Below are 140000 nucleotides of genomic sequence, written 5' to 3'. Positions count from 1 at the left end.
CACATTAGATTGCCCTATGCGGATAGCACCGTCAGTGCGCCTCATGTGGTGTACTGTTGGCATTACTTACGGGTCTTGTTCCTTTGGCCCTATCTGCACTTACTTTACCTCAGTTCTCACTTCCTTTCTTTCATCTTGTAAAAAAAAATCTTCTTTTCTTCATAGTGGCACAGACCCCAGCATTAGGGATATATAGCCCAAAATCAAAATTAATAAATCCGATCCCTATTTTTTATTCCAGGCACAGTGAAGTATGATAGAATGTCTTTTCCCCGAAAGAACCACCGGTTGCTATTGGGAAAATAGTATTCGTTGGATTAAACCAGCCAGTATTATTGGTCAGAAAGTTTGTGTGGAGCATATTTCATGCTCCTAAGAAAATTTATACTGGATCTAAATGATAGTACTGATGAGAGAAGTCAGGAATGATTTTTTTAAGAGCTGCGATACCTTCGGAGTCATGTGTTACACATTGAAGGCGATGCACATAGATGTATGCCTGCCATCCAGAAAAACTAAAGTAAAAGCCCCCTAGCTGCACTCTTTCTATCATTATACTATGCCTCCATTCCCATTTGAATTCTATCATCTTGCTATCGAAGCTCTCTTGGCTTTTATTTCATAGCACAACTAAGAGGTTTTCCCTCGGGTACACTTATGCACCCCCGAATGTCCTCACTGTCTCCAGCTCAGGATCATACAGCAGCTGACAAGGACCTTGATGTAGACGAAGAAAATACAGTTTCATCAATGCAAAGTGAAGACAGTAGCAGGCCACACACAAGTCACCGTAACTGGTACAATTATGGTGGGAAACTTAAACAAAACGGAATGTTATGTCGAGTAAAGAAATATTTGACCGACCGCAAGATGCTTGAAAAAAAATGCTACAGAATGTATATGAAGCTTTCAGCTGCACCCTAAGCTTCTTCAGTAACACTAGAATTACCTGTTGCAAGTTTGTGACTACCACCACAGCCAATAAACGAGTTGGACAGGGTGCTGGTGACAGAAATAAATTACCCTGAACTCTTTTTTTCAAAAGGAATCCTACAATGTAGCACTGATGTGGTTTATGAGAGATTTTTAATACCCATCTAGGCTTGAAAATCCAATCAAGCATTAAAGTGGCAACGGAGGTTGAATACTTCATAAATTCAGCAAAATTCCTTTTATATCACTATCATTACACAAGGATCTGAACTTGATAACTATAAGATTTACCTCTTCATATCCCTGATTCAACAAGCATATCATCCTATGTTGAGATTGACAGCACAGTGCTCTCACCCAAACCCTATTCGAAATCAATTCCTGTGCACAGCAAACGACATGTTGCGAACATATAGCTACATGTATGCAGCATATCCTGATAGACTTCTGAAGGTGGCTGACTTCCCAATGTTATCAAGAGTAATAAGTGTTGAGAAAATACTTCTTGACGTAGGGTGTTTCAGATTAAATATTCATGAATGGTTGCATATACATCATCAGTGATGCAACGACAAAGTTTTTTCGGTGTATGAGTTACATTTGCCCAGTACCCTCAATTAAGTAGCAGAGTAGCAGTGATAGTAGCAGTAACAGTAAAAATGGCTTACAAGATCATTGTGCAAAGGTAGAAAATGGGTTTTCCTCGAGTGTGACAGATTAACTTTGGCCACCCTTCAATACCTCAACACACCATTCACAGGTGGGGAGAAGTCCCTAGCTAATTTTACCACTGGTAAAAAGCTCTTGGACAGTCCCAACAACCCGGCAGCATGACAAAATGTGGCGATTCTTTGGCCAAAAACTGCCTCATATGAAGCTTCAATTGGACAAATTATGGGAGTCCGTCATTGCTGAAAACAGTTTGAAGTCTCATTTCCGAAGTGGGTTCCTGAGTGATAATGCAAGATCTGGCCACTGAGGTTTGTTACTGCCTAGGAATAGTGCTCAGACGCTCCTCTACCACCAATAGTCTCAACAGTCTGGTAGACGTTACGGGGGATTCTAAGAAACTGGAAACGGCAGAATATACACATCTGCTCTTGACATTTGCATGAAAGACAAACATGACTCACAGAAGACAATTTGTCCTCTTGAGCTATATGGGCAATTACATAAAGGGAAGTTCTGGAATGACTACGATAAATATTGTTTGTTTTATAACTGCTATAATCTTATTTCTTTTTCAATATCTGTTGGCAGAACGTCTGAATGCATATGCTGAAAGTAATCATATGTTTCCTACTTTAGTTTGTAACTTGTATGTGGTTTTGTCTTGAACACAAATTTTTGCTTATGCAGATGATGCTACTCTGGATACTTTACTTGCTTATCAAGTGCTGTTTTTGTGATCCTATCACACAGGGGAACCTCCCTAAAGGATCGACAACATCAGTTTATGGTATACATTCTTGGATATTTCACATATTGCACAGCGTATTATGTGTTTATTATCAAATCCATATTATTGAAGCACTTAGAGAACAAGAAAGTTTTCAGTTTCTTCTTGAAAACCTTAATATCTTCAGTATTTCGTATTCCTATAGTGGGAGCTTGTTATATAGAATTGGGGTGTCGTATTTGAAAGCTCTAGAACCTACAATAGACATAATATATCTTAGTTCCAACTTCCAATAATTTGAAACCATCTGTAACTATTCGTGTCTACATGATTCATTGGCTGCATAATGTGTAGTAATTCTCTAAGATATTTGCCTCGACCGAGAGGTTGCTGAATCAATTAATTAACAGATATAGACAAAATCAATGCACAGTGCAAATTATGGGGAATCACGGAAAACTCTATAAAAATGAAAGTATGACTTTAGTAGGTCAAGGAAATCAGATCCTCCCTAACAGAATATTTTCGTAGGTAATGTTTCTAGACGGCAATTTGATTATTTCTAAAGAAATTTAACTAAACTGTCTCTCCTTCAGATCCATAAAAAATGTCATATTGAGTCTCAATATATTTTGGACGAAAACCTGTGATCTAATAAATTCCTTAAACTTGGTCTGGATAATAATATTGGGTACAGTCACTCAATTAACTTGTGAAAGCCATAATGAGAAGTAGTTGAGAACTGACTTTATTATTCGGGACATTCTGCTTATATACAGGAGTGCGGACGGAAAGGAAGTACCCGGGTTGGGGCGAACGACCTCAGTTGCGCAAAGGTCACTTCTGACCGGGCATTTGTGTTTATTACAAAAGTTCACATACAATGTGTGGAGCATCAAATACAGTAATACCTCGGCATACGAGTGTCCCAACATACGAGAAATTTGAGATACGAGGAAAGTTTTGAGCAAATTTTTGCCCCGAGACAAGAGACAAATTTGAGATACAAGGATACAAGACAGTTCCCTATGCGGCCGCTAGGTGGCCGAGTGTGCAAGAGGCTGCTCACGAGGACAGCATCACTTGCTCTTTCCTGTCGGATCTCCATCGCGTAAAGTTATCTCCGAGCATCAGCTGAAGTGTTTGCATTTTTACGTGTTTTTTGCGTTAATCAGTACAGAATTAAGTAAATAAGCAATGGGTCCAAAGCAAGCGAGTGCAAACAAGGGTAGTGATAAGAAAATGTGTATGATGACAATCGAGATAAAGCATGAAATAATCGAAAAACATGAGAGTGGTGTACGAGTGACTGAGCTGGCTTGCCAATATGAGAGTACATCAACAATATGTACCATCCTCAAGCTCTATAAAGAGTACCAAGCCTTCCCAAGTACTAACCATCCTTTCCAAGCTGTGCAGTGATATTCATGATGAGATGGAGACTTCTTTTAATATGGATAAAGGAGAAACAGTTGGCGGGAGATAGTGTGACCGAGACGATCATCTGTGAAAAGGCCAGCGGAATCTACGATGACTTGAAAGGAAAGCAAGCAGCTGAGAGAGGGGAGACTTTGACGCCAGCAGAAACCTTCAAAGCCAGTCGTGGCTGGTTGGATAATTTCAAAAGATGGACTGGGATATACTCGGTTGTGAGGAATGAGGAAGCAGCAAGTTCCAACTCGAAAGCCGTGGCGGACTACATCAAAACCTTTGCCTTAGTTATCGCAGAACAAGGATACATCCCCCAACAAGTGTTCAGCTGCGATGAAACTGGCCTTTTCTGGAAGAAGATGCCTAGGAGGACATTCATCACGGCAGAGGAGAAGAGAATACAGGGCCATAAACCCATGAAGGTCCGGTTAACTAGCCTTGAGTGCCAATGCCAGTGGGGACTGTAAGGTCATGCCAGTGCTGGTGTACCACTCAGAAAACCCACATGCTTTCAAGAGCCAAAGGATCTTGAAAAAAAAAAAAACTGCAAGTGATGTGGCGCGCTAATGCTAAGGCTTGGGTTACACGGCATTTCTTCACAGAATGGGTTAATCTGTGCTTTGGTCCAGCAGTCAAATAATATTTGGCCGAGAAAAGCCTGCCAATTAAATGTCTCCTGGTCCTCGACAATGACCCTGGTCACCCTCCTGGTCTTAAAGAGGACATTCTTGATGAGTACAGGTTCATCAAGGTCCTTTATCTCCCGCCCAACACCACGCCACTCCTCCAGCCCATGGACCAACAAGTAATTTCCAACTTTAAAAGACTGTACATGAAGCATTTGTTCAAGAAATGCTTCGATGTCACAGACAACACCAATCTCACCCTTCGTGAATTTTGGAAGGAACATTTCAATATTGTCCATTGCTTAAAAATTATTGACGATGCATGGCAGGGTGTCACACGAAGAACTCTTAATTCAGCATGAAAGAAATTGTGGCCGGCTTCCGTCGCTGAGAGGGACTTTGAAGGGTTTGATACACCAGACTCTGATGACCCCGAACCTATTGTGGTGGATGAAATCTTGTCTCTTGTAAAGTCCATGGGGCTGGAGGCAGATGACGCAGACGTGACCGACCTTGTTGAGGAGCATCAGAAAGACCTCACGACATAGGAATTGATCGAGCTCCAGGAGATGCAACATTCGGAGGTGTTGCAGGAGCTCAGCAGCGAGGAGGAGGTAGAAGAGGAGGACCGCCTTTCTACGAAAGAAATAATAGACATGTTATGAAAGTGGCAGGAGTTTTCTGATTTTATGGAAAGGAGGCAACCGGAGAAGTTGGCGTGTGATCGTGCGTTAGCCTTTTGTGACGACACTTGCGTACGTTATTTTTGCAACATTTTGAAGGGGAGACAAAAGCAAACATCCCTAGATAGGTTCCTTTAAAAGAGCCGGCAAAAAGTGAACGTGGAAGCTAGTCAAAAAGCGAGGTAAAACGAGCCAAGCTGGAAGAGGAAAAGTAAAAAAATTAAAATGAAAACAAATTAGAATTATGTTTAGTGTAACGTAAGATTAACATTTATTTTTAAGTGTGTGTACAGTAAGCTAATTTCATTTAAGTTAAATTTAAATTTTAAGTTATGTTACGTAGTGTTACAAAAGTGTAGCGTACCGAACGTGTTGCCGTCAAGTCTCTCTCCTCCCCTTTCTCTCTCCCTCCTTCTCCGCACACATCGCCGTTAGCCGCTACCATCTGTCTTGAAGGTAAGAACTCCATAATAATGTCACATTTTATTGCAGATCATAACCAGTACATAGGTATATATTTGTTATTTTGTGAGCGTAAGCTATGAATTAGAACAATTAAAAACATGTTTTTCCACTGTAATATACTGTTTTAGGTGTTTTTTCAGAGGGTGGGAACGGATTGATTTTTTTTTAGTTATTTTATATGGGAAAAATTGATCCGAGATACAAGAGAATTGCCATACGAGTTCGGGTCCCGGAACACATTAAGCTCGTATCCCAAGGTATTAATGTACATGAAATGGCATATATACATCGGCTGAAAGGCTGGAAAAATCTACATTCATTGGTATTATTATTATTATTACTTGCTAAGCTACAACCCTAGTTGGAAACGCAGGATGCTATAAGCCCAGGGGCCCCAACATGGAAAATAGCCCAGTGAGGAAAGGAAACAAGGAAAAATAAAATATTTTAAGAACTGTAACATCTAAAAAAATATTTTCTATATAAAGTGTGTCCGAGTGTACCCTTAAGCAAGAGAACTCTAACCCAAGACAGTGGAAGACCATGGTACAGAGGCTATGGCACTATCCATGACTAGAGAACAATGGTTTGATTTTGGAGTGTCCTTCTACAAGAGCTGCTTACCATAGCTAAAGATTCTCTTCTACCCTTACTAAGAGGAAAGTAATCACTGAACAATTAGAGTACAGTAGTTAACCTCCTGGGTGAAGAAGAATTGGTTGGTGATCAGTGTTGTCAGCTGTATGAGGACAGAGGAGAATCTGTAAAGAATATGCCAGACTATTCGGTGAATGTGTAGGCAAAGTGAAAACGAACCGTAACCAGAGAATAGGATCCAATGTAGTAATGTCTGGCCAGTCAAAGGACCCCATAACTCTCTAGGGGTTAGTATCTCAATGGGTGGCTGGTGCCCTGGCCAACCTACTACCTAAAATATCGCAGGCTCTAGCAAGTACAGGTAAGAAATGAAGAATACAAAACTAGGATTCGGCGAACCGGAATCCGAAAGAATGATGTCTTTACAAATACTCCCCCGCCAGACAAGGATTACTTAACAAGGATTTTTGTTGATAATGTTGCGTCTTCGATCCTGGTATCCTTGAGGACGGAGGCGCCCCCCGGGCTCTTGAGAGCTGTGGTCGGGGGCCGTTTTCAGAGGTTGGCACCTCCCCGGGCGAGGTCCCTGGGAGGTTCGACTGTCTGTCGCCAACGCTGGTTGCTCCGAGTGGGAGGAGGCTTGTTTTGGGGCAGCACTCGGTGGGTGCCCCTTTTTGGTCTCCACAGCGTTGTCGTCCAACGTCAGGAACGCCGGTTTCAGCCTGTCGACCATAACCCAGTTTTCTTGGCCGTGGATCAAGAGGAAGTACACCTTGGCGGCGGACTTCACAACTCGGTAAGGAGCCTGGTATGGCTGCATCAGTAGGGTCGACGTGTGTCGTTCCTGACAAAGACGTACTTGCAGGTGTCCAGGCCCTTTCGTTGTAATCGTTCAGTCCCGTCGGTGAAATTTCTCAGACACAGCGATCTCACGCAGCCTTGCGATCGGCGTATCTCGGTTGGTGTTGTTTGTTGGGAAGAACTCTCCAGGAATGGCCAGTGTCTCGACATACACTTTTTCCGCCGAGTAAACCTCGCTGTTTGCTCTGGAAGCGGTCCGAAGGCCGAGGAGGACACATGGTAGATGTATTTTCCAGTTTTCATTATTGCAGCGGGCAATGAGGGAGGCTTTCAGTGAACGGTGGACCCACTCTACCATGCCATTGGCCACAGGGTTGTGCGCCGTCGTGCTATGAAGGAATATTCCTAGAAGGCTGGCCAGGGAGGCCCACAAGTTGGACAGGAATGCCGGGCTGCGGTCGGTCGCGATGTCGTCTGGTACTCCAAAACGGCTGATCCAACTTGACAGCAGGGCTTTTGAGCAGGCGTTGGTTGTGACATCCGTCATGAGGGTAGCCTCTGGCCACGAGTTGGATCGGTCTATGGTCGTAAGGAGGTACCTGGCATCTCCAAATTGTGGGAGGGTTCCCACGATGTCGACGTGGATGTGCCTAAAGCGGCGCCTCGGTTGAGGGAAGTCCCCGCTGCCGGATTCTGTGTTAACTGACGAATTTCTCAGTGCTCGTTGTGCTGTCTTGCACCAAAAAGTGATGTGGACTAACGGACTAACGATGTGCCATCGTTAGTCCGTTAATGGTGTCTGGTTCCTGTGTGGTTGTACATACGTAAATGGCAGGGCCAAAACACAAGGGGAAAATCCCCGAACGCAAGAGTTTTGAACCGTATTGAGTCCGTTAGTGGCGTTATTTGATGTCGACCCGGAAGAGGAACTTTCAGAAAACCTAACTAAGTCATCGTATGGTTCCATTAAAGGTTTTCTGAAGGTAACGCAGCCGTAGTGAGTCTGTTAATGGCATAGCCAAACTGCAAAGTTACCGTTCAATCCTGGAGGTCACCAGTTGCAAGGGCACATAATGAGCAGCTGTGAACTGACTTTTTTATTATTCGGGACATTCTGTTTATATACAGGAGTGCAGACAGAAATGAAGTATGCGGGTCGGGGCGAACGACCTCCATCGCGCAAAGGTCAAGTCTGACCAGGCATTTGTGTTTCTTACAAAAGTTTAGATACAATGTGTGGAGCATCAATTCCATAAAATAGTATAATATTTACATCGGCTGAAAGGCCGGAAAAATCTGCTTTCATTGGTAGCCTATATAGGAACAGGCCGTAGCAAGTACGGGTAAGAAATGATGAATACAAAACAAGGATTCGGCGAAACGGAATCTGAAAGAATGATGCCTATGCAAACTCTGTGCTGTATAGGATTTTTCAGAATACTAACAATCAATGGTTTCTCTCTCTCTCTCTCTCTCTCTCTCAACACACACTGATTTTATACTTTGTAACTGAATGTTTTTTTTTTTTTACTTGGGCTGTTTTCCTGGTTTTTATGTTTTTTATATTGTAAGTGTTGTTATTTTCTAATTATGGATGACTCTTAAAATGACGAATAACTCATCGTTAGCATTATTCTTCTTGAATAAATGTTTATTTATTTAGCCGATAAATATTAAAATTCTCGTAAATGAAGTTTAGTTACCCCTATAAAATAGTTTTCTGTAGAATTACTAAAAGAAAACGATAAGAATATTAATGGCAGACTGTAGTCTTTAGTCATAATGGGTACCGATAGACTATCTAACTTATTGGGACTATTTTTCCGACCATAATTAAAAGATAAAAGAACTTATAATAAATTTTACCCAAATTTGCGTTTTCTCTTTTTTTTTTTAGTTAATTTGCAGACTAAGTGGATAGATATTTGCAGTTACAATAGAAGGTTGAAGTAGAAAGAATTTTGACAGGAAGATTTAAGAAAGGAGACAGGAACGGAAGACAAGTCCTTTCATAATAACTATAGTTCACCATTTGAGGTAAAGACATTGAGTCCTTAACACTCAACGTTTGAATGTGACAGATGTACATTGGAAACTGACCGGTTAGGACATTCTTCTTCACCCTTATTCAACAAATCACAGCTGACAGTTTTCATTAGGCCTGTTTCTAAATCCTTTATATACAGTAAGTTGCCATAGCCTCTTAGAAACATCCCTGTCATACAATATGTTGGATGTGAGTTAAGCCTCTTTTAAACCAGAGTTTCTAAAGGAGTGTCTACCTGTGGAGTAATTAGCAGCTATTACCAGGCTCTCCCTGGTCCTATAGCTTTGGTGGAGAGGATGCAATGATCATATGTATATATGTTAGGTCACTAGGATATTATCTTGTCCCTGAGTAACCTATATACTCTATTAGGGTTGTGGTGGCCTATGTGGTAACGACCCTGACTGGTGATCGTCAGACTAGAGTTAAGAGTCCCATTCAAACTAGTTTTCCTTCAGTCGCTGCAACCTCACCATCCTTGTGAGCTAAGTATGGGGGTTTTGGGAGAGTCTAAAGGTCTATCTGTTGAGTCATCAGCAGCCATTGCCTAGCCCTCCTTGGTCTTAGCTTGGGTGCTGATCATATGTATGTATGGTCAGTCGCTAGGGCATTGTACTGCTTGATAGGGCAATATCACTGTCCTTTGCCTCTGCCATTCATGAGAGACCTTTAAAAAAATAAAGAATGCCATTCATTGCCTTATTCACTTCCGGTCCACAGTAGCTGGCCACATACGGGCTGCCAACACAAGAGGCCATGTCCCATCTACGTATTGGGTGATCTTAACTGAACCGAACCAGTTAGCCATATGGCTAAAATGGATAAATCCTATGAGTGACAATTACATACCTATACAGAGGGCTGTTTTAGTTCAGATTGACACTTTAACAACTCTCAGTAAAATGTATCTATATTAATTAAACCTTTGGTTCAATATTATTCATGATGACTGGTATGCATACAAGGAACAATTAGGTATAGGCCATGTCCCTTTGAGTTAACTATTATGTAATGCATTTGTTCATATGAACAGATATCTTCGAATTTGTTTTGTGCTGCATCGACCTTGGTAACAAATAATCTCTAATTGTAAAAACCATTTTAACATAGGTCTAGGTTACTTTATGTATGTGAGGGGATCCACAAAATGCTAATTAATCTTTGAACTTTTTTATTCTATTTTAATGCATACTTACAAGGTAAATAATTCCATCTTTGATTCTAAGCATTAGTAGAACCATAGTGCAGTAATACACCGAGATAAAATCATAATTCGTTCCTGGATCGTGTTCGTAAGTCAATTTGCTCGTATCTCAAATTAAATTTTCCCCATATAAAATAGATTTAATCCAACAGGATCCGGAGATTCAAGAAGGCAACATAAACATTTCTGGAAGGGAAGTCACTGCCTACCTGCTCTAGGTTACCTCTTTCGAGAAGCTTGTTTTCATCGAGAGAATGCCTCTCCCCTAGATGCAGCAGGCTCTGAACAGCCGGTCGTCTCAGACATCTGACCATCCTGCTGTCGGTGCTCCAGGAGGTCATGAGAAGCCTTCGTTGGTGGCGGGCTGGGAGAGGAGACCCTGTTAGCGGGAACACCCCTTCAGGTTTCTCTCCCACAATTCCTTCTATTCTCGGATGCTTCTCGCCAAAGGTGGGCAGCTCGCCTTGAAAGGGAGCAAATGTCAGGCCTATGTTCAGAAAGGGACAAGAACTATCACATCAATTTCTTGGAAATGAAACAATTTGCATTACTCCATTTCTCAGAGACTCTTGGGAGGTCACTCAGTGGTATTGATGATAACTCTACGGTAGTAACTTGCCTACATCTCCAAACAGGGCCTCTCTCCTGCTCTGTCAGCTGGCAGTAGAAATCCATTGGTGGGCACAGACCAACGCAATCTCCCTCTCAGCAAGGTTTATTACCGTTAAGAGGAACGTCATTGCCGACTAACTGAATCAACTACAGACGACAATTGGTTCCGAATGGTCTTTGTTTCCTCTAGGGGTGAAGAGACTTTATTTTGTGGGGTTCCCCATTTCTCGACATGCTTGCCATTCAACCGGAACCCCAAACGCCTTGTGTATTTCTCACCAGTCCCAGACCAAGCTGCAATAATACAAGATGCCTTTCAGTGCCCATGGGATCAGCTAGACTTTTACGCATTCCACTGTTCTGTTTGATTCATCAGATCCTGAACAGAGTCCGAACATCCCAGCGAGTCACAGTAACGCTAACAGCTCCAAAGTGGCCAACAGCAGAGTGGTATTCAGACCTAATGAAACTCCTTACGGAAGTTCCACGAGAACTTATAAGATGGCCATACCTACTATCAACCACACATACAAAAGTTCCACGAAGAAGTACAGTACGTTGCCTGTCACTTCATGGCTGGAGACTATCCAGCCTCTCCTCCGAAAGAGAGGCTTTTTGGACCAACTGCGAAACAGCTTTCCGGACACCTCCAAAAGTAGTCTACAGCAGTGTTCCAGACAAAGAGGAAAATCTTTTGTGATTGGTGTCGTAGGGGAAATATTGCTCCACTTGAAGCCACTATTCCCCCAATTGCCAACTAAGTGTTTTCCTGAGGAACGAGTAATTCCTTTTAGTCACTGCGGTAAAAGGTTACTGCTTGGCCTTGATCAAGGTTTTCAAACTGAAAGGGCTTGATCTCAACTCTTTATGGGAACTCTCAGTCCTCATTAGGAGTTTTGAGCAGGCTTCTCTGCGAGAACTCAAACCCTCTTCCTGGGATGTGACAAAGGTACTTACTGTAGGTCTTCAAAGAATGCTTCCTATGAACTTATGCATAAAGCCTTGGACAGGGATTTTACCCTGAAGACCATCTTTCTCCTTGCCTTAGATTCAGCCAAGAGAGTAACTCATGTCACACTCCAGAGAATGGAAAGAACTTTATCATTTGTCCCCAATTTGTTGTAGACACAAAATCTGGTAGAGAACGATATCAGGTTTGACTCTCATGATCTTGTCTCCCAAACAGGTAATTGATGACCTGGATATTCTTTTACTCTGTACCGTGACAGCTATCCGTAAATATTGAAAGGGAACGGCGTACCTTCGGCCCAAAATTTCTAATTTGTTTGTGAGCACAGGTCACTCCAAAAAGTGTGTTTCCAAAAACAGTTTACTTTTGGTTGAGAGAAACAATCACGAGCTTATAACTCCTCAGGGGGAAGCGCCGCATAACCAACCCCCCACACCACATGATATACGTAATCTTGCTGCAACCTTAAGTGTTCTGCAAAAACCACACCACTAGGTAGCACAAATCTTCAAAGTTTGCACATGTTTGAGGCAAAAAGCTATTACAGACCATTACTTTAGAGATTATACTCGTAGGGTCTTGGACACTTTCTCTTTAGGCCCTATTGTTGCAACTCAACAAATAATCCAATCTCACAGGACATGTAACTGTTTTCATCAAAGGTATCAGTTACTCTTTGCATTATAAGGGTATGTAATGTGGATCAAGTTGGATGATCACAGATTGACCTGAAGCCTTCACTTGGAATTCACTCTAATGTAAGTAAGGATGCCATGTTTTTTTCAGCAATCTTTGATTATATATTTGATATATTCACTATGTGACAATGTTAATAAAGCTTCACCTCGGGCACAAAACTTAAACTTTTGGAATGGACTTTATGGCCCTGCCTCTTTATGAGCCGGCTGTACAGTTCCGAATTATTCCACTTCTGACCATTTGCTCTTACTTATAAGTAATTGTATCTGTCAGAGGAAGGGCATACCTCTTAATGGAGACTTCCCCCCCCCCCCTCAACAAGGAAAACTCATTTAAATGACTGAAGTTTGTATCCGTGAAGGAATAAAGTACAAACTTTTAAAAAATGTTATTTTTATTAATAAAATAAATTTTTGAATATACTTACCCGATAATCATGTAGCTGTCAACTCCGTTGCCCGACAGAATTCTATGGAGGGATACGCCAGCTATCACAATACTAGAAGGGGGTGTAATTACCAGCGCCACCTGTGGCCAGGTACTCAAGTACTTCTTGTTGACACCTCCTCAATTATTCCTCGGTCCACTGGTTCTCTATGGGGAGGAAGGGAGGGTCGATTAAATCATGATTATCGGGTAAGTATATTCAAAAATTTATTTTATTAATAAAAATAACATTTTTCAATATTAAACTTACCCGATAATCATGTAGCTGATTCACACCCAGGGGGGTGGGTGAAAAACCAGTGTACAAGACTAAAGGATAGCTAAGTATCCCGTATTTCATATAATCAGTTATCCACAATAACAATGAAATAATAAGTACCTGGTAAGGAAGTCGACTTGAACCGTTACTCTGCCTTTAATAAGATCGTATACAGGGCTGCAACCCATACTAAAGGACCTCATCACAACCTTTAACCTTGGCGCTTCTCAAGAAAGAATTGACCACCCGCCAAATCAACAAGGATGTGGAAGGCTTCTTAGCCGACCGTACAACCCATAAAAAGTATTCAAGAGAAAGGTTAAAAAGTTATGGGATTATGGGAATGTAGTGGCTGAGCCCTCGCCTACTACTGCATTCGTTGCTACGAATGGACCCAGGGTGTAGCAGTACTCGTAAAGAGACTGGACATCTTTGAGATAGCATGATGCGAACACTGACTTGCTTCTCCAATAGGTTGCATCCATAACACTCTGCAGAGAACGGTTCTGTTTGAAGGCCACTGAAGTAGCCACAGCTCTCACTTCATGTGTCCTTACCTTCAGCAAAGCAAGGTCTTCTTCCTTCAGATGAGAATTTGCTTCTCTAATCAGAAGCCTGATGTAGTAAGAAACTGAGTTCTTAGACATTGGTAGAGAAGGCTTCTTGATAGCACACCATAAGGCTTCTGATTGTCCTCGTAATGGTTTTGACCTTCTTAGATAGTACTTAAGAGCTCTAACTGGGCAAAGTACTCTCTCCAGTTCGTTCCCCACCATGTTGGACAGGCTTGGGATCTCGAACGACTTAGGCCAAGGACGGGAAGGAAGCTCGTTTTTAGCCAAAAAACCGAGCTGCAAGGAACATGTAGCCGTTTCAGATGTGAAACCTATGTTCCTGCTGAAGGCGTGGATCTCACTTACTCTTTTACCTGTTGCTAAGCACACGAGGAAAAGAGTTTTTAATGTGAGGTCCTTAAAAGAGGCTGATTGGAGCGGTTCAAATCCTGATGACATTAGGAACCTTAGGACCACGTCTAGATTCCAGCCTGGAGTGGACAACCGACGTTCCTTTGAGGTCTCAAAAGACCTAAGGAGGTCCTGTAGATCTTTGTTGGAGGAAAGATCCAAGCCTCTGTGGCGGAAAACCGCTGCCAACATACTTCTGTAACCCTTGATCGTAGGAGCTGATAGGGATCTTACGTTCCTTAGATGTAACAGGAAGTCAGCAATCTGGGTTACAGTGGTACTGGTTGAGGAAACTGCATTGGCCTTGCACCAGCTTCGGAAGACTTCCCATTAAGACTGATAGACTCTGAGAGTGGATGTCGTCCTTGCTCTGGCAATCGCTCTGGCTGCCTCCTTCGAAAAGCCTCTAGCTCTTGAGAGTCTTTCGATAGTCTGAAGGCAGTCAGACGAAGAGCGTGGAGGTTTGGGTGTACCTTCTTTACGTGAGGTTGACGCAGAAGGTCCACTCTAGGAGGAAGAGTCCTGGGAACGTCGACCAGCCATTGCAGTACCTCGGTGAACCATTCTCTCGCGGGCCAGAGGGGAGCAACCAACGTCAGCCGTGTCCCTTTGTGAGAGGCGAACATCTGAAGTACCCTGTTGACAATCTTGAACGGCGGGAATGCATACAGGTCGAGATGGGACCAATCCAGCAGAAAGGCATCCACGCGAACTGCTGCTGGGTCTGGAATCGGAGAACAAAACAAGAGGAGCCTCTTGGTCATCGAGGTAGCGAATAGATCTATGGTTGGCTGACCCCACAGGGCCCAAAGTCTGCTGCAAACATTCTTGTGAAGGGTCCACTCTGTGGGGAAGACCTGACCCTTCCGGCTGAGGCGATCTGCCATGACATTCATATCGCCCTGAATGAGCCTCGTTACCAGCGTGAGCTTTCGATCTTTTGACCAAATGAGGAGGTCCCTTGCGATCTCGAACAACTTCCTCGAATGAGTCCCTCCCTGCTTGGAGATGTAAGCCAAGGCTGTGGTGTAGTCGGAGTTCACCTCCACCACCTTGTTAAGCTGGAGGGACTTGAAGTTTATCAAGGCCAGATGAACTGCCAACAACTCCTTGCAATAGATGTGAAGTGTCCTTTGCTCCTGATTCCATGTTCCCGAGCATTCCTGTCCGTCCAGTGTCGCACCCCAGCCCGTGTCCGATGCGTCCGAGAAGAGACGGTGGTCGGGGGTCTGAACAGCCAATGGTAGACCTTCCTTGAGAAGAATGCTGTTCTTCCACCACGTTAGAGTAGACCTCATCTCTTCGGAAACAGGAACTGAACCCGTCTCTAGCGTCATGTCCTTTATCCAGTGAGCAGCTAGATGATACTGAAGGGGGCGGAGGTGGAGTCTCCCTAACTCGATGAACAGGGCCAGCGATGAAAGTGTCCCTGTTAGACTCATCCACTGCCTGACTAAGCATCGGTTCCTTCTCAGCATGCTCTGGATGCATTCTAGGGCTTGGAAGATCCTTGGGGCCGACGGACAAGTCCGAAAAGCTCGACTCTGAAGATCCATACCCAAGGAGACAATGGTCTGGGATGGAACGAGCTGAGACTCCTCAAAATTGACCAGGAGGCCCAGTTCCTTGGTCAGATCCATAGTCCATTTGAAAATCTCCAGACAGCGACGACTTGTGGGAGCTCTTAAAAGCCAGTCGTCTGACGGAGCCGGACACAAGATCATGATACTGCTGCACAGTCTGTAAACTGTCAATCATGGGCAAGCGAGGAAGTACAGTGACAACCCGAATCTGTCTAGACTGTCTGGGTCGTACAGACAACTCCTTAACGGGTTGCTGAGGTTGCCGCACTGCGTCACAACAAGTCCCTTCTGTTGGTTGTTGAACGTCTTCCCCGTGACACATTGACTCCGTAAACAAAAAATTCTCTAACAAGGACTAAGCTTGGACTGCATGTCATGCAACACAGCTCAAGGTCTATGGGAGCAGGTGTGGTAACAGACGGGATTAGCGGCTGAAGTGGAACCATTACCTTCCCTGTAAGCATGTTATGCTTAAATAAAAGTCCATAAGAGGTTATGCAGCTAAAGGCTCCCTCCAAATGACAGAGTCCTCAAGGGAATATCAGAAGGAGGGAGAAAAGAACTTTCTCATCTACAGGGACCTTATCCTAGAAAAGCTAAGTTCTCTGAGTGAGGGTTCACTGGTGCAAAAGCAGCAGACTAGAAGGCAACGTTATGAAACTGCTTGACAGTCTAGTGAGTTGGCAACAACCCAAGATGTGTTGAGAAGCATGCGGTAAGGTATGCAGAGCATGATGTATGCAGAGTATGCTGTATGCAGAGCATGCTGTATGTAGAGCATGTTGTATGCAGAGCATGCTGAATGCAGAACATGCTGTATGCAGAGCATGTTGTATGCAGAGCATGCTGAATGCAGAGCATGCTGTATGCTGAGCATGTAGTAAGCAGAGCCTGCTGTAAGCAGAGCCTGCTGTAAGGAAAGCAGAGCGTGTGCATGGCGTTTAACATTTCTCAGAAATTCCATGACCAGTGCTAGAGTGCTTTATGCATGCTTGCATGGGGTTTAAACCATGGTATGAAAATGGAGGTAAGGTATGCTGAACAGCAGAGTCAGAACGAGCTGGAACAACAATAGTTGTGGTTTCCTCTTCAAGACTCCGATGAGGGAACACCTGAGGCTCAGTCTGCAAAGGCTGAATAAAAGACAAGCAGAAGGAAGGCGCATGGGTGGAGGAGGCTGACTCCTAGCATGAGTGGTTGAACCCAAGGGTTGCGCTTGCTGAGCGGTTGGCGGAAGCGGAGTAGCAAGTTCCAGTTCCTGTGGTGTGAGCGGAGCGCGATGAGGAAGAGGCTGCGCAGACCAAGGTAAATGTCTCGCAAGCTGAGGCTCCTGAGGCGCAAGGCTAAGGTGTTGTGGTGCTTGCCTTGTGGAGGGTAGAGCTCGCTGCAGCGAGAGCTGAGGAGACTGACTCATGGACGGGAGAGGTTGTTGTACCTCAACCGAGTGTTGCATCACTGGTGGAGCAGCAAGTGGAGGCGGAGGAAGAGAGGTATAATCCTCCTGATCCCAATGTAAAGGTTGCCTTAAGGAAGGCGGAGGCTGAACACCACAGGGAACAGCAAACTCAGCACGTGGCTCAACATCGTACGCCTGGCAGGTGGAACTGCTGGCAGGTGGTACTGCGATCAGGCGGAGCGAGTGTAGGTGGAGGGAGTGTAGGCGGAGGCGGAGGAGCAACACTCTCAGCCCGACACTCACGCATCAAGTCCGAAAGCTGTGCTTGCATGGACTGTAGTAGAGTCCACAACATCGTACGCCTGGCAGATGGTACTGTGATCAGGCGGAGCGAGTGTAGGTGGAGGGAGTGTAGGCGGAGGCGGAGGAGCAACACTCTCAGCCCGACACTCACGCATCAAGTCCGAAAGCTGTGCTTGCATGGACTGTAGTAGAGTTCACAACATCGTACGCCTGGCAGGTGGTACTGTGATCAGGCGGAGCGATCATAGGCGGGGGGGGAGTGTAGGCGGAGGCGGAGGCGCAACACTCTCAGCCCGACACTCACGCATCAAGACCGAAAGTTGTGACTGTATGGACTGTAGTAGAGTTAACTTGGGGTCGGCAGACACTAAGTTCTGCTGAGGTAAAGCCTTAACAGCAGAGATCTGTTGTGGCAGAACCTTACTCCTCTTAGGCGGAGTGTAATCAACTGATGACTGAGGAGAGTCAGAGCTAACCCAATGACTGCATTCGGGTTGTGAACTTTAACTTCGTACGTCTGGCATAGGTCTGGACTTAACGTTTAAGAGGTCTTGAGACCTGAGACCAGCGTTACTCTGCCTTTATTTTCTCCCCTAATCTCTTCTGCAGACGAGCAAAATAAGGGCTCAATCGTCTGCGGGTGGGAGTGACGGTCTCGGTAAGACACGCCCACAACCACCGAGAATACTTCTGTGCGCCGATCAAGGCCTGCTGAACCCTTATGCCCTTCGACATTGCTTCTCCCCTGGGCTTGGGAGCTTGCAAGAGGTCCCGGACTGGGAGGACGACTGGCGCGCACAAAAGTACCCTCACGCACTAATCACTTATCACTTTGATTTCTGTTTGCACTTATTTCACTGAACTCGAAACTTTAAGTGGTTTGTACCTGAAATACGCAATTCTATCCTTTCTCAAAGTTAGTAATTGCGAAAACAGAATTACAATGTAACAGAAAAATCTAATGAAAGATATTCAGTGGTAGGAAAGAGACTAAACATTAGATCACTCTAGAAACGTTTAGTTTCTTCCCCTAAAGAGACTAGGGAGAAGAGCAAAAAACGATAACGACGTTACTCGTACGCCTGGCAGGCTTGAATGAAACGTTTATCCTCTCTCTCCCTCCGTCTCTATCTCTCTCTCTCTCTCTCTCTCTTGACTTAGAACCTGAGAGAAGAGCCCAATCATATATATCGTTAAAACATATTATTGTTAAAGGAAAAAACTGAAAAGTTCCTTTATTAGGATCAAAACCATTAAGTTAAGAAAGAATGAACAAAACGCTAGACACGGTTACTCTTACTGCAACGTGAAACCGTGAACATTCTTTCTCTATCGTAACGATAGAGTGCAAGTTGAACGTTCTGAACGTCAACAACTGCAGAGACAAAACAAAACGTTAGTTCAACTTTGAAAACAGTACGAGACTGTCAAAGAAAATCTTTCAAACTCTGTGGCGGAAATAGCATAATATGTTAACAGGTAAAACCGAAATGACGGGCTCAAAGTTATTAACTTCGGTAAAAGACCGCCTACTATTAGGAAGGTCGAATACTGTATAAACAAATATAAAAATTAATTTTAATGAGTTTATAATAAAAGGAAGTTAATCGAAGAGGCCTATAAGAGGCGGAGAGATATAAAATAAATCTATAACTTTTGTTAAGCAAAATTAAGAAAGAGAGTCTATACTCTCTTAGACACCAACACTTCCGTCTAAGGGAAGGGTCGGCCATTGAAAGGTGAACGAGAGTTCATACTCTCTCGTCACCATAATTAATCAAATTAATTCCAAAAGCTAACTAAGCTAATATAGAAGTTTCCAGTAAAGCGACAGCCGAAATCAAAGAGAAATACTTCACCAAAGTCGTGAAAATACTCCAAGAACATAAGCGTATCCCAGAACGTCTTGCCGGAAGCACGACAGAGGAATAATTGGGGAGGTGTCAACAAGAAGTACTTGAGTACCTGGCCACAGGTGGCGCTGGTAATTACACCCCCTTCTAGTATTGTGATAGCTGGCGTATCCCTCCATAGAATTCTGTCGGGCAACGGAGTTGACAGCTACATGATTATCGGGTAAGTTTAATATTGAAAAAATTATATTTTTCCAAGCTATACAAACCTGTCACTCAATCAAAGATCCTGCCACAACAACCCAACAAGTCTTTGACCAGAAGAGAGAGGAATGTATTATGCAATGGCGTGGAGCACTGGAGTTACCTAGCAGCCCTTTTATGATCCATCTGAACCCTTTACTGTATATCTTGATTTTCTTTCCGTACAAAACAAGACTAGGAGTAACCCATTTAAATAGCTAGAAAAAATGTTATTTTTATTAATAAAATAAATTTTTGAATATACTTACCCGATAATCATGTAGCTGTCAACTCCGTTGCCCGACAGAATTCTATGGAGGGATACGCCAGCTATCACAATACTAGAAGGGGGTGTACTTACCAGCGCCACCTGTGGCCAGGTACTCAATCATTTGTTGTTGACACCTCCTCAATTATTCCTCGGTCCACTGGTTCTCTCTGGGGAGGAAAGGGAGGGTCGATTAAATCCTGATTATCGGGTAAGTATATTCAAAAATTTATTTTATTAATAAAAATAACATTTTTCAATATTAAACTTACCCGATAATCATGTAGCTGATTCACACCCAGGGAGGTGGGTGAAAACCAGTGTACAAGATTAAAGGATAGCTAAGTATCCCATATTTCATATAACAGTTATCTCAAATAACAATGAAATAATAAGTACCTGGTAAGGAAGTCGAATAGAACCGTTACTCTGCCTCTTTATTTAAAGTTCGTCTTCCTTACTGAGCGCAGCGTTCCTCTTGGAGGCTGAATCAACCCAAAGGTGCCAAAGTACACGGGGTTGCAACCCCTACTAAAGGACCTCTACCAAACCTTTAACCCAGGCGCTTCTCAAGAATGAATAGACCACCCGCCAAATCCAAGGATGCGGAAGGCTTCTTAGCCTACCGTAACAACCATAAAAAACAACAATAAAGTATTCAAGAGAAAGGTTAAAAAAGGTTATGGGATTAAGGGAATGTAGTGGCTGAGCCCTCACCTACTACTGCACTCGCTGCTACGAATGGTCCCAGGGTGTAGCAGTTCTCGTAAAGAGACTGGACATCTTTCAGATAAAATGATGCAAACACTGACTTGCTCCTCCAATAGGTTGCATCCATTATGCTCTGCAGAGAACGGTTTTTATTAAAGGCCAACGAAGTAGCTACAGCTCTTACTTCGTGGGTCCTTACCTTCAGCAATGCAAGGTCTTCCTCCTTTAAGTGAGAATGTGCTTCTCTGATCAGAAGCCTTATATAGTACGAAAGCCCATTCTTGGACATGGGTCTCGAGGGTTTCTTGATGGCACACCATAAGGCTTCTGACTGTCCTCGAATAGGTTTAGACCTCTTCAGATAATATTTGAGAGCTCTGACAGGGCAAAGAACTCTCTCTAGTTCGTTACCTACCATGTTGGAGAGGCTAGGTATTTCGAACGATCTAGGCCAAGGACGTGAAGGAAGCTCGTTCTTTGCTAGGAATCCAAGCTGAAAAGAACATGTTGCAGATTCGGTTGTGAAACCAATGTTCTTGCTGAAGGCATGAACCTCACTGACTCTCTTAGCTGTTGCAAGGCAAACGAGAAAAGCAGTCTTGAGGGTAAGATCCTTGAAGGAAGCTGACTGGAGAGGTTCGAACCTAGATGTCATAAGGAACCTTAAGACTACGTCTAGATTCCAGCCTGGAGTGGAAAGACGACGTTCTTTAGACGTCTCAAAAGACTTGAGAATGTCTTGAAGGTCCTTGTTGGAAGACAGGTCCAAACCCCTGTGGCGGAGAACTGAGGCCAACATGCTCCTATATCCTTTAATCGTAGGTGTTGAAAGGGATCTCTCATTCCTAAGATGTAGAAGGAAGTCAGCTATTTGGATCACAGAGGTATTGGTAGAGGATATTGAATTGGCTCTACACCAGCTTCGGAAGACCTCCCACTTAGACTGGTAGACTCTACGAGTGGAAACTCTTCTAGCTCTGGCAATCGCACTGGCTGCCTCCTTCGAAAAGCCTCTAGCTCTAGCGAGTCTTTCGACAGTCTGAAGGCAGTCAGCCGAAGAGCGTGGAGGTTTGGATGCAACCTGTCTACGTGTGGTTGACGTAGAAGGTCCACTCTTAGAGGTAGAGTCCTGGGGAAGTCGACTAGCCATTGAAGTACCTCTGTGTACCATTCTCTTGCAGGCCAAAGGGGAGCAACCAGCGTCAGCCGTGTCCCTTCGTGCGAGACGAATTTCTGCAGAACTTTGTTTATTATCTTGAACGGAGGGAATGCGTACAGGTCGAGATGGGACCAGTTCAGAAGAAAAGCATCCACATGAACCGCTGCAGGGTCTGGAACAGGGGAACAATAAAGCGGAAGTCTCTTGGTTATGGAGGTGGCAAACAGATCTATGGTAGGTTGACCCCACAAGGTCCAAAGTCTGTTGCACACACTCTTGTGGAGGGTCCATTCCGTGGGAATGACCTGATTCCTTCTGCTGAGGCGATCCGCTGAAACATTCATATCGCCCTGGATGAACCTCGTGACCAGAGTGAGGTTTAGACCTCTTGACCAAATGAGGAGGTCCCTTGCGATCTCGTAAAGGCTCCTCGAATGGGTCCCTCCTTGCTTGGAGATGTAAGCCAAGGCTGTGGTGTTGTCTGAATTCACCTCCACCACTTTGCCTAGCAGGAGGGACTTGAAGTTCAACAGGGCTAGATGAACTGCTAACAGTTCCTTGCAGTTGATGTGGAGTAATCCTTGTTCCTTGTTCCATACTCCTGAGCATTCCCGTCCGTCCAAGGTCGCACCCCAGCCCGAGTCCGATGCATCTGAGAAGAGATGAAGATTGGGGGTCTGGATGGCCAATGATAGACCCTCCTTGAGAAGGAGATTGTGCTTCCACCACAGGAGAGTGGTCTTCATCTCTTGGTTGATAGGGATAGAGACTGCTTCTAGAGTCGAGCCCTTGTCCCAATGAGCAGCAAGATGGAATTGAAGAGGGCGGAGGTGGAGTCTTCCTAGCTCGACAAACAGGGCCAGTGATGAGAGGGTCCCTGTGAGACTCATCCACTGTCTCACTGAGCAATTGCTCCTCTTCAGCATGCTCATGATGCACTCTAGGGCTTGGTTTATCCTGGGGGCCGATGGAAAAGCCCGAAAATCCTGACTCTGAATCTCCATTCCCAGGTACACAATGGATTGGGAGGGAATGAGTTGAGATTTCTCTATATTGACTAATAGACCTAGGTCTCTGATTAAGTCTAAAGTCCAATTGAGGTTCTCCAGACAACGACGACTCGTGGAGGCTCTCAACAGCCAGTCGTCTAGGTAGAGGGAGGCTCTGATGTTCGATAAGTGTAGGAATTTCGCTACATTCCTCATCAGATGAGTAAAGACCATAGGAGCTGTGCTTAGGCCAAAACACAGGGCTTGGAACTGATAGACAACCTTTCCGAAAACGAATCTCAGGAAAGGTTGGGAGTCTGGATGAATGGGAACGTGAAAGTATGCATCTTTCAAGTCCAACGAGACCATCCAGTCCTCCTGTCTGACCGCTGCTAAGACCGACTTGGTCGTCTCCATCGTGAACGTCTGCTTGGTGACATACTCGTTGAGAGAGCTGACGTCCAGCACCGGTCTCCAACCTCCTGTCTTCTTGGCCACAAGAAAGAGACGGTTGTAGAAGCCCGGGGATTGATGGTCCCGGACTATAACCACTGCCTTCTTCTGCACAAGTAGCGACACCTCCTGTTGCAATGCTAGCCTCTTGTCCTCTTCTTTGTAGTTGGGAGAGAGGTTGATGGGCGATGTGGTCAGAGGTGGTTTGAGGCAGAATGGAATCCTGTAACCGTACCTCAGCCAACTGACAGACTGTGCGTCTGCACCTCTCTTCTCCCAGGCTCGCCAGAAGATCTTGAGTCTGGCTCCTACTGTTGTCTGGAGAATCTGAGAGTCAGTTCTTTCCCTTAGATGTCCTGGATCCTTTCCTAGACTTGCTCCTGTGAGAGTCTGGACGGGAGCTTCCTCGGCTGGGGGCTCTACCACGAAAGGGCGGTATGAACCTCGTAGCCGGGGTATCAGCCACTGGGGAGCGATAAGTCTTGGGGACTGAGGTGGCAACCTTAGACTTACGAGCCGATGAGGCTACAAGATCGTGCGTGTCCTTTTGTATCAGGGCAGCCGACAAGTCCTTAACTAGCTCCTCGGGAAAGAGGAACTTTGAGAGTGGAGCAAAAAGGAGTTGTGACCGTTGGCAAGGTGTAATGCTGGCGGAAAGGAAGGTACACAGTTGTTCCCTTTTCTTCAACACCCCTGATACAAATAACGACGCTAGCTCACCCGATCCATCTCTGATGGCCTTATCCATGCAGGACATTATTAGCATGGCAGAATCTTTGTCCGCAGGAGAGGTTTTCTTGCTGAGGGCTCCCAGGCACCAGTCGAGAAAGTTGAACATTTCAAATGCTCTGAACAACCCTTTCAGAAAATGATCCAGGTCTGAGAAGGTCCAACAAACCTTCGAGCGTCTCATAGCAGTTCTCCGAGGCGAGTCCACCAGACTTGAGAAGTCAGCCTGGGCAGAGGCAGGTACTCCTAAGCCTGGTGCTTCCCCTGTGGCATACCAAACGCAACCTTTCGAAGCGAGCTTCGTTGGAGGGAACATGAAGGAAGTCTTGCCAAGGTGTTGTTTAGACTGCAGCCACTCCCCTAAGATCCTTAAAGCCCTCTTGGAGGATCTAGCTAGGACAAGCTTAGTATAGTTGGACTTAGCTTGTTGTACGCCCAGCGAAAACTCAGATGGTGGAGAGCGGGGAATAGCAGAGACGAAGTGGTCTGGGTAAATCTCCCTGAGTAGAGCCAAGACCTTACGAAAATCAATCGACAATGGAGAAAGCTTAGATTCGTCCACGTCTGATGAGGGATCAAGGTGTGCCTCCTCATCATCCGACACCTCATCAGCAGAGGGTAGCGAAGCGATCGGACCAGAATGCTGAACCGCAGAGTCAGAACGGGTAGGAACAATAACAGAGGTTTCCTCTTCCAGTAACTGTTGAGGGAAAACCTGAGGCTCAGACTGCAAAGGCTGAACAACAGACGAAGCAGAAGGCAGGCGCATGGGTGAAGGAGGTTGACTCCTAGCAAGAGAGGTTGAACCCAAGGATTGCACAAGCTGAGCGGAGGACGGAGGCGGAGTAGTCCGTTCCTGTTCCTGTGAGATGAGCGGAGCATGATGAGGTTGAGGCTGCGCAGAACAAGGTAAAGTTCTCGCAAGCTGAGGCTCCTGAGGCGCAAGTCCAGGGTGTAGAGGAGCTTGCCTTGAGGAGGGTTGAGCTCGCTGCAGCGATGGCTGAGCAGACAGACTCACGGAGGGGAGAGGTTGTTGTACCCCAACCGAGAGTTGCACCACTGGTGGAGCAGCAAGGGGGGGCGGAGGAAGAGTGGAATAACTCTCCTGATCCCAAAGCAAGGGTTGCCTTAAAGAAGGCTGAGGCTGAACACCACTGGGAACAGCGAACTCCGAAAGTGGCTCAACATCGTACGCCTGGCAGATGGTGCTGCGACCAGGCGGAGCAAGTGCAGGCGGGGCGAGCACAGGCGGAGCGAGAACAGGCGGAGGAGGAGGTGCAACACTCTCAGCCCGACACTCACGCATCAAGTCCGAAAGCTGAGCTTGCATGGACTGAAGCAGGGTCCACTTGGGATCGGCAGAAACGATAACAGACTGAGGTAAAGTCACAGTCGGGCTCTGTTTTGGCAGAACCTTACTCCTCTTGGGCGGAGTACAGTCGACAGATGACTGAGGCGAGTCAGAGCTGAGCCAATGACTGCAACCTGGCTGAGCACTCGCGGACTGGACTCTACGTTTAAGCGGTCTCGAGACCTGAGACCAACGTTTCTTCCCTGCTAGTTGATCAGCGGACGAGAATAAGACGGGCTCAATCGTCTGCAGGTGGGAGTGACGGTCTAAGGAAGACACGCCCGCAACCACCGAGGATAGTTCTGTGCGCCTAACAAGGCCTGTCGAACCCTTAAGCCCTTCGACATTGCTTCTCCCCTGGGCATGGGAGCTTGCAAGAGGTCCCGGACTGGGAGGACGACTGGCTCGCACAGAAAAATCCTCACGCACCACACTGGCACCACTAGCACTTGGCACTGCACCGACACTAGCACTCGTCACAGCACTGGCACTAATTCCACCCACTGCACTCTTGACCTTCAGTTCTTTAACTTCGGCCATCAGAGACTTATGGTCACTTACCACTGATTCTACTTTATCGCCTAAAGCCTGAATAGCACGCAAAACAACTGACATATCAGGCGGAGGGCACACAGTAGGTTCGGGGGTAGCCACTACAGGGGTAGGAAAAGGTAGGGGATCATGAGGTGAGGAAAACATAGAAGAGTGAGAAGAACTTCTCCTAACTCTACCTCTCTCTAACTTAGATGAATATTTTAAAAGACGGACAAATTCCAATTCCGAAAGTCCGGCGCATTCCTCACATCGATTTTCTAATAGACAGGGCCTGTCCCTACAGTCAGAACAAGCGGTGTGAGGATCTACCGAGGCCTTCGGAATACGCCTATTGCAAGACCTACATCGTCTATGGGAGGGGGCTTGCGAAACGTCAGACATCTTGTTTCAAAGAGTTAGCCAAAGGGTGATCCAAAAACAAGCAAAATTCGTTAACCGTTATATCAGTATTATATAAAAGCTATCTAGCTAATATAAGAAGGATTCCAGTAAAGCGACAGCCGTTAATCTGAGAGAATACTTCACCAAATATCCGTGAATAAACTCGAAGACCATAAGCGTATCCCAGAACGTCTAGCCGGAAGCACGACAGAGGAATAATTGAGGAGGTGTCAACAACAAATGATTGAGTACCTGGCCACAGGTGGCGCTGGTAAGTACACCCCCTTCTAGTATTGTGATAGCTGGCGTATCCCTCCATAGAATTCTGTCGGGCAACGGAGTTGACAGCTACATGATTATCGGGTAAGTTTAATATTGAAAAATATGAATTATTCTAAAAATTTGTAATATTGAGAATGTGGAATGTTGAGGGTCTTGGCAAAGTTGCAAATGAAAATGGGGCCCACTTTCTAAGTTTTTGTTAAACAAATATTGTTATTGGAGGTACTATTTTTTTAAGCATAAGGACATCCACAAATAAACATGGACTTCACCATGTGGCAATTCATAAAATCAGATAGATCACATAGCCATTAATTAAGAGAGAAGGATGACTCTGAGAAATGTAAGAAGCTATAGAGGTGCAGATATTGGTAGTGATCACCAGCTCCTCATTGCCACACAAAAATCAAACATAAGCAAGCACCCAACAGAAATGTACCGTAGATAAAATGCCTAGGTTTGATAAAATAAAGCTTCTAGAAGATGAGCACAGAGAAACCTTTGCAATTGAATGTAGGAATCAATTTGCAGTCTTGAAGAGGTTAAGAGACAAAGAGCAGACAATTAATGAAGAATGGCGTGAAATCAAGAACATATATCAGTCGGTAGTGAAGTTTTGGGACATGCTGTTACAAGGAGAAAGCCATGCATATCAAATGATTCTTAGGATACTATAAAAAGGAGAAAATGACAGAGATTGATTATTGAAAATTTTCGAGAACATAATGAAAATAACAAGGTAGATCATACTAAATATTCCAGTATTGATAGTGAGGTCAAAAGAAAAGCCAGGAATGACTGGAGAGAACATTTAGACAGGAAAACAGATGAGGCTGACAAAGCTATGAATTCAGGGAGTGGCTATGGTGTAAGAATTGCTTACAAAATTCTTAATAAAATCTTTAATGGGGCAAAGAAGCATTATACCCATCAAAAAGAGATGGATCTGTTATAACAACAGAGGATGAAGAAAGGCAACGTTGGATGGAACACTTAAGTGAGGTTATAGATAGGAGATATCAAGGGAATAATTTGATTGATATACCTGAAGCTGAGGAAGACCTTGATGTACCCATGAATGAATTCAGTGTGTTTGAAGTCTAAGCTACCCCTAAAAAACTCAAAAAATGGATCGCCCCGGGATACGATGAGAGGATACTGGCCGAAAATGAAGTGACTCCCAGAATACTTACAAGATTATTTTGTAGAATATGGCATGGCGAGGCAAACCCTGATGAATAGAAGTTAGGAGTGTTGATGAAAATGGCAGAGGGAGACCTGACTGATTGCAATTATTACATAGGCATCACACTTACGTCAGTTGTCATGAAGATATACAGAGAAAGAACGATGAAATCTGAGAGATGAACAAGCAGGATTCAGAAAAGGTAGAAGTTGTACTGACCAAATTTTCATTTTGAGACATGTACAACAATGTATAGAATATAGAAATCCACTTTTGATGGCACTTGTAGACTATGAAAAAGCCTTTGACATTGTGCACTGGGAAATTTTGAGGAGAGTCCTATGTTATTATGGAATTCCTCTTTAAATATCAAAAATTTTAAGTAATTTTTATTTTTCCTAACATACTTACCGAGAACTACTTTCTTTGGAGTCACTTGTGATCTCCTCTCTTTCGACCAAGGTTTTCGCGCCGTTGCCCCCCTACTCCGTTCTCTACATAGGCCTACCCCCGCCGCCAAGGAATGCGCCCCGAGGGCAGGATCAGGGCAGGTCACTGCCTCTCTGGGTCATTCTCCTCATTAAGTTTGTTGTATTAGCCCAATCTGGCATTGGAAGGATGGCACTCGGGGACGGAAGGGAGGGCCATTACCCGAAAGTAGTTCTCGGTAAGTATGTTAGGAAAAATAAAAATTACTTAAAATTTTTTATTTGTTTCAACACAAATACTTACCTCGAACTACTTTCTTTGGAGACTTATACTTTAGGAGGCGGGAGTGCTATTCTGACACTTGACTTGGCACGTAGGGCCTAGAGGGCTATGGAATGCGGGGGCCTATCAGAGTGCGGGAGTGAGGGTAACTGCGCAACCTTACGCTATTATCTAAGACTCACCTCTTAAAAAATTCTTCTGACGATTTCCCCCAAAGTGTAGTCGCGAAGAATGTGTTCATCGTTGGGGACAGCCTCTGGCCTCACCGCTACACAGCTTGGAGGGCGGCAATGACTGTCCCAATGGAGAACCCGTCCAAGGATTTCCTTGAATAATCCTTGAGGTAGTGGGCAGTAAAGGTTGACTGGTGCGACCAAGTGCCTGCCTGTAGGATCTGCCCCATCGCCATGTTTCTCTCAAAGGCCAAGGAGGTGCTCAGACCCCTGATGTCATGGGGCCGGGGAGTGCCTGGCACTGCCATCTTCATAGGTTCTAGCGATGACTTGTCTCAGCCAGAAGGAAATGGTGTTCTTGGAAACTTGCTTCCTATTAACACCTGTGGAAACGAAGAGGTTTTTGATACCTGGTCGGAGATGAGCTGTCTTTTCCAGGTATTTCCTGAGCGTCCGTACTGGGCATAACTTCAAATCTTCCGTAATGCCCGTCTTGGGAATGGCCGGAATTGAGAAACCTTCAAACCTCGGGTCCCAGACTGCTGGGTTCTGAGTCTTAGCCACAAAGGAGGGCACGAACCTGAAGGATACTTCTTTCCACCCTTTGGAGTGAGAAACGTCGCAAGACAGACCATGGATCTCGCCCACTCTCTTAGCGGAAGCTAAGGCTAGCAAGAAAACGGTCTTGAGGGTGAGATCCTTGTCTCCGATATCTTTCAGGGGTTCAAAGGGGGGACGACTTAGCATCTTCAAGACCTTGGCTAAGTCCCACCTGGGCACTCTACTTGCTTGAGGGGGGCAGGATTGCTCGAAACTCCTGATCAGCATCGCTATGTGTCTCGAGGCCCCCAGGTCGATGCCCTTCAGGAGGAAGAGTTGGCCTAAGGCGGCTCGAACTCCTTTAATGGCTGGAATTGACATTCCCACTTTATCTCTAAGATATACCAGAAAATCTGCTATGTCCGGGACCGAAGCTTTAAGAGGTCTAATATGTTTCTCCGAGCACCACTTCGTGAAGGAGGCCCACTTCGCCTGGCATACCGCGGTCGAGGATCTCCTCAGGTATAGGGACATTCTCTTAGCTGTGGTGGTGGAGTACCCCTCCTTCTTCAGGAGCCGCTCGATAGTCTCCAGGCGTGAAGGGGAAGAGAGAGAGGGTTGTCGTGGAGCTTGAAGAAGTGCGGTTGGTGCAGGAGGTCTGACCTGGCGGGCAGAGGCCAAGGTGGTTGGCTCGCTAGGTCCTTTAGGTCCGCGAACCACTCTCTCTCCGGCCACCAGGGCGCTACCAAAGTCATCCTTAGGTTTCGGGCGGCCGTTACTCTGTTGAGCACCTGTCTTATCAACGTGAAGGGGGGGAAAGCGTACACATCCAGGTTGTCCCACTTGTGCTGGAAGGCGTCTTCTAGGGCTGCATTTTGGTCTGGGACCGGAGAGCAATACTGTAGACCGGAAGTTGGGCATTGAGCTTTGTTGCAAAGAGGTCCATCACCGGGGAGCCCCAACGTTGAATGATGAGTCTGGCTACTTCTGGGTGTAGAGACCACTCTGCCCCCACTATTTGACCCATTCTGCTGAGGCCGTCGGCCAAAACGTTCTTCTTCCCGGGGATGAACCTTGCCAGCAGCACCACTTGCTGTTCGTCTGCCCAATTCCGGATGTCTATGGTGAGGTCGCACAGCTCCTTCGATCTCATGCCCCCTTGCTTCTTTATGTAGGCCACTACCGTGGCGTTGTCGCACATTAACGCCACGGTGTTTCCCTTTAGACGACTTGCAAAGTGAAGACACGCCTTCTGAACTGCTCTTAGTTCTAGGACATTGATGTGTAGACGCTTTTCGCTTTCCGACCAGGTACCCCGTGCCGTCTCTTCCAGAAGGTGGGCCCCCCACCCTTGGTTGGAGGCGTCTGTGAACAGGAGGTACTCGGGGGGACTGGACCCGAGGGGCATTCCCTTGAGGGAGTTCGACTGGCAGTGCCACCATTCCAGGGAGGTTCTCGTGTCCGGAAGGACTGGAACTAATGTTTTCTGCGAGTCCGTCTGGGACCAGAGGCTCTTGAGGTTCCATTGAATGGGTCTGAGCCTCATCCTCCCTTGGGGAACCAGTTTCTCCAATGAGACCAGGTGACCTATCAGTCTCTGCCAATCTCCCGCCCTCCTGGAGTGTTCTGACAGGAACGGCTGAATGATGTGCTTGAGGTTCCGTATCCTGTCCTGCGAGGGGAAAACTTTCCCCTGCACGGTATCCAACGTCATCCCCAAGTAGCCCATTCTGTTGGATGGGGTTAAGTTCGACTTCTTCAGATTGATTACGATCCCCAGATTCCTGCAAAACTGGAGGAGGTTTCTCCCTTGTTCCTCCAAGAGGGCCCTTGAGGTGGAAAGGAGCAACCAGTCGTCCAGGTACCTGATGAGGCGGATACCCCGTTCGTGAGCCCACACGGAGACCGTCGCGAAGACCCTCGTGAACACTTGAGGGGCCGTCGACAGGCCGAAGCAAAGGGTCTTGAACTGCAGAATCTGGGGACCCCATTTTACCCGGAGGAACTTCCGACTCGACGGGTGGACAGGGATCTGGAAGTATGCGTCCTTGAGGTCGACAGTCATCATATAATCTTTCTCCCTCAAGGACAGCAGGACGGATTTTGGGGTGTCCATCTTGAAGTCCGTCTTCTTGACGAACTTGAGGGCCGACAGGTCTATCACGGGTCTCCACCCCCCCGTTGCTTTCTCTACCAGAAACAGGCGGCTGTAGAAGCCTGGGCCTGGGAGAAGGACCTCTTCCATGGCACCCTTCTCCAACATGGAGGAAATCTCCTCTTGAAGGGCGGCCCTCTTTATCGGGTCCCTGGAGGCCAACCATTCTGTCTGGCTGGCTGGAATAAGAGGGGGTGGATCCGCTAGGAAGGGAAGCCTGTAGCCCTCCTTCAGGACGGACACTGTCCAAGGATCCGCTCCTTGTGCCTTCCATGCTTGCCAATGTGGTCCGAGGCATCCCCCAACCCGAGGCTTGGGCGGGAGTAGGGGGCCTCTCCCTCTACCTTCTTCTAGAGGGGCGGCCTGACCTGCCTCTCCTAGAGGCGGAGTAACCCGACCTGAAGGAGCTAGACGAAGCTGGTGCTCCTCTGCGGGAAGGTTGAGGAGTTGTTGCCCAGGAGGAAGAGGGGGCTTCTCTCCTCGAGGTGCTGGGGGCGGCCTGAGGTGTCACGGCGCTATCTGAGGCGGCCCTCCTGTAGGGAGGTCTCTTAGACGACGCAGGTCTGGGGACGTTGGCCTCCTTCCTCTTTGACACTTTCTCCATCAGGCTCTCCAGTTCTTTCAACGGGAACAGCGACTCACCCCACAAGGGAAGACTACGTACGGCCCGGGCCTCTCTGTCTGGGATCCTCCTAGATACCTTGGCCAGGACCGTGTCTCGTTTACGGAGGACCCAATTGGGCGTAAGGGCAAGCGCCTGATACGAGAGGAATTTAAGTGTCTTCCCCCCGGAGGTGAGAAGGTCCGTCAGGAGGCTTTGCTGCTCAGGATCTTCGGGGTCGACGGAGGCTTGGACGTTTACTAACGCGGAGGCCCACCAGTCCAGCCATGAGGAGACGTTGACTAGGTCCCGTGACATCTCCTCCATCATGGCGGCCTCCGTAGGAGAGAAGCAAACTGGGGCTGAAGAGGCCCTTTCGTCCGAGCCGCCCTGACCTAGGATGTCCAAGGCCGGGTCCACTCTACAGGGGCCTGGGCGACGCCCCTCCGGAATTTACACTTTACCCTGCGATTTGAGGCCCTGGAGCAGTTTCGAGGCACTCTGGGACTTGGGGGCCTCTGCATTGCTGGCCACCAAGTTGTCTATGTACTCCTGCCCTAGTACCAGGTCTGGGGCAAGAGGAAGGGCCAGGGAAGACTTCGGAAGGGCGGCGTGATGAGTAATCCTCAGGAGGCTTGACCTCCAGGCATCACCCCTCGGAGCTGAGGGTTCCGTAATCCCATGCTGCCTCCTGATGAGTCCCACTACTCTTCTATAGGCGGAGTCCTCCGTCGGGGAAGCTTCTCCTCCGTCAGCCGAGGCTTCGGCCTGGAGTGGGGGCGCTGGGTTGCTGGCCAGGCAGACCGGCCGTCCAGCTCTTGGGTCCAGGGGGGCAGTCCTGTACCGGTAGTGAGCTCCATAATTGGGTGGATCTCGGGGCAAGGCGGGTACCGCCGGCTCAGTGAGGGCCCTCGGTTGCCCTAAGGCTCTGGAAGCGGAGGTCACGGTCCCGGTGGGCTGACCCGACAACGGGAACCGTTCCTTCCTATTCGATGGCCGCACCAGCTGGGCTGGTTCGGCCAGGCTGCCTGCTAAGAAGCGCGTTTCCCCCCGCTGGGCGGGGTGAACCGGAGGCCTCGAGGACTTATGCCTCTTCGAAAGGTCTTTTCTGTGTGGCAGATCGCGCGGTTCTAGGCTGTGCATAGAGGACGGCAGCCTAGTCGCACGTTCGCTGGACCGATGGTCTGGTGAATGAAGTGTCTTGGACTCCCCCGAAGGCACGTAGACCCAGGCGCCCCCGGGAGAAACACTTCTCTTATACTTACGAGACTGGGAGCGGGAGCGCTTCCTGCTAACTCGAGACCTTGACCTAGAGCCGGAATGGTCGCTCTCGGACAGCTCCCTTCGCCTGCGACGCTTCACCCTAACCTCCTCCTCGGAAGACGAATCCACTTCCGACGAGTCCGACGACGCCACGTTTCTCGCGTAACGGTTGTTTGCGTGGTCCGCGGGGGATTTCTTCCAACGCTGGGTGCCCGAGACCGAGGGCTGGAGAAAATCATCGGGGACCGCCGTGGAGATCGTCGGAAAAGAGTCCAACCGTTCCATGCTAGGGAGCCAGGGGTCCAGGGTCACGTCCATTCTCAGCGGCGACCTCCCTGGTGTCTTCGGTAGCTTCCATCCGAAGGCATCGCTACTCGGACGGCGAACTTTAGTTTGGTTGTCCCCTGGCGGGGGAGAGCCCGACGCACCAGCCCACGAGGGCGGCGGGGACTCTGAGACTACAACACTGCCCCATAAGGGGTCCTCAGAGGACGCGTGGCCCCCCATCACAAGGCCTGACTCACCCGAAGCACTACAGGGCCCTTCGTTAGACCTAGAGGGGCCCGCCCTTGGTTCTTCCCTCGCACTGGGCTCCCTGGGAAGAACGCCTTGACCTTCCACAACACTAGAGACTTCTTGCCCTCTCCTCTGCGAAGGAGATGGAGAAGCCGAGGCTTCGTCGGACCGATCACTGGCCGACGGTAACGAAGATACGACACTAATCTTCCAGGGGGAACGCTTCGATGATTTCTTCTTTTTAGTACCGTAGCGTACCCACTGAATATCGTCCCAACCTACGCACTCCGGACACGTGTCCGCGGAGGAGCAAACTTTCCCCCTACACGTGGAACAAAGGGAGTGAGGATCTACCTCTGGCTTTGAGAGGAAAGCCCCACACGACTTTCCGGCTCTAGGCCCAGGGCAACGGCGAGCGTGATCCATCGTTCGCACACGAATGGTACAACAATAAGGGAGCTATTAAGTACACTGGGGATACACACAGGGTGAACGCACGGTAACACTTGAGAAGAACGCACTGCGAAAAACACAAGTCCCCACGCTGGGAACACGTGGAACACTAAACGCGCACAAAGGATCGAGAGAGACGAGAGCGAGCTGTGAACTGCTCGCGACCAAGGAACTTAATGAGGAGAATGACCCAGAGAGGCAGTGACCTGCCCTGATCCTGCCCTCGGGGCGCATTCCTTGGCGGCGGGGGTAGGCCTATGTAGAGAACGGAGTAGGGGGGTAACGGCGCGACAACCTTGGTCGAAAGAGAGGAGATCACAAGTGACTCCAAAGAAAGTAGTTCGAGGTAAGTATTTGTGTTGGAACAAATGTAAATTTGATTATGTCCGTTCACGAGCATAGTAAGTGCACAGTTGATGTTAGTGGAGTCCTACCAAATGAATTTCTAGTGAGCAGTGGAGTATTCCAAGGGAATGTGTTGTCTCCTATGTTGTTTATCCTCCTCATGGATTTAGTAATGCATAGAACAGTTGGGGATGGTGAAGGATTGTCTTGGATTGGTAATTAGAAATTAGCTGACCTAGAGTGTGCTGATGACGCTCTCCCTATTAGCAGAACACCACAGGATTTGCAATGCTTGCTTACCAGAATGCATGAAATATCATACGAGGTTGGGCTCAAGATACACAGAAGATAGATAGAGACGATGAGAACGGAATATGCAATGGAAGATGAAATATCATTGGAAGGAGAAAGGATTGAGGTAGAATCATTTAAATATTTAGGAACTACGATCTCTAATACAGGATCTTTAGAATTTGAGTTTAATGAAAGGTTGAAAAAAGAAAATCAAACAATGTCTAGGTTAAGTAAAATTTGGAAATCAAAATGCCTGAAATTAAATATAAAATCAGGCTATATATCAGTTTAGTGACATTGGTGTTACTGTATGGACAGGAGTCATGGTATTACAATCAAACAATATCCAACAGATTTTGTAGATTTGAGAACAAAGCCCTCAGAAGAATATTGAGAGTTAAATGGCAGGAGAGGATTAGAAATGAAACTATAAGACAGATTACTCGAGTGCCACATGTGAACTGTGAGGGGCAGATGGAGATGGTTCGGGCATGCTCTTTACATTCCCCAAGAGAGATTAATTCACCAAACTTTCAACTGGGCTTCACAAGGCCCTAGAAAAGTTGGACGACCCAAGCCTACATGGCTGAGGACTATGAAGCGTGAAGTAGGAAATGACAAATGGCGAAGCATTGATTTAAAGCTCTAGATAAGGACGACTGGCGAAATCTAACCGAGGCCCTTTGTGTCAATAGGCGTAGGAGATGATAATGACGATGACTATTTGTAACAAAAATATAAAAATGTAATTTGTATTTTTCCTAACATACTTAGCTAGAATTACCTTCTTAGGAGTTACTGGTAACTCTACCTAACCGACCAGCTTTTTGTATAGTTTACTCTCTCCCCGTTTTCTACGGGGTCAACCTCAGGCAGTGTGATGCGTGCCCTGAGGCGACCCGGGGTCATGCAGCGTGCTAGCTCAGGTCGAATCGTCAGTAAGTTTCGTTGGAACAGGTACTACTCGATCCTGCAAGTTCTCGGGGAAGGATGGGTGGGCCATAACCCGAAGGTAGTTTTAGGTAAGTATGTTAGGAAAAATACAAATTACTTCAAAATTTGTGATTTGTTCCAACACAGTTACTTACCTAGAACTACCTTCTTAGGAGACTTACACTTTAGGAGGTGGGAGTGTCCTGCAGGGATCAGAAGTCGACGGGGAGGCACGCGAGAGAGGGAACCTCTAAGGAGGTCTTGGTTCCACGACCACTAGAAAACTGTACGAAAAGTAGGGGAAACTATCCAAAAAACTCACTTAGTGTCTAATGGCTTACCTTTTCAAAACCAACTCCGATACATGTCCTTTTGAAGGGCGTTCCTTTAAGTGACTAAGGTCTTTTCAACATCTTCCTGGCCCGGACAGTCCGGGGAAGGAAGGAAAGGGGGGTAAGGCTAAGGAAGGAACTAGTGTCTCTTGGCATTAACACCCCCGGTTACCCTTGGGGCTATGACCTTAGATCTCTTGAAGGGCCGAAATACTTGGGCCAATGGAAAACCTGTCCAAGGATTTCCTCGAGCAATCTTTGAGATAGTGTTCCGTGAAGGTGTACTGTACTGTCTAGACCAGGTCCCAGCCTTCAGGATCTTTCCCACAGCCATGTTTTTCTCGAAGGCCAGGGAGGTGCTCAGACCTCTAATATCATGTGGCCTTGGTTTTCCTGGGAGAGGAGTCCCAGAAGCCTCGTAGGCCCTCTTTATCACCTGTCGCAGCCAGCAAGAGATAGAGTTCTTCGAGACCGGTTTCTTCACCCGGCCTGTTGAGATGAATAAATTTCTGATCTGAGGGCGGAATTTTGCGGTCCTCTCCAGGTATTTTCTTACTGTTCTCACGGGACATAAGAGTACGTTGTCGGAGCGAGGGATGGCTGGCACCGAAAAACCATCAAACCGAGGATCCCAACACGCCGGGTTCTGCGTCTTCGCCACAAAGCTAGGGACGAACCTAAAGGTAACTTCTCTCCACCCTTTGGAGTGTGAGACCTCGTAAGAGAGGCTGTGTAACTCGCTAACTCTTTTCGCCGAGGCCAGGGCTAAAAGAAATGCTGTTTTAAGGGTGAGTTCTCTGTCTAGTACGTCCCTGAGAGGTTCAAAGGGTGGCTCTGACAGAACCTTGAGAACTCTGGCTAGGTCCCACTGCGGAACCCGTACCTCCTGGGGGGGGGACATGATTGTTCAAAACTGCGGATGAGCATAGAGATGTGCCTTGAGGCTCCCAAGTCAATGCCCCTAAGAAGGAAGACTTGACCTAGGGCTGCTCGAACTCCTTTGATGGCCAGAATGGACGAACCCACGTCGTCTCTCAGGTACACCAGAAAGTCTGCAATGTCCTGGATCAATGCCCCTAAGGGCCTGATGTTCTTGGACGCACACCACTTCACGAAGACTGCCCACTTTGCCTGGTAGACTACTGCCCAGGAACGCCATAGATAACCCGACATCCTTGCCGCGGTTCTCGATGAGTATCCTTCTTTCTTCAGGAGCTTCTCGATAACCTCCACGCGTGAAGGCGGAGGGATCGAGGGTTTTCGTGCCACCTGTGAGGTTGACGCAGGAGGTCTGGCCTGTTCGGAAGCGTCCAAGGAGGACGAAGAGCTAATTCTTTTAGGTCTGCGAACCAGTCTCTCTCTGGCCACCAGGGCGCTACCAAAGTCATCGACAGGTTGGACGACACTCACTCTGTTCAACACTTGCCTGATCAAACTGAAGGGAGGGAAGGCGTACACATCGAGATCGTCCCAGGGATGTTGGAAGGCGTCCTCGAACGCTGCTGACGGGTCTGGGATCGGAGAACAGAACATGGGGAGTTGGGCGTTCAGACGTGTGGCGAATAAGTCTATCACTGGGGAGCCCCACATTAGGATGACTGCCCGAGCTACCTCCGGGTGTAGGGTCCACTCTGAACCTATCACTTGACCCGGCCTGCTGAGGCCGTCGGCCATCACGTTCCTCTTTCCTGGGATGAACCTTGCCGTCAGTTCTATCCCTTCTTCTGTCGCTCACTCTAACAGTTCCGTGGCTAGGGCGCATAGGACCCTTGACTTCATGCCTCCCTGTTTCTTTACATACGCCACTACTGTGGCGTTGTTGCACATTAACGCCACAGTGTTTCCTCGCAGGAAGTGTACGAACTGTCGACACGCCCTCAGAACTGCTATCATCTCCAGGATGTTTATATGGAGAGACGCCTCCTCGCTGGACCACTGCCCTTTTGTCGATTCCCCTAGCAGGTGTGCTCCCCAACCCTCCTTCGATGCGTCCGTGAACAACAGCATCTCCGGGGGATCGGGGGCGAAGGGCATTCCCTTCTCTGTGTTCGACCTGATGTTCCACCAAAGAAGGGTCTCTCTCGTCTTCGGGAGGACTGGGACTATTTTGTGGGGCTCCTTGCCTTGGGTCCACGACTCCTTCAGATTCCACTGTACCGGGCGGAGCCTGAGTCTCCCTTGCGGTACTAATTTTTCCAGCGAAACCAGATGACCCAGTTACTTCTGCCAGTCCTTGGCCCTCCTGGGTTGTCCCGTCAAAGGGTTGAAGGATATGTTCCAGGTTGGCTAACCTCTCCCCTGAGGGGAAGGCTCTTACTAACTGGGTGTCCAGGACCATCCCCAAGTAAGTCATTCTGGTGCTGGGGACTAGTTGGGACTTCCCTAAGTTGACCGTGATCCCTAATACCCTGCAGAGGTCGAGCAACATAACGCCTTGCTCCTTCAGTTGTTCCCTTGAGGCAGAAAGAAGCAACCAGTCATCCAGGTACCTGAGCAGTCGTATGCCTTTCTCGTGTGCCCATGCAGAGATCGTGGTGAACACCCTCGTGAACACTTGCGGGGCCGTCGAAAGGCCGAAGCACAGGGTTTTGAACTGCAGGACACTGGACTCCCACTTGATTCTGAGGAACTTCCTGCTGGAGGGGTGCACGGGGATTTGAAAATAGGCATCCTTGAGGTCGAGAGACATGAGGAAATCCCCCTCCCTCAAGGCTGCTAGCACTGTCTTGGGGGTGTCCATTTTGAAGTCCGTCTTTGAGACGAACTTGTTGAGGGCTGAGAGATCTATGACCGGCCTCCACCCTCCTGTCGATTTCTCCACAAGGAAGAGCCTGCTGAAGAAACCCGGGCCGAAGTTCTCAACTGTCTCTAAAGCTCCCTTGGCAATCATGGACGCTACTTCCTCTTGTAGTGCCGACCTCTTCAAGGGGTCCTTTGGAACCAGCCACTCGGCCCGATGGGCTGGGATGAGAGGGGGAGGCTCTTCTAGGAAAGGGAGTCTGTAGCCCTCTTTCAGGACCGTCAAAGTCCAGGGATCCGCACCGAGATCTGCCATGCTTGCCAAAAATGTCTGAGGCATCCCCCTACTAGGGGCTCCTGAAGGAGTAGGGGCCTCTCTTCCTACCTCCTTCTGGAGGAGCGGCCAGATCTACCTCTCCTAGAGTTACCGTAAGAGGGTCTGTAGGCTGACTGAGGGCCTGCGGTGGACCTACGGGTGGGCTGCTGCGAGGCTTGAAGCCAAGGAGCTGAAGGTGGTTCTCTTCGAGGCAGCAAGGGTGTGGCCTGTGAGGAGTGAGGGACGTCCGTTGAGGCTCTTCTAAACGTGGACTTCCTCATAGGGGGAGGCCTAAGATCCGTTTCTCTCACTTTCTCCATTGTATCTTCCACCAAATTGATGGGGAAAATGTCATTCCCCCACACGGAGGAATTCCTCAGTCTCCTCGCTTCTCTGTCCGGCAACTTCCGCACCAGTTTGCTCAGTACCGTATCCCTCTTCCTAAGGACCCAGTTCGTAGCCACAGACAGAGACTGGGATGATAAAAACTTAAAGGCCTTGCCTCCCGAACTAACAAGATCCCTCAGCATGGCCTGATTGTCTGGGAGGGAGAGGTCGTGGGATGCCTGAAACCCCACCAAAGCGCAAGACCACCAATCTAACCAGGAGGACACGTAGACCAGGTCCTGTGCCATGTCCTCCATCATAGAGGCTTCTGACGGGGAAAAGCACACGGGGGCAGTGGAGGCCCTGTCTTCCGAGGCTCCCTGGTTCAGTGCGGTCACCGCTGCTTCTACCGCACGGGGATCACCGCGATGCCCTTCGGGGACGTAAAAACGTTTCTGGGATTTCAGGCCCGGAAGAAGCTTGGAGGAACTATGGCTTCTGGAGGCCTCCGCCAGTCCTGCTAGGTACTCGTCTATTTGCTCCATCCCCAACTTCACGTCCTGAGCGAGAGGGAGAGACAAAGAGGGCTTTTGTTGCACCGGGCTGTCGATCATCCTGGACAGTCCGGAGAGTACGGCCTTTGCAGCTGAGGGCTTGGGTTCATCCAAACGGTGATGCCGCCGAATTAGGGCCAGAACCTTACGGTAGGAGGAGATGTCGTCAGACGAGCACTCCCCTCCTTCCACCAGGTCTTCCGTCACCAGTTCCTCCGTACGGGGGTACGCCATGACGGTGGGAAAGGCAACGCCCGACGAGCCTGCCAGTGGTATGGGCTGCCCCGTGGGGACGAAGGTATCCGTCATGGGAGTACCTTGTTCCACGGGGGGCTCCGTGGATGGGGGATCCATGCGGACCGCCGGGTGCCCTTGGTGCTTAAGAAAGGCCTCCAAGGTGCCCGTGGTCGACGCTAAGCCTTCCTTCATACTCCGTACATCCTTCCTAAGGGAAGAAGGAGCGGAGGCTACCGTTGGGTTAGTCACTACATGGGGGTCCCGGTTCGACCCCTCTTGCCGGGCGACTGGTCCGAAGGAGGAGGTAGGAGGATGAGACACAGAAGGCGAGGCTCTAGGGAGCCACCCGGAAGCGGCCGCGGCTGTGGTAAGCCTAAACAGCTCGCTCCGGGGCACTGTGAAATTCACCCACTCCTTGGACTTGCTCTTCTTCGCTTTCTTTTTAGAGGACTTCGACCTTTTCTTACCATGCCTCGAGCGGGAACGGGACTTCTTCTTGCGAGATTTCTCCCTCTTCCTCTTGCTAAGGTTCCTGTCCTCGTCCTCTGACGACGACGATGACGAGGATGAGGACGAATCCCTCAGACCGCCCGACACGTCCAAGACTGCTGGGGGAAATTCTCGTCGTTTCTCAGGTGTGGGAGGCTGCAGAAACACGGGGGGTAGCGTAGCCGAGGGAGCCGGAGGGGACCGCGCGAGCCCTTTACAGAGCCATTGCTCAACATCCTCTTCTCCTCTAACGGGAGACCTGAAGGGAGTCCTAGGGGCCACCCACGTGGTGGGGTCCGAAGACGACGAACTTCCTTTTTCCGTATCTCCCTCGGCGGTTGACGCACCTGAAACACGCCACGAGGCAGGGGAAGTATCTACACTCGGCCTACCCACATAGGATCTTCCGAGGAGACGGGACCTGCGGGCACCAGGCCCTCGCCTCCTACCCACACTTCCGTACTACACTCAGGCCCCACACATGCCTGCCCCACACTGGACACTTCCCCCACAGGAATATCAGACTCTTGGGGAAGGGCAATGGGCCTCTTCCCCGCAACGGACTTACCTCGTCCCCTACGCTGGGTAGGGGTAGAAGGACGGGCGCTACGGTCTGCCGAGACGTCTGGCGAAACCACAGGCGAAGATATACTGGAGTCCTTAGGCGACTTCTTAGCTGCCTTCTTCTTCTTCGTCCCGAAGAGCACCCACTGGATCTCAGTCCAATTAGCAGACTCCGGGCACGTAGAGGTAGGGGAACACACTTTCCCCCTACACGTGGAGCACAAGGAGTGGGGATCAACCTCAGGCTTGGAAAGGAAAGCCCCGCAAGACTTCCCAGCCACAGGCCCAAGGCAACGACGAGGATGCTCCATAACGCAAAGCTAACACACCAAGAGACACAAGGATGCAAAGGGAAAGTGAAAGGGAAACACGCGGTAAGCACAAAGGATCGGGGGACACAAAGGGTCGCACAAGGTAAGAGAGCGCGGCGAGATGTTGATCACGTCGCGACCAGAAACTTACTGACGATTCGACCTGAGCTAGCACGCTGCCCGATCCCGGGTCGCCTCAGGGCACGTATCACACTGCTTGAGGTTGACCCCGTAGAAAACGGGAAGAGGGTAAACTATACAAAAAGCTGGTCGGTTAGGTAGAGTTACCAGTAACTCCTAAGAAGGTAGTTCTAGGTAAGTAACCGTGTTGGAACAAACAAATTTTATTGTCCTCATAAACCCACGATATAAAGAGGAGTTTGCAATATACACTCACACATTTGTAAATGTGGGATGTACTGCGGGAGAGATAGATGAACCGCGATATAGCAAGAGATTACTGCAACTGTTTAGCCTACAAGGAGTAATGACTTTTGCATCACTAGGTTGGAGTGGGCCTTTAACTGACAAGACTTTATCCTATAAATATTGGCAATTATTTTAGATGTATGTACAAACTTGAGGTCATGTGGCTCTGGTTTGGGTGATAATTGTTTGGGAAACCAACTCTCCTCTTCTATGAAGGTACAAATAAGTTCAACTGTCCAAGATTTTGTGGTAAACTTTGTCCAATGGATGCATTCTTTGGGTTTTCCCCACAAACCCAGCTGGCCTTATGTCAGCACGGATTCTCACTCGTAGAGCATCCTCTAGCTTTATAATTAAACTAACCTTATGATAATTCATCATCATACTCTCCTATGCCTATTGATGCAAAGGGCCTTGGTTAGATTTTGCCAGTCGTCTCCATCTTGAGATTTTAATTTAATACTTTTCCATTCACCATCTCATTATTATTAGCTAGGCTACAACCCTAGTTGGAAAAGCAGAATTCCATGAGCCCGAGGGCTCCAACAGGGAAAATAGCCCCAGTGAAGAAAGGAAATGAGGAAACATGGAATGGCGTGCCCGAATCAAGCAAGAGTACCTTCAATATTCAATGAATGGGTTTGCTTCTACCAATTATATAAAGTGAGAGCCACCCAAGGAACACCCTTGCTTGTATCTTCTTATAAGTGCCTTCATTCTTCCAAAGAGATAAACACAATTAGTGAGAATACAACCTGAGGTAAAAAAGTGAATATCAAGAAAGGTTGGAGATGGGATATGACGAGTGAAAGTGAGAGAAACTGGTAATTTAGAGAAGTGGAAGTTAGTAAAAACAAATTTTGTTGCAGTTGCAAGTGATGTGTGTGGCCAGAGGATTGCTGGAGGCAGCATGAGGAAGGGCAGTGAATGGTGGAATAAAAAAAAAAAAAAAAAAAAAAAAAAAAAAAAAAAAAAAAAAAAAAAAAAAAGAGGGCTTTTGAAGATTGGCTGCAGAGTAATAGTATAGAGAAGTATGAAAAATATAGAGAAAAAGGTGGAAGTAAAGCGCAAGGTATATGAGGCAAAGAGGGCAGCTGACCTGAGGTGGGGTCAGGGATTGGGTCGTTCATATGAAGAGAATAAGAAGCTTTGAAAAGAAGAAGAGAGTAAGGATGGCTGGTTCGAGAATTGAAGAGACAGTGAAAGATGGAAATGGAAGGTTGTTAACAGGAGAGGAGGCAAGGAAAAGATGGGCGGAATATTTTGAAAGTTTACTGAATGTTGAGGATAATAGAGAGGCAGATATAATTTCTGTTGCAGGTGTTGAGGTGCCAGTGATGGGAGATGAGAATGAGAGAGAGATTACAAGAGAGGAAGTGAGGATAGCACTAGATGAAATGAGAGTAGGAAAAGCACCTGGTATGGATGGTGTGAGAACTGAGATGTTAAATGAAGGGGGTGTGACTGTACTTGAATGGTTGGTGAGATTGTTCAATATGTTTTATGTTATCAATGGTACCAGTAGACAGGGTGTGTGCGTGTATTGTCCCACTATATAAGGGTAAGGGAGATGTGCATGAGTGTTGTAATTGAAGGGGTATTAGTTTGTTGAGTGTGGCTGGAAAAGTCTATGGTAGAGTACTAATTAATAGGATTACGGAAAAAACAGAGAATGCAATCTTAGAAGTACAGGGTGGTTTTAGAAGAGGTAGGGGTTGTTTGAATCAGTTTGTTACAGTTAGGCAGATATGTGAAAAATATTTAGCAAAAGGCAAGGAGGTGTATGTTGCGTTTATGGACCTGAAGAAAGCGTATAATAGAGTTGATAGGGAAGCAATGTGGAATGTGATGAGGTTATATGGAATTGGTGGAATGTTGTTGCAAGCAGTGAAAAGTTTCTACAAAGGTAGTAAAGCATGTGTTAGGATAGGAAATGATGTGAGCAAGTGGTTTCCAGTGAGAGTGGGTCTTAGATAGGGATGTGTGATGTCGCCATGGTTGTTTAACTTTGTTTGTTGATGGAGTGGGGAGAGAGGTGAATGATCGAGTGCTTGGTCGAGGATTGAAACTGATAGAAAAGTGATCATAATGGGAGGTAAATCAGTTGTTTGCAGATGATACAGTACTGGTTGCAGACACAGAAGAGAAGCTTAATCGATTAGTGACAGAGTTTGGAAGGGTATGTGAGAGAAGGAAGTTGAGAGTTAATGTGGGTAAGAGTAAGGTTATGAGATGTACGAGAATGGAGGGTAGTGCTAGGTTGAATGTCATGTTGAATGGAGAGTTACTTGAGGAGGTGGATCAGTTTAAGTACTTGGGGTCTGTTGTTGCAGTAAATGGTGGAGTAGAAGCAGGTGTACGTCAGCGAGTGAATGAAGGATGCAAAGTGTTGGGGGCAGTTAAGGGAGTAGTAAACAATAGAGGATTGGGCATGAATGTAAAGAGAGTTCTATATGAGAAAGTGATTGTACCAACTGTGATGTATGGATCGGAGTTGTGGGGAATGAAAGTGACGGAAAGACAGAAATTGAATGTGTTTGAGATGAAGTGTCTAAGGAGTATGGCTGGTGTATCTCAAGTAGATACGGTTAGGAATGAAGTAGTGAGGGTGAGAATAGGCGTAAGAAAGGATTTAGCAGCTAGAGTGGATAAGAATGTGTTGAGGTGGTTTGGCAAAGTTGAAAGAATGGAAAGTGGCTGTCTGCTAAATTAGGTGATGAATGCAAGAGCTGATGGAAGAAGTACAAGAGGAAGGCCCCAGTTTTGGTTGAAGGAGTGAAAATAGCTCTGGGTGATAGGAGGATTGATGTGAGAGGGGCAAGAGAGCATGTTAGAAATAGGAATGAATGGCGAGCAATTGGGACACAGTTCAGGTAGGCTCTGCTGGTTCCTTCGGTCGCCTTGGTGACTGCGGAGGTAGAAGCAGTAGGGGATTCAGCGTATGAAACTTCATCTGTAGTGGATAACGGGGGAGGGTGGGCTGTGGCACCTTAGCATTACCAGCCGAATTTGGCTGAATCTCTCGTCAGGCTGGGAGGAGCGGAGAGAGGAAAGGTCCCCTTTTGTTCCTGGTTTGATGTCGGCTACCCCCAAAATTGAGGGAAGTGCCTTGGTCAATAGATAGATAGATTTTGGGGTAAATTGGAAACACTGAAAATGTGTTGATCACATTTGGAAAGTAAATTTAGCATGGCAGTAAATGACCCCGCAAATATACAGCAGGTACACTATACTTTTCGGACTTGAATGTCCTAAGATGTTAGATGTAAATAAAAAAGGTTGCGAAAATGGCAACAGACAGCGATAGGAAAACAGGAAATTCCATAACGAATGGAGCAGTTTCTTTGGTCTAGCAAGAAATGATCTGGTATGTTAAATGGAGAGGAAGTCCCTCTCAATCTTGTTTGATAATCAGAAATTCAAGGCAAAGACATGGGAGCTTGGGCACTAGTGATGCCCTTTTTCTCAAGGTTACTGTAAAGTTGTCCATTTTGGGCAAAGCTCATTGTGTCATGCATAATCCAACTAATGAAGAAAACCTCTGAAACTTTGTCTTAATGTTTTAGAAAACGGGCAGAAAACGTAAGAACAACTTTGCTTAGAGGAAGCAAAGTCTGTGATGAACTTGGTAAGCAATGTTGATAGCTTTCCCTTCCTCAGCCATGAGTGAGGGAACTCCCTGCCTGGTAAGGGGATTGTATGCTGTCAATTTAAAATAGATTGATAGATTTGTACTTCAAACGCTGTTTGAAATATAAGGAGTTTCCATATAAGGAAAAGAATGAAGGGCATACAATGTGCAAATTTCAAGAGTGACTCAGTCAACAGGAATATGGTGGTAATAATGGTTCACAAACTAGATTAATTGTAGTACTGTAATGGGGCTAATGCACCACTTTTACACTAAGATTATATAATGATTACCGGTATATCATGTTTCCTTATACTTCTCGTGGACTGGAATGATAACCCTACCTCCCATCTTATCAATAAGCTAGGCATAGGAATGCCAATCACTGCACATTAAGTGGTACACTGTAAGCATTAATAATGGGATTTTACTTCAGTTCTTAGTTCTTTTCTTCTATCTTGCTGAGCAAAGACTTTTGTTTTTTAACTTTGTAAAACCTTCAGGAACAATGAAACTCTGGAAAACATATATTCATTTGTATTGCATACAAAATATTTAAAATTTCATTACATTAACATTACAAAACATGGAAGGAAGTTATTTTCAAATCTCTACAAACATAATTACTAACCATTTGAAAATAACAAGACAATGTATATCTGGCACTCTCAAAACAAGCTTCTTTTTTTTTTTTTTACTTCTTAACCTAGTCATTACATTAAGACTTAAAAGGACAGATGGTGCCTCTTAGAAAACAAGAGACGAAACCATCTGCGTAACCTTTTAGCAATTTTTTTTTTTTTGGTGTGACTTTCTTTCACATTTATGATTAGAATTTGCAAAGCGTCAAAAATACTTGAATGGCGAACTGAGGCGGCTCCTAAACTCTCGCTGTCGTGACCTCCGTCATCACCAAGTCATGGATTACTCCCCTCAGTTTCAAAGTGTTAATCCGAACGGATGTGTTAACGAGATTTAATTAATTTAGGAATATTAGGTTTGTGGGTTAAGAAAAAAACAATCCTCGGTAAAAAAATACAAAGGTGCGAAAAATGCAAACGGCATTTGTATCATAATACTTCATCCCTTTACCCGGAAATTCTTTAGAAAGCCCATGACACTTTTGGGGTTAAAAGAGGTCGAGGAAACCCTGCGGATTTAAGTACAAATTGAAGCCGGCAAAGGGACGACTGCCTTTCCTTCGTCTGAATTCATGTACGTACATTCCTCAATTGCACATGTGTACATTCCTCAATTTCCCCAATGAAGAATTCCACGCAAGTCAGTCAAACCCTGTATTCTGCACTACTTGTTAACAAATTCAAAACTGACAGCAGCCACAAGCGACCTAAAATATAGATGCCTTTCTACCTGCATAGAACATCACATTAAGCTACCAATCCTGAACTACTCAAGAGCCTCTTTCGTTAGCCCTTAATGTATACCTGTCTAGCTGCAATATCGTATGGAACGGCCTCCCTAGCCCCAAAGGCTTGGCTATACGGGCAAATATCAATAAATCAAATTAGCTGCAAATTATTTAGATGAAAAAATATTTTGAAATTAGTTTATCAAAATGTACAATAACAGGTGACAGTCAATTTCATAAACTCTGGCATAATGTTTAGAGCCAACTTTGGTAAATGATAACTCTTTAACCTTCCAAGTGCCATAAACACAACACGACTGGTCGCTGTGAGCAAAACGGTCAAAGGCAACCTCAAAGATATCAGATTTCAGCGACCCCTCAATTTCTAATCAGTTAAATTACTAAAATGTCAAAATGATTGCATTACTTATCTTGTTTAAATAATCTATATATATTCATCAATACAGAAGAAATTTTCATAACACAACTGATAGCACATAAACTAGGACTCTAACTTTTGTAATTCATGTTTAAATAAATCTTGGAATCTGAAATTGAATATTGAATTGGGATTTGCATGATCATAAATCTCTTTTGATCCCACAACTCGGTACCTAAGGAAATAAATAAGTAATTGGTGTATAAAAAGAAAATAATCTTTAGTATAACACATTCAAAACATATCTTTCCAGATTACCTTGACAACCTATACATTGGGAAAAAAGCCGCGATATTTCCATGGGTTAAAGAAATACAAAATACTCGTCAAAGCAATACTGAAGAATGATCATGGCACAAGGGATGATGACATATGGGGTTCAGGGACTGAGGACTGGGACCTAGAAAGTCCAGAGTGCACGGAGGAGACGCACTTTGTAAACTCCGAGGCTATGTCCGGGCTAAGTTACATTAATATAATTTGCTTGTCAATTCCTGCCTATGTCACTTGCCTAACATTGTGCATGTTGACATCTCAAAGGTTTCCTCTCTTTCCTAAAAAGATTTACGGTAAGTTAATATACAAAAATAAAAGAATGCCACTAGACTCCGTGGCTGTAAGTTGAACCATTGTTCCCGCAAAAGCTATTCTTTTTACATTATTGATAAGAAAAAATACTGTACATTGGCAGAGCTTTATAGATGTAAATATACTGCTAGACTCCACTCCAACATTAGCCTAATTAAATCTACGATATTTATTTTCCGTCTAATAAAAAAAAAAAAAAACTATTATGAAGCATTAGCCAAAGCCCACAACTATTTTGCTCGCCGTATGTTATTCAAGGGACAAAGCTCCCGTGCGTTTCAATTAACCTTGAGAAAAAAACTAAAATCTAATTTTTTTTTTGTACCTCTTGAACACGGATTTTAAACCAATATAGATTTAAAAACAAACTGAAAAACAGTGAACACAACTGGGTTAGAAATACATAAAAGATACATTTATGAACTGAAGTCTATTACTTTTTCAAAACACCATCACACCTGAAGATTTTAGACAGAATGTCCAAGTTACAGTTTTAGAAATACTCATGAAAATACTTTAATTCGAAATTAAATAAAAAAAGAAAACTATTTCTTTTGCCAATACTAAATTTTCAAGGCCTCTATGTAACCCTCTTATTGAAGGAATCTTCTGTTTTCTTTGCAGCTACCAGAACAGATCTTGCTGAGGACAAAGGCACCACACAACATAGCTGATGCTCCAAGGGAGCCTGTGGACTCACCTCTAATCACTAGAGACAAGGACACTGTCGGTGTCCAAATGTTGCAGTGTGACAAAACAACAGAACTGTCTTTCACTTAACACAGGTGGTATCTCTGTATTGATCCATACTGATAACAGGAAGGGGAACAACGAAGATTGCATGTTGGGCAGGCTACAATTCACTGCTATTTGAGTCACTCTTTCACTCAGATTGGAGCTCTTCCACTACTTCCTGAGGTGGCACATGAGTGGTCTACTCTGTTGACTGCATTACACAACTGGCTCAGGGCAATAAACATCTAACTGTCATCTCACCTGACATGGCCTTCTATAAGACCGTCATTCAGCTTTTGGATGAATAAACTATTTGCATGCAAATATTGCAAGAAATACACCAAAGTTGGACACAAAGGGTCGCACTGGGTAAGGAGAGCGCGGTGAGATGTTATCACGACGCGACCAGAAAACTTACTGAAGGTTGAGACCTGAGCGAGCACGCTCTCTGGCGCCGGGTCGCCTCATGGCGCGTATCACTCCGCCAGAGGTTCCCCCGCATAGAAAACGGAGGTAGGGTAAACTACACAAAATTCTGGTCGGTTGGGAGGAGATCCCACATACTCCGAAGAAAGTAGTTCGAGGTAAGTACTCCGTGTTGGAACAAACACTAAGCTGGGTGTTGCACATTGTGATGTAAGTAGAGAGATCATCATAATTGATGTTCTTTCAAGTTATAATAAAGATCATGGCTACATCAAACAAGATGTAACGCAGCTGGGGAGATTGATCTTGAGTATACATAGATGTGTGAATGGAAGCTGATGTCTTTAGTACAGCAACAACTAGGCAAGTCCTCAAATGCACACATTACAAGTGATCTTTGCATGCCTATTATCTACTCATGTGCGGTATGTTTATGAATTTTACATGGGAATTTCCTTTTCCGATTGTGGGAAAAATATAAAATCCTTGGGATTTTCAGTTGAGCAAAACAGCAACACTGCTGTCTACTCAAAGCCACTCAGTTCCCCCAGGAACCAGATAAGAGAGATGTTATGCCGACTGTCCATAAGCCAACTGATCACTGTAATTTTGCAGCTGCATATTTAGCGCTTCTGCGTGACCTATAAGCTAGCATGCTGAATAAATCACTTCCTCTTATCAATTCGACGCAAACTATGACGACGTATAAAGAAGGCAAGTCAATGACAGCTATGGCAAAGGAGTTAGTCGTCTGTAAATATATAGTCTCAATTTGGTGTAACAAAGCTGATGGAATTAATCTTGAGGTGGCTAATTTCCACTTGGTAAGGGTAAAAGGGAGAATTTAGCTATGGTAAGCAGCACTTCTGGAAGAAGGACACTCCAATATTAAACCATTGTTCTCCAGACTTGGGATAGTGCCATAACCTCTGACCATGGTCTTTCACTGTCTTGGGTTAGAGTTCTCTTGCTTGAGGGAACACTCGGGCATGCTATTCTATTTTTTTTCTTGTCCTCTCATATTTTAGAAGTTTTTATAGTTTACATATAAAAGATCTAATTTAATGTTGTTACTGTTCTTAAAATGTTTTATTCTGATTGTTCATTACTTGTAGAATATTTCCTTCTTTATTTCCTCACTGGGCTATTTTTCTCTGTTGGAGACCTTACTTTACTTTGACAGCTGCTTTTCCGGTCCCATACAGCAGGGAAACCCCACTCTCTACAGAACCTCCACTGTCGTTATATCTTGTTCGTTCAGAGTATTCGACGTTTCATATCACGTATTGTTCATTTACTGTTGAATCGACACTGTCATAAGTCTCATGGAATAAGAAAGTCTTCAGTTTCCTCTTGAAAGCCTTGATGTCTTCAATCATTCAGTCTCTCCTAGGAACTTATTGTAGTCTCTCGGGGCCCATATTTAAAGGCTCTGGAGCTTACAGTAGACATATATCTAAGTTCCAAAAGTTTGAAACCAGCTGTAACTATTCTCGTGTCGACACGATTTCTTGGCTGCGCAACATGTAGCAATTCTCTTAGATATTTTGGATGACCGGTTCTGATAACTTGGTGGGTTATTGTACATATTTTAAATTCAATTCTTACTTTCATAGGCAGCCAGTGTAAATCAATTAGTATAGGGGTGATCCTTTCTCTAGGTGAGAGACCTTTTATCAGTCTTGTTCCTCTGTTTCTTATGTTTTGTAATTTCTTAGGTTGTACTTTTGGTAAATAGTAATAGATGGAGTTGCAGTAGTCAATCCTGGTAATAACGCAGTTTATCACAAGTTTCTTAATAGAATTTTCCTCCAGGTATTTCTTTATAAAAGCAATATTTCTTAGAAGATAACCAGTAGTTTTTACAACATTATTTATTTGGGCATTGAGAGAAGTTACAATTAAGAAATACCCCTAGATCACAAATTTTACTAGACATTGTCACTGACTCATTATTTATGTTAATTTGAATATCACCTAAGCTTCTCATGCCGTTTCTCTTTACCTACCACCATGAACTCAGTTTTGTTCTCATTTATTTTTAGTTGAATGTAGCTTAGCTAATAATAATAATAATAATAATAATAATAATAAAAATAAAAGTGCAAAGATAGGAGGGGTCCAGGTGTCCGAGGAAAACATCCGAAAAGACAGAACGCACCGCACCCTACAACATCGACTTAGGAAGGATCTTGGTCTTCCCTATCATACCGACTCTAAGAAGCCCTTGCTATAAGACGCGATGATTATAATCTAAATTCAAGAACAACTTGCACGTCGCAGTTTAACAGGGATCAAATGCAAATGCCGACGAGACATGGTACTGGATCCTATCCTAGCCTATCAAGCACCAAAATAAATTCAAATTGCAATGAATGCTTTATCACTTCCTGACTTTCCCATTTTCATAAACTGAGGCCAAAGATCCTCGGTTATTATTATCTAAATCCTTTCTTTTAATAGTAGAAGGGATTAACATGCATAACTATTTAATCTACAGTTAGCAAATCTTCCTTGGAGGAATTGGACAGGTTGAAAAACATGGCCATATGAACATTCCCCTCTCATAGATTTCAACACTTGCAGAGGTGAACAACGTTCCTCCAGCACGCATAACTGATACATGCTAAAAGATACGTGTTTATCAAGTTCCCTAAGCTTATTCAAACCACAGCTTGATATCTGTCTGCTGGCTCTACTTCACTTCAGGTGTAATGGCATCTGTAAAAGTAACAGATTTTGTTTTTCATATAAATATATCTGTACAGAAGATCCTCCAATTACAAACTTGATTGGTTCCAAGAAGCTGTTTGAAAGTCGAATTGTTTGTAAGTTTAATTTTGTTCAATTTTGGCCTAGTTTAGGCCTCCCCTGAATCCCATGCCTATAATTTCCAGCTGCAAAAGTCAACGAATAGTTAGGTTTTATATGATATAGATATCAGCTTATTACAAATGTCATTTTGCTTTCTGTATTAATTGATACAATATTGTTTTATTATAGTATTTGTATATTTTTTTTTTATTTTCAGTTGGATTTGTGTTGTATCTCCGAATGTTTGTAAGTTGGGGATCTCCTGTAATTAATTTCTAAAAAAATTCTGTAAAAAAAAAAAGAAATACATTCTGAACTTCAAATCCCAAAAGCACAACTTTTACAGCAAAACTAAAACTTCTTTGAAGTTCTATCTGGTCTCCATCAATCAAGTATGTACAGGAATTATTTGCAAAGCAACAACTTTTTCATAACAAAAAAAAACTCAACTCACGAAACGGAAGTTGAACAGACGTAGTGTCTACTACAGAAGCCAATAGAGATTTAATTACATTAAACCAACAAACGAATAATTCAAAATATCAAATTACATTCCCCAAAAGGTTACTCTTGAATGACCAAACATTATTATTTTGCAGCTTTTGAGGTAAAATTCACATTCTGTAATTCCCCCCCCCCCCCCCCCCCCCAGGAATTTTTTTGTTTACATCACTTGTGAGATAACATATGAATCTCTGTCAAAATTGGATTTATTTTTGGGAATTGAGGGGGAACTCGACATCTCCCAATCGTCTCATGTTTAGTTTGTTTACAGACACCGTATAACCAGAAGGACCTCCCGCATAGAACTCTTGGGTTTCATTCACCTCGGTTGAAGGTACATTCAAGCATGTACCTTTTCTACTTAATTTTTATAGCTTTTATTTATTCATCCTTAATTTCATAGTATTCAGATTTACTACTGTATAAGCTTAACTTTTTATACCATTCCTATTGACTGTTCTATTGTCTTTTCCTTGTTGATGTTTTTCTGTTTGGTGCAGTGATATATCATTGTGCTTGGCACACAACTGTCAGAGGTATTGATTGAAAAGAGGCAGATTATTATATGAGCCTGAAGGCCTGAAAGATAAAGTCTTTGAACAGAAACCAATAAAAAACCAGTAATGTATTCAGCCGATTACAGGTCTCTCGACACTGCGTCGACGTCGAAAACCCGAAAAAAAAGTCTGATCAACTTTCTCTGGAGAAACACCAACCCCAAACCTGTCAATGTTATTACTGGACACCCTAAGCAGAGCCTCGTCGTGAAATAGTGCCACGTATCGAAAGAGCAACGACGGCAACAGTCGACTACTCGAACACTTTCATTCTCGCCAAAAGAATTAATCAATTGAGATTGCCTTTCATGCGGTGGAACTCGAAACTTATGCAACAAATTCTCTGTTTGTATGAAAGAATTTGTAATTTACTAGAATGTTTCGATTCAGTGCAAAATACTTTTGCAGATTACCTTTAATGATAACAAATGTAATGTCTTTATTCCCCTCTCCTTCAATTACATTAAAAGTAATGTCTTTATTTTCCTCTGCTTCATATATATTAATATACTTTAAAAGCCATAGAAGATTTCCCCAAAGGTTCAGATTCCAGTATCATCTTCACTACACGGAAAAAACAAGGTACTTTTTGGAGCACTCCTATAGGAAAGCCAAATACTTTAAGCTAAGAATATAATTACATAATAATTTAGAAAAAAACAGCAGATTTTCTTTTGTATTGCAACTGTCATATACAAAATATGAATCACTTATCACATAAAAGTTCCAATCACCTTCCATTTCTACGTTCCCTTTTCTATGTACCTAACTACTGTACTACCTCCCCAAATCACCGTACCTATCTAGAACAACATGCGAAGCACTTGAATGTGCGATCACTATAATGAAATTCAAATAAAAAAATCTACGTTCCCTCGACACCGTTTTTTTTTTCTTTTTCTCTTTGAGAAACTAAGAAAATCATGTATAAAAACATCAAATGTAAATTGCAAGAGGTGTCGCAGACTACGGCATATTGTCCGCTGATCACAGCCAAGCGCAATTGGATTCAAACCCAAAATAAACCTTGAAAATAAACACTACGCAAAACTACTATCCTGTAAATGATACAAAAAAAATTTTCACTTCATCCCAAATACACGTGAACAACTTGCTCGAGATGTGTGCTTTCAATAGCACTTCCTATCATCTGTAGATGTAATGTATCTAAAGCAAGAACACATTCAATTAACGAAGTGCATATTCATCATCAAAATATTAGCGTACATGACAACCTTCATCTGACAACCCAAAATAACCTGTTCAACCTATGTGACATGAGTACTGAAAGAAATAATAAAAATAAAAGGATATAATTTTTAACAATAATAGTTGTAGTACAACCAAGGTATCAATTGCCCAGACTCAAATGAAACAAAAGAGGCCTCTGATGGATATAAAAATAAAAGGCGGCCCAAAGAGGCTTGAACTAACCTCTGCATTCTAACGGGAGAACAGACGTCTCAAAACGTACCAATCTTACAATTCTTGACCGTTGCTACATTTTGAAACGACGGCAGAAACTATTCGTAGTCCCGACGTGAGCTGAACGCCGTCAAAACTGAATCACGGAGGCATTCCAGAGAGCGGATTTGGCATAGTCCGAGGAGCCTTGGCCCTATTTATTGCTTTGAAGCAGTTTGACTGAGAAGCAAAAATCTTATATACATCAACTTAGCTATATTTACAAAAAGAAAAAAAAATAACTTTTTAACTATGAGAATCAAAGGATGTTAAAATAAGCAAGTTTCCTGAAATAACCAATGAGACCAAAGCAATGCTCTTATGGCAATTGAATCTCAGAAACTGATTTACAGAAACATTAATAGAAGTGGATACCTTCCTTTAATTCTTCCTATTATTAGAATCATCGATCCTTTCCGTTAGTCTTCTATAATAAGCTAGAGAACTGCTCCTTGAAATAAGCAACTCAGGAAAACAAAAATTTCAAAGGCATAAATACAGCATCACATTTCTTTCAATAGTAAAATGAAATGATTTGTTTGACAAAAAAAAATACACTACAATATCTTTTGTATGAAAAATATCTTTGTCAATTTAACAAACTAATATTGATAAATACTTACACAGGGCATGAAGTTAAAACTTCCCAAAGGCTGACCTGAAAGTTTTAATCTGATATCAGTATTTCTATAACAACACACAACACAGACAGCAGTACTACCCTTGCAGGAGCAATGCAACATGCAGGAGACTGAAGTTCTTTGATTCAGTCGGATCTACAAGATTAGAAAAAAAAAAAAAAACCCTGTACTGGGGTCAACAAGACAACCCTAGGTTCTGCATTCACGGTTTACCTACCAACCTCTTAAAAGTCTTCAAATCCTGAAACATTATCAAAGTACTTTATAAAGGCACAGATTCTCTCAACGCAAACGACACGAAAGGAACTTCTTGGGAGAACATTGTACAGTTATCTAAGGCCAGCTGGCCGCCGCCCAAACAAACCAGAGACGAAGAGGATCTTAGGCTGCTCGGGGAGACGACAGCAGGGCTTCGAGGTTCCTGTGAGGTGGTCTTCGATCAACGACTGTTCGGACATCTGGGGATATAGGATTTCTTGTAATTTCAACTGGAAGGTGTAGGTGCTATCCACTGCGCGTGACCTAGAGTGACGAGTCTCTCGTTGACGAAAATCAACTGAAATGGAAGACAAAAGCAGTATTGAGTGACAGCTTTCTCGTTATTATCATTATTATTGTTACTATCTAAGCTACAAACCTAATCGGAAAAGCAGGATGCTATAAGCCCAAGGGCTCCAACAGGGTGAAACAGCCCAGTGAGGAAATCTACGGTAAATTATTCCTAAAGCTATCAACCCTATATTAGAGAATACAGTAAGCTACGGCTTTAGTTGTTTCTTAAAGATGAATGAATTTTGGTGACAAACTACAGTAGAGGAATGACATTTTTCATCATTTACAATATCATATGACTTTTTAAAACATACCTACACCTTCCAAACCGCAGGTATGAGAAAACAACGGATTATACAAACTACTTGGTTTGGTCAAAAAAAATTTAATAAGTAGATGTTACCAGCTTATAATACATACAATCCCCTGCGTAAGAACGAGAAACTTCCCCCAATTGTGTGTTCTCAAGCACATCATGATCAATCTGGGTAACCAACACACAACCCAAACTGCTTTCAAATTTTCTCAGTCAGACGATCTCCTAACGAAAAGGTTTTTATCTTTAAAAGTTTGCAAGTTGAATGTTTTAACCTGGGAGACTTAATATATATCATATATGTGAAAAAGAAGTGAATTTTCATAAATACCATGCGTGCAAAGCTATCAGTAAAGATCCCAGCTTTAGGACACGGTAAACAGACCTTAACCACAGGATCCTATTGGCTTTTATAAGAATTTAAATTCACTCGGTAGTTGCTTACAAGCACTCAGCCTTAAAGCCTACATCTTAATGAAAATCTCTAGTTCCCTTGCTCACCTCTTTCTGGTCGTAACGGTAGAGGTTGACTAGAGGCACCCCGTCGGGCGTGTACGACGCAACCGTGGCAGACAGGATCACGCCGCTAACTAGTTCTTCCAGGACTGCCGTGGAAGTGTCATCCCATCCTCCTTCTGGGGAGAAAAACAAAAATGGTTAGTGTTGCTCTCAAATTGAAATAAGAATAATTAAGTTCACCTAATAATTTTCCCGGAGGGATAACCAAAAAACAGACTGAAAACAAATAGAGAATTCTAAACTTTGTCTCATTGAAACTTCCTTATCTACTCTACATACAAAAAACTACACTAGTTTCTTAATTTGTCCTGATGGGGGTTTATCATGATAAATTTTCAGTTCAGTGTATGAATGGTCATAGCATAAATTAAAAAAAAAAACATACAATTGGCTAAGTGAAATGTTCTTGTGTATCTAAATATCTACTGCATAATAAACCAGAATGCCCTTTTCCCTTTGATTTCATTACAAAGACAGCTGAATTCCTAGACCCTATGCTGTTTTATTTTTCACAAGTTAGCAAGAAAAGGTCCTTTTTGCACCTGTTGAAGAATTGGTAATGATACTCAATTTGGTAAAGGAAGTTGGTTATAGCTCTAGCTGTGCTAATCACTGCCCAATTTCCTTCAGTCTAATACTGTACCATGTAAAGTTTTTCAATGCAAGTTGGCAAAACATCTGAATGTATAAACTGAAAAGTTATTGTCTGTTCTCTATTCTCAAGTTGGGCTTTGGTAAGTATTGGAGCTTTTGATTTCCATTGTATAATCTCCAGTGCTGTTTTCACTGCATCATTCAAATTTGAACAGATGGAAGTTGATGGGTCATTTTGTAGAATTAACAGATACATCTAAATACAGTCTTTGTGCAACAGCAAGCCCATAGAAATCTACACACAAAATCCAGTACCATACAGTATGCTTCACTATATGTCAGACTTGGTTGACAACCACTCGAAGCAACGGCAGTCTCCATGAAATTTAATATATGTATAACAGTGATTTGGCAGTTACGACAAAACAGAGTATACCTATGTAGATTTTCCTGGCGGCATTTTCCATGTTCTGTAACCTATATAATTCTGTATCATATGAAATCTTGAGAGGTTTTTAAGTAAAGTACTATACATGTACTATTAAGTATAGTTTATTTTTTATACGCTTCCTCCAAAGATAAATACTAAATACTTTAAGAATGTAAGCCCGTTGTTAAGTGAGGAGTACCCTACACAAGTAAATAATTAATGCTACTATGGGGGAAAAACTTCCCTAATATGCAGTACTGTACATTAAACAATAGAAACATTCCAACCAAAATAACCGACTAGACTTGTTTTAGGGAAACGTATTGCAAAGTTGTACCTACTAGTTTGACCAGAGCCACTAAATTTTAAGCAATGATAAGTAGACCCTGGAACATTAAGCTTAATTTATAAGTGGAGCTTAAAAATCAACAAACGGCAATGCCATTTCAATCGTGATGTAAAACGAAAGATATTTAGCGGAAATACCAAAAAATTCGATAAATAAAGCAATATAAATAACTCATTTTATTATCTACTGATCTGCATTCCACATACGCTGTAGAACATAAATAAAAGCAAACAAAACATCGAACAATGATGGTTATATAATTCTAAGACGAAGGAAAGCATAGTTATTATCATTATTATTACTAGACGGATGCTATGAGGCCAAGGGTTCCACGAGGGGAAAAATAGCACAGTATGGAAAGGAAATAAGGAAATCAATAAACTTAATAAAAGAAGTACTGAGTGAAAAAAATATAAAAAATCTTAACCCTTTAATCCCCAAAAGACGTACTGGTACGTTTCACAAAACTCATCCATTTACCCCCATGGATGTACCGGTACATCCTTGCAAAAAACTGCTTTATACATTTTTTGCATATTTTTTATAACTTTATGAGATACTTCAGGCATTTTCCAAAAGAATGAGACAATTCTGACCTCTCTATGACAAAAATTAAGGCTGTTAGAGCAATTAAAAAAAAATATATTCCAAACTGTGCTTGAAAAAAAAAAAAAACGTCTGGGGGTTGTGGGCTGGAAAATTCCAAATAGCTTGGGGGTAAAAGGGTTAAAGATCAGTAACACGATATAATAGATGTCATATATAAATTACGAAGAGAGACTTATGTTAGCCTGTTAAGGAGAAACTGCAATATTAAAACAAATCTACTTTTTTTTTTTATCTACTTAATCTCTCCTGAGAAACGATTTGGACATCTGTCCATTATTACGTTTTCTGAATTTAATAATGTATACAATACTTATAAAAAATACAAGAATTATTGATAGTCTACAAAATCATAAGTTGAATTAAAATCAAATATATTCTATTCAGGCAGAGTTTTCCAAGTTTTAACTGGGTTTAAATTTGCCTTCCTAATCCGAACCTGGTGTTAGACTTATGTCTGAAAAGTTGAAAATTTCTAGAACCATCAATACAACTGCAAGCACTTAACTAGAGGGGCACTCAGTAGGGCGCAGACCTTAACCACGGCAGCTTATTTCTCAACCTTTTGCTTGACCTTGAACTTTGACCTTAACATGTATTAATTAACGTGGATTTTCATACTCTCAAATATGAACCTAGTCAGAAGTCTCTGTGACTACGAAGTCCAAACTTATGGCTGATTATATCAATTGGACATTTTGCTTGACTGTGACCTTGACCTTTGACCTTGACCTTCCAAATTTGATAATTTCCAGCTTTTTACATAAGAGTTAATCCCTGCAAGTTTCATTACTCTACAAATAAAATTGTGGCTAGGCTAACAAATACACAAACATAACCTCCTTCCAACTTCCTTGGAGGAGGTAAAAAAAATAAAACCCATACGTCATCGTTTGTGTACTTACTGGAAGTGGGCTGGATTCCATGCAACAAGCACTGTGTCGCCTGGAAGGGCAGCGTTGCGTAGTCACGTCGGATTTGTCGGAGCGACGAGGCGGGGACTGTCAGCGCCCCGCCGACGTCCAATAGCACGACTAAGACTGTATCCTCTGTGGAATTCAAGACCTGACATCGATACCAACGACTGTCTATTTGGGCAACGCACACAGTTCTCTCTGTGGATTAAAATAAAAATTGCATGTTCAATGAATACATATATTATACAAATAATTGATAAATTATGTCCCTAACTTAAGGCATTTCAATTTATAACCTAACAAAATTCTATGACAATTTTATCTCTGTTATAGAAATTTTCTGAACACATTACAAATGGAAATTAAATTATAAATATGCAAAAGTTAATCATTCTTATCTTTATAATAGTAACCGAATGAAGATAGTTTAGCCTACATATATAGAAATATACACAAAGAGTCCATTCACTTTTGAACTACCAAATACTCTTGTCAATCACAAAACAAAATGTATCTAATTCTACTAAGTTACATAAGTACCAGCCACTCCTCATAAGTCTGCAGACTAAATATGTTAATGATGTTAACTTACACCAATAATTTCTGAATTTAAGCATTTTTCCTAGGAGTTCCATTGAGTTTCTCTACACAATTTTATGAGCTAGGAAACCACTATGTTTAAAAGGGGGAACACAAAGCCCATACTTTTTAGCTCAGTATGTACGGAGAGACTCTTTAGGACATCAACTACTTCCAGAATGGATGTACAATAATGTTCCTATGTCCTTCAAATAAGGACATACAGTTATGTTCCTATCCATGTAGGTTCGACATGCTGAACGTAAATTAAACCCAAGTTACATTGTTTTAACCGACCTTACATCAGTCTCTTATTATACATGTTGGAGAATTGGTAATGTTACTCCACTATGTAAATGTGTTTGAGGTAGCTCAAGCCCAATTGATTACTGCCCAATTTCCATAACTCCCATAATATCTAAAGTTTTTTTAACATCTTTTGGCAAAAATTCTTAATAGGTTTGCTAAAGGTATTCATCTGTTCCCTAGTTTGCAATTGGTTTTCGTAAAGGCCTTAGAGCATATGATGCCTTTCTTAAAACTTCCAATGCTGTACAGAAATCGCTTGATTGTGATCAGGAGGTTCGTATGATTGGCCTTGATTCTGGTGCTGCCTTTGACCATGTTAATCATGAAGCCCTTGTCTTCAAACTCAAACAGTTAGGAGTGGGTGGGTTGTTTCTTAGCATCATTATTGATTTTTCAAGTAATAGATTGCAAAGAGTTGTTGATGGGCACCATAGTAAGTATAGGGATGTGATATATGGTGTTCCACACTACTATATACACATGACATGTGGTTTGGCCTAGAAAACAAGCTTGTTGCATATGCAGATGATAGTACACTCTGCATCAATTCCATCTCCAAAATGTAGATCTGGGGTTGCTGAATCCTTTAATAGAGATTTATCTAAAATTAGTGCATGGTGCAAATTAAGGGGCATGAAGTTGAATCCTAACAAAACTCAAAGTGTGATTGTAAGTAGGTCACGGACAGTGGCTCTTCAACATCCAGATCTCAGCATTGCTAATGTTTCTTTAACTCTGCATGACTTAAAATTTTAGATGTGTTTCTCGATAGCACATTTACTTTTGAGAAACACATTAGGTCTGTGTCTTCTTCAATTGAACAAAAAATTGGCTTAAATAAAAATTCTTTTAGGATTTTTGGTGATCAATCTATTCTGAAGAAGTGTTTTGATTCTTTCACTCTACCTTGGTTCAAGTATTGTTCTCTTGTCTGGTCTTCATCTTAATTTGTTGGACAGGAACTTACAGTCTATTAAATTTGTTATTCCTGATCTATATATTAATCTCTGGCACCATCGTTCAATTAGTTTGCTATGCATGTTGTATAAAATTTTTCATAATTCTGATCATCCTTTACATTTAGATCTTCCCGGACAGTTCCCTCTTGTTCGTAATACTAGGCATACAGTCAATTCTAATAGTCATGCCTTCACCATGAGGCTCAATACTACACTATTCTAATAGTTATATTTTAACTGTGACCAAGTTGTGGAATGATCTTCCTAATCAGGTAGTTGAATTAGTAGAACTTCATAAGTTCAATTTTTCAGCAAATGTTTTTTATGTTGAATAGGCTGACATGTCTTTTCATAGTTTATATATGAAATACTGTACCTGTTTTCATGTTACTGTTTTCAAAACATTTTTTTTCAATAGTTTATACTTTTTCATATCGTTTATTTATTTCCTTATTTCCTTTCCTCACTGGGCTATGCTTTTTCTACTAGGGATGTAGCTTAACTAGTAATAAAAATGATGTACTATCACTTTTACAAGCTAAGCTACAGCTCTAGTTTAAAAAGCAGAATGCTAGAAGCCCAGGGGCTCCAATAGGGAAAAATAGCACAGTGAGGAAAGGATATAAAGAAATAAATATACACGAGAATTAATGAACAATTGAAATAAAATATTTTAGGAACAGTAACAACATTAAATTAAATCTTTCATATATAAAATATAAAAACGTGGAAAAAACAAGAGGAAGAGAAATAAGAAAGATTAGTGTGCCTGAGTGTACCCTCAAGCAAGAGAACTTTACCCCAAGACTGTGAAAGGCCCTGATATAGAGGCTATGGCACTACCCAGGACTACAGAACAATGATTTGATTTTGGAGTGTCCTCCTACAAGAGCTGCTAGTCTCTTGGCCGCGGGGGCATAAAAACAATTAGAATAGCGCCAACGTTATCCCTGCGTGTCGTAAGAGGCGACTAAAAGGGACGGGACGAGGGGGCTGGGACTCCTGTATAAAAAAATCCTGTGAGACGTTATCAGAGAGATGGAGCTGGGGGGAGAGTGACTGCTCCCCGCACTCTAGTTTTGGGGTGTTTGAATGTGCGTGGATGTAGTACGATAGAGAGTAAAAGATGTGAGATTGGAAGTATGTTTAGAAGTAGAAGGATGGATGTATTGGCCTTGTGTGAGACAAAGATGAAAGGAAAGGGTGAAGTGATGTTTGGTGAAATGTCTGGTAGAGTGTCTGGGATTGAAAGGGGGAGAGCGAGAGAGGGTGTGGCTTTATTGCTGAGTGAATGGATGACAGGTAAAGTAGTGGAATGGAAGGAGATATCATCTAGGTTAATGTGGGTAAGGGTTAGGTTGGGTAGGGAATGTTGGGCGTTTGTCAGTGTGTATGGGCCAGGTAGTGAGAAAAGTGAAGAAGAGCGGAATGAGTTCTGGAATGAATTAACTAGGAGTGTAGAAGGACTGGGTAGAAGGAATTATGTAGTTGTCATGGGTAACTTAAATGCTAGAGTGGGCGCTGGAGAGGTAGAAGGTGTCATTGGGAAGTATGGCGTACCAGGTGAAAATGAGAGTGGTGACAGACTGGTAGATATGTGTGTTGAACAAGAGATGGTAATAAGTGCTAGCTTTTTAAAAAAGAAAGAAAAATAAGTATACATGGGTAAGAGTGGCAAATGGAAGAGTAGTAAAAAGGGCATTAATGGATTGTGTGTTGATAACTAAAAGAATGTTTGGAAGATTGAAAGACGTGCACGTGTTTAGGGGTATGGCTAACGGTATGTCTGATCATTTTTTGGTGGAAGGAAAATTAGTTGTAGCAAAAGAGTGGGGGAATAGAGTAGGTGGATGTAAAAGGGAGCTAGTGAGGGTTGAAGAGCTAATAAAACCGGGGGTAAAAAGTAAATATCAGGAAAGGTTGAAAATGGCATATGACGAGGTGAGAGTAAGAGAAACTGGTAATTTAGAGGAGGAGTGGAAGTTAGCAAAAGAAAATTTTGTTGGGATTGCAATGGATGTATGTGGCAAGAAGGTTGTTGGAGGCAGCATGAGGAAGGGCAGTGAATGGTGGAATGAAGGAGTGAAGGTAAAAGTGGAAGAGAAAAAGAGGGCTTTTGAAGAATGGCTGCAGAGTAATAGTATAGAGAAGTATGAAAAATATAGAGAGAAAAAGGTGGAAGTAAAGCGCAAGGTATGTGAGGCAAAGAGGGCAGCTGACCTGAGGTGGGGTCAGGGACTGGGTCAGTCATATGAAGAGCATAAGAAGTAGTTTTGGAAAGAAGTGAAGAGAGTAAGGAAGGCTGGCGCAAGAATTGAAGAGACAGTGAAAGATGGAAATGGAAGGTTGTTAAAAGGAGAGGAGGCAAGGAAAAGGTGGGCGGGATATTTTGAAAGTTTGCTGAATGTTGAGGATAATAGGGAGGCAGATATAATTGCTGTTCCAGGTGTTGAGGTGCCAGTGATGGGAGATGAGAATGAGAGATTACAATAGAGGAAGTGAGGAGAGCACTAGATGAAACGAGAGTAGGAAAAGCATCTGGTATGGATGGTGTGAAAGCTGAGATGTTGAAGGAAGGGGGTGTGACTGTACTTGAATGGTTGGTGAGATTGTTTAATATGTGTTTTGTGTTGTCAATGGTACCAGTAGATTGGGTTTGTGCGTGTATTGTACCACTATATAAGGGTAAGGGAGATGTGCATGAGTGTTGTAATTCAAGAGGTATTAGTTTGTTGAGTGTAGTTGGAAAAGTGTATGGTAGAGTAATGATTAATAGGATTAAGGATAAAACAGAGAATGCAATCTTAGAAGTACAGGGTGGTTTTAGAAGAGGTAGGGGTTGTATGAATCAGATTTTTACAGTTAGGCAGATATGCGAGAAATATTTAGCAAAAGGTAAGGTGGTGTATGTTGCGTTTATGGATCTGGAGAAAGCATATGATAGAGTTGATAGGGAAGCAATGTGGAATGTGATGAGGTTATATGGAGTTGGTGGAAGGTTGTTGCAAGCAGTGAAAAGTTTCTACAAAGGTAGTAAAGCATGTGTTAGAATAGGAAATGAAGTGAGCGATTGGTTTCCGGTGAGAGTGGGGCTGAGAGGGGGATGTGTGATGTCGCCGTGGTTGTTTAACTTGCATGTTGATGGAGTGGTGAGAGAGGTGAATGCTCGAGTGCTTGGACGAGGATTAAAACTGGTAGACGAAAATGATCATGAATGGGAGGTAAATCAGTTGTTGTTTGCAGATGATACTGTACTGGTAGCAGACACAGAAGAGAAGCTTGACCGACTAGTGACAGAATTTGGAAGGGTGTGTGAGAGAAGGAAGTTGAGAGTTAATGTGGGTAAGAGTAAGGTTATGAGATGTACGAGAAGGGAAGGTGGTGCAAGGTTGAATGTCATGTTGAATGGAGAGTTACTTGAGGAGGTGGATCATTTTAAGTACTTGGGGTCTGTTGTTGCAGCAAATGGTGGAGTGGAAGCAGATGTACGTCAGAGAGTGAATGAAGGATGCAAAGTGTTGGGGGCAGTTAAGAGAGTAGTAAAAAATAGAGGGTTGGGCATGAATGTAAAGAGTTCTATATGAGAAAGTGATTGTACCAACTGTGATGTATGGATCGGAGTTGTGGGGAATGAAAGTGATGGAGAGACAGAAATTGAATGTGTTTGAGATGAAGTGTCTAAGGAGTATGGCTGGTGTATCTCGAGAAGATAGGGTTAAGAACGAAGTGGTGAGGGTGAGAACGGGTGTAAGAAATGAGTTAGCGGCTAGAGTGGATATGAATGTGTTGAGGTGGTTTGGCCATGTTGAGAGAATGGAAAATGGCTGTCTGCTAAAGAAGGTGATGAATGCAAGAGTTGATGGGAGAAGTACAAGAGGAAGGCCAAGGTTTGGGTGGATGGATGGTGTGAAGAAAGCTCTGGGTGATAGGAGGATAGATGTGAGAGAGGCAAGAGAGCGTGCTAGAAATAGGAATGAATGGCGAGCGATTGTGACGCAGTTCCGGTAGGCCCTGCTGCTTCCTCCGGTGCCTTAGATGACCGCGGAGGTAGCAGCAGTAGGGGATTCAGCATTATGAAGCTTCATCTGTGGTGGAATTGTGGGAGGTTGGGCTGTGGCACCCTAGCAGTACCAGCTGAACTCGGCTGAGTCCCTGGTTAGGCTGGAGGAACGTAGAGAGTAGTCCCCTTTTTGTTTTGTTTCTTTGTTGATGTCGGCTACCCCCCAAAATTGGGGGAAGTGCCTTGGTATATGGATGGATTATTATCATTACTTGCTAAGCCACAACCCTAGTTGGAAAAGGAGGATGATATAAGGCCAGGGGCTCCAACAGGGAAAATAGCTCAGCGAGGAAAGGAAACCCAGAAAAATGAAATATATCAAGAGCAACAATATCAAAATGAATATTACTTGATAAACAATAAAAACTTTAATAAAACAAGAGGAAGAGAAATAAGTTATAAAATAGAACAGTGTGCCTGAGTGTACCCTCAAGCAAGAGAACTGCAACCCTAAACAGTGGGAGACCATGGTACCGAGGCTATGGCACTACCCAAGATTAGAGAACAATGGTTTGATTTTGGATTGTCCTTCTCCTAGAAGAGCTCCTTACCCTAGCTAGAGAGTCTCTTCTACCCTAACAAAGAGGAAAGTGGACACTGAACAATTACAGTGTAGTAAGAAGAATTGTTTGGTAATCTCAAGTGTTGTCAGGTGTATGAGGACAAAGGAGAATATGTAAAGAATAGGCCAGACTATCTGGTGTGTGTGTGTGTAGGCAAAGGGAAAATCAACCGTAACCAGAGAGAAGGATCCAATGTAGTACTGTCTGGCCAGTGTTAGTATCTCAATGGGTGGCTGGTGCCCTGGCCAACCTACTAGAAATGAAAATAACCACTGAATAATTACAGTGCAGTAGTTAACCCCTTGGGTGAAGAAGAAATGTTTGGTAATCTCAGTGTTGTCAGGTGTATGAGGACAGAGGAGAATGTGTATCATATGCTAGACTATTGGTGTATATGTAAGCAAAGGAAAAATGAGCCGTAACCAGAGAGAGATCCAATACAGTACTGTCTGGCCAGTCAAAGGACCCAATAACTCTACATTGGATCTTTCTCTCTAGTTACAGTTCATTTTCCCTTTGCCTACACATACAATGAATAGTCTGGCCTATTCTTTACATATTCTCCTCTGTCCTCATACACCTAAAAACACTGAGATTACCAAACAATTCTTCTTCTTTCAATGGGTTAACTACTGCCCTGTAATTGTTCAGTGGCCACTTGACTCTTGGTAAGGGTAGAGGAGTGACTTTAGCTATGGTAAGCTCTTCTAGGAGAAGGACACTCCAAAATCAAACCATTGTTCTCTAGTCTTAGGTAGTGTCATAGCCTCTGTACCATGGTCTTCCACTGTCTTGGGTTAGAGTTCTCTTGCTTGAGGGTGCACTCAGGTACACTATTCTATCTTATTTCCCTTTCTCCTGTTTTCTTGAAGGTTTTATAGTTTATATAGGAAATATTTATTTTAATAGTTACTATTCTCAAAATATTTAATTTTTCCATGTTTCCTTTCCTCACTGACCTATTTTCCCTGTTGGAGCCCCTGGGCTTCTATCATCATGCTTTTCCAACTAGGGTTGTGGCTAAGCAAGTAATAATAATAATAATAGCGGTAGTATCACAAGGAAACTTATTAACGTATATATTACAAATTTAAAAGTACAGTGAACCATCGTTTATCGCGGTAGACAGGTTCCAGACGCGGCCACGATAGGTGAAAATCCGCGAAGTAGTGACACCATATTTACCTATTTATTCAACATGTATATTCAGACTTTTAAAACCTTCCCTTGTACGTAGTACTGTTAACAAACTACCCTTTAATGTACAGAACACTTAATGCATGTACTACAGTACCCTAAACTAAAACAGGCACAAATATTAAAGGCCATTTTATATTATGCATTTCCTAAACACGCTAAAAAGCACGTTAAAAAATGGCAACCAATGTTTTGTTTACATTTATCTCTGATCATAATGAAGAAACAAACTGGAGGTAGAGCTTTGCTTATTACCCAGACATATTTCCCATACTATTCCCTTAGAACTACATCACATCTTCCTACTTTAGATATATATATATATATATATATATATATATATATATATATATATATATATATATATATATATATATATATATATATATATATATATATGTATATATATATATATATATATGTGTGTGTGTATATATATATATATATATTTATATGTATACAAATATACATACCTACATATATACATACATACATGCATACATATATATATACAGTATATATGTTACTGTATATATATGGGTTATGGAAAAAATCCGCGAAGTGGTGAATCCGCGATGGTCGAACCGCGAAGTAGCGAGGGTTCACTGTAACTGGTATTTTTTGTAACTATCCAAACCCGTGACCTTTACCATAGGGTAGAAGAAACTCTTTAGCTATGGTAAGGAGCTCTTCTAAGAGAAGCTATAGTATGCAGCTATGAAAATTCATAACAAGGTATGAACAATCCAATTGGTAGTCACCTGTCAGCAGCAGGGAAGCACCGCCCGCGCTGGCTCAATCACAAACCATTTTTTAGTGCAGCTGGGACTTAAGGGGTCAGTGCTGACAGGATAATTTGAGTCAAGGACTCAGGTTTGTATAGTTAGAAAAATTACAGATGACTGAACTCTCAAATTTGTCATTTGTCCCGGCACATAAACAAACCATCTTTTACCACAGGAGGCTCTTTCTTAGGTAGGTGGAAATCCCTATTCTGACTGGCAGGAAAATTAACCCTGGATGTCCATAATCAGATACTGTACAGCATGCAGAGTGAGGGATCCTTACAACTTTAGGCAGCATTCAGTAATGGAATGGCATACCTTTGCAAGTTTGCCAAGTTACCTCACACTCCCCCTCGTAAGAGTGTGAGGATGACACCTCTTAGCTACTACAGAAATAACTACATATGGAGAGGGGCTTACCTATACACAGATCGAATTCAGCTGACATGTTATTGGATGCCGTGCCTCAAGAGAGGGAAAGATGAAAAGAAAAGAAAAGATCACTTATTCATACATTCACCCAAGACTAACACGTAAAGACTGCCCTCGATCTGGAGCAGTTAGTCCTGTGAGAGGAGCTACGGTAGCTGTACCACCTGCTATGCGGCTATAACATATCTTAGGGAGGATGTATCTAGGATCCTGTGGGTTGAGTCTTGCAGGTAGTGGGCAGTGAGAATCATTTAACATTTCCAGATAACCGACTGGAGCACCTACCCAAGATTATTATAGAAAGACAGGATCGTAGCCACTGCCCTGGCCTCCTGAGTAACCCAACCTCCTTCCAGAGTGGGATGTGAGGAAGGCGAATGGGTACAGTCAAAAACTTCCCTCCGTCAGGAGATCATATCGTTACCTCCATCTCGTGATGAGGAAGAGGAGTTGTTGGTGGTCTACTTGTATGTGTACGTTTAATGTAGTAGACATACAGCTATAGCTGGTCCTGGTAGTCTATTGCATCTTCTTGGCTCATGAACTGAGAAAAAAGATCCTGCAATTGAGGACAGACGGAATCCTGGTTTTAACTAGAAGCACAGGAACAAACGGAGGGAACAAGACCTGTCCCCAACGCTCGACAGGATAACCTCTAAAGGCGAGTCTTATGATGCTTGTTCCCTTATCTGTCAAAGCTATATCAAACAAGAAAACCCCTCTTCAGGGAAGGTTTCTGTATGAAGTAAGCCCCAACAGTACTACAGTCTCTTTTCCGTATTGCCCAAGGATGGCATGTTATCTCCCTCGAAGGACAAGTTCATTTAACACTCAATGCAAGTATGAAGATCTGACCATAATGCTGAATAATATTCTTATTCCTAATCCAGAGAGGAGCCATTTCCTTTTGGAGGTAAAATCAAACTCCTGGCTGACTCTGGCATAAGTTGGCCCACTTGTTTTGGCATCCTAAAATCGACAATTCCAGGAAGTATACCGATATCTCTTGTAAGACCTCGAGAGAAAACTGTCCTCTGCGAGATGTTGGATAACTTCCAGTCGTGATTCCACCGAGTTGTGAGTTTCTAGGAGTGTGGTCGAAGGAACATGTCAGACTGAGGCGGTAAACCCAATGAGCCTCTATCTGGAGGGGTAGAAGGTACGAGTACCCATTTTACCCGTGGTCCTCTAAACACTATCATAATTAAACCAAGTTGAGAGTGGCTTGGATTCGATTCAAGACACTCATCTGCTAGCGGAGAGCTTCGATGTCGAAGTCGTCTCAAGGATCCAGTAAAGGCTCTTCAAATGCTTCTTATAGGTCTGGTATTGCTGAGCATAACATTACAAGTTTCTGAATTTGCAAATCGATTGATTCTTGGCAAACCCATCAACGTCATGGTTTTCTTTGCTATCTGGTAATGCAAGAACCATTCTAGGACTACCTTCTTCATCATTTTGCCCCGTCTGTCCTTCCCAAATGTTCTTGATCCAGTATTACTGCAGCTGTTAGGAGTTACCAAGACAAGCACTGAAGACTAGTAGGACTTTGCCATCAGTTGGTAGACAGCAAAGAAAACAGTACTACCTTCATTGTTACTGTCTCTACAGTGGTGTTGATACTTATATCACTAAGTGACCAGTCAAAAGAGAACAACAGTGTTTAAAAGCTACTTCATGTTTCCATACTTTGAGATTGTATCAACCAAGTAATCCTTGCAACGTCTCTAGGTGTTACCGGAGGTGTATTCTCCCGCCTCCCTTGTTTCTTTTGACGTACCCGTGTATTACCAAAGATCCAGCGCACACACTAGCAGGAAGAAGAGCCCTTTAAATGGGTTCGTCCTGAACGGCACATTGCTGATCCAGACTGGGGCTGTCCTATTAGATTAAGAGTCCAAGGAGGTTTGCTGTCCTGTGAACAGTGTCTCTTCATATACTATTAGAAGGACTGAAAATAGAGATGACTGTTTGGAACAACACGTTCCAGGGAGCATAGGTCTTCCAGCTTCCTTCTGCTAAAGCTCTTTTGCAGATGGGGCCCTTGAAGAAGAGAGAAGACTACCTTTCGAAGACACCAGTTCATCCCGAGGTGGGAAGACTCCTCACCCGAAGGTGTTGATGGCTTTCCCAAACCGGTCATTGTCCATCACAGCCCACCACAGACACGACACCGTGGTGAAATCTCCCAGACCATGAATTAACAAGAGAAGTTTGTCCCAATGCGACTCTTCCAGGTGACTTAGGAGACAAATGCCGTTGGCAAGTGTCCCTGCTCTATAGCTGAGATAGATCAGGATCTGGCAGTAGGCCTCCTTCACATCAACTACCATGAAAAAACGGCCTTATTATTTCATGGCTATTTGGGATGTTCCTCTTGGATGAAGTGTGTCAAAATTCGTCCATATCCTGTGACAACTTTACTGCGTTGCGAGTAATCACACAGCTTGTGTAGGGAAAGATGGCAGAGGGTGTGGGCTGGGCTACTCGCATGATCTGGCCGTGCAGTAAGGGTGTGACAGGATGCGCTTCCTCAGAGGGAGGTGTGCCTAGAATTCCTGCGTCCAACTGTATATGAATGAACTCTGGAGAGAGGACCTTTACCTGGAGGCCAAGTCCTTTGACAATTCCTGACGACACGCTGATAAGGCTGATGGTGGTAAATCAGAGGAGGAGAGTTCGTGAACAGGAGGAGGAATCCAGACTGGAGCAACTCCACAGTTCCAAGCTCCAATGTGCAACAACAAACAATCCTATATCTGGGTTACTGGCCTCCTCCTACACATAGCATCCCAGGAGGAATCCTGCCCTTAGTGGAAGAGGCAAACATTGTGAAACACTTTGGTATTTCGCATGCTTGTATGCAATGTTACAATTTTCTTACAAATTTGTCAATAGCCTCTAACGATTCCAGGTCACCCATCCTAGAACTGATACCCCAATGCTGCTTAACTTCACTGCTCGGAAGAGAAGAGGTTTTCTCAGCGTGGTTTGGCCGTTGACTTTCATAGCAGGTGACTGGCCCTTCTAGGCACATATCAGCTGTGCTTTTGACCCTGTCTGCTCTTTTACAGATGTTAGTCAGGGGTCAGCATCCGTCCTCAGAGCATGCTGATGAAGAGCACGATTGGTACGCATGTCTCTTAAGCTGTCCGAAGCACATTTGGTACTAAAAAGGGGGAGTGGGCAGCAACAGGGTCGGAGCTCTCTGGTCGACCGGCAAAGGGTGACATGCCATAGGCTAGGACACCAGCAAGTGACAGCTCAGAATTATAAGACGAAATACATCTATTAGATAGGCACCCTATCTGTAAAAACTCTTGGGAGGTAGGTATATTCCTTTTAATTATACAGTACAATCCTCAGTACTTGCTCAGATTTGTATTTGTGTAGGAGTCATTTACAGTCTTTTCAGTCTAACTTGCTTCTTTCCATCAAATAAATATCAACCACAATGATATCTAATATTGAATTTTACAATTGGCATATATATTCACTAAAAATTGGTTAATGCTTCTGGATGGTCGAGGAATCAAACCTACGACTCAAGTTGAAACCAACCGTGCTATCAAGGGTTGTGTCTTTTGTAGGAACAAATAAGGGGGCTAGAAGTGTTACTCCATGGAAGAGCAATCTATGGATTCTGAAGAGAGGGAGTGTGATATTGACCCAAATTCTATTGAAGACAATTGTCAGCAAAATAAAACCACTCTGGCTGATCTTCATCCATAATGGGAATAAAAGTAACTGATAGTTGACGTGCACAACTACAAAGGTCCATTGGACAGACTTTCAAATTGTGTGCGAAAGTCGGAGAGCATACACATAAACGATGTTTAGCTCCCGCAAGCACTAAAATCTCGTTAAAGAGATCACACCCTTTCGTTCTAAGGTGAAGCATGATGTGAGTGACACTGAGGTGGAATAAACCCCCTACTCTAAACTCCTAACAAATTGAGCACACGCCAGTGGTCTATCAAGGTCAGTCACCCAATGAAAGGATTGTTCAAGAGAGTGTGCGGCCATGCCAGCATACTGTATTTTGAAGAGACATGTTGCCGAGTGCTCTGCACACTGATAATTGTGCGTTCAGGCGAGTGTACGCCGAGAGACAGCTTGCATTAAGCACAAATCTGAAGTCGCTTTGCAGACCAAGTATGGCGATAGATGATCAAAGTAATCAGTTACAAATAAGCGAAAATGAGTATGTTGAATCAGCAGAACTCACTAGGACACCTGTAGCTCCCACAAGTAAACAGAATAAACAGAAGGGAAAAGACTTTTTCATGCAAGGAAGTCTAACGTCTAACTGCAAGGTGGCATAGGTGAGACTCCTGCGTTCCCCATTGGCCAACCTATTAATGGAGACATAATAACATTAATGAAGTCTCTAACACGAGGACTATATCCCAAGATGCCATAGCATCATACCGAGAACAAATTACAAGAGTATCGTTAAAAAAGCAGGGTTGCGGTATCCTAATGCAAACGTACCTGCCTGGAATTTTGCCAGACTCGGGTTTGAGAGACACTTGAGCTCGATAGTTTCTTTAAGTGTCTGCAACCTCACCATCCCTGAGAGCAAAGGATGGGTGGTTTGAGGGAGCTCACATATGTTCCCCGCTGCCGACAGGTAACTATTGGACATATTGTTTAAACCTCTTTATATATTGTAATGGCTGTGTACTCCAGATTCGCTGTAAATCTATCATATGATATATGATGAGGATTTGTATGCGCCGGAACAAATCTGATTTTTATAAAAAAAAAAATAGTTGTCACTAAAACCAGACCTAAGACAAAAATACTTACGTCAGATCTCTTCAAACCCATTAAGGATGTACTGTGACGTATTACTCCACAGTAATTGCATGGTATGATGCTATTCCTTTCTCTTTTGTATCATGAGATAGAAGTCCTCTATTTATGAAAGATTTATATTGATGTTACAGTTTTGTTCTTGAATTACGTTACTTTAATTGTTCATTACTTCTCTTGTAGTTTATTTATTTCTTTTCCTCATTGGATTACTTTTCACTATTGGAGCCCATGGGCTTATAATATCCTACTTTTCCAGCTAGGGTTGTAGCTTAGCTAGTATTAATACTAATAATACCACCAAATTGCAAAGCTTACCTGGAATGGGACCAGGAATCTGTGGAGTTGTGGAGCCATCTGCATAGTTGAGGTTCATGCAGGCCTGGAGGCGCTGCAGCGCAGAGTACGATGGGTGGAGGGGTTGCTGAACCCAGACCTCATTGCCGCTGGCGACGGCGCTGACCCGGACCTCCACTACGACTCCCATGGCAATTTCAATCTGATTGAGGAAGGCAATGAATATGTGAGTGCTTTACTTTTTATAACTCAAAGAATATGATTTTTAAAACTGTCTTAACTTTATATGATTGTGTATTATTTACTTAAATTAGGTCTCTTTCTAAAACACTAGAGTACGTCACATATCAATACCTGCATCGCTTGGTTATTTATGACGCTCTGAGCGGGAGGCTGGGCAGGCGAACGACCGTGGACCTGCGCAAGCGTCAATTCTGGGTAACGGTTGATGGGGAAATATTCGCGAATCATGTCCAAAGCTGCCTCTACTTGTGACTTTGTACCTGTATTATAAAACAAGAAAAATAAATGGGCTGGTATAACACTTAACAGTCATTTCACTATAAATGCCTAAGTTGACACTGGTAAAAGTCTTTTAAATGGAATGAAAATATTGGTAAAACAGTACTTAATATAACCACTTAATAACTGTAAAACTCCTTGTGTTATTTGACTACTTCTGAAGTTTACAGATACAACAATAAAAATAAGAGGCTCAGAGCAAGAAAGGTAACCTTTTTCATCTTAAAGTACTGAGACACCGTTGCAGCACATTTCTATTTAGAACATTGTACTCCTCACGGCATTATTTGAAATAGTGTTGACTAATAAGTAAATGTCGTATATATAGATACTACAAAACACTAACATTGATAGATTCTCACGGTCACGCACCAGCAAATCATAGAAAAAAAAAAACTAAAGGCACACTTTCCTATTGCCAGGCCTGTTTAATTTGAAAATTTAGGGGCAAGGGCAAGGCATTCCACAAATAATTATTTGAGTATACATTCCCAATTATATATCAGTGATTTTAGAACTGTCTATGATAAAACCCACAAAAAGTCATATTACATAATTACAAATGGCCTTAAAATTTCACTTTCAAAGGGGCATTCACTCATATAACTGTGAATATACATCAAGATGAAATACAGTTTACCATATTCAGTTCCAAACAAGATTAACCCTTTTACTCCCAATGGACGCACTAGTACGTTTCACAAAACTCATCCCTTTACTCCCACGGACATACTAGTACGTCCTTGCAAAAAAATGCTATTTGCATTTTTTTGGACATTTTTTATAACTTTATGAGAAACTTCAGGCATTTTCCAAAAGAATGAGACCAACCTGACCTCTCTATGATGAAAATTAAGGCTGTTAGAGCAATTCAAAAAATATATATTGCAAAATGTGCTTAAAAAAATAATAACCCCTGGGGTTAAGGGTTGGAAAGTTCCAAATAGCCTGGGGGTAAAAGGGTTAAGGGGAGACTGACAGCTTTAGATAAGCGAGTTTTCAAGCGCTGACGAAACGACTATGATTCCTTTCCTGTACATGATCTTATATAACTAAATACTGTTACTTATATCTTTGATTTCATGACTGACATACAGAAGGTCTTCTGAGATACAAACACAAATTCAACTGAAGATAACAAAGATAAAGAAATTCTGTAATAACACATTATATCATTTAATCCATACATACATACACCAAGGCACTTCCCCCAATTTTGGGGGGTAGCCGACATCAAACAAATGAAACAAAAAAGGGGATGTCTCCTCTCTACGCTCCTCCCAGCCTGACAAGGGACTCAACCGAGTTCGGCTGGTACTGCTAGGGTGCCACAGCCCACCCTCCCACATCATCTACCACAGATGAAGCTTCATAATGCTGAATCCCTTACTGCTGCTACCTCCGCGGTCATCCAAGGCAACCGGAGGAAGCAGCAGGGCCTACCAGAACTGCGTCACAATCACTCGCCATTCATTCCTATTTCTAGCACGCTCTCTTGCCTCTCTCACATCTATCCTCCTATCACCCAGAACTTCCTTCACTCCATCCATCCAACCATTCATTTAATACAGTAGGTAAAATGAAATTGTAATAACCTGATATCCATTTCAGATGAAACAGGACTATTTCTTGACTTTTGTAGCTGGAAATTATAGATATGGGATTCAAAATTTGACTTATAGACAGCTTCTTGGAACCAATTAATTTTGTAAGTTGAGGACCTTCTATATACATATTTTTTCTAATTTATTCAAGGAAATACAGGCTTGGAGCATGCCATTAAGTGTGCATCCATCACAAAAAGTGTTCCCTCACTTCGTGGTCTTGTTGTTACCTAAATCCTGCAAATGGCTAGATCTGACTGTATCATCAAAAATAGAATGGAACTATTATAAACACATTCACATTTATTCAAACAGGACAGTAAGCAAAATTTCTTAGCTGCCATTGGACTGTACATTTGTACGAGACTAATATCTAAACCTACATAGGGGTGGACCTATGTAAGAAATAGCCAAAAGGTACACAGCTGTTTACAGTGCTTTAGTCAAGGTGCACTGGAAGCATTGTTTATAACCAATTTACAGAAGGGAAAAGACTACAATCAAGAAAGGAAAGACAGGACAGGACCAACCAGAAAAGAAAAAATGTTGTGCAAAAGTAAGATCACAAGAGCGAGAGATTGCAATTGAAAATAAGGCAAAACATAGGATATGAGATCAGCTTGTGAAGTGGAGGCATATCATAAGATTCATGTCTTGATTCATGAGTTGCTATCAAAATCACCAGGTCAGGGGATGAGGGGTTTGTTAAACCAAAAGTTTTCATCTAACAATTAAAGTAGCTGAAGACCAGAAGTAACGATACTCAAAACATGACAGAATAATGGAATTAAATAATTTCCTAAAGATAGGCCTCAAATACTTCCCGAGACTCAATATACCAATTTCTTATGCAGCTGAAGTGACAATCAAAAGGATATATTTCCTAAAATCTTATTTGAAATCAAGAATCACAACTTGAATCTTAAATGAGTTGAATACAGATAAAGGAAAACTTCCTATAGAGACAGGAATGAAGATGATACCAAGTTTGCACAATCGTATTTCTCTAACGCACTAATATTTTATCAACATTTGTTAGGGATTCGGATACTACGGTCTACATTAAGGAGATGGGACCAATGAAGACTTGCATCATCTGTATACCACTGTACTGTAATTGTTCATTGGCTACTTTCCCCTTGGTAAGGGTAGAAGAGAATCTTTAGCTCTGGCAAGCAGCTCTTCTAGGAGAGGGACACTCTAAAATCAAACCATTGTTCTCTAGTCTTGGGTAGTGACATAGCCTCTGTACCATGGTCTTCCACTGTCTTGGGGTAGAGTTTTCTTGCTTGAGGGTACACTCGGGCACATTATTCTGTCGTATTTCTCTTCCTCTTGTTATTTGAAGTTTTTATAGTTTATACATGAAAGATTTATGTTAATGTTGTTATTCTTAAACTTCTCTTGTAGTATATTTTCTTTCCTCACTGAGCTATTTTCACTTTTGGGGCCATTGGGCTTATAGCATACTGCTTTTCCAACTAGGCTTGTAGCTTAGCCAGTAATAACAATAATAATAAAATGCATTAGGCTTGTTTTTAAAACCAAAGCCCTTATATTTCCTTATACAGTATAAGACAACCTTTATATAAGACAATATAAAAAATCAAGAGCAAATTCTTATGAATTCCCCCCCCCCCCTTCTATAGTATAAGACAAAACGCAAAATTACAAAATCCTCTGTGTATACGGCTAGCCTTTGCAGCAACAGATATCAAATATTAATTTTGCAATTATGTTATTACAAATGTTGTTTTACTTATTGTCTCCTTTGAAATTCAAAATAAATGAAATAGACAACTTTACATAATGTTTTTCATTATAACGACGCCTAAAACAAACCATTGTTTTGGTTACGTTCCATCGCCCATCATAACGAACAAACGAACACATTTACACATTCAAGTGATAACTAATGATACTAATAGCTTTTAGTAAACTATGAAAATTGTTACTATAAAAGGTTTTGGAAAGTATATTAAGAATAGTTCTTGTTTTCTTTATAAGTGAGCATATCCTCGATAGCAATGGTTTGAATCAGCTGACAATGTTTACATTTTCTCAGCTGATCCCCTACAGAAAAAAGATGATTTCATTGATACAGAATTATTCATTGAATAGATTATTTAATAAGATATGCTAATAATATAAAATGTAAAAATTGATTTATTACCATTATTATCATTTTATTTCATAATGTGAATCTTTTCATGTACGAGACTCATTATCGCACTGAGGCCAAGGCTAGCCTACTGAATTCAAGGTTTCAATTTTAAAATGGTATTATTAGATAAAGCTAAATTAATCTAAAAGTGACTTATATGTGAAAATTTTAGGTATGTACACAATGTAATAGTGATGGTATTCATGGTTATATACCAATAAATAATAGCCCATCGGTAATAAAAAAAAGACCAGTATGATTGCTTAAAGAGCTTTCTTTAGAAGATATCCAATTTGAGGAAAAAGATAATGTTATATAGGTTAATTCTGAAGCCCTTGTGTGATAATAACCTTTGTATTTTCAGTTGAAGCACATTAACCTGAATAATCATAAATGATCTTCTGTATTCCCTTATGTATAACTGAACAGCATACATACATACATATACCAAAGGCACTTCCCCCAATTTTGGGGGGTAGCCGACAACAACAAGAAACAAAACAAAAAGGGGACCTCTACTCTCTACGTTCCTCCAGCCTAACCAGGGACTCAGCCGAGTTCAGCTGGTACTGCTAGGGTGCCACAGCCCAACCTCCCACATTTCCACCACAGATGAAGCTTCATACTGCTGAGTCCCCTACTGCTGCTACCTCCGCGGTCATCTAAGGCACCGGAGGAAGCAGCAGGGCCTACCGGAACTGCGTCACAATCGCTCGCCATTCATTCCTATTTCTAGCACGCTCTCTTGCCTCTCTCACATCTATCCTCCTATCACCCAGAGCTTTCTTCACACCATCCATCCACCCAAACCTTGGCCTTCCTCTTGTACTTCTCCCATCAACTCTTGCATTCATCACCTTCTTTAGCAGACAGCCATTTTCCATTCTCTCAACATGGCCAAACCACCTCAACACATTCATATCCACTCTAGCCGCTAACTCATTTCTTACACCCGTTCTCACTCTCACCACTTCGTTCCTAACCCTATCTACTCGAGATACACCAGCCATACTCCTCAGACACTTCATCTCAAACACATTCAATTTCTGTCTCTCCATCACTTTCATTCCCCACAACTCCGATCCATACATCACAGTTGGTACAATCACTTTCTCATATAGAACTCTCTTTACATTCATGCCCAATCCTCTATTTTTTACTACTCCCTTAACTGCCCCCAACACTTTGCAACCTTCATTCACTCTCTGACGTACATCTGCTTCCACTCCACCATTTGCTGCAACAACAGACCCCAAGTACTTAAACTGATCCACCTCCTCAAGTAACTCTCCATTCAACATGACATTCAACCTTGCACCACCTTCCCTTCTCGTACATCTCATAACCTTACTCTTACCCACATTAACTCTCAACTTCCTTCTCTCACACACCCTTCCAAATTCTGTCACTAGTCGGTCAAGCTTCTCTTCTGTGTCTGCTACCAGTACAGTATCATCCGCAAACAACAACTGATTTACCTCCCATTCATGATCATTCTCGCCTACCAGTTTTAATCCTCGTCCAAGCACTCTAGCATTCACCTCTCTCACCACTCCATCAACATACAAGTTAAACAACCACGGCGACATCACACATCCCTGTCTCCGCCCCACTCTCACCGGAAACCAATCGCTCACCTCATTTCCTATTCTAACACATGCTTTACTACCTGTGTAGAAACTTTTCACTGCTTGCAACAACCTTCCACCAACTCCATATAACCTCATCACATTCCACATTGCTTCCCTATCAACTCTATCATATGCTTTCTCCAGATCCATAAACGCAACATACACCTCCTTACCTTTTGCTAAATATTTCTCGCATATCTGCCTAACTGTAAAAATCTGATTCATACAACCCCTACCTCTTCTAAAACCACCTGTCAACTTCCTAGGACAAGTCACACTTTTTCCTTCACACACAGCTTACGTAGGCCGCTTCCCTTGCATAGCAAGGTGCGAAGCGAGATGCAGGGACTCTTTATTGTTGAGTGCTGAACAGAATACGATAAAATATCAATTTTAGAAATGCGTGGGTCTAAATTCATAAATTTCAACCCAGCGAGCATTGAAATAAAATTTAATGGACCAATCATGCTACCATGAGGAACACCAGATCAAAACTATATAGCATAGTCATAATAATGTCCATCTACTGCTTCTCTTCGCTATCTATCAGTTAAATATCAAATAACAATAAGAAATGATCCTCAAACTATCATCTGTCAAGTTTGAAAATGACGCGTTCATGATTAGGACGATCATAGGCAGCACCAAATTCCAGACCAGTCACACAAACTTCACGACTTCACGACTACAATAGAGGGATTTCTAAACAGAACTGGAGATCGTACGAATACGATCACAAGCTCCAAGGACCCTTTAAAAACAAACTGCTAACTACGGAACAGTTGATTACTCTCAGCATAACCATTCTTGCATTTTACCAAACGATATCAAATAATAAAATTACAATAAGGGATGGTAACTGGCAAGAATAAAGCTATCACAATCACATTAATAATGAAAACAAAAACAAGGTGAGCATGACTATATGATGAAAGGTAACAAAACTATTCTGTTCGAAACAACGAAAAATTTCGGAAAAACCTGGTCTTCCACTGTCTAGGGTTAATTCTCTTCCTTAAGGGTACACTAAGGCCCACTATTCTGTTTCCTTATCTACTTTCTTCGCTGGACTATTTTCCTTGTTGGAGCCCTTATACGGCTTGTAGCATCCTGTGTTTTCCCCTAGGATTGTATCTTAGCTAATAATAATAATAAAATGGAGATAACATCATGCAAAGCAAGGTACTCAAGGTACTCACCAGGATAAGAACTTCAAGTGATTAATAGTGAAGGCAAAGATAGGGATAAGGCAGCCTTATTCCTTCTATGAAAGCTTGCCAAGAATTAACTTGGAAAAAAATAAGATAATAAAACTGACTGAGTAATCTGATAGAGCTTATCATCAAGCAAGAGAACGTGACCATGGAATCCAAGGTACAGAGGCTACAGCATTTGACTAAACAAAAGTCTGATCTCAGTGTCACTATCTTCCACATGAGCTGCTTAAAATGGCGTACATTTCTTCTACCCTAAATATGGTGAGAACAAAAGATATAGTAACTTTGTTTTCTCAGATGTTCAAGAAGAGAACCATACCTAGAATTATTGAATGTTAGCGTATTGAAAGGAAATCACTGTATTGCCCAGACGCTTTCTGCCGGTACTATGACGTCACCAGACATTATGATATGAACTCGACAGATATTAAAACTTTTTTTAATAAGACAAATTCGGAGATTTGTATTTTTCCTTACTATACAAACCTTAGCTATTTAAAGTGGGTAATTACTTTCGGCGTAGCTGAAAGGACGAGCCATTAAAATTTTAACGAGGGTTTACGACCCCACCACTAGTTAGCGGAGGGTAGGGAGGGTAGTTAGCTACCCTCCCCCCTCACACACCTGTGTGGTAAGCTCACTTTGCTTAGAGGTAGAACTTCACGGGGGACAGGGCTGGCGGGCAAATTTGATTAAATAGCTAAGGTTTGTATAGTTAGAAAAATACAAATTATCTCCGAATTTGTCATTTGTTCCGTAACTGGAATACAAACCACGTTATCTAAAGTGGGAAACTTAACCCTTAGGAAGGGTGGAATAAGTTCCAGCCATACTGGCTTTTGGCTTTGCCCGGGGACTCATTATCTGAGTGTGTCAGCACTCAACAATAAAGAGTCCCTGCATCTCGCTTCGCACCTTGCTATGCAAGGGAAGCGGCCTACGTAAGCTGTGTGTGAAGGAAAAAGTGTGACTTGTCCTAGGAAGTTGACCTGAAGTTCTTTAGATGGAAACTTTAGGCTAGGACACTCCCAATACCACCTCGTCAGGGTATGGGAACACAACAGTATTAACTTAATACTAGGAACACAAGGGAACATGGTTTACCTGCATTGGTTTGAGGTCAGCTGTGCAGAGAACCCAGGATGCTGCTTTCCCCAAGAGAGGGGAGGATGAAGAAAAGAATAAAGGCCAGACATACCTTTTCTTTCATGCAGACTAAAACCGGGTGACAATGCCCTCAACCCTCTGCTACTTGTCCATTAAGGAGCCTGAGGTTTAAACCAGCTGTTGTGCAGCCACCACAGGGCCGATAGAGAACGTATCGAGCCTCCTGTGGGTCACGTCTTGCAGATAGTGGGCAGTGAAGGTCGTTTGACGCTTCCTTACCCCTGCTTGTAGAACCTGCGTCACTGAGAAGTTCTTCTTGAAGGCCAAGGACGTAGCTGCTCCCCTGACATTATGAGCTCTAGGACGACATGATGGAGGAGGGTGAGGATTCGGGGACAGATGAATTGCCTATGGAATCCATGCTGAGATGGTGTTCTTGGTAACCCTCCTCCTCGATCTCCCAGTGCTAACAAACAATGCCTGCACTTGGGGACAAACTGCAGCTGTTCTACAAAGAGGAAGGCGAGCCTTACGTCTTATGCGTCCTCTGGGAGCAGCACGCAAGCCATCGGCAGTCCTCCGAAGAGGAGTCTCTGTCAGTGAACTCCCCCGGGGGGGAGAATCACCCGCAGGAGAGACCGTTGGACTTAGTTCCTCCCTCGAAGGATGTTCAGTCAACAGTACGGCCTACACTACCACTCGACGGCCTCTCGCGAGAAGCCGACTGAGTGGGAGCTTCGGAGGAGGTTTGGGCCACGGAAGAAGAGCCCTTAGGATGTTCCTTCTTCAAAGAAACCTTTGAAGGAGAAATATCCCGTTTGGACTTCTTCTTCCGGCGCCGGGAAAACCTCTCCCACTGGGAGGTAGACCACTCCCTACATTCAATACATACGTTATCACTATCACACCGTTGACCCCTACAATAAGGGCATAAGGTGTGTGGATCCGTGTCTATTGACAAAATGAAGGTCCCACAAGGGCGTTCAGGTAACCCAGGGCACTTCCGCATTGTAGAGGCCAACTTCACAACACTCGAGAAAAGAAAAAGCAAAAAGCATAGATTAAATGGCTTTCGTGTAAGCGAAGGTGACAGCGGACACGTCCGACTAGCACCCGAGCCGATAGCAAAGTGAGCTTACCACACAGGTGTGTGAGGGGGGAGGGTAGCTAACTACCCTCCCTAAACCCCGCTAACTAGCGGTGGGGTAGTAAACCCTCGTTAAAATTTTAATGGCTCATCCTTTCAGCTACGTCGAAAGTAATTATCCACTTTAAATAGCATGGTTTGTATTCCAGTTACGGAACAAATACTTTTTACTGAAAATGATTATTTTATATTATCAATAAACGAAAATGCAAATTTACCAAGATACAGTAAATCAGTTTACTTTTTAAACAAGAAAATAGATTACAGTGCACTTCTAAGGAGATATTTGTCCTAACAGCGTAGTATTTCCGATAGACTTAGGACGTCATCACCCAGAAAAAATTATTGTGAAGTCAAACAGTCATAAACCACGTATGTCGTAAGTCAACGACTACCTGTACATTGGTCATTCGTTATTTCTTGTTTCTTTTCTATAATGAACCCTTTGGCTTGTAGCATCCTGCTTTTCGAACTAGGGTTTAGTTTGGTTAATAATAATAATAATAGTCTGAGACATCAATACAAAGAACAGTCCTTTCTTAGAGTACAGTACAAAATATGAGATGAAAAATAGTTGGAATGAAACCTGATGGCAGTAAGCCAGAACAATATGAACATATGAGAATCCTAAAGGGAAAGCAAGAGAAAAACATTTTTAAAAAGATTGTGGTTGAGAGACCAAACTGACCATAACTGGAAGCAAAGCTATTGAAGCACAGAGCAGAAATGTTATTTTCATTAGTAAAATAAATTTTTGAATATACTTACCCGATAATCATGTAGCTGTCAACTCTGTTGCCGACAGAAATCTACGGTCGGGATACGCCAGCGATCGCTATACAGGTGGGGGTGTACACAACAGCGCCATCTGTGGTCAGGTACTCCAGTACTTCTTGTCAACACCACCTCAATTTTTTCCTCGGTCCACTGGTTCTCTATGGGGAGGAAGGGTGGGTCAATTAAATCATGATTATCGGGTAAGTATATTCAAAAATTTATTTTACTAATGAAAATAACATTTTTCAATATTAATCTTACCCGATAATCATGTAGCTGATTCACACCCAGGGTGGTGGGTGGAGACCAGCATACATGTTAACAAAGAAGCCAAGTATCCCGTATTTTATTTTATTAGTTATTCAAAAATAACATAAAATAAATAAGTACCTGGTAAGGAAGACGACTTGAACCATTACTCTGCCTTTATTAAGTACGTCTTCCTTACTGAGCGTAGCGGTCCTCTTAGGATGCTGAACGACTCTTAGGTGCTGAAGTATAAATGGCTGCAACCCATACTAAAGGACCTCATCACAACCTTTAACCTCGGCGCTTCTCAAGAAAGAATTGACCACCCGCCAAATCAACAAGGATGTGGAAGGCTTCTTAGCCGACCGTACAACCCATAAAAAGTATTCAAGAGAAAGGTTAAAAAGGTTATGGGATTATGGGAATGTAGTGGCTGAGCCCCCGCCTACTACTGCATTCGTTGCTACGAATGGTCCCAGGGTGTAGCAGTTCTCGTAAAGAGACTGGACATCTTTGAGATAGAATGATGCGAACACTGACTTGCTTCTCCAATAGGTTGCATCCATAACACTCTGCAGAGAACGGTTCTGTTTGAAGGCCACTGAAGTAGCCACAGCTCTCACTTCATGTGTCCTTACCTTCAGCAAAGCAAGGTCTTCTTCCTTCAGATGAGAATGTGCTTCCCTAATCAGGAGCCTGAATTAGTAAGAAACTGAGTTCTTAGACCTTGGAAGAGAAGGCTTCTTGATAGCACACCATAAGGCTTCTGATTGTCCTCGTAAAGGTTATGACCTTTTTAGATAGTACCTAAGAGCTCTAACTGGGCAAAGTACTCTTTCCAGTTCGTTCCCCACCAAGTTGGACAGGTTTGGGATCTCGAACGACTTAGGCCAAGGACGTGAAGGAAGCTCGTTTTAGCAAAAAACCGAGCTGCAAGGAACATGTAGCCGTTTCAGATGTGAAAACTATGTTCCTGCTGAAGGCGTGGATCTCACTTACTCTTTTAGCTGTTGTCAAGCACACGAGGAAAAGAGTTTTTAATGTGAGGTCCTTAAAGGAGGCTGATTGGAGAGGTTCAAATCTTGATGACATAAGGAACCTTAGGACCACGTCTAGATTCCAGCCTGGAGTGGACAACCGACGTTCCTTTGAGGTCTCAAAAGACCTAAGGAGGTCCTGTAGATCTTTGTTGGTGGAAAGATCCAAGCCTCTGTGGCGGAAAACCGCTGCCAACATACTTCTGTAACCCTTGATCGTAGGAGCTGAAAGGGATCTCACGTTCCTTAGATGTAACAGGAAGTCAGCAACCTGGGTTACAGTGGTACTGGTTGAGGAAACTGCATTGGCCTTGTACCAGCTTCGGAAGACTTCCCCTTTAGACTGATAGACTCTGAGAGTGGATGTCCTCCTTGCTCTGGCAATCGCTCTGGCTGCCTCCTTCGAAAAGCCCCTAGCTCTTGAGAGTCTTTCGAAAGTCTGAAGGCAGTCAGACGAAGAGCGTGGAGGTTTGGGTGTACCTTCTTTACGTGAGGTAGACGTAGAAGGTCCACTCCTAGAGGAAGAGTCCTGGGAATGTCGACCAGCCATTGCAGTACCTCTATGAACCATTCTCTCGCGGGCCAGAGCGGAGCCAACCAACGTCAGCCGTGTCCCTTTGCGAGAGGCGAACTTCTGAAGTACCCTGTTGACAATCTTGAACGGCGGGAATGCATACAGGTCGAGATGGGACCAATCCAGCAGAAAAGCATCCACGTGAACTGCTGCTGGGTCTGGAATCGGAGAACAATACAACGGGAGCCTCTAGGTTATCGAGGTAGCGAACAGATCTATGGTTGGCTGACCCCACAGGGCCCAAAGTCTGCTGCAAACATTCTTGTGAAGGGTCCACTCTGTGGGGATGACCTGACCCTTCCGGCTGAGGCGATCTGCCATGACATTCATATCGCCCTGAATGAACCTCGTTACCAGCGTGAGCTTTCGATCTTTTGACCAGATGAGGAGGTCCCTTGCGATCTAGAACAACTTCCACGAATGAGTCCCTCCCTGCTTGGAGATGTAAGCCAAGGCTGTGGTGTAGTCAGAGTCCACCTCCACCACCTTGTAAAGCTGGAGGGACTTGAAGTTTATCAAGGTCAGATGAACCGCCAACAGCTCCTTGCAATTGATGTGAAGTGTCCTTTGCTCCTGATTCCATGTTCCCGAGCATTCCTGTCCGTCCAAAGTCGCACCCCAGCCCGTGTCTGATGCGTCAGAGAAGAGACGGCGGTCGGGTTTCTGAACAGCCAAAGGTAGACTTCCTTGAGAAGAAAGCTGTTCTTTCACCACGTGAGAGTAGACCTCCTCTCTTCGGAAACAGGAACTGAGACCGTCTCTAGCGTCATGTCCTTTATCCAGTGAGCCGCTAGATGATACTGAAGGGGGCGGAGGTGGCGTCTCCCTAACTCGATGAACAGGGCCAGCGATGAAAGTGTCCCTGTTAGACTCATCCACTACCTGACTGAGCATCGGTTCCTTCTGAGCATGCTCTGGATGCATTCTAGGGCTTAGTAGATCCTTGGGGCCGACGGAAAAGCCCGAAAAGCTCGACTCTGAAGATCCATACCCAGGTAGACAATGGTCTGGGATGGGACGAGCTGGGACTCCTCAAAATTGACCAGGAGGCCCAGTTCCTTGGTCAGATCCATAGTCCATCTGAGAATCTCCAGACAGCGACGATTTGTGGGAGCTCTTAAAAGCCAGTCGTCTGACGGAGCCGGACACAAGATCATGGTACTGCTGCACAGTCTGTGAACTGTCAACCATGGGGAAGCGAGGAAGTACAGCGACAACCCGAAACTGTCCAGACTGTCTGGGTCGTACAGACAACTCCTTATCGGGTTGCTGAGGTTGCCGCACTGCGTCACAGCAAGTCACTTCTGCTGGTTGTTGAACGTCTTCCCAGTGACACACTGACTCCGTAAACAAAAAATCCTCTAACAAGGAACTAAGCTTGGACTGCATGTCTTGCAACAAAGCTCAAGGTCTATGGGAGCAGGTGTGGTAACAGACGGGGTTAGCGACTGAAGTGGAACCATTACCCTCCCTGGAAGCATGTTATGCTTAAATAAAAGTCCATAGGAGGCTAAGCAGCTAAAGGCTCCTCTCCAAATGACAGAGTCCTCAAGGGAATATCAGAAGGAGGGAGAATAGCCTTTCTCATCTACAGGAACCATATCCGAGAAAAGCTAAGTTCTCTCAGTGAGGGTTTCACTGGTGCAAAAGCAGCAGACCAGAAGGCAACGTTATGAAACTGCTTGACAGTCTTGTGAGTTGGCAACAACCAAAGATGTGTGACTGAGGAGCATGCGGTAAGGTATGCAGAGCATGCTGTATGTAGAGCATGCTGTAAGGTAAGCAGAGCATGTTGCATGGCGTGCGGCTTATGCTGCATGGGATGAGGCTCATGCTGCATGGGATGAGGCTCATGCTGCATGGGATGAGGCTCATGCTGCATGGGATGAGGCTCATGCTGCATGGGATGAGGCTCATGCTGCATGGGATGAGGCTCATGCTGCATGGGATGAGGCTCATGCTGCATGGGATGAGGCTCATGCTGCAAGGGATGAGGCTCATGCCGCATGCGTTGAGGAGGATGCCGCATAGTATGAGGCTCCTGCCTCATGGGTTGAGGCGGTTGCCGCATAGCATGAGGCTCCTGCCTCATGGTTTGAGGAGGATGCCGCATAGCATGAGGCTCCTCATAGCATGAGGCTCCTGCCTCATGGGTTGAGGAGGATGCCGCATAGCATGAGGCTCCTGCCTCATGGGTTGAGGAGGAAGCCGCATAGCATGAGGCTCCTGCCTCATGGGTAGAGGAGGTTGCCGCATAGCATGAGGCTCCTGCCTCATGGGTTGAGGAGGATGCCGCATAGCATGAGGCTCCTCATAGCATGAGGTCCCTGCCTCATGGGTTGAGGAGGATGCCGCATAGCATGAGGCTCCTGCCTCATGGTTGAGGAGGATGCCTCATAGCATGAGGTTCCTGCCTCAAGAGTTGCGTCTGCCTCAAGGGTTGAGGAGGTAGCTGCGCAGAGAGAGGCTCTTGCCTCAAGAGTTGAGGCGGTTGCCGCATAGCATGAGGCTGCTGCCTCAAGGATGAAGGAGGTTGCCGCAACGCATGAGGCTGCTGCCTCAAGGATGGAGGAGGTTGCCGCAACGCATGAGGCTCCTGCCTCATGGGTAGAGAAGATTGCTGCAAAGCATGAGGCTCCTGCCTCAAGGGTTGAGGAGGTTGCCGCATAGCAAGAGGCTCCTGCCTCAAGGAAAGTGGAGGTTGCTGCATAGCGCTGGTACCTGGCAACTCCCAATGCGGCAGCTCACGCATGGAGGCAGGAGGAGCCTCAACATCATACGTCTGGCAGGGTGGACTGCGCAGAGGTGGAGGAGCGCTCGCAGGAGGAGGTGTGCTAACCTTCTCTGCCTGAAACTCCTGCATCAAAACCGCAAGCTGAGACTGCATTGTCTGCAGCATAGACCACTAGGGTCTATGAAAGACAACAACAAACGGAGCTACTGTCCGTTGAGACTGAGGGTCTAAAACAGCTGGTGCGGCAACAGACGGAGTTACTGCCTGTTGCGGTACCACCTTGCCTCTCTGGGAGGTGTGCAGTTGTCGTACTGCAGCAAGTCGGAACTGACTCAGTGCTAATGGCTACACCTAGGAGTTGGACTTGCGCGGAAGAGACCGACTTGCACTTAAAAGCTGCAAGATTTGGTCCATGGTTTCTGCGATAAACCTCTTCCGCAGACGAGGAAAAAATGGGCTCTCTCGTCTTTGTGTGGGTGGGGTGATCACGTCGGCTACGTGAGTTGGTTACACCCGAAACCACGGAGGGAAACGTCTGTTCGTCGATCAAGGCCTGATGAACCCATAAGTCCTTCGACGTTACTTCTCCCCTGGGCTTGGGAGCTTGTAAGAGGTCCCAGACTAGGCGAACAACTGGCACGAACAGACGAACCCTCGAACGCAACACTGTAACACTTTGCGCTTATCACTATCACTTTTGATTTTCTGTTTGCACTTATTTCACTGAACTCGAAACTTTAAGTGGTTTGTACCTGAAACACGCAATTCTATCCTTCATTAAAAGTTAGTAATCGCGAAAACAGTATTACAATGTAACAGAAAAACATAATGAAAGATAAATAATTCAGTGGCTGGAAAAGAGACTAAACACTAGATCAAATAAACTACGTTTAAAATCTCTCACCGCAAAAAGCCTGGGAACAAGAATAAAACTCTAGAAACGTTTACCTTCTTCCCCTAAAGAGACTGGGGAGAAGAGCAAAAACGATAACAACGTTACCCGCTTGAACGAAACGTTTACCCTCCTCTCTCTCCCTCCGTCTCTATCTCTCTCTCTCTTTTGACTTAGAACCTGAGAGATGAGCCCAATTATATATATCGTTAAAACATATTATTGTTAAAGGAAAAAAACTGAAAGATTTCCCAAATAAAAAGTTCCTTTATTAGAATTAAAACCATTTAAGCTAAGAAAGAATGAACAAAACGCTAGAATCGGTTTACTCTTACTGCAACGTGAAACCGTGAATCTCTCTCTCTATCGTAACGATAGAGCGCAAGTTGAACGTTCTGAACGTCAACAACTGCAGAGACAAAACAAAACGTTAGTTCAACTTTGAAAACAGTACGAGACTATCAAAGAAATTCTTTCAAAAACATTAAAATAGCATAAAATGTTAACAGGTAAAAACGAAATGACGGGCTCAATGTTAATTAACTTCGGTTCTAAGAAAAGACCGCCTACTATTAGGAAAGGTCGCATATTTAATAAGTTTATAATAAAAGGAAGTTAATCGAAGAGGCCTATAAAAGGCGGAGAGATATAAAATAAATCTATAACTTTGTTAAGCAAAATTAAGAAAGAGTCTATACTCTCTTCGACACCAACACTTCCGTCTAAGGGAAGGGTCGGCCATTTAAAAGTGAAAGAGAGTTCATACTCTCTTCGTCACCAAAATTAAATCAAATTAATTCCAAAAACTTGCTAAGCTAATGATAAAGCTTCCTGAATAGCGAAGGCTAAACTCTAGAGCAAATACATCACCAAATCGTGAACAATAACTCCAGAATCAACAGCGTATCCATGTAGGTCTAGCCGGTGGCACGACAGAGGAAAAATTGAGGTGGTGTTGACAAGAAGTACTGGAGTACCTGACCACAGATGGCGCTGTTGTGTACACCCCCACCTGTATAGCGATCGCTGGCGTATCCCGACCGTAGATTTCTGTCGGCAACAGAGTTGACAGCTACATGATTATCGGGTAAGATTAATATTGAAAAAAATAGTATAAAGAAACGAGAGCGAATGAAAGGTTGTGATAAAAAAAAACTATAGAACAGAAAAACACGTGCAAAAAACTGCCACTCGCGATGTCATTTCCTTACCTTCAACGGAGCACATCTTAAATACTCTGTTTCTGTGGGGGCCTACGATAATGGAAGCATCTGTAGCAGCTTTGATCTTATTGACAAAGGCTCCCTTTTTGCCAATCAATCGGCCAACCAACACCTGAAAAATATCATTGTTGAAATACAAAACTGGTATGGAAACAATCAAATATATTTTTGTTTCACAGATACAATTTATTACTATCACTAAAGCTTTGAAACTCTGAAAGACAAACGAGAAAGTGTGTTTAAAACAAACTGAAGATCTCAAATCTTGATAAAGTCTTGTAACCAGAGATTTGTAGTATAGACAGAGATCAATAAGAATACAGTTCATTCTAAGCCATACCTACTCCATTGTAAGGCTCAATACTAAACATTATTCTAGAAGTTTTATTACAGCTATGACCAAATTATGGAATGATCTTCCTGCTGAGGCAGTTGAATCATTAGAACATTGGAAGTTCAAACTTACAGCAAATGTTTTGATGATGAACAGGCTTTCATAAGTCTCTCATCATAGTGCATATATGATAGATCTATTTTAACATTGTTTCGGATCTTAAAATATTGAATATTAAATATGCATTACTTCTCCTGTAGTTTATTTATTTCCTTATTTTCTTTCAAAACTGGGCTATTTTTTCCTGTTGGAGCCCTTGGGCTTATAGCATCCTGTTTCCTCAAGTAGGGTTGTTACTAGGCTGGTAGTAGTAGTAGTAGTAGTAGTAGTAGTAGTAGTAGTAGTAGTAGTAGTAGTAGTATTATGTCCCCATCACCTAATTCAAATCTACTGCTTTCTTTCTTCCACCTTTGTATACAACCTATTTAATTTTTACTTTCATGTGGCAAACTGTGCGGTTTCCCTCCAGTCATACCTCAGCACTGAATAAGCCCACTGGGACTGGTTTGTTTAGCCAGTCAATAATGGCTGACAAAAATTCAATGAAATCAATAAAACCCTGAGAAAATAAAACCAGCCAAAGACTACTATAAGCTGAACAGAGACGTTTGAGCTGCATAAACATTACCCTGCTAGGGAATTTACAAACTGGATCTATAAATCTCAACTTGTTTAGCCAGGTGTTGGATCTATGAGGCCATTCCAAGCACAAGTGCAACTGGGGAAACCCCTAAGTTACACTGAAGTAAAAGTTAGAAAAGATTGAACAGATAAACGTTAGAAAGGAAGCCGGAACGGAGGTAAAGTAGAAGGAAATAAAATTGAGTGCAGCTGGGGGACCTCTCCTGTACTTCGCCTATTACTCCAGGCTGAAACCTCTCGCACCAAGACCAAAGAGAAGTTAGTCATGGTACCTATCTGGACAACGACGCGTGTCAGAAGAAGAGCCGTTTGAAGCGAGATAAAATGAATACCGAGCAGTTATATAAGATTAACATTTTAGGAACAAATGATAAATCCACTATACTTACAGATGAAAGTTTAGAAAAGCAGAGTTGGACCTGAAATCAACTATACAGTACACACACGAATGTATAACGAATTTACAAAGCAACAAAAGCAGAATTAGACCTGATTGCCAAAATTCGATGGAGTAAAATGCTCGTCAGTGGATAAACCAGAGAAAAAGGGAGATAGTGGGACTTGGATACAAGCAAATAAACAACAGAACAGCAACAGGGATTCAAGACTAATTTTAAACAACTACTAACTTCAAGTTGACAATAACATACTGAGCAGTATTATTTGGGGTTAACGTTTTGCGAAGTATAACTACCCTCCACTACTTAGTGGAGGTATACCAACCAACCCGCTCACACCAGCACTAGTAAACAAAAGTCACTTTTTATTTCGGCTCAGTAGAGTGAAGACGTACACTTGCTCTCCCGTTTAAACTTCTTAACCGGTTCACAATTAAAATGACCTGGCATAAAAGTTCTAAAAAAAATTTTTCTTTCAGGTGGTGACCAGGACTTCCCCCCTTCTGAGGGAATTTAAAAACAACAAACCTTTCTTAATAGTATAAGTACCGTTCAGTATAATTCATGAAATAAAAGTATGCCGGATATCACATCTGCTTTGGATATTTAAAAGTGAAAATGTTTTCCACTGGAAATAAAAAAGCCTACAGAAAACTAACCACGATAACCCCAACATACAAAACATCACTCAAAACAAAACAAAATGACTGGACACACAAGGAAACTTTATAAAACATATGAACCCTACCTGAGGTATCTCAAACTCGTAGAAGATGAACGTTTCCTGACTAGTGACTGGGAATCCTGAAGGGTTGAACAACGTTTCGGGCTCGACTTCGGTAATGCTGCTCTGGCTACTTTCGCTGGATCTCTGAAAGAAAAAAACAAATGTATAATATTCCATAATTAATAAAGCCACACACATTTTCCTTGAGATTTTCTAATCTAAAAACACTTATTATTAGAAGGGTTCAACTTCGATATAAACTACAATAATATCTATCCTATGTAAGACAGCAAAAGTAACTACTGAACAAGCTGGATTTTTAATGATAAGATTTTTTATTATGGCTGATATAAATACTAATATCTACTTGTAACTTTTTCAGTATTTTTGGCAAGCCAACTAATCCGTCAGAACAAACATACTCTACAATGAAAAAAAAAAAATAAAGATTTCTGAAGAGGCCACAGAATTTTCCTTTATTCTGTAACATCCAAGTCTTTGTTATTACCTAAAGTTATGTCTTACAAGCAACTATGTTGGTCAAGCAAGGGTTTTCATACAATCAACATTACATTAGAGCTTGTAAAATGTTCACATGTTCAGAGAGAGAGAAGGGAATCTGCGACTAGGAAAAGAAGGGAAGTAAGTTTAGACAATCTCCTGAAACTTGAGTTGGCAGAGCTCAACTGTAGGGTTACTAAAAGGGCAAGGAATATTTCCAGTAGCAACCAGATTATATACTGTACTTTATTTCAGATAGCTTATCATTATTACTTGCTAAGTTACAACCCTAGTTAGAAAAACAGGATGCTATAAGCTCAAGGGCTCCAACAGGGAAAATACCTCCAGTGAGGAAAAGAAAGAAGGAAATAAACAAGAGAAGTAATTAACAAGTAAATAAAACAATAATAAAACAAATTCATATATAAACTATAAAAACTTAAAAAAACAAGAGGAAAAGAAATAAGATAGAATAATGTACCCTCAAGCAAGAGAACTCTAATTCAAGAGAGTGGAAGGTCATGGTACAAAAGCTATGGCACTAACCAAGACTAGAGAACAATGGTTTGATTTTGGAGTGTCCTTCTAGAAGAGCTGCTTAACATAGCTAAAGTCTCTCTTCTACCCTTACCCTTAAGAAGAAAGTAGCCACTGAATAACTACAGAGCAGTAGTTAACCCCTTGAGCGAAGAATTGTTTGGTAATCACAGAGTTGTCAGATGTATGAGGACAGGAGAATATGTAAAGAATAAGCCAGACTATAAGGTGTATGTGTAGGCAAAGACAAAATAGGCCGTAACCAGAGAAGGATCCAATGTAGTACTGTCTGGCCATTCAAAGGACCCAATTAATCTCTAGCGGTAGTATCTCAACGGGTGGCTGGTGCAATGGCCAATCTACAACCTCTTATCTGTTACAAAAGGTTGAAATATGGAAGTGAGGAAGCAAGAGAGGCTACCTCCTACATAGATCCAACAGAAGATCCCCGTGGTCCACGAACTACTGTTACTAATGACACGGGTGCTAAAATTGTTCACAAAGATGGTAAAACCTTACCAAAGGTTAAACTCATGATAATGTGGTGGCAAGATTTAGTTTGTTTTCCAAAAGAACTAAAAATTGCCTTAAGAGTTTCATCTTACATGCAACTACAAGGACATAATAAGAAAACTGCACTTTCTTATTCTAGTGATGAATCCGTTATTGATGACCCAATATAGTACCAGGTTTACATCATAGCTTTAATTATTGATTGGCCATAATGAGTTCTCATTCTCAATCATGACACATTTCTTTAAAAGTGCAAACAATTCTTGACAGGAAAACATTTCCATCCAGCAAGCCTGAACTTTGAACACATTTCAAACTTATAATTTCATATATAGGGAAGACAAAACATACTGTAATATTGACTTTGAAAAATGCTGGAAAAGAAAAGGATGACAATCCTTCTCATTGACCAATAACTGACAACAGCCATGATACAAACATAAATATATTAACTTCAACACATCATGGGTGCTATGCATCAGGTAGAATTACTAAAGACACAGGCTGGGGGAATTCAAGTCCATGGACAATGAAGTGAGTTTATACTGATCCATACATGGCAGTCTCCAGATATGACCTTACACATCTAAAACCAATGAGTCTACGTCATAAAGGTGCACTACATGGTTGGGGATAGTCAATAGATTTTCTTACTGGCTCTGTCGCCGGAAAGGAAGTTTAAGCCCCGAGTTGCATGTGGGGGAAACCCCATAGTTGAACTGTGAATAAAATATTTAGGAATAAAAGCACAAATTGAAAGAAAGGTAGTGGTAACGATGCTGAAGTAAAAGGTTGACGTGTGGGTGCAATATGGGGACAATGAGACACTACTGAGGGGGAAAGGGGTGGGGGGGGCGCACGATGCAGGAGGATCCAGCTTACACATCATTCAGTAGACTCGTAAAGAACAAGTGGGGACCATGTTAAAGGATATAGGAGTAAAAAAAAAGATGGAAAACCCAAACTCTCCTACTCTGAAACAGCCCAGAGCAGAAAGATCTCTATATTTAGTCAAACCCTTCGGCCAATACAAGCACCCATGACATAGATCCCTGCATCTTCACACCTCCTTCAGGAGGGAATACCCTTTACAGGGGAAAGGAATCTGCCAAGGACGTGACATTATCAAAAGCCTTCCAACTCATCTGACCCTAAGGTCACCAGATACAAGGTGCCACAGGATTGAATGACTAAAACTCTTTTCAATTCTATAAAAGGATAGCAAATGCCTATTTTCATAACATATGGAACAGGGGACCCCTTAATACAAGCTTCTGGTAAACTGAAATCTTCAATAAACTCTATATAAAAAAAAAACACAAAAGGAATAATGACTGTTTACAAAAAAAAAAAAAAAAAAAATCAATGCAAATGTTTACAATCTGCAGATGTGACGACAACAGAATTCACCGGTATTTCAGATCAGCACTACTGTATTTATCATCATCAAGGACACTGTAAAAATAGGGCCAGAAACAGCTCAATTTACAGGACAACTAGAAGATATCTAAAGTGAATGAATGAGAAGTAAGGCAGAGTGCACTACAATTAGGGACAAAACGAACATACAAAGAACATCCCAAGAGTACAGCATTACCTTCAGTGGACTAATCGAGGCCAACTGAAAGGTGGCACTACCTCATTTCATGGCAAATGAATGAATACAAACCTAAGTCACTAATATGGATACTGTGCTCTTATGGCTCAAGTAGTTATGACCAGAGATGCTTAGTAACAAGTTCAACCAATGCTAGTTGATGAGGAGGAAGGGGGTTATCTCTACCCCCATCTGAATGCACACACTATCTAATTCTTCTGGCACAGGTACAGAAGAGTAAAGTTGGTTGAAGTAGTTATTACAAATTACTTGGGTTTGCAGATGTAGGCCAAACGGCAGCCTTATTTTCAGACTTGCTCTCTTGAGAAAGCCTTGCGGGCGACTTAACGCAGTGGTTACCAAAATTTTTCAGACTGGCGCCACCTTGGCTTCCAGATGGAGTTCATGCGGCCCCTCCTTCCATGATATACTTTAAACTGCGGAACACAGCCATGCATTCTTTTATATGTAATTCTAATGTCAAATTTTATTATTGGTACTGTACACTGCATAAAAGTTTATTTGTCTTAGAGTTTATATGTTTTGTCATTAAGATTTTGTAAAAAAAAGAAAAAATAAATAAATAAAAGGAAGCTATTAACTGCTTAGATGCTTTTAATGCCCCACTGTCCCTACAAACTGCAGTTTCTGTCTCAGGGGCCCCCCAATATCAATCCAGTCCGCTCACTTTGGGAACCACTGCGCTATCGTGACATCATAGTAAGGAAGAGCACCAACTGCCAGGCTGGACAAATCTGCTGAGCCATCAATGAACTGCAAGCACAAACAATCACAGTGACTTTGACAATGCCGAAAGACCTGGTCTCCTTGCACTTCCTCCCTAGACGCTGCCTCACCAAGAGATGCAAGGATCAAGGAAGTAACGATGATTGTCGGGCAGATTCTTTACCATTCCCTGCACTCACAACAAACAACCATAGATCAAACCACACTATCGTTTTTATGAGTTAATACCAACAAACTAATAGGTAACAAAGCCATAATACATCATGTACACATCGTCTCTTAGTAATAGCAAAAAGTGACTTGGTCAGTAGAATTCAATGTCCTCTTTCCCATCATCAGCTACCAATGGCTGATGTTGCTACCAAGTTTCTGTGACAAGGGCTTGTATCCGTGTAGAAACAATTATGAATTGTCTATCCATTACTAAGGACTCATATAATTTACAGTATATTCTATATTTTTAAGTTACTAAATGACATAGTTAAATACACATGAGATATAAATAAAAAGAAAAAATTCAACAAAAACAAATAAGATCTCACCAGGTTTCTATCGTTATTATCTAGAGTTCTGTCCTTGGTTTCGGATTTTCTGTTCTTCTCGGATCCCTGAGCGTTTCGAATTCGATCCTTGTAGCTCTTACTTTTCGAATTGTCGGTGGATTCCTTTTTGCCCTTGGAGCTCTTATTTGAGTCTTTAATAGTCGTTTTGTTCGAATCCTTCGAGCTGACGACAGCTGCCTCTCCTCTGGGATCACTGGAGATTGGGTCTTTGTTAGCTTCTGTATTCGGGACCCTGGAGGGCAATTCCACGGTCCACTTATCTGTATTTCCAACGCCGTCTTCGACATAAGAACACAGATCTTTGTCTGCTTCGCAGACTGCCTCTTCGGTCTTCTTCTCTGCAGGAGATTTCTCATCCACAGAGCTGGTAGAATCGCCCCGAGCATTCCTGACTCGGCCCTTGTAGCTACGTCTTCCCTCAGAATCGGTTTCTGAAGAAGGGGAGCTCTCCTTGGTAGCTTTTGCATTCAGGTCCTGCTTGCTGTCTGCTTCTGCTGCCTTTATAACTTCTTCCCTCTCAGGTACATCAGTTTTTATTTGTGACTTGTTCTCATCTGAAACGGGATGCATTCGAGGAGAATCAATGGTGTCGACAGAAACACAACCTTCTTTGTCTTGGTTCACAACACATCCATCTTGAGATTCTTTAGTTTCTTGACTTACTTCTGTGGTCTTCTCTGTTTTGTCTTCTGGACAGTCTTCCAAATTTGAAGGGCTGTCTTTTGCTGTTGTTACTTCGACATCGGCAATAGTTTCAGTTTCTGTGACTGCTTCATTCACGGCAGAAACTAAAGTTTCGGCGATTGTTTCCTCTACGCATACTTCTTCACAGAGCTCTCGAGTACTTTCTACGCACTCCACATTCTTAGATTCATCCACTAATTCTGATGGTTTTTGAACGCAATCTTCCTTAGTAACGGATTCTTCAGATTTCACAGTAGAAGTGGAAGAAACGGCACTTTCAATCGGCAATGACTCTGGCTCGGCTTTCTCCTGGATGAATGAGGAGTTTGCTGTGACTTCGCCAGAGTCTTTAGAAACGGCTATTTCTTCATTTGGTTCCCTTGATTCAACAGGTACAGGATTTTCTTCAGAAACAGATGAATTTTGAACATTTAATTGCGAAACTTTTACTACCGGTTCTTCCTTACATTCCACAGATTCCAAACTATCGTCTTTTCGCTCACCTACAACAGGGGCATTGTCATTATGTATAATGGAATCCTCCACTTCCTTAACAACTTCAGGCATAGCAGCAGCCGGTTCTAATTCTCCATCCAACTTCCCCCCTTCAAGTAATTTAGAAGAAACATTTTGACTATCACTTGGCACAGAGTCACTATCTGTAGTCGCTAAGCTGCCATCAATACTAGCTATAATATCAGAGGGAACTGTTTCAGTTGCATCATTCAATTGTAGTGTCTGTGCTTCTTCACAAGACGGCACAGCAATGCAAGAGTCCTCGTGACTTGACTTGGATTCTCCATACAGCACGTCGGAAGATAACGAGGCCGCCTGATCTTCGACTTGATCGCTCTCAGGTTTGTCCTGGGATTTCAGTAGGGCCTCTGCTTCTTGAGAAACTTCAGATTGGCAAGTTTTGCTGATTTCAACATTAGTTTCACTGGAAGGAATAGCTGAGCCACCCTCTTCCAAACTAGGAAGGGCTGTCCTGTCTTCAACTACATCGGCGGCCACGCAACATGGCTCCTCGATATGATTACTAGAGTCGTGAAGAGAGTTACTAGAGTTGTCGAGAAGAATACTAGAGTCGTTGAGAGGATTATTAGAGTTGTCAGCCAATGTAATTTCGTCAGGCTTTGTCGAAACGTCCGGTGCTGGAGAAGAAGCTACTTGAGGCAATTTGACAAATGGTTCTTCTACCTGTTCGATTGGCTTAACTTCAAATTTGTCATCTAAGCTGAAGTCCTTTTCAACCAATGGACTAACCCGCTTCCGGATGTCGTTGATATCGTTATCCAGACTGAAGTCCTTCTCACTCTCGCAGCCTTGAAGCTCCTCTTCCGTTCCTTTCTCAACGTTGTTGTCTGGCCTGCCACGGGTACCGGAAGCCGCTCTTTCCATGGACACGTGACCGTTCAAGTTACGAAGGGGCAAAGCGTTATCGCCACTCTTGACGGGCAGTTCCGTCTCTTCTCTACAGCTAACAGCGGCGTTATTGTCGAAGGCGGCGGCGTAGAGCATGGCCGACTTCTGCTTCCCTGGATCCAGGCGGCGTTTCCTCGGTCGCAACAGGAGGTATATCAGAGCGCTGGCGCCAGTTATGGCTGCTGCCGCACCCAGCGCAAACTTCATTTCTGAAACACACACAAAACTGTTAGCAATCTTCGTTTGACAAAACGTTAGGAACTGCAACTCTCTATCAGGTATCTCAATGTATAAATTCACTTTAAAATTAATAATGTAAGTACCTCATTAATAAAACGACTTATTTCAAAATAATCTTATTACTGTAATCTTTGAGACAAACAAGACTTTTAATTTAATCTCATGTTAGTTTAAAAAGAAAAAAACTTGGCAATATTTTGTTATAGAGAAATCTAAAAGATGTTAATGACCAAAATTACCAAAGCCATGTCAAAAAATAAAACAAAACAAAACAACAATATAAAAACGAATTCTTCAAAACAGGCTATGACAAAAACATACGACAGTATTGCTCTACCAAGACTTACACAAGCAATGTTTTGTAGGATAGCTGGACAAAAAAGGATATTAATACTGTGACAAAAACCTGGAAGAAAAGACAATTGTTTTATATTAGGTAACCAATCATGATGAATTAAAGAGTAAACTTGCTCTTTTTCTCCCTCGCTGTACCTGGAGCCTTGGCCGCTAGTTTCATCTAATTAATCACTCAAAGTTTAATCCTTCTATCTACTTACATGGCAAATGCCTGTGTCTCTTTTCATTTTTCAATGACTGCGATGGTGTTAATGAAAGGGTTCCGGTAGTATAAACGAACGTCGAGTTGAACACTTACGAAGGTCTACAGACTCAATGTAGAAGCTGAATATGCATTAACCACAGCCAGTACTTCTATATTGTACAGTAAAACATACGGCATGAACTATATCTTTCTCATACACAATATACATAAATATAAAGAGAAACAAAAGCCTTTTATATATTCCAATCAGTATCTGTCAAAAGGTTGGTCATGCTCTTAGAATAACTTTCATAACTCATATTGGAAAACTAATCCCCATAAGTGAATCTAACTCAAGAGCTACTAACTGGCTTTTATGATTAGACAATAGTGCAGTAAATCCTATAAATCAGAGTGAAGATTTAGACCTGTATGTATTAACTGTTTAACACTGGCCGATGGGATAACGTCCCTGACTGGTGAACGCCAGACTGGGATTCAAGGCCCGCTCAAACTAGTTAGTTTCTTTGGTCGCTACAGCCTCACCTTCCTTGTAAGCTAAGGATTGGGGTTTGGGGGAGCCTATAGGTCTATCTGCCAAGTCATCAGCAGTCATTGCCTGGTCCTCCTTGGTCTTGATTTGGGTGGAGAGAGGGCTTGGGCGCTGATCAAATGTAAATATGGTCAGTCTCTAGGGCATTGTTCTACTTGATAGGGCAATGACACTGTCCCTTGCCTCTGCCATTCATGAGCAGCCTTTATGCCTTAAAAAAAAAAAAAAAAAAAAAGATTATACCAGTCAGGCTCATAGCTTTTGGCCAGAGAACAATGACATTATGTGTCAACATACTTTATGACGAGTTTTTTTTAGCGTAACTAACTAAGGAATAAAAGAAAAAAATATGAATAATGTTTTTATACTATACAACTCTTGTTGTTAAATGAATAAATGACACCAAGGTACATTTGGGGACCTTGGATGATTAATACATAGGAAAAGGTTGCATTAAGAAACATAAATATGCACAATATATACCAATGATTATCTATAAAAAAATATCTTTGATCGACCGTGTTCAATTTGTAAAAGTAAATAAAAAGACTGGCTGTATACACAGTATTATCATTATTATTACCAGCCAAGCTACAACCTTAGTTGACAAAGCAAGATGCTATAAGTCCAAGGGCTCCAACAGGGAAAAATAGCCCAGTGAGGAAAGGGAACAAGAAAATAAATAAACGATATAAGAAGTAATGATAAATCAAAATAAATATTTTAAAAACATTAACCACATTATAACAGATATTTGATATATAAACAATAAAAGGACTTATGTAAGCCTGTTCACCTCAATATTAATATAATCATAAACTTCAAGATTAATGCTTTTTGTTCTACTTTCCAAAACACGAGAGATTACCTAGTATGGATAATACGTCCATCGAGGTCCTTCACGATACTACATTTCTAATTTTACATATGGATACCAAAGCTACTTAACGAGGTTGCAAAGGTAAAACTCTTAATGTTAATAATGACAAAGGAATAATGTACAAGAAAGTATCACTGGCCATATATTGTTCTGACCATCCTTTACATTCAGATCTTCCTGCACAGTTCCATCCTGTTCGTAATACTAACCATGCAGTTAATTCTAATAGTCTGGTCTTCTCCATCATAAGATTCAATACTACACAGTATTCTAGAAGTTTTATTCCAGCTGTTACCTGGTTGTGGAATGATCTTCCTAATCGGGTAGTTGAATCAGTAGAACCTCAAAAGTTCAAACTCACAGCAAATGTTTTAATGTTGAACAGGCTGACATGAGCCTATTTATAGTTTATATATTAAATATCTATTCTAATGTTGTTATTGTTTTTAAAATATTTTATTTCAGTTCCTTACTTCTTATATTGTTTATTTCCTTATTTGCTTTACTCACTGGGTTATTTTTCCCTGTTGAAGCCCATGGGCTTATAGCATCTTGCTTTTCCAACTAGGGTTGTAGCTTTGTAAGTAATAATAATAATAATATTTCATTCGATGTCCCACCAGTCTTCATACCTCGTCTATCAAGATTCCTTTTAGGGACATCTACCCAACATACAAATCCTACACAATCTCTATGAACGTGGAATCTGAATATTTTTCCATAGTAAAGTAATCCTTTGCCATAGTGCCGTTCACCTATCGCTCCTTTACTACATCGCTGACTTATAAATATATATGAAAATCTACATCTCAAGTTTCTGAAGGCATAAAGTCTTACATTTTTCATATAAGATTATTCTTTGTTATATAGTCATTTTTGGGCTTACAAAAGCTCAAATGTATAAATATATGAAAAATTACAAAAATGAAAAAAATATATCATAGATTTCTCAATCTAATGCGTGGTTTTCAGCTATTGCCATGGGTGGAACTAGCACCAGCAATAGGTTCCAATTAGCTGTTTGTATGTCAAATTGTTTGTAAGTTAACTTTGTTAAATTTTGGCCTAACGTAACTTCCATACCTACGATTTCCAGCTGCATGTCAACAAGTAGTCCCGTTTCATAAGAAATAAATATCAGGTTATTTCAAATTTTTTGCTTATGGTATTAGATTATATATTTTATTACACTATTTCCTTATCCCATTACATTTTATGAACTTTTGATACAATATCTAAAAGTTATGATTTCAGTTGGAGTAGTGTTCTTACTGTATCTATGAATGATTGAAAATCAAATGTTTGTATTTTGAGGACTGGGGAGAAGATGCCGCAGGGGTTACGCTAGGTCCCTACAATGAGACTGGTCGGCACACCCGAAAAACCTACAACCAAAAGGATTTTGCATCTGAAATTGTAGGTTGCATACATTTCACCTTTCCTCCCCCTCGTCTGGGAGGATGGGTGGCCAGAGATACTCATCTGTAAAAAGTTTTCAGTCGTGAGGTTCACCTGCATCTAGCGTCTGATCCATCACACAACGGAGTGACTGCTAAACCCAAGACTGGGGAGAAAGGAAAAGGAGAATGGCAAGACATCCTAGCTCCCCTTCTAGGTATATGTTGCAACTGCCATCTTAGACAAGAAACTACTTGTCCCACGAGGGAGCTGGGTTTGCAACACGACTTGTTAAGTACCTACCTCTGGAACAAGGATAAGGTTATTCCGTGGGTAGTGGGTTGTCTGTTATCAGATTCCTGCCTTCAGGACTAGAGCCACTGACAGGTCCTTCCCCGAAATTTAGGGTAGATCAAACGTACCTGACTTCATGTACTCAAACTGGGATGGCACATCTGGAATCTCATGGATCAGCACAATTGAAGGTGCAAAAGTAAGAAGCAATGTCCTTAGATATCTTCATCTTTACACTTTCGGCACAGGGGACCTGAGTTCTGTAACAAGCTTTGCTAGGCCCTCAATGGACAAGGAAGAGTGTGATCCTGCACCCAAATTTTAAGGAAGAGATGGAGAAGGGCACCAGATTGGAGTTGTGCCTAGCTAGAAACTGGCACTTGGATCTCGAGCACCTGCCCACATACGAAAAAAAACCTCCCTAGGTTTGGTTATCAGTACAGTATCACACCATCCCTCCCACACACACGGAGAGAGATTGGTCGAAGTAATATGTACACGACTCCTATGAATTGCTCTTCTTGGACTTGTTAAGTGACATAAACTTTTTCTTCTTCTAGAAGCTGCAGTGAAGACTAACCAAGATGAGGCTGAGAAGGAGAAAGTTGAATTTTGCCTTCAACAGGGGTTGAGGACGACGCTCCCACAGGGGAGTCTGAAAAAACAAGACTACAATGCGATAGGCCTTAAGCACATTTCCAGAGTCAAGACGACACTGCAGAGGAGGGTGGCCCCCATTCCTCTTACAAACAGCAGCAGCAAAACTGCCTTCCTCGAACAGAGCACTAGCAATGTCTAAGGAATGCTAACTACCTTAGATTTGCGTTATTGTCAGAGGGCCACATTAACAAGGGAATGATGAGCAACAGACACGTCGGCCAACAGGACCAAGTACGTTGTGGATAATGGCAGGTCTGAACAGTAATCCATCTCATATCTACAGTTTATGCGGAAACAACTAAATAACCTTTTCTTCTTTTAATATCCCTTGCACATGACAATCTGCCAGCACATTATTCCATCTAAAAGAAAAAACAAAAGATCAAAACAGCCAGATTAAGAGGCAACAGAGAACTAGTCTTTACTTGCAAAGCAGCTGAAAGCAAAGTGAGGGTTGCTGTGCAGGGCGAGTGGGCATTTATAGCATCATTGAAATCGTATTCCTTTCAAAGAACGATGCTTTGTATTCACGAAAGGAAAAATACTGTAATGAAGAATTTGCCTCAAAATACCAAAAACCACCAAATTGGAAAGTGAAAATGTAAACTGCTCAAGTTCACGGAAGCAAAACCAGCCAGTCTGTTAGAGATGGCAAAGAAGCATAAATGAGGTCTGTCAAAATGTATGTACAAGAAACTGGACGTACACGTGGGATGGATTCCTTTTTTCCGAGAGCGTGTCTGGAAATGGAGCCGATGCACGCTCAGGTTTTTGCAAGATACTTGAAGTGAGTTTTTAATCAAAAATGCAGTTAAACAGTGCTATGGGGGGGGGGAACAGGTTAAGGCAACTGACAAACCAGCAAATGAGGAAAAACGGCCCATAATTCATGCAAATTGAATGACACTGAGACTTCCTATTTCCTTATATAACTAGAAAACTTTGTATAAGAAAAAATTTACAGTAATCACAACTATATTACATCAAATACTGTAAAGGGAAGTATTTAAAGTAATACTGTATAACAAATGGAGAAGGCATAAAGCTATCATTATATAAGAGCATCAAAATTCCTTTATCCAGTTTAACTGCATCTCAACTTAATCTGTTCTCTCCCCTGTTATGTAACAGGTACTGTAGTTGAAACTGAATGTTATGTAAGTGGATCTTTAAGCCCTCTTCTAATACCGTATCCTGATGACTTCTAAGCTATTCTATCATACTTTGTTCTGTATTTGGATACTATACTTTACTGTGGAGACACAGTAACCGACAAATATTACTTGGAGTGCCAGACATACCCCTCAAATTATCAATTTCCCAAATAGAAAACCTTCAAATGGTAAGATCCAACTGTACGACTGAAATCTTTTACTATAAACTACCTAAAATACCTTCACTCCTTAACCCTTTTACCCCCAGGCTCTTTGGAAATTTCCAACCCTTAACCCCCAGGGGGTTATTTATTTCCCAGCACATTTTGCAGTATATTTCTTTTTAAATTGCTCTAACAGGTTTAATTTTTGTCATAGAGAGGTCAGGTTGGTCTCATTCTCTTGGAAAATGCCTGAATTTTCTCAAATATCAAAAATAAAAAAAATAAAAATTTAAAGCATTTTCTTGCGAGGACGTACCAGTACGTCCATGGGGGTAAAGGGATGGGTTTTGTGAAACGTACCAGTACGTCCTTTGAGGGTAAAAGGGTTAATATATTCTGCTGTGTCTTATGACTCCGAGACTTGATAAAAGCCTTTTAAAGTTCACCGTGACCTTTGTCACCTCGCCAAGAGTAGGAGTCGACACCTTGCTTTGGGCTAAAACTTTCTAACTGTGCAATCACTCAAGACGAATTTTCATTATGCAAAATCCCATTATCTTTGGGAAGGGTTAGACACATTTAGAAACATCATCAAACAATGAACATATACAAGACTGAAAAAACAAGGTATTGAATCCACACAATCTATGCTAGGCTACAGTAATTGAAAGCAATCTAATATCAATATACTACAGTAAATACTAATAGCAGTACATTTCTGCATCACATCTCAATTTTTAATGTACCGAACTACTGCTATTTCAACGGTGTATGTAGTTAGTCCCGTTACCTTGAAACACCATTTCTATCTATAAAAAAAGTTCTCTTCTTATACTGTATTTACTTGACATACCATTACGCAACATCCTAGCGCCAAATCATGCTGAACTGAGATTTCCGGAAGCGTTGACACAATCGCTCTCGTTTCTTTCAGTAAATCCAACTTCAGATAGATTTACGAGGTACAGTTACTTCTCAAACCTAGACACTTCACAGTGTACTGTATTGTTGTATTTTCCTTACCGCATTCAAGTAGTTTACCGTATAACTACTTTTCTTATACAATGTTGTAAATTATGATATTTTGATTATAAAATAAATTTTTGAATATACTTACCCAGTGAATATATAATAGCTGACGTCTCGGACGGCTCGACAGATTCCAAAAAACTCGCGAGCGATCGCCGTGAAGGTTGCGGGTGTGACCACCAGCGCCGACTATCGGCCAGATACCGCATATACTTGTCAAGTTCTCCAGTTCTTCTCAGTCCGCTGGGTCTCTATCGGGGAGGAAGGGAGGGCCTTTAATTTATATATTCACCGGGTAAGTATATTCAAAAATTTATTTTATAATCAAAATATCATTTTTAAATATTAAACTTAGCCGGTGAATATATAATAGCTGATTCACACCCATGGTGGTGGGTAGAGACCAGTATTAATGCAATAAAGGCGTATATGCTCATGAGTTTTTGACAATTATATCATAAAAAACCCACTTAAATATAGGTACCTGGTAAGGAAGCTGACTCTGACGATTACTCTGCCTTATTAGTCCGCTTTCCTCACGAAGCCCAGCCATCCTCTCAGGATGCTGAAAGACTCCCAGGAGCTGTTATATCCAGGGCGACCACCATTATAACAGGACCTCATCAATACCCTTAATCTGGGCGCTCTCAAGAAACGACATTTGACCACCCGCCAAATCAAAAAGGATGCGAAAGACTTCCTAGTCTTCCGTACAACCCAAGACAAGATTAAAAACATTTCAAGAGAAGATTAAAAGGATATTGGGATTAAGGGAATGTAGTGGTAGAACCCTCACCCACTACTGCACTCGCTGCAACGAATGGACCCAGGGTGTAGCAGTCCTCATAAAGAGTCTGGACGTCTTTTAAGTAAAATGAAGCGAACACCGATTTGCTCCTCCAAAAGGTCGCGTCCATAATACTTCGCAGAGACCTGTTTTGCTTAAAAGCCACCGAAGTTGCTATCGCTCTCACTTCGTGCGTCTTGACCTTAAGCAAACAACGATCTTTCTCACTTAAATGAGAATGTGCCTCTCGGATTAAAAATCTAATAAAGTACGATAAAGCATTTTTAGACATGGGCAATGAGGGCTTCTTAACGGAGCACCATAAGGCCTCAGAACCACCTCGTAATGGTTTAGTACGAGCCAAATAAAACTTAAGAGCTCTAACTGGGCACAGTACTCTTTCAATCTCGTTGCCTACGATTTCTGACAGACAAGGTATATCAAAGGATTTAGGCCAAGGACGAGAAGGCAGTTCATTCTTGGCCAAAAAACCACGTTGAAGCGAACATGTGGCTTTATCTGCAGAGAAGCCGATGTTCTTACTGAAGGCATGGATCTCACTGACCCTTTTAGCCAAAGCCAAGCACACCAAAAAAAGCGTCTTGAGGGTGAGATCATTCAGGGAGGCTGAATGCAATGGCTCAAACCTGTCGGACATTAGGAACCTTAGGACCACGTCTAAGTTCCAAGCAGGAGTTGACATACGACGCTCCTTAGAGGTCTCGAAGGACTTAAGGAGATCTTGGAGATCTTTATTATTTGACAGATCCAAGCCTCTATGTCTGAACACAGACGCCAACATGCTCCTGTAGCCCTTAATAGTGGGAGCAGAGAGGGAGCGAACATTTCTCAGATGCAGGAGAAAGTCTGCAATTTGGGCTACAGAGGTACTGGAAGAGGAAATAGAGGATGACTTGCACCACTCTCTAAAGACCTCCCACTTTGACTGGTAGACCTTGATAGTAGATGATCTCCTAGCCCTCGCGATCGCTCTGGCTGCCTCCTTCGAAAATCCTCGAGCTCTTGAGAGTCTTTCGATAGTCTGAAGGCAGTCAGACGAAGCGCGGGGAGGCTTTGATGAAGACTCCTTACGTGGGGCTGCCGTAAGAGATCCATCCTTAAAGGTAGACTCCTTGGAACGTCTACCAGCCATTGAAGTACCTCTGTGAACCACTCTCTCGCGGGCCAGAGGGGAGCAACCAACGGCAACCTTGTCCCTTCGTGAGAGGCGAACTTCTGCAGAACCCTGTTGATGATCTTGAACGGCGGGAATGCGTAAGCGTCCATGTGAGACCAGTCCAGCAGAAAGGCATCTATGTGGGCCGCCTCTGGATCTGGGACTGGAGAGCAATAGGTCGGGAGCCTTTTGGTCAATGAGGTCGCAAAGAGGTCTATGGTGGGCTGACCCCAAGTCATCCAAAGACTCTTGCACACGTCCTTGTGGAGGGTCCATTCTGTAGGGATCACCTGACCTCTCCGACTGAGACAGTCCGCCAAGACGTTCAATATTCCCTGTACAAACCTCGTCAACAGTGAGATGCCTCGATCTTTTGACCAGATGAGGAGGTCCCTTGCGATGACGAACAGTGTGTGGGAGTGAGTGCCTCCTTGCTTGGAGATGTACGCCAAGGCTGTGGTGTTGTCCGCATTCACTTCTACCACTTTGTTTCGGAGAAGACTCTCGAAACTCGTCAAGGCCAAGTGAACAGCCAACAGCTCCTTGCAGTTGATGTGAAGGCTCCTCTGATCCGACGTCCAAAGACCCGAACATTCCAGACCGTCCAGAGTCGCTCCCCAACCCAAATCCGACGCGTCTGAAAATAACACGTGGTTTGGGTTCTTGACCGCCAGGGACAGACTTTCTCGAAGACCTATATTGCTGTCCCACCAGTTCAGGCACGTCTTTACTGGTTCGGAGATCGGGATTGAGACAGCTTCCAAAGTCTTGTTCTTGTCCCAATGGGAGTCTAGATGGAACTGGAGAGGGCGAAGGTGAAGTCTCCCTAGAGAGATAAATTGTTCCAGGGATGACAGCGTTCCTAGGAGGCTCATCCAACTTCTCACTGAGCAACGGTCTTTTCTTAGCATGAGGCGGACTTTGAGCAAGGCTTGATCTATCCTGGTGGCAGACGGAAAAGCCCGAAAAGCTAGGCTGCGAATCTCCATCCCCAAATAGAGAATCGTTTGGGAAGGAGTCAGCTGAGACTTCTCTAAGTTCACCAACAGTCCCAACTCCTTTGCAAGATCCAACGTCCATTGAAGGTCCTGCAGACAGCGATGACGGGACGACGCTCTGAGCAGCCAGTCGTCCAGGTACAGGGAGGCTCGAATAAACGATAAATGAAGAAATTTTGCCACATTTCTCATGAGCCTCGTAAAAACAAGAGGAGCAGGGCTGAGGCCGAAGCACAGTGCTCGGAATTGGTACACCACATTCCTGTATACAAACCTCAGATACGGTTGAGAATCCGGGTGTATAGGAATGTGGAAGTACGCATCCTGCAGGTCGAGAGAGACCATCCAGTCTCCCTCTCTGACCGCTGCTAGGACGGACTTCGTGGTCTCCATCGTAAATTTTGTTTTGACAACAAAAACGTTGAGCGCACTGACATCCAGCACTGGCCTCCAACCTCCTGTATGCTTTGGGACTAGGAAGAGACGGTTGTAAAATCCCGGTGAATGAAGGTCCGAGACTTTCACCACCGCTCCCTTCTCTAGCAACTGAGACACCTGCAGTTGTAGTGCCTGTCTCCTTGACTCCTCTCGATACCTGGGAGAGAGGTCTATAGGAACTTTTACCAGAGGAGGTCTCCGTACAAAAGGTATTTTGTACCCCTCCTTTAGCAACAACACAGACTCTCGGTCTGCACCCCTCTTCTCCCAGGCCTGCCAGAAGTTGTTCAGTCTGGCCCCTACCGCTGTCTGAGGACGTGGGCAGTCAGACTCTGCCACGGGAGGACTTGGATCCTCTCCTCTTGCCTCTTTTACTGTCGGCACGAGCGCCTCCCTTACTGGGGGCTTTGCCACGAAAGGGCGGGATAAACCTCGTTGCTGGAGTATCGAGCTTGGGTCTTACGACATAAGATGATGAAGGAGCAGCCTTGCGCGCCGACGTAGCCATCAGGTCGTGGGTATCCTTCTGCACCAGAGAAGCTGCAATATCCTTAACCAACTGCTGAGGAAACAAGGCAGATGACAACGGGGCAAAGAGAAGCTCTGACCTTTGGCAGGGAGTTACTCCTGCCGAAAGGAACGAGCAAAGAGTCTCCCTCTTCTTAAGGACTCCTGCCGTAAAGGTAGCAGCGAGCTCATTAGAGCCATCACGGATAGCTTTGTCCATGCAGGACATAATTAGCACGGATACATCACGGTCGGCCGAAGAGATCTTCCTGCTCAAGGCTCCCAGCGACCAATCCAAGAAGTTAAAAACTTCGAAGGCCCTGTAAACCCCTTTGAGGAGATGATCAAGGTCCGAAGAGGACCAGCAAACTTTAGAGCGTCTCATGGCCAGGCGACGGGGAGAGTCTACGAGGCTTGAGAAGTCTCCCTGGGCAGAGGTAGGAACTCCCAAGCCGAGAACTTCTCCCGTGTCATACCAGACGCTCGCTCTAGAAGCCAGTTTAAAAGGGGGGAAAGCAAAGGCTGTCTTCCCCAAACTCCTCCTGGTGATCAACCAATCGCCTAGTAAACGCAAAGCTCTCTTAGAAGAGCGAGAGAGCACTAGCTTAGTAAACGACGGCGTCGAAGTAGCTAGGCCTAGCGTAAACTCTGACGGAGGCGAACGAGGAGCAGCAGTTACAAAATGGTCAGGAAACAGTTCCTTAAAAATCAGCATGATCTTTTTAAAATCCAGAGAGGGCTGAGCAGCTTTAGGCTCCTCTCCGTCCGACAAAGTCCCCAAAGGAATATCAGTTGGAAGGGGATCAGCGATTTCCTCATCCGACGGAACCTCGTCCGACAACTGCCGAGTCTCATGATACGGAGAGACCTGCCGAGGCGGCAAAACTTGACAGGCAAAGTCAACAAGCAAAGGAGCAGCAGTAGCCGAAGAGGAAGCGACGTCACGCCGCTGCTGAAAGGACTGAAAATCCTGTGACTGACCAACAACAACAGCTGAAGTTGATTGACGCTCGACGTCACGTCGGACCTGCATTGACTGCAGAGTCTGAGCAGGCAAAACAACCTCCGACTGCGGTGACTGACGCTCAACGTCACGTCGAAGCAACGGAGCCGGTCGGTGAACGTTAGTGCGGGGCTGCGGCGGTAGCAGCTGAACGTCAGTCCGAGACTGCAGCAAGGGAGGATCCATGTCACGTGACTGACGTGAAAGACTAGACCCACGACCAGCATCGCGTTTCAAAGTACTAGAAACGTCAGCACTAACGTCAAACGGACGAGTGAATACTCGTTTGGGCGGCTGAAGGCCAGAGTCACGTTCAGCGCACTGGCGACTCGAAAGCAAAGGATCATCTCGAACCTGCTCAAAGTCATACTCTTCCATAAGGGAGGCAAGCTTAGACTGCATGTCCCGCAGGACAACCCACTTCGGATCAACGGGAGTCGGAACGGGCCGTGACGTCGGTAACGTCTGCGTTGGCAAAACATTGCCTCTACCGCGACCCTCGGACCCCGTGTTACGCTTGCGCTTAATAGGCGAACAGTCATCCGACGACTGCAAAAGGTCAGAGCTGCCCCAATGGCTACAGCCAGGACGCTGGACCTGTCCTGAAGGGACTGACTTTCGCTTCAAGGGTCTAGAAACCTTGCGCCAAGGTTTCTTGTGCGATAAGTCTTCGGAGGACGAGGAGAAAATAGTCTCACCCGTCTTATGGTAAGGGCGATCTTGACGAGAAACGTCCGATACCAAAGAGGGAACGTCTGTACGTTGGTTTACGCCTCTCGCCCCCTTAAGTCCTACGACATTACTTCTCCCTGGTGCAGGGGAGCCTGAAAGAGGTCTCGGACTAGGGGAGCGACAAGCACGAACAGACGAACCCTCGGTCGCAACACTAAATACACTTTGCGCACTTATCACTTTATCACTACGATTTTCTGTTTTACCACTCTGACACTTCAACAACTTAACATCTGACATGAGTTGGTTACGGTCCGATGCTAAGGACTCAACTTTTTCGCCTAAAGCTTGAATCGCTAGAAACATATCCCGCATGGACGGTTCATGAGTGCTAGTAGGGGGTTCAGGAACAACTACTACAGGGGAAGGATTAGGTTCAGGGGCATGGGAGGAGGAAAAATCCAACGATCTAGAGGAGCTTCTCCTCACCCTATCTCTCTCAAGCTTACGAGTATATTTGTCATACTCAAGCCAGTCGAATTCCGACAAGACCACGCACTCATCACACCGATCTCCTAATTGGCAGGATTTACCCCGGCAATTAGAACAAACGGTATGTGGGTCGATAGAGGCCTTGGGAAGACGTTTGTTGCAATCCCTCGCACACTTGCGATATACAGGAGAAGGGTCAGCCATTTTGAACAATCAGAGAAAATCCAAGTCAAAACCAAAGTCATCAACAATAAACACCAGCCAAAAAAAGGGTTTCAAGAGTTTAATTGAAGAAAAAAAAAACACCCGTCACAGCGAAAGCCAATAAACAACCAAAATAAAGTACTTCACCAAATCGGTCGAAAACTCAAGGTCATAAGCGAGCGGAACCAACTTGTCGACAAGACCGACAGAGAAGAACTGGAGAACTTGACAAGTATATGCGGTATCTGGCCGATAGTCGGCGCTGGTGGTCACACCCGCAACCTTAACGGCGATCGCTCGCGAGTTTTTTGGAATCTGTGGAGCCGTCCGAGACGTCAGCTATTATATATTCACCGGCTAAGTTTAATATATAAAACATAGAGTTCAAAGATGTCACCTACTTTGTGAGGAGTGAAAAATATTTTATTTATAAGTCCCTGTTACAAACACGGTATCTTTAGGGATATTCGCTCCGGGGGTAGTAACCCCATCAACACCTCTACAGGTAAAATTCTCTGGTATATCACTCACAGGAAATATCCTAAGTAGAAAACTGCCTAGAAGAACTTCCACCAGAACAACATGGCTATCTTACCCAATAATAGATTTTCCAATGGCAAAATCCCTTTAATAAATTCGAAACAGCTTCAACCACCTAACACAGTGACAGAAGGATACGGTGCAAAAACCATATCCCAGGCAGATAAGACAAGTGACAGTAAGCCTTTTACAGCATAGAAGTCAAGATATTAAGATAACTTTCACCGTACATGAAGATTATTGGGATAGTATCAGTAATGCTTAACTTGGGTAAATTATCTTATATTAGCCTGGCTACGGTGTTTTTGAACAATGCAGATCAATTATAGTTCTACCCTGTAAAAGAAAATAGTTTCTTAAATGTTTGTGTCAATGAAATAAATATTTATCATATTGTTATGTTTACTGTAGTGTTTTTATTATTAGTATTAGTCCCTTACCCTAAGGAATGTAGTGTTCTAGATTCAGTAGAGCTTTCAAGTGCTTTGTAAACCTGCATGGTAGGAACTCCTCGCTCCCTTCTAAAATTATTTTCCTAATTGGAGAAAAAAATTAAAAATGTAAGACTTCTTTTATAAATGTGCATACCATGTACAGCACCAAATTGAAACCGGCATTCATGAAAGTGCAAACATTTGTACCTGTTACAAAAATTCATTAATAATTTAAGCCAGAAGCCATCTGAAAATAACGTTGTGTTTACTTGTTAGTTATGTACCTGTGTGTCTATTGTTTCCTAATCTGGAGATTACTCTGTACTCGGGTATATTGGTGAGAGAAACATGCTAAGTTCTACGCGTAAATTAATATATAATAGTTTTAAATACTTTGGCTTTGACCAAAGCAGGCTCCGCCTTGGTGTTAACCCTTTTACCCGCAAAGGACGTACTGGTACGTTTCACAAAAGCCATCCCTTTACCCCCATGGACGTACCGGTATGTCCTTGCAAAAAAATGCTATAAAATTTTTTCTTTCATATTTTTGATAATATTTTTGAAAAAATTCAGACATTTCCCAAGAGAATGAGACCAACCTGACCTCTCTATGACAAAAATTAAGGCTGTTAGAGCCATTTAAAAAAAATATACTGCAAAATGTGCTGGGAAAAAGATAACCCCTAGGGGGTTAAGGGTTGGAAATTTCCAAATAGCCTGGGGGTAAAAGGGTTAAAGGCTAGGATATATTTTCAAGAACTGAATTACCTGTTGTGTCAATTGCCTATAAACTGTATGTATACATTTTCTTGTAACCAAGGGACATTATTCTTTTTTTTTTCTATTGTAGCGAAATGTTATTTTTATAATAAAATAAATTTTTGAATATACTTACCCGGTTATTATATAAGCTGCAGCTCTGCTGCCCGACAGAAAAACTCTACGCTCGAAATCCGCCAGCGATCGCTATGCAGGTAGGGGATGTATTTCAACAGCGCAATCTGTCGTGCAGGTACTCAGTACTCAATGTAAACACAGAACTCAATTTTCTCCTCGGTCCACTGGGTCTCTATTGGGGAGGAAGGGAGGGTCCTTTAATATATAATCACCGGGTAAGTATATTCAAAAATTTATTTTATTATAAAAATGTTATTTTCATTAGTAAAATAAATTTTTGAATATACTTACCCGGTGATCATATAGCTGTCAGCTCTGCTGCCCGACAGAAAAACCTAAGGACAAAATACGCCAGCGATCGCTATACAGGTGGGGGTGTACATCAACTGCGCCATCTGTCGAGCAGGTACTCAAGTACTCCATGTCAACACAGAACCAATTTTCTCCTCGGCCCACTGGGTCTCTATTGGGGAGGAAGGGAGGGTCCTTTAATCTATGATCACCGGGTAAGTATATTCAAAAATTTATTTTACTAATGAAAATAACATTTTTCAATATTAAACTTAGCCGGTGATCATATAGCTGATTCACACCCAGGGGGGTGGGTAGAGACCAGCATTACATGTTGACATTATTATGAGCAAAGTATTTTGTATTTCATTTTAGCAGTTATTCAAAATAACAAACATAAAATAAATAAGTACCTGGTAAGGAAGTCGACTTGAACAATTACTCTGCCTTTTTAAGTACGTCTTCCTTACTGAGCCTCGCGATCCTCATAGGATGCTGAGCGACTCCTAGGAGCGGAAGTATGAAGGGTTGCAACCCATACTAAAGGACCTCATCAAAACCTCTAATCTAGGCGCTTCTCAAGAAATGACTTTGACCACCCGCCAAATCAAGTAGGATGCGAAAGGCTTCTTAGCCTTCCGGACAACCCAAAAACAATAATAAAACATTTCAAGAGAAAGATTAAAAAAGGTTATGGAATTAGGGAATTGTAGTGGTTGAGCCCTCACCCACTACTGCACTCGTTGCTACGAATGGTCCCAGAGTGTAGCAGTTCTCGTAAAGAGACTGGACATTCTTAAGATAAAAAGACGCGAACACTGATTTGCTTTTCCAATAGGTTGCGTCGAATATACTTTGCAGAGATCTATTTTGTTTAAAGGCCACGGAAGTTGCGACAGCTCTAACTTCGTGTGTCCTTACCTTCAGCAAAGCTTGGTCTTCCTCATTCAAATGGGAATGAGCTTCTCGTATTCACAGTCTGATAAAATAGGATAAAGCATTCTTTGACATAGGCAAAGATGGATTCTTAACTGAACACCATAAAGCTTCAGACGGGCCTCGTAAAGGTTTTTTAAATAGAACTTAAGAGCTCTTACAGGACATAAGACTCTTTCTAGTTCATTTCCAACCATACGATAAGTTTGGAATATCGAACGATATTGGTCAAGGCCGAGAAGGCAGCTCGTGTTAGGCTAGAAAACCAAGTTGTAGAACATGTAGCCGTTTCGGATGAGAATCCGATGTTCTTGCTGAAGGCATGAATCTTACTGACTCTTTTAGCTGTGGCTAAGCATATCAGGAAAAGAGTCTTAAAGGTGAGATCTTTCAGGGAGGCTGACTGTAGCGGTTCGAACCTGTCTGACATAAGGAATCTTAGTACCACGTCTAAATTCCAACCAGGTGTAACCAAACGACGCTCCTTCGTGGTCTCAAAAGACTTAAGGAGGTCCTGTAGATCTTTATTGTTGGAAAGATCTAAGCCTCTGTGACGGAAGACTGATGCCAACATGCTTCTGTAACCCTTGATAGTGGGAGCTGAAAGAGATCGTTCTTTCCTCAGATATAAGAGAAAGTCAGCTATTTGAGTTACAGAGGTACTGGTCGAGGATACGGATACTGACTTGCACCAGTTTCGGAAGATTTCCCACTTCGATTGGTAGACTCTAAGGGTGGATGTTCTCCTTGCTCTAGCAATCGCTCTGGTTGCCTCCTTCGAAAAGCCTCTAGCTCTCGAGAGTCTTTCGATAGTCTGAAGGCAGTCAGACGAAGAGCGTGGAGGCCTTGGTGTACCTTCTTTACACGTGGCTGACGTAGAAGGTCCACCCTTAGGGGAAGTGTTCTGGGAACGTCTACTAGCCATCGAAGTACCTCGGCGAGCCATTCTCTCGCGGGCCAGAGGGAAGCAACTAGCGTCAACCTTGTCCCTTCGTGAGAGGCGAACTTCTGCAGTACCTTGTTGACAATCTTGAACGGAGGGAATGCATATAGATCTAGATGTGACCAATCTAGTAGAAAGGCATCTATATGAACTGCTGCTGGGTCCGGGATTGGAGAGCAAAATATTGGGAGCCTCTTGGTCATCGAGGTTGCGAAGAGATCTATGGTTGGCTGGCCCCAGGTGGCCCAAAGTCTCTTGCGTACATCCTTGTGGAGGGTCCATTCTGTTGGAATTATTTGTCCCTTCCGACTGAGACAATCTGCCATGACATTCAAGTTGCCTTGGATGAACCTCGTTACTAGTGAAATGTCTAGACCTTTTGACCAGGTGAGGAGGTCCCTTGCGATCTTGTACCATGTCAGAGAGTAGGTCCCTCCTTGCTTGGAGATGTACGCCAAAGCCGTGGTGTTGTCCGAGTTCACCTCCACCACTTTGCCTTGAATGAGAGACCTGAAGCTTTTCCAGGTCAGACGTACTGCCAGTAGCTTCTTGCAGTTGAAATGCATTGTCCTTTGACTCGAGTTCCATAATCCCGAGCATTCCCTACCGTCTAATGTCGCACCCCAGCCTACGTCCAATGCGTCCGAGAAGAGAACGTGGTTGGGAGTCTGAACAGTCAGGGGAAGACCCTCTCTAAGGTTGATATAGTCCTTTCACCAAGTCAGACCAGACTTTATCTTTCCGGAAACCGGGATCGAGACCGCTTCTAGCGTCTTGTCCTTTTTCCAGTGAAAAGCTAGATGGTATAGAAGAGGACGGAGGTGTAGTCTTCCTAGTGACACAAATTGATCCACGGATGACAGTGTCCCTACCAGACTCATCCACAGCCTGACTGGGCAGCGTTCCTTCTTCAGCATCTTCTGGATGGATAGCAGGGCTGGGGGTTGATCGTCTTGTTCAGCAACGTCCTCATCAGAGGGTTCCTCATCCGAAACTGATGAGGAAACGGCAACGGAGTGGGCAACGTCTGACTCGCTGAATCCGGTCGCACTGGTGGATGCGTGACGGAGCCGGACGCAATATCATGGTACTGCTGCACAGTCTGTGAACTGTCAACAACCATGGGTGCGCGAGGAAGTACAGCGTCAACCCGAAACTGTCTAGACTGTCTGGGTTGTGCAGTCAACACCCTACCGGGTTGCTGAGGTTGACGCACTGCGTCACAACAAGTCACCTCTGCTGGTTGTTGAACGTCTTCCTAGTGACACACTGAACGTCAACAACCACCTCCGAGCGTCGCTTAACGTCAACGTGCGACTGGCAACCCACACTGGGTCGCATCGGTGGAGGAACCACCTCAACTGGCAGACGCGAGTAGGATACCTCAGCGTCAACAGGCCGCACAACCAACCGGTTGGAAGGTTGTTGGCCAGAAGGTTCTTCTCCGTATTTAAGTCCTCTATCAAGGACACAAGCTTGGACTGCATGTCTTGCAGCAAAGCCCATTTAGGGTCTACGGGAGCAGGTGTGGCAACAGACGGGGTTAGCGACTGAGGCGGAACCATTTACCATCCCTGGAAGCCTTGTCATGTGTGACATAATAGTACAGCAAAACTTCAAAGGCTCAACAAAAGTTGAGAAGTTGACCTGTAAACAACTTGGAGCGTCTCCTGGCTAGGCGCCAGGGCGAGTCTACCAGAATTGAGAAGTCTACCTGGGCAGAGGCATGAACTCCCAAGCCGAGAACTTCTCTCGTGTCCTATCAGACTCTCGCTCTATAAGCCAGTTTAAAAGAAGGGAAATCAAAGGCTGTATCCCTAAAACTCCTCCTGGTGCAAAAACCAGTCGCCTAGCCAACGTAACGCTCTCTAGGGGAGCGAGAGAGCACTAGCTTAACAACAACGGCTTCGAAGTAGCTAGGCCTAGTGTAAGTTCTGACGTTAGGCGAACGAGGAGCAGCAGTTACAAGATCCGGACGAAGATCCTTAAAAAATCATCATGATTTAATTAAAGTCCATAGGAGGCTAAGCAGCTTAAGGCTCCTCTCCAAATGACAGAGTCCTCAAAGGAATATCAGTAGGAGGGAGAACAGCACTTTCTCATCTACAGGAACCTTGTCCGAGAAAAGCTAGGTTATCTCAGTGAGGGTCTCACTGGTGCATTAGCAGCAGACCAGAAGGCAACGTTATGTAACTGCTTGACAGTCTGTGAACTGTCAAAAACTGAACTGTCAACCACAACAGGTGCGTGAGGACATACAGCACTGGTGCATTAGTAGCAGACCAGAAGGCAACGTCATGTAACTGCTTGACAGTCTGTGAGCTGGCAACAACCATAGCTGTGTGGGGAAGCCTCTACTCCTGACTGACTAGTCTGCTGCGGGCGAGTAGCGGTAACCACAGTGGGTTGCGGAGGTTGAAGCACAATGTCAAAACAAAGCAACTTAACTCCACCCTCCTGTTGTTGTGGTAACTCGCGAACGTCAACGGAGTGTAACGTGCGTCTGTGAACGTCAACGTGCGGCTGGCAGGGTACACTGCGCATGGGTGGTGGAACTCTCACAGGCGGAGTGCGGGAGCAGGTAGCGTCAGCGTCTACTGTACGCACAACCATGGTTGGTTGTAGGCTAACGGGTGCAGCGTCAACCTTCTCCGCACGATACTCCTGCATAAAAGATGCTAACTGTGTCTGCATAGACTGTAGCAAAGACCACTTAGGGTCTACAGCAGCAGGTGCGGCAACAGACGGTGTTACTGCCTGTTGCGGTACCGCTTTGCCTCTCTTAGGAGGTGTGCAGTCATCGGAAGACTGCAGCGAGTCCGAACTGACCCAGTGGCTACACCTGGGCCGTTGGACTTGCGCGGAAGGGACCGACTTGCGCTTAATAAGCTGCGAGACCTTGGTCCAAGGTTTCTTACGAGAAACCTCTTCCGCAGACGAGAAGTAAATGGGCTCTCTCGTCTTTGTGTGGGTGGGGCGATCTTGGGTAGATACGCCCGAAACCACGGAGGGAAAACATCTGTTCGTTGATCAAGGCCTGACGAACCCATAAGTCATTCGACATTACTTCTCCCTTGGGCTTGGGAGCTTGCAAGAGGTCCCGGACTAGGTGAACGACAGGCACGAACAGACGAACCCTCGGACGCAACACTGTAACACTTTGCGCATATCACTTTATCACTTCGATTTTCTGTTTTGCACTTATTTCACTGAAATCGAAACTTTTACTGATTTCTACCTGAAACACGCAATCCTACCCTTCATTAAAAGGTAGTAATTGCGAAAACAGTCGTATAATGCAACAGAAAACATATATAAAGATAAAGAATTCAGTGGCTGGGAAAGAGACTAAACACTAGTTCAAATAAACTACGTTTACAATCTCTCACCGCACATAGCCTGGGGACAAGAATAAAACCCTAGAAACGTTTTACCTTCTTCCCCGTACAGCGACTAGGGAGGAGAGTAACACGAGAACAACGTTACCCGCTTGAACGGAACGTTTTTTCTCCTCTCTCTCCCTCCGTCTCTATCTCTCTCTCTCTTTCTCTCTTGATTTCGCACCTGAGAGAAGAGCCCAATTATATATCGTAAAAACATGTTATTTGGCTAAAGGAAAAAACTAAATGGTTTTCCAAATAAAAAGTTCCTTTAATTTAGAATTTAAACCATTTAAGCTAAGAAAGAATGAACGAAACGTCAGAAACGGTTTACTCTTACTGCAAAGTGAAACCGTGATACACTCTCTCTCTATCGTAACGATAGAGCGCATGTTGAACGTCCTGAACGTCAACAACTGCGTAGTCTAAAAAACTAAACGTTAGTTCATCTTTGAAAACAGTACGAGACTATCAAAGAAATTCTTTCATAAAACATTAAATTTAAAAAGTTTTAAATTCTTTAAAGGCTAAATACGATATAACGGGCTCAACGTTGATTAACTTCGGTTCCAAGTTAGGACCGCCTACTATCAGGAAAGGTCGCATATAAACAAAACATAAAAATTTACTTTTATATGTTTATAATAAATGGAAAGTTAATCGAAGAGGCCTAATAAAGGCGGAGAGATATAAAATATATAGATCTATAACGTGTTAAGCAAAATTACTAAAAACCTAAACACACTTCCGTCTAAGGGAAGGGTCGGCCATTTAAAAGTGAAAGAGAGTCCATACTCTCTTTGTCACCATAATTAAATCTATCCAAAACGAGTTCAAGTTTTGAGATAAAGATAAAACCCCTGCATAGCGAAAGCTCAAAACTGGAATAGTGTACTTCACCAAATAGTTGTGAAAACAAATCCAGTTAGTAACAGCGTATTTAGTAGGTCTTGCCAGTGGCACGACAGAGAGAAAATTGGTTCTGTGTTGACATGGAGTACTTGAGTACCTGCTCGACAGATGGCGCAGTTGATGTACACCCCCACCTGTATAGCGATCGCTGGCATATTTTGTCCTTAGGTTTTTCTGTCGGGCAGCAGAGCTGACAGCTATATGATCACCGGCTAAGTTTAATATTGAAAAATAAAATTTTTCAATATTAAACTTAGCCGGTGATTATATAAGCTGATTCACACCCAGGGGGGTGGGTAGAGACCAGCATTAATTGTTTACATTATTATGAGCTAAGGATTTCGTATTTCATTTTAGCAGTTATTCAAAATAACAAATATAAAATAAATAAGTACCTGGTAAGGAAGTCGACTTGAACAATTACTCTGCCTTTTTAAGTACGTCTTCCTTACTGAGCCTCGCGATCCTCTTAGGATGCTGAGCGACTCCTAGGAGCTGAAGTATCAAGGGTTGCAACCCATACTACAGGACCTCATCAAAACCTCTAATCTAGGCGCTTCTCAAGAAAAGAATTTGACCACCCGCCAAATCAACCAGGATGCGAAAGGCTTCTTAGCCTTCCGGACAACCCAAAAACAACAATAAAAAACATTTCAAGAGAGATTAAAAAGGTTATGGAATTAGGGGAACGTAGTGGTTGAGCCCTCACCCACTACTGCACTCGCTGCTACGAATGGTCCCAGGGTGTAGCAGTTCTCGTAAAGAGACTGGACATCTTTAAGATAAAAAGACGCGAACACTGACTTGCTTCTCCAATAGGTTGCGTCCATTATACTCTGAAGAGATCTATTTTGTTTAAAAGCCACTGAAGTAGCGACAGCTCTAACTTCATGTGTCTTTACCTTCAGCACAGCATGGTCTTCTTCATTCAGATGGGAATGAGCTTCTCGTATCAACAGTCTGATATAATAGGAAACTGCATTCTTTGACATAGGTAAAGAAGGTTTCTTAATAGAACACCATAAAGCTTCTGACTGTCCTCGTAAAGATTTAGTTCGTCTTAAATAGAACTTAAGAGCTCTAACAGGGCATAAGACTCTTTCTAGTTCATTTCCAACCAAATTTGAAAGGCTTGGAATATCGAACGATTTCGGCCAAGGGCGAGAAGGTAGCTCGTTTTTGGCTAGAAAACCAAGCTGTAAAGAACATGTAGCCGTTTCAGATGAGAATCCGATGTTCCTGCTGAAGGCGTGAATCTCACTGACTCTTTTAGCTGTGGCTAAGCAAACCAGGAAAAGAGTCTTTAAAGTGAGATCTTTAAAGGAGGCTGATTGTAGTGGCTCGAACCTTTCTGACATCAGGAATCTTAGTACCACGTCTAAATTCCAACCAGGTGTAACCAAACGACGCTCCTTCGTGGTCTCAAAAGACTTAAGGAGGTCCTGTAGATCTTTGTTGTTGGAAAGATCTAAGCCTCTGTGACGGAAGACTGTTGCCAACATGCTTCTGTAACCTTTGATAGTGGGAGCTGAAAGGGATCTTTCTTTCCTCAGGTATAATAGGAAGTCAGCTATTTGGGTTACAGAGGTACTGGTCGAGGATACTGATACCGACTTGCACCAATTTCGGAAGACTTCCCACTTCGACTGGTAGACTCTAAGAGTGGATGTCCTCCTTGCTCTAGCAATCGCCCTGGCTGCCTCCTTCGAAAAGCCTGTAGCTCTAGAGAGTCTTTCGATAGTCTGAAGGCAGTCAGACGAAGAGCGTGGAGGTCTGGGTGTACCTTCTTTACGTGTGGCTGACGTAGAAGGTCCACTCTTAGAGGAAGAGTTCTGGGAACGTCCACCAGCCATTGAAGTACCTCGGTGAACCATTCTCTCGCGGGCCAGAGGGAAGCAACCAACGTCAACCTTGTCCCTTCGTGAGAGGCGAACTTCTGCAGTACCTTGTTGACAATCTTGAACGGGGGGGAATGCATAAAGGTCTAGATGGGACCAATCCAGTAGAAAGGCATCTATATGAACTGCTGCTGGGTCCGGGATCGGTGAGCAATATATTGGGAGCCTCTTGGTCATTGAGGTTGCGAAGAGATCTATGGTAGGTTGGCCCCATGTGGCCCATAGTCTCTTGCACACATCCTTGTGTAGGGTCCATTCTGTTGGGATGATTTGACCCTTCCGACTGAGGCAATCCGCCATGACATTCATATTGCCTTGTATGAACCTCGTTACTAGAGAGAGGTTTAGATCTCTTGACCAGGTGAGGAGGTCCCTTGCGATCTCGTACAACGACATAGAATGGGTCCCTCCTTGCTTGGAGATGTACGCCAAGGCCGTGGTGTTGTCCGAGTTCACCTACACCACTTTGCCTTGAAGGAGGGACTTGAAGCTTTTCAAGGCCAGATGAACTGCCAGTAGCTCCTTGCAGTTGATGTGTAACGTTCTTTGATTCGAGTTCCACGTTCCCGAGCATTCCCGACCGTCTAGTGTCGCACCCAAGCCCGTGTCCGATGCGTCCGAGAAGAGAATGTGGTTGGGGGTCTGAACAGCCAGGGGCAGACCCTCTCTGAGGTTGATACTGTCCTTCCACCAAGTCAGTGTTGACTTCATCTTCTCGGAAATGGGGATCGAGACCGCTTCTAGCGTCTTGTTCTTTTCCCAGTAAACAGCTAGATGATATTGAAGGGGACGGAGGTGTAGTCTCCCTAACGAAACGAACTGTTCCAGGGATGATAGCGTCCCTATCAGACTCATCCACTGTCTGACTGAACATCGTTTCTTCTTTAGCATGTTCTGGATGCATACCTGGGCTTGACTTGTTCTGGGGGCCGACGGAAAAGCCCGAAAAGCTTGACTGTGAATCTCCATCCCTAAGTACACTATAGTTTGGGATGGGACCAGTTGGGACTTTTCCATATTGACCAGGAGACCCAATTCCTTGATCAGATCTAGAGTCCACTTTAGATTCTCCAGACAGCGACGACTGGAAGACGCTCTTAGAAGCCAGTCGTCCAAATAGAGGGAGGCTCTGATATCCGCTAAATGCAGGAATTTGGCAATATTCCTCATCAGCCTCGTAAAAACAAGAGGAGCCGTGCTTAGGCCAAAGCACAGGGCTCGAAATTGGTAGACAACCTTGTCGTAAACGAATCTCAGAAAAGGTTGGGATTCTGGGTGGATGGGGACGTGAAAGTATGCGTCCCTTAGGTCTAAAGAGACCATTCAGTCTTCCTTTCTGACCGCTGCTAGAACTGACTTTGTGGTCTCCATGGCGAACGTCTGCTTTGTGACAAAGACATTCAGCGCACTGACGTCTAGCACCGGCCTCCACCCTCCTGTCTTCTTTACCACTAAGAAGAGACGGTTGTAGAAGCCCGGGGATTGATGGTCCCGGACTTTGACTACCGCTCCCTTTTGTAGCGAGAGACACCTCCTGCTTCAAGGCTAGCCTCTTGTCTTCCTCTTTGTACCTGGGAGAGAGATCGATGGGAGACGTTGCTAGAGGGGGTTTGCGGACAAACGGGATCTTGTACCCATCTCTTAGCAACTTCACAGATTGCGCATCTGCGCCCCTTTCCTCCCAGATCTGCCAGAAGTTCTTGAGTCTGGCTCCCACTGCTGTCTGAAGAAGGTGGCAGTCAGACTCTGCCTTTAAAGGACTTGGTACCTTTCTTCTTCCCACGTCTCCCTTCGGCACGAGCACCTCCTCTGCTGGAGGCTCTGCCACGAAAGGGCGGAATGAATCTGGACGCTGGAGTGTCCATCCTGGGTCTAGATACGGTAGGCAAAGGGGTGGCTTTGCGAGCAGAGGACGCAACCAGGTCATGGGTGTCCTTCTGAATCAAGGAGGTAGCAATCTCCTTTATCAATTCCTCTGGGAAGAGGCCCTTTGAGAGAGGAGCAAAAAGAAGTTCCGATCTCTGACACGGTGTTACTCCAGCTGACAGGAACGAGCAAAGGTTTTCCCGTTTCTTGAGGACCCCGGAAACGAACGAAGCCGCAAGCTCACTGGATCCGTCACGTATGGCCTTGTCCATGCAGGACATAATGAGCAAGGAAGCTTCCTTGTCAGAAGGGGAGATCTTCCTGCTCAACGCTCCCAAACACCAATCCAAAAAGTTAAAAACCTTGAAGGCTCTGAACACTCCTTTCAACAGATGGTCTAAGTCTGAAGGAGACCAACATATCTTAGAGCGTCTCATGGCTAGCCTGCGGGGAGAGTCTACTAGACTTGAGAAGTCGCCCTGGGCAGAGGCAGGAACTCCCAAGCCGAGAACTTCTCCCGTGGCATACCAGACGCTCGATCTGGAAGAGAGTCTCGCAGGGGGAAACGTAAATGCTGTCTTCCCAAGGTTCTTTTTGGACTGCATCCATTCTCCCAACACTCGTAAAGCTCTCTTAGACGAGCGGGCGAGGACGAGTTTCGTAAAGGCAGGCGCGGATGACTGCGTGCCTAAAGCGAACTCAGATGGAGGAGAGCGTGGGGCCGCAGATACAAACTGATCAGGATACATCTCCCTGAACAGTGCAAGAACTTTCCTAAAGTCCAAGGAGGGTTGCGTGGTCTTGGGTTCGTCGATGTCCGTATGCGGGTCGTCAATGTGTGCAGCGTCGTCATCATCAGAGAGTCCATCATCTGAAAACTGAGGAGGAAGCGGCAAAGGAGTAGGAATCGGCTGGTCAGCTGAGTCCGGCAGCACGGGTGCATGCGTGACTGAACCGGACGCAACGTCATGGAACTGTTGCCCAGTCTGTGAACTGGCAACAACCATAGCAGCGCGGGGACGCAAAGCGTCTACTCCAGACTGTCTAGTCTGCTGTGGGCGAGTAGAGGTAACCACACTGGGTTGCGGAGGTTGACGCACCGCGTCAAAACAAAACAACTTAGGTTGTTGTTGTAACTCGCGAACGTCAACGGAAGGTTCCGTGCGTCGCTGAACGTCAACATGCGGCTGGCAGGGTACACTGGAACGCATGGGTGGCGGGACTCTCACAGCTGGAGTGCGGGAGAAGGTAGCCTCAGCGTCCACTGGACGCACAACCGTGGGTGGTTGTAGGCTAGAGGTTGGTGCAGCGTCAACCTTCTCCGCACGAAAGTCCTGCATCAATGACGTTAACTGTGACTGCATGGTCTGCAGCAAAGACCACTTAGGGTCTACAGTAGCAGGTGCGGCAACAGACGGTGTTACTGCCTGATGCGGTACCGCTTTGCCTCTCTTAGGAGGTGAGCAGTCATCGGAAGACTGCAGCGAGTCCGAACTGACCCAGTGGCTACAACTGGGCCGTTGGACTTGCGCGGAAGGGACCGACTTGCGCTTAAGAGGCCGCGAAACCTTGGTCCAGGGTTTCTTTCGAGAAACCTCTTCCGCAGACGAGGAATAAATGGGCTCTCTCGTCTTCGTGTGGGTGGGGCGATCTTGGTTAGATACGCCCGAAACCACGGAGGGAACGTCTGTTCGCTGATTAAAGCCTCTCGAACCCTTTGGTCGTACGACATTGCTTCTCCCCTGGGCTTGGGAGCTTGCAAGAGGTCCCGGACTGGGAGGACGACAGGCACGAACAGACGAACCCTCAAGCGCAACACTATCTACAACACTTTCCACAACACTACCACTCACTTTGTCACTACCCACTGCACTCTTACACTTCAACTCCTTGACGTCTGCCATGAGTTGGTTACGGTCACTCGCCAATGACTCGACTCTCTCACCCAGAGCCTGGATGGCACGCATCATATCTGCCATCGAAGGTTGTTGAGTGCTAGAAGGGGGATCAGGAGCAACCACTACAGGGGAAGGAATAGGTTGTGGGGCATGAGGAGAGGAAAATTCAACGGAGCGAGATGAACTTCTCCTGACTCTATCTCTCTCTAGCCTACGTGTGTATTTCTGGAATTCGATGAAATCGAATTCCGAAAGCCCAACGCATTCCTCACATCGATCTTCCAATTGACAGGTCTTATCCCGACAATTGGAACAAACGGTGTGAGGATCGATAGAGGCCTTCGGAAGACGCCTTGAACAGTCCCTAGCATTACATTTCCTGAACTTAGGGACTTGAGAAGGGTCAGCCATTTTGAATTAGTCAAAGGGGAATTCAAAATCTATCCAAAGTCGTCAACAAATAATCCAAAATCAATAAAAGAAAGCAAGGATGTATTGAAGATAACGTCTGCAAAGCGAAAGCTCAAAACTAGAAATGTGTACTTCACCAAAATATGTGAAAACCAATCCAGTAAGCAACAGCGAATTTAGTAGGTCTTGCCGGTGGCACGACAGAGAGAAAATTGAGTTCTGTGTTTACATTGAGTACTGAGTACCTGCACGACAGATGGCGCTGTTGAAGTACACCCCCTACCTGCATAGCGATCGCTGGCGGATTTCGAGCGTAGAGTTTTTCTGTCGGGCAGCAGAGCTGCAGCTTATATAATCACCGGCTAAGTTTAATATTGAAAAATGAATAATCGCAGCCAATATTAGCGTGAGAGAGGTACTTGAAAAATGGGACTTCTGCTTGTACTGTACCAGTATTTTTGTGTGGTGTAACGATTTAGATTTAAGCAAAATTTCTTTTTTTCTAAAAATTATAAATTTGGAAGTAATATGTATTTTTCCTAACCATACAAACCCGAGCCCTTTACATAGGATAGATATCAGCGAATATGGAATACTCAGCAGTTAAAACTTTTATATATAATAAAAAAAGGTGTAAACAGATGGCCAGTAGCTAGGACCTGCTAGTCAATTCCTGCAGGTAATGTGCAGTAAACAGTAAACATGGTCAGTGTTTTGCAGATGCCTGCAGGGAGTATCCGCGCCACAGAGAGGTTCTTTCGGAATGCCAGGGTCGTGCTTACACCCCTGGCCTCACAATCTCTAACCCGGGCTCTACCAGGAGCAGAGGGTGAGGAAGGCAAATAGGTACAGGTAATAACTTCCCTCAGCCAAAATGAGATTGTATTCTAGTCACCTTTTCCTCAACTCTTCCAGTGCTGACTAAGAGGCACTGCAGGTGAGGTAGAGTTGCTTGCGTACGTTTAAGCTAGCGCCTCGGCGCCCTCACAGGACAAAAAACAGCTGATCAAGATCGTAGGTTACAGCTCTAAAACTAACGACCTGAAATGATGAAAATCTGGAATCGAGAACTGATGGATTCTGGGTTTTATCGACAAACTCTGGAGAGCGAGACCTACCTCCAGCGCCCGGTATTAGTGATGCTAATGAAGATACTCGAGCTCAATAACCTGGTTGGAGGAGGCTAAGGCAAGCAAGAAAACTGTTTTTGTTTTGCGGGTAAGATCCCAGTCTGAGGCAAGCCTCAATGGTTCATAAGGTGCCCTCTTAAGGGAATGTAAGAGTTTGATGAATTTTCAGTGGTGGTGGTGTTGCTTCTATGCAGAGCTATTGAGAAAACAAAGCAAAGAACTTTGAATTGGAACACCCTGCTCGCTATTACAAAACGGAGGTCTAATCGCCTGCCTGACTGGGCCTCAAGTCTCCATCCTGAATGAGATTTGCAGAACACACTCATTCAGGGCTGAGAGATCTACGGACCGGCCTCCAGACGCCTTCTTTACAAAAAAAAAAAGTCGACCAAAGAAGCTTGGGGAGACGTCACTTTCCCTGCGTTCACCAAGTCGTTGGACTGTGCTGAAGGCGCACAGAATTGGTGCGCTTGAAGGTGGTTACTTGCATATAGATAAGAGAGCACGAGCATGTAACTGCTCCAGATAGACGCACCATCTGCCAAGACCAAAAATTTACAAATGAGAGAGCAAGTGGAGGTGCTCCAATAGAAGGGTGTGCAATCGATCTCTCACCGAGCAGTTAAGGCTGCAGCTTATAATCACACACGTGTGTAATGGCTAAAATGGGAGCGCGAACTGGTGAGATCGAGTTGAAAAAAAGAGTGACTGATCGCAAACCAATCCACGATCATGAGCAAAGCGTAACTTTCCAATAGATGCTCACTACCGCGCGATAGTGGTGGTGGTGTTCAAATAGATGATAGAGTTGCAAACAACTACAGTAAACAGAAAGAAAAGTAGCGTGAATTCCCACCATCTGTCTTTGTCCTCGGTGAAGGATTAGCCAACACCGTCTCTCTCACAAGGAGAGAAACGGTAGGAGTGAATTATATGAAACTACTATTGATCTGTGTAACAGGGCTAGTCGTCCAATAGGGGAAAAGGAAGGGCAATTGCTTGGGGCCGTTTGTTATTGACTGGCAGCGTGTACAGAGTCTTCTGACATACGACGTGCCAAATACTGTACTTCACACGCTCCTCTCCCTTTGCAGAAGATCAAGAAAAAGAGGGACTGTTCCCAGTACCCCTTCTCGAATCAGGTCTGAATATCTCGCAAGTCATGATCTCCCAAGGAAGCTTGAGAATGCCTTCTAGCACACGAGAAGATCTGTTCATCGGTGAAGACCGTATAACCATACTTTCTCTGAGGTTTGAGCCCTCAGAGAAAAGGCAAAGAGGGTTATATGAAAACATCCTATCATCTGAGGCATCAAGAAACTCAGGATCTGTTCCATTCCAAGGGAGACTGAAGATTTGATTCTGGGGAGAGAAGGTGTGAGGTCAAAATAAATTTGATTGAGGACAATCGATAATTGTTGCTGAAAGAAACGACGGGTTCGATGACGAGGGTTACCAAGAGGCGTAACTTGGAGCTGACAACCACAAGTTTGGTAGTCAGTAAGGTCTACTAGGTAAACAGGCAGGTCATAATTAAAAGTGTGGGTTCATAGTTGCGCTCCCGCATAAACAAGCACTCTGGATGTTGTGAAGCAACTGACTTTATAACAGCAGCAGCCCGCTAAGGCGACGTAGTCTGGGAGCAAGGAGCGTGATGAGCGCTGGTGGTAACCTACCTGCTTCAAACCCCTAACTGGCAAACGCGTGCTAGTTAGGCACGCGGGGGTAGGATGGCATGCAATACCACCACAGGCTCAGGAGAGGAGGGGTTGTCTGGTGGAAACAGACGAATTAGTTCGCATTGTACGCCAAGGAGAACTAGTGCATGTGTTGAGAGTTATGTAGCTCCTTAACCCAGGGATCCAAGTGAGAAGAAGGCTTCTCAAATATGGGCAGAGTGTGTCCCAGAGGAAAAGCACAGGGGAGACGTTAACAATAATCGTGTCTCTTCCACCGGTCTCATGGCTATACCTCCCCATGGGGAGAGTGCACTAAGGAAGGCTAGCATGAATCCATGGGATCGAGTGACGCTCTGTGACTTGTTAAACGTGCTACAGTGTGAGCATACCCCCATGCTCGCGGTTATTAGAGCGGAATGTTGTGCGCGCATATAAGGAACATGCTGAGAATGGAAGTCTGGCGAGCTGGGTTCAAAATGTAGTTGGAAAAGGTTGTACAGTAAATGTGAAGCAGCGCATTCATTGATAAACAATGATTCTGAGTTCAAACACCTCATGCTCAGAAACATATTGCTCGCGAGTGTGCACATCAAACAGAAGGATACGGTCTCCATTTGGGAAGAAGAGCCAGTTCCTCCAAATATTGTCCTCCTCCAAACTCGTAGGGGATTGGACTCTCGGGTAAGTCTGACTCAAGGGTGGAACGTTCCTCGAGTTCAAACCAAAGACAAAGCCATAAGATGCTGAAGTTTATTCCCCTTCCAAAGGATTAGTCCCCAAAGGCATGGAACAGTATTGGCACAGGGAACAAGTGTCCAAGAGTTAAAGAAAATTTTTAAAAGCCAAGTTTGCTTAACCGTAGACATCCCCACGGCAGCAAACGCTCACAAACGTGCTGAAAAAAAAAAGCAATTAAACCAAAGACACTCCAGCCCGTGGAAGAACATCTGCTCTCACTGACAGCTGAAATCAGTGATTGCTCAGTGAGCAAGGAGGAGGAGCAGGGCTTCCCTGCTTCTGGCAGGCAACTACCGGCCATATGTTTCGACATCTCGCTCAAAAATTTCAATTGCCAAGTACTCCAGCTTTGCTGATATCTATCCTACGTATAGGACGAAGGGTTGTAAGTGTAGGAACAAACAACTTTGTGCTGTGCTATACCAATCTAAACTTCAGGATTGTACAAGCTGACTTGTTTTGTTTTTGACATACTTTATCCCTTTTAAATAACTACGTAACTTGGAACTCCCAGACTGGAAAACCTCACAATAATTTTGATGTTCAGACCATGAGAGAGACTGCTTTGGTCAAAGCCAACATATATACCAGTATGTATTCATCTTCATAACTTCAAGTCAAGTAAAGCATCTTACTAACACCAATAAACACAAGTCTATAGCATTCCATCAAGATTAAGAAATAAGTAACTAGTAAAGTCAACATCATTTCCCAATTGCTCACAGCTTAAATAACTTTCTATTATTTCTAACAGGTACCAGTGTTTATAACGGGAACCTTTATAAACACTTGTCTGAACCTGGTGATGTCAATGAATGACAGTCCATGAAAAGTACTAGAGTATCTATAAAAGCACACTTGCATTTAAAAAAAGGAAAGTAGTTTTCAATTTAGGAAGTGTCGTAGACAAAAGGAGTTCATACCATGCAGGTTTGGAAAGCTCTTTGCTTTGTCTGAAAGAACTCTGCTGAATACTTCCTGAAAGAAATCAAAAAAATATATACAAAAATTCAACAGTCGCCATTTTCTTCTAGAGCTCTTATAACCAGAAATTCTTCTTGAATTATAAATATTATAATAATGAATATTTCAGTCCGCATGACTGTATACAGTAATCACAGTGCCTTCATCAGTTCAGCCAAGATACGATGCACCTGGACAACAATTAACGATAACGGGAAAATGAAAGCAGATTGCAAAAGCAACATGTACTGCACTTACAAAAGTACAAGGCTTTGTGACAATACCTACGGGTAGCAGACATTTCCTGAACACCTCGTTTCTTCATGCGTTACTGTAGTATTGCATGAGACAATAAAACCGTTAATTTTGATACTGACAGCATTCAAAATAAGTTGATTTATGGTTTTCCTGGGTTAATATTTGCATGTATCGAGCAAATCTTTTATTGATTTTATATGGTAAGCCCTTAACAATTATCTTTGCTATGTGCAAATGAATTTCTTCAAATCACTGCTATGGTGGTGAGTTGGTCGGGGGCGACGAGTCATCTACACACACAAACATATAATAAGACCTAATATTCAACATCAATGCTGCACGTTGAAAAAGAATCTTCTATTGCTAAATTAGATGGACTTTCGCCATAAACTGACTATCTCACTACGTTAATTGGACAAATTTTGAGAAACTTAAAAGCCATCAACGGCAACTATACTTAACTAACCTAACCTACAGAGAAGAAAATGTTAATTTCTATACAGCTCATTATGATAAAATTATACTGAGAACAAAAATACACCTACGTTAAGCTAACCTAACGTAGTCCTCGGGTTTTAACAGGTTTGATTTTTAAGTTTCGTGGATACAACACAGTCCACCACAAAGAAATTACATTATTATTTTTTTTGTTTAATATTGTCATTCTATAATCATGTCCTTCAATTGTTTCTTATTAAAATTTTGTTTCTATATCAAAAAGTACCTTTTCTAGTTCTAGAGATACTGCATTAGCATACGCAAAGGACTTTGATGCTTATAAAAGGAGCCGTATTTATGTGTGATCCGAAATGCATCACGTCATAGGAAAGGACCTCCGTTGTAATCCGAGGACGTACCAATTACATGCAGCAAAACATATCCTACTCGGTTACAGGTCATCGCTCTTTTTGCATGGTCGACTTGTCGCCCCACACAGGATATACCATACAATTCAACTCTTACTACTATAGAAGGATGTAGTCCAACTTGTCCCATTGTCAAGTCGGCCCATTGTGACTACCAACTCGGCCCACATCCGAATAAAAATTCAGTGCTGCTGCCAAAGCTATAATGGACAACTTCATCTGATCTGATCTGTCAAAAATTGGCCGAGTTGGCACAGGCAATAGGACGAGTTGGCTATCACAAATGGGCCCACTTGGTACAGGCGATGGGCCGAGAAGGGTACTTTAAATGGTCCGAGACGGACCTATATCCTATAGAACACTTGACTCTAATGTGAAGACAAAATTGACTAAATCCTTTCACTTTCTCATAAATGGAAGTTTGTAGATCACTCAACGCATCAACTACAGTAAATATAGTCCCCGCAGAGATTCCGTCAAAACCAATCATGTTGTCTCCTGCAATAACAGCTTGAAATTTGTAAGCGAATGTATTGTGACCGCTGCTAATGTGAGAGATAATGTGATAGGCTAAGACGCCCTCAGCGGGCGGTTCTTATTATGCCCGGAATCTTGGCAGCGACTATACAACGAGTTGAAGCAACTATGGGGTAGAAGGTTATAACAATGACGTTCGTAAGGTTAGGTTGGTGTTACTTAGGTGAAAACAAATCTATTTAAGTTATTTTCACTACTAAATTAAATCTATTTATTTGAGTAATACTACTAAACTAAATATAATCGTCCTAACCTCTTTCTACGCCTGAGCGGAAGCGTGTCCACCGATCTACATTTCTTCATTTATGAAATAGAAAGATGAAAAATGTATTTGCTGAGAACTATGTAATATCGGAAGGCCTATGTAATGTATATACTACAACCAACCCAATGAGACATGACTATAGGCCCACCTAGGCCACAAAATTTGTATGGTAGATATATATGGAAAAAAATTACTTAACCTAAATTATTCTAGCTAATTAAGCCTATGAAATGATATGACATATACCTAAAAGCTAAATAAAACCGGGTAGGCCTAATAGGCCTAAGATTTTCGTTGACAGGTTTATTAAGCTCCAGCGAATTGACTAGGACTAAACTAGGCTACGTTGCCTAGAAGAAACCCGAAGGCTGAGGACACCATCATGAATTAATAGAATTACACTAAAGAGACCCTTAGAAGCAGCCCTTAGCTAAAGGGCGCACTTCGGCGGGAACCAGTCCACCCCTTCGGAATACCATACGTAGGTCCATATTAATGTTAAATAGGGAGAAAAGATGACTTAACAGGGGAATAAATGCGAGTTAAGACATAAAGGGCGTCGTTAATCCACTTGGCAGTTGTAATCCCATGCGGTAAATCCATAAAAAAAGAAAAAAAAAACTAAAAAAAACGAGTTCGCCCTGAGACTAGGTCTAGGCCTAATGCTTACCAAAGTACATAATGGCTATAAAGAAAGTTTACAAAGTTGTTTACCACACGATGTATATTATCCCTCGGCGGCCACACACATACACATTTACAGACACATTCACGGGTATACACACATACGCAATGTGCTATGGATGTGTAGATAGACAACACACGAGTGTACACAGTGTTGTTGCTCTTCTCTCTCTCTCTCTCTCCCTCTTTCTCTCTCTCTAGCTCGAATCCTCGATTCTCCTTTTTTTCTTTCTCTCTCTATCTCTCTCCTTACCGCCAATTTCGAAAATAAATAATTAATTATAAAATAGAACCTATTAATTATACATTTTATCATTAATTTAACATATTCTTTATCAATGATATATCCCATTTTGTAGTTTTCCTCTCTCATCTGGTCTAATTTTTACACCATTTTTTATATGATGTATCTTAATTATTTAAGCATTTTGAAATCAAATTGTAATTACTTTGTAATTTATTAACTTATTACTTAATTCTTCTTGATTTATTAACTATTTTTTTAATCTGTCATAACATGTGGTTATGATTTGCCGGTGTTGTAAAGTACAAGAGTACCGTCAACATGGCATTGGCCATGTCCCTCTCTTATTTGCATTTATTTCATACATTTTTCAGTGGAAATTGTGGTATATATCTATAACTATATGTATATTATTTATTTATATATATTTCGTAAGCATTTTAGATCAATAAATGAATTTAGTGTATTTAATAGAATTTTAAACTTGCGCATTTTGACGATGTCATGCATTATAAATGCCAACTTAAAATACGTATATTTCAATATATATCTTTAAAAATACAATTTTTTTTCAATATATACAGTTACTAAATAATAGACTATTTATGTCCTATTTCAAATAGATCTATATTCTAAATCAAAACTTTCTTAGATTTATTAAAAAATGTAATGAAGGAAAATTAACGGACGGCTGATTGAAAATGTGACTCACAGCTTACTCATGAATAAAACATCTTAATGTCCATATTATAAGCCTATCAAACACATTAAAATTCGTATCGTGTCAGCCTTGTTACCATGGAGATTTTGAAACGAACGAATTGGCTTTTAATTTAAAAAAGAGAGAAAAAAAAGCCACCGGCTATGGTCCCATACAGTTCTACCACTTGACATAAAATATATCTTATATAACGGCATTTTTTTTTTTAGTAGATAATTGTAACGGAATAGTGAGTCATTTAGCCTACACACACGCACACATACATACATACATATATATATATATATATATATATATATATATATATATATATATATATATATATATATATATATATATATATATATATATATATATATATATATATATATATATATATATATATATATATATATATATATATATATCATCCGTTGCTAGTCCACTGCAAGACAAAGGCCCCAGCCATGTCCTTCCACATGTGTCTGTTTAAGGCCTTTCTATGCCAGTTTATACCAGCAATTGTTTATTTCGTCAATCCATCGTCTTCTCTTCCTCCCACTGCTTTGTTTCGCGCATCTATGGACCCATTCTTGTCATTCTCATTATATGTCCTGTCCATGTCCATTTCTCACTTAAAAGATCCTCTATTTTAGTTTACTCTCGTATCTATGTTGCTCTTTTTCTGTCTCTTAGTGTTATTCCCATCATTATTCTTTCCATAGATCTTTCAGTTGTAACTAGCTTATGTGGATGGCTCAATATAAATACAACAGAAGTCACTGTCAAATGTATTCTTTGAAACCTCCACACCATTAAGTGGTTCAATTTACATTAGAACCCTTTCTGGATACGGCTAATTTTTCTTTGCCTACACATTATTATTATTATTATTATTATTTTATATTTTATATGAGAGTATTTTAACGCTGCTACTGTTCTTAAGATGTTTTATTTTGATTGTTCTTTACTTCTTGTGTAGTTTATTTATTTCCTTGTTTCCTTTCTTCACTGGGCTATTTCCCCTGTTGGAGCTCTTGGGCTTTTAACATCTTATTTTTCCAGCTAGGATTGTAGCTTATCTAATTTAGTAATAATAATAATAATAATAATAATAATAATAATAATAATAATAATAATAATAATAATAATAATAATCATCTGGTTCTCTAGTCTTGGGTAGTGTCATAGCCTCTGTACTAAGGTCTTCCACTGTCTTGGGCTAGAGTTCTCTTGCTTGAGGGTACACTCGGGCACACTGTTCTATCCTATGTCTCTTCCTCTAATTTTATTAAAGTTTTTATAATGCATAAAGGGGATATTTATTTTAATGTTGCTTTCCTTAAAATGGTTTATTTTTCCGTTTCCTTTCCTCCCTGGGCTATTTTCCCTGTTGGGGCCCTTGGGCTTAGAGCATCTTGGTTTTCCAACTAGGGTTGTAGCTTATCTAGTAATAATAATAATAATAATAATAATAATAATAATAATAATAAGGCACTACCCAAGACTAGAGAACAATGGTTTGATTTTGGAGTGTCAACATACATCGTGGCTCCAATAATTTGAAACTATCTGTAACTATTCTCGTGTCTACATGATTCGTTGGCTGCACGATATGTAGCAATTCTTTTAGATATTTTGGATGCCTGATTCTGATATTATACACATCGTGAACTCTATTCTAGCTTTAATAGGGAGCTATAGCAAACTTATAGAACTTCACCAAGACCCCCAAAAATCAGTTTATTGTCGTAAATCCCACATAGGGACAGTAAAATTGCCCTATCCAGCAGGACAATGCCCTAGAGACTGACTATTTATATATATGATCAACACCTAATCCCCCTCTCCACCCAAACTAAGACCAAGAAGGGCCAGACAGTGGTTGCTGATGACTCAGGAAATAGACCTATAGGCTCCTCCAAACCACCCATCCTTAGCTCACAAGGATGGTGAGGTTGCAGCAACCAAAGGAACTAATGAGTTTGAGCGGGACTCGAACCCCAGTCTGGCGATCACCAGTCAGGGACGTTACCATATAGGCCACTGCAACCCTCTAGGCTGCATATTTTCTTTTCCATAAAAATTATAGAAATTCTTTATAAGATTTTTATTCCAATTCTTCCATCGGCTTTTGTAACTGACCATTTTTCTCTCATATTATTTTTGACTTATATGGAAACTGTAATTTTATTCTATAGCGTATCTGCAGGCCAAATAAAATATATTTTCCTTCCTCTCCCAAAGCTACTATTTCCTCATCCTACGTCTTACTATTTTCATTCTTCTTCCTAATCTCACAAATCCACTAGCACCCACTGCTGACCCAATGACCCATAAAGGAATTCTAAAAATTCCACCAGGTAGAGTTCACACATTTTGTCTTTAGATAGGCTACGCTTTGCATGTACTTCTCTTGCCTAACCACAAAATGATCAGATATATCTTCAGAAACTCATATTGACATTCAGACACACACACACACACACACACACACACACACACACACACACACATATATATATATATATATATATATATATATATAATATATATATATATATATATATATATATATATATATATATATACTTGAGCCAGACTTATAACTGACTTAGTTCTTGTAAAGCCTTAGAACATAGGCTAGTTACAACTGAAAGAGCTATGGAAAGAATAATGATGGGAATAACACTAAGAGACAGAAAAATAAGCAACATGGATACGAGAGCAAACTAAAGTAGAGGATATTCTAACAACGTGTAAGAAAAAGAAATGGACCTGGGCAGGACATATAATGAGAATGACAGATAATAGATGGACATTATGAAAAACAGAATGGGTTCCTAGAGAATGCAAGTAAAGCAGGGGGAATGAGGAGAAAACGATGGATCGACGAACTAAGGAAGTTTGCGGGCGTGGATTAGCACAGAAAGACCATAAATAAGGACATGTCTGATGCCATGTTGTGCAGTGGACTAATAACTGTTGATGTTATACATATATATATATATATATATATATATATATATATATATATATATATATATATATATATATATATATATATATATATATTTATATATATATATATATATATATATATATATATATATATATGAGAAAAAATATAAAGAAATTACCATATAATTCTAATGATAATAATAAATAAGTACTGTTCTACTTTTGCTATTAGTAACCAAAATTTGCATTCATTATGAATCTCTCTCTCTCTCTCTCTCTCTCTCTCTCTCTCTCCTCTCTCTCTCTTGCATTCGAAGCCATAGGAATCCTAGCAAGGAAAAAAAATTGTAAGACAGAGAAACATTTCTGCCACTCCTAACTTACTTTCAACCTATATAACATAGGCCTATACAACACTTTCATTTTTATTTAGGTCCATGTTTAATTATGGATATGCGCGCGTGTGTGTGTGTGTTCGTGCGCGTGTATGTAAACAAATATAGGTATGTGTTAATAGCAACTCTTCCCCCTCACGTGTACCTAAAGAAAACAAGTCTTTAGGGGGTTTGGGGTCAGTTGGGAGAGGCTTGTGAGAGGGGGGAGGGGGAGACAGGGCCCACAAGTGAAAAATATGTTACAGGTGTCTTAGTGCCAAAATGCTACAAAATCTCAGCTACTTGGACGCAAGCCTTGGTCGATAGAAGCTATTTACTTGTATTTTTGTAGAGTATCTATTATATATAAAGTGAAATATATTTAAAAATCAATAAATATCTATTATTTTAAGCAGCGGGCCATAAATGGTGGCCGGAAAAATGGACGCTGACTCGATTCCACTGCTCTGATTTTTAATATTGAAATGTCCCATTGTCTACTGAATTCATTTCTGGCATCTACAGTATGTGAAAGTTGCCAGTTACACAATTTTGTAGATAAACAAAGGAGGTCTATTATTTTCTGTGGCACAAATTAATTGATATATATTGATCTACATCTTGCCACGTCTGTGGATATGACACAACAGGATATTTATTTGTTGAAATATAATTTCTTATGTCAAAAAGTTACTTTTTACACTGATTTACTTTCTCTTTCAACGAAGATTGCATGCAACAGTCAACTAAAATGCCTTCAATTCCTTGGACGAAGATGCTATACAGTACAACACTGATCTGATATACAAACATACTGTATATACTATACACAACATAAATCATATAATTTCAATTCATACATCCTCTAAGTATGATCTAATAAAACAGTTTAATCATAGTTTTTCCAAAGGTATGATGTCAACACGTTTTGGAGCAGTGGCTATTAAAACTATTTCCGGGAAATTGCGCTATTTACGTAATAGCTATATAAGCGGTGGTTGATTCGACTCGAGGGAAAATTAGTATTCTCTCTCTCTCTCTCTCTCTCTCTCTCTCTCTCTCTCTCTCTCTCTCTCTCTCTCTCTCTTCTCTCTCTCTCTCTCTCTCTCTCTCTCTCTCATCGTCCTTTATTATTATTATTATTATTATTATTATTATTATTATTATTACTTGCTAAGCCACAACCCTAGTTGAAAAGCAGGATGCTATAAGCCCAGTGACTCCAACAGGGAAAATAGTCCAGCGAGGAAAGGAAACAAGGAAAAATAAAATAGTTTAAGGACAGTAACAACATTAAAGTAAATATCTCATATATAAACTATAAAAAAACTTCAACAAAACAAGAGGAAGAGAAATAAGATAGATTAGTATGCCCGACTGTACCCTCAAGCAAGAGAACTCTAACCGAAGACAGTGGAAGACCATGGTGCAGAGGCTATGGCACTACCCAAGACTAGAAAACGATGGTTTGATGTTGGAGTGTCCTTCTCTTAGAAGAGCTGCTAATATATATGGGGGTATAATATATAATACATATATATATATATATATATATATATTATATATATATACTATATATATATATATATATATATATATATATATATATATATATATATATTTCTTAACATGGGGGAAGTGTTTGTATATCATTATCAGCAAAGCTGTACTAGTCAGGGCCACCCATACAAGGTTGGTTTGCTAAGAGCGACCAGACTTGAGTCTCCCACCATCACCGATCCGCAGAGGCCAGCGTGATGATGAAAATGGCTAAACCCTAGACATGACCAAAAGATGTCTGAGGCCTTTGTCCTGCAGTGGATTTAGAAATGGCTACATTTGTGGTTGAGTGTATATATATATATATATATATATATATATATATATATATATATATATATATATATGTGTGTGTGTGTGTGTGTGTGTGTGTGTGTGTAAATATAAACCACAATGGCATTTAATATCGAATTCTACCTTTGGGTATGTATATCCACTGGAAATTCATTTTATGATAACAGCTTCTGATTGGGCAAAGATTCGAACCTAGGTCTCTTAGCCGAAACAATGCCTGCAGGGACTTCAA

At 43.1% G+C, this 140000-nt stretch overlaps 1 protein-coding gene across 3 annotated transcripts; it reads right to left on the bottom strand.

Annotated features, from left to right (window-relative positions):
• Positions 1–54885: 54885 nt before the first annotated feature.
• LOC137618720 (KH domain-containing protein akap-1-like) lies at positions 54886–133828 on the bottom strand. Of its 3 annotated transcripts, XM_068348886.1 has the most exons (10): positions 133666–133828; positions 99506–99564; positions 96789–99127; positions 92373–92495; positions 90179–90302; positions 73667–73815; positions 73334–73514; positions 59302–59511; positions 56400–56533; positions 54886–55586 (listed from the first exon to the last, which is right to left on the bottom strand). In XM_068348886.1, exons 3-10 carry the CDS (start codon positions 99123–99125, stop codon positions 55515–55517), a joined length of 3330 nt encoding a protein of 1109 aa, XP_068204987.1. In that variant the 5' UTR covers positions 99126–99127; positions 99506–99564; positions 133666–133828; the 3' UTR covers positions 54886–55514. The 3 variants fall into 3 exon arrangements, with proteins under 3 accessions (XP_068204987.1, XP_068204985.1, XP_068204986.1); XM_068348884.1 differs by lacking the exon at positions 99506–99564 and having other exon boundaries at positions 133622–133828; XM_068348885.1 differs by lacking the exon at positions 99506–99564.
• Positions 133829–140000: the final 6172 nt, after the last annotated feature.

The sequence above is a fragment of the Palaemon carinicauda genome, chromosome 25 (genome assembly GCF_036898095.1).
Source record: "Palaemon carinicauda isolate YSFRI2023 chromosome 25, ASM3689809v2, whole genome shotgun sequence".
NCBI classification, from domain to species: domain Eukaryota; kingdom Metazoa; phylum Arthropoda; class Malacostraca; order Decapoda; family Palaemonidae; genus Palaemon; species Palaemon carinicauda.
Note: the sequence above shows the minus strand (reverse complement) of the source record. Positions and strands in the feature narration are given on the sequence as shown.

What these genes read in the sequence shown, in the direction of transcription:
- LOC137618720 (XM_068348884.1), bottom strand. An exon ending in ACGAGTTTGAGATACCTCAG is followed by an intron (nt 90,303 to 92,372) that starts GTAGGGTTCATA and finishes GATATTTTTCAG; the next exon opens with GTGTTGGTTGGCCGATTGAT. An exon ending in TAAATAACCAAGCGATGCAG is followed by an intron (nt 73,515 to 73,666) that starts GTATTGATATGT and finishes TTCCTCAATCAG; the next exon opens with ATTGAAATTGCCATGGGAGT.